General features: G+C 38.8%; 4 protein-coding genes and 2 long non-coding RNA genes across 7 annotated transcripts in view; 3 read left to right on the forward strand and 3 right to left on the reverse strand.

Annotated features, from left to right (window-relative positions):
* Nucleotides 1-4,149: 4,149 nt before the first annotated feature.
* Nucleotides 4,150-62,289, forward strand: LOC145111547 (non-specific lipid-transfer protein 1-like). Of its 2 annotated transcripts, none has more exons than XM_079047809.1 (2): nt 4,150-4,579; nt 62,258-62,289. In XM_079047809.1, the coding sequence occupies exons 1-2, from the start codon at nt 4,242-4,244 to the stop codon at nt 62,265-62,267; spliced, it is 348 nt and encodes a 115-aa protein (XP_078903935.1). In that variant the 5' UTR covers nt 4,150-4,241; the 3' UTR covers nt 62,268-62,289. The 2 variants fall into 2 exon arrangements, with proteins under 2 accessions (XP_078903935.1, XP_078903936.1); XM_079047810.1 differs by lacking the exon at nt 62,258-62,289 and adding an exon at nt 4,754-4,962.
* LOC145116724 (uncharacterized) lies at nt 36,769-38,460 on the reverse strand. Its single transcript, XR_013712279.1, has 6 exons — nt 37,956-38,460; nt 37,595-37,874; nt 37,414-37,522; nt 37,238-37,280; nt 37,078-37,142; nt 36,769-36,994 (listed from the first exon to the last, which is right to left on the reverse strand). It is a non-coding gene; the product is annotated as an uncharacterized LOC145116724 (long non-coding RNA).
* Nucleotides 37,463-45,741, reverse strand: LOC145115345 (chaperonin CPN60, mitochondrial-like). Its single transcript, XM_079051619.1, has 9 exons — nt 45,726-45,741; nt 45,582-45,610; nt 45,315-45,491; nt 45,060-45,137; nt 44,651-44,947; nt 39,045-39,144; nt 38,880-38,964; nt 37,595-37,874; nt 37,463-37,522 (listed from the first exon to the last, which is right to left on the reverse strand). The coding sequence occupies exons 1-9, from the start codon at nt 45,739-45,741 to the stop codon at nt 37,463-37,465; spliced, it is 1,122 nt and encodes a 373-aa protein (XP_078907745.1).
* Nucleotides 62,290-115,149: 52,860 nt separating the features above from the next.
* LOC145110962 (uncharacterized) lies at nt 115,150-116,755 on the reverse strand. The gene is made up of 2 exons (XR_013710130.1): nt 116,190-116,755; nt 115,150-116,085 (listed from the first exon to the last, which is right to left on the reverse strand). It is a non-coding gene; the product is annotated as an uncharacterized LOC145110962 (long non-coding RNA).
* Nucleotides 116,756-119,629: 2,874 nt separating this feature from the next.
* Nucleotides 119,630-120,418, forward strand: LOC145116659 (RING-H2 finger protein ATL78-like). The gene has a single exon (XM_079052987.1). It carries the CDS (start codon nt 119,691-119,693, stop codon nt 120,198-120,200), a length of 510 nt encoding a protein of 169 aa, XP_078909113.1. The 5' UTR covers nt 119,630-119,690; the 3' UTR covers nt 120,201-120,418.
* A 22,810-nt stretch (nt 120,419-143,228) lies between these two features.
* Nucleotides 143,229-144,179, forward strand: part of LOC145112201 (elongation factor P (EF-P) family protein) — a 1,936-nt gene continuing 985 nt past the window's right edge. The window contains exons 1-3 of the mRNA XM_079048398.1: nt 143,229-143,567; nt 143,809-143,886; nt 143,995-144,101. Coding sequence (XP_078904524.1) covers nt 143,429-143,567; nt 143,809-143,886; nt 143,995-144,101 — 324 coding nt within the window. The 5' untranslated portion in view covers nt 143,229-143,428. The remainder of the gene's footprint in view (nt 143,568-143,808; nt 143,887-143,994; nt 144,102-144,179) is intronic.

A 144,179-nucleotide genomic window follows, 5' to 3' on the forward strand; every position in this document is an offset into this window, starting at 1 on the left:
GGATAAAGTTTCCAACTTTATCCATTAGAATGGTCCAAACAACCAAGGTCTAAACTTTAAGTCTCAAAGAGTCCAGGAATGCACCTTTCTCGACTTATACATTGAGTCTAAGCCTGCAACTTTCATATCTAAACCAACATGATGTTTAGACGGATAACGTTTCCAACTTTATCCATAATAATCCCACAAACTTCCAATATCCAAAACCTTAAGTTAAGAAATGTCCAAAAATCCACTTTCTTCATTCATAGAGTAAAGAGAGTTCTTGCATACACTCTTTACTTTACCAAATCACTAGATTTGAACTTTAAACATTTCATGGAGTTCTTCAAACTCCATGGAACAAGTCACAAAGGGACCAAAACTCATTAAAATGGACCAAACACCAAATACTCATAGAACTAATGATGAAACACAATAAAGTAAGGATCTTTGCAACTCACTAGGGTCTAGAAGGTAGATGAAGGCTGATGATCTCTTCAGTTAAAAAGCTTCAAACCTAATTCTTTGAAGAATTACACACTCTAAAGCTACAATAACATCATGAAAATGGATGAGAGGTGAAAGGAGGAGCTTAATTTATGAAAGGGAGGCTAGGGTTTGCTCCCAAGGAACTCTTGATGTAATAGAGGCTGGAAAATGACCTAAAAAATGCAGAGTAAAGCCTTTAAATATGAAACAAAACCTAAATGTATGGACTTAGGCTGTACACCTTACCATGTTGTGGTGAACTTCTCACCACGACTTGGTAATGGGTTTTCGCAGCTTCCATTTCAACTTCAAACCGCCATAACTTCTTCGTTCCAAGTACGATTTCAGTAATCTTTATATGCACATGAACGTATAACAAGCCCCACAATTATATCCAATTACTTTTGACTTAATGAATTCCAAACTCAATTCATTAATACATGCAAAATAGTCCAAAATATCACTTTTTCCCATTATACCCTTTTTGGCTCAAATACACAATTAATGGGCTTAAATTACTTAACCAACATTATAAACATCTAATAAGGTCTAAACGTTATTCCCTTGAAGTTCGATACCTTTACTTGATCAAATTACGGTCCTCTACCCTAAAATAAGAAACATCCCTAAACTGGATGTTACAAAGATGCATGAAACAGATTAGGGTTCTATCTTGTGAAATGCGGAAGTGTGAGGGTAACACAGGAAAACAAACACATGTAAATGTGAATATGATGGTTTTTTATTGAACAGTTTGTAAAAGGGTGTGTCATTTTAAGCGTATATGAAGGATGAGCATTCAATACATGAACCACCATATGAAGCGCTTCCACCCAAAAGGTCGGTGGGAGATAAGAATGAAATAGTAAAGTGTGAATCAAATAGTTTATGGTTCTTAATATGCGTTCGGATTTGCCATTTTTTTTAGAAATGTAAGGACACGAAAAACATATATGAATGTCATTATCATTGAAAAGTTTATGAAAACTGTTATTATTGTATCCCCCATTATCACACTGAAAAGATTGGATTTCTGTATGAAACTGGGTGTTGACATATTGACGAAAATAGACAATTTTAGAGAACACATTAGATTTATATCGCAACAGGTATACCCAGACAAAATGTGAGAAATTATCAAGAAAGATAACATAATATTTAATGCCTCTTGGACTAGCAATAGGAGAAGTTCAAATATTAGAATGTACCAACTTAAAAGCATTATATGAAATAATATCAAATAAACAAAAAGGAAACCGAGTATGCTTTCCAAGTTGACAAGCATGACACATACTAGAAAGTTTCATGTTTTTACATGGAAGCAAATTATTGGAAACAAGATGATAAAAAATTAGACGACATGGATGGCTGAGGCGTTAATGCTTAATATTTGGACTAATAGAGAGCAAATCTTGAGGAGTTGATGTTGTAAGAGGGTACAAATCGTCAGTGCTGTCACATCGAAAGAGGGTTTGTTTGGTATGAAGATCCTTCATAGAAAAACCATAAGGATCAAATTCAGTGCTACAAGATATGTTATTAGTAAACCGACGCACAAAAATAATATTTTTAATTATATTGGGTAAATGAGTATGTTTTTCAAGGAAAGAGGGCGATAAGGGTTGGAAGAAGAAATGTCATTGTCACCCATATTACTTACAGAAATTTTATATCTACCGCCAACAACTACAAAATAGCAAGCCAGGTGCTTGCTAAAAGTTTTAAGAATACCTGATTCTGCATGAAGATGAGTAGTGGCCCCGATATCCATATACCAACCATGACTATTAGGATCATTCAAAGACATCGTGTTAAACAATTCCGGAAGCATAGTAGGATGGGATTGTAGATGAGATGAACCCGGTGGACCAAACCAAGCCTAAGGGTGAGTGGGTTTATGGGTCGATGTCACTAAGGCCTGATGCCGAAATTGGGCCTTTCTAAGTTGGCGAGAATGCTACGGGATATTGGGCCAAGAGGTTAGTGGGGCAAAAGATCGTTATGGGGGAAGGCAACAGAAGCATGCCAGCCTGCTGTGACATTGTCGACGAGCCCAAAGACTCAGCAAGATGGTACCATCTTAAGCCCCATCCCGCTGGAAGCTACTATTGATGACAAGAGTGATTGAAACCGGAATTATCCCTATTACGTCCGCCTCTGCTGCCGTGTCGACAACCATGTCCGTCTTGTCTTCATTAATTTCTATCACGAGAGAACGATGGTTGAGAAACAGGTCCCGTGATGAGAGCGGATGGCGAGGTAGGATGACCAGAATAAGTGTGACCTTGATTTCGTTGTTCATTCAACTGAAATCTTTGTTCTTCGAAGAACAAGGGCAACAGTTTTTATGACGAATTAAACTACCAACATGGTGAAATTTAGGAGAGAGTCCATTAATTGTATATATCACAATGTTTTTCTCTAGAACTTTGGCTTTCAATTTTTTAAGGAGGTTAACAAGAGTTTGGATCTTGGTGCAGTGTTCGGTGATAGTGGATGTCCCCATTGAGATATTACGAAGCGCTGAATCATATTACATCGCCATGGAGTCTTTGTTTGCACAAAAAAGAGTCTCAAGATACAACGATAATGCAAAAAAAGTTTTTGTTTTCGTTTGGATGACATTTGAAGAAGAGAAGGGGAGAGAGTACCATATATCCACATCTTGACAATGTTGTCAATTCGTTTCCATTCCTCGATCTCAGACGATGTGGGATCAGCTTGTTCTTTGAGGTGATGAGCCACACCTAATCCATAACAGTGGATTTCGAAAAGCTCTCTCCAGGAGTCATAATTAATGCGATCGAGATCAAGGATGACGGGATGGAAGCAAGGATATTAGCGATCCCGTAAGGTTTTTCAGTGATAGGTGTGACTTTAGGGGCATCACCTCCCGTCATTGTGAAAGCATGAAACAGAGAAGAATTAAGATGAGATGAGATATGAAAAGATCGGCCAACAAATGATGAAGGAGGCCGACGACTTAGAGATGGATAAAAGAGATTAGGGTTTGCTCGGTACCATATACATAAAGTATTTTTCCATACATATCTCATCTCATTAATTGAATACATAAATATGTACGAATAGGCTTTAAAAGACATAGTACAATATGGGCTTTACATAAAATACACACTAATAAATAATATACTAACAGTAAAGAATAAAATATAATAATAAGATATCAATGCATAATGAATGATTTCTAAATCCAGATGATTAAATTAAGTGAAAATGCATAATTATCACAGCAAAATTAGATTGAGTTAATTGCTAAAATGACAAGTATATTCTACAAATGGAAAAAGAAGTAAGTATGACAGAATCCTTAGTATTTCTACCGATATAAGAAACAAATGAAACATAAGCAAATACAAAATAAGTATAATATCTACATTTTTCAAAACATTTCAAAACATTGGAACGTTTGGTAACTATTTAATGATAATTTAAAAAAAAAAAAAAAATTAACTCATAGTTCAAAATACGCCATGCGAACAAATTTATAAAATTTATAATTGTGGAAAAAAAAAAGAAAACAAAATTCATTACAATCAGACAAAAGTCAAAGTAAAATGATCGAAACTTGAAACACTTAAAACTTCTGATAAGAAAATTAAATTAATTAGGTTTAAAAAAAGAGTGCTCTACTTTTCATACTCTATAAATATACACCAACCCAATGATAGTCCACATCCCACACCAGTGACAACTCCCTTCCTAAAAATCAAGAACTTAACTCACACTCTCCAAAACGCACTCTAGAAGTAATGGCAGTTGGTGGAAAGGCGGCGTTGGCGCTACTCCTCTGCGTCATGGTGGCAAACACGGTGGAGGCTGCCGTGACCTGCCAGATGGTGGTCAGTAGCCTCACACCGTGTGCCTCCTACCTCACTGCACGAGGCCCTGTAACAGCCTCATGCTGCAATGGTATAACCTCACTCTACAAGGCTGCATCAACCACTGTCGACCGTCAGACCGCCTGCAAGTGCATGGAACAAGCCGCCGGCATGGTTCCCGGAATCAACCTTAACGCCGCTAGTAGCCTCCCTGGGAAATGCGGTGTCAACATCCCCTACAAGATCAGCCCTACTACTGACTGCTCAAAGTAATGTTTCAACATAAAATTTTGAATATTGGTATACTTTAACACATACCTATAAATCCTTACATATGCATAGTTAGATGATTTACTGAAACTTTTGTTAGTTATCTTAATACAAATGTTGTCTTATTTCGTCGTTGAAGAAAATTTCGAGATCTAATTTTAAATTGTTTACAGGGTGCAATGAAGAGGTGACCCAAGGAGCACGTATAAGCACTAGTGGCGATGATCCAGTACTTGTGTTCGTTCCAGATGGCTATCATGTACTCTCTGGATATTTATCCACTAGTAGTGTGTGTCTTGTATGTTTGTTTCCGTTGGTTTTAGTTGGTGTTTGCTCTTGTTAATCACGTTCAATGAATCTGGTTTTTTTTTTTTGGTCGTAATTTATCACTTGCAAAATTTTGTTTTGTTTGTGACAGTTCTAATCGTAGGTACAAAATCAAGCATCTTATCCAAGAAAATACCCGATCAATCGATCATACATGGTATAATTTGCTAAGAGTAAATTAAAGAGTGAATCTAAGTTTAGGCGAAAGAGTTTATAAATTATAATAACTCATGGAACATGGACAAGGAATAAGAAATTCAACCTTTTTTAAGTATTAATTAGAGTAAATTACACCCTGTGGTTAATGGTTACTTGCACGTCTGGTCCCTAAAAAGTTTTTTTTAACTCGGATCATCCTTAAAACCTAAATTTGTTACCCACCCAGTTCCTAAATTAACTTTGTCATCTATTTTGCTGTTAGTAACCCCAACGTGAGTAGCATGTTGGGGGCATTTTTGTCATTTCATATTTACAGCCACTTTTTAAGGCCCACCCAACCTTCTTTTTATCAATTTCTTCTTTCTCTTTCTTCTCTGTGCACTAGGATAACTTCATAAGTAAGCTCCAAATAATAACGCCCCTAAATCTTGAGTTTTGATATAAGTAACACTTGAAAATCTTTTAATAATATTCTTCATAATATCATGACATGTATTCGAGTTGTGAAGGAGGAAAAGAAGAATAAAATGAAAAATGAACCTTGTTTTTTGGTGTACAACAATAATGGGTCTGAAGGGTAAATCTGTCTTAGTAGCATCCCTCTCCTTTGATTCTAATGTAGGTTCAAATCGGGCACCTACACTGAGAAATCCTTCTTCACTATTATCAATCCAAGTTGGAACTTTCACCTGTTATGAAAAAAATCAACAAAGAACAACAGATTAGTTAAAAATCATAAAGTCATATTCACCTATTATACAGAGTTAACAAGAGATAAGATATAAAATCAAGTTTCTAACATGTCTTAAAATTAGCTCCAGAGACTAAAACTAAGCAATCCATATAAGTTTTACATCATATAATCAAGTTCGCATATTGTAAGCTTCTAAAAGATGTACAATACACGGAAAATTCCATATAAAGAAGTCCTAAATTATACTTCGCCAAATGATAGAATCCAAACTGACAACACCTCATCTCTTTCTTTACTTCTTTCTCTCCCTCTCTCTAGCCAAGAATGAGCTCTAAAAGAACTTGTCTTCGAATTCCTTATGTCTGCCTCTGTATCCAGACAACAAAATCCTTGTTGTGTTCCTCTTCTTAAGTTGATCCCCAGGTGCATGGCTGCCTTTATATGGACGAATCCTCCCTAAATCTTAAGACACGATGTCATTGTGAATCGTTTCCAAATCCCAGAAATCGATGACAATGTTCATTGTTTCCACAACCTAGAGAATCGATGACGTTTATTGTTTTTGCACCTTAGAAATCATCGTTGTTGTTTATCGTTGCCGTAGACCCCTCCATCATCAGCTTTCTTCATCATCTCCACACCACAAAAATCACACCCATCATCAACGTTTCCGTAGATTCCTAAATCGATCTATGCGTTTCATTTTTCTTGTGACAGACATGTTGTTCGATTTCAATGAGAAGAAGGGAGTTGCGATGCGGCAGACGATTTGGGAGAAGTGAAGAAGAAGAAGAAGAAGAAGAAGGGTGAGGACGTGAGGGGGTGGGTGGCTGTAACACTCCAAAACTCATAAAAATTTAAAACTTTCAAAAACAACCATTAACCATCATTGCTTACAAAAAAAGCCATTGTTTCAAAAGTAAAGTCATATCATAATGTCCCAAAAATCCATATCATGAAAATAGGAAGATGTGCACGATCATGCATTCGCTTTCCCACGATCCTCAGAAGTACCTGAAACAATAAACTAAAACTGTAAGCCAAAGATAGTGAGTTCCCCCAAAGTAAAGTAGATGTTCAGTGTACATCGACGAGAATTAAGATAGGGAAAGCTTTATTTACGATAGGCGTATAAATCTCCTTATCACTCCGAAAAGTTACATGTCAGTTCTAATACTGTAAGTAAACGTTTAGAAATTTGAACACATAAAGTTTCTAGATCCGGTCGGCAATAGACCATAGATCCGATCAAATAATAGCATCATAAGGTATATAAGGTATCTTATAGTTATAACATAAATCATCTAGCACATAAAAGCAATTTAGGTATCTTTCCTAAAATAAGCTACTGTTCATGTCTATTCAGGTATATTTTCTAAATATAACAGACACTTATCTCACAATCATCGCTTAGCATTCTAAGTTTAAGTCTAAAACTCATACAAATTCGTAGTTCGCTTAAACTAATGCTTTGATGCCAACTGTGACATCCCCAATTTCACGGCCAGAAAAGATCGATTTGTTTATGCTTATTTAAAAACCAGAGTATCCTTTTCGAAGAATAATATTGCGGAATTTGTTCCAAAAAGTATGATAAAGATATTATCAAACCATTTCCTAAGAAATGTATTTTATTTATATTAAAACAATGGGATGTCATCGTCAATAGAAACATAAGCATAATGAAATATTACAAGCCTTACAGTAATTAAACTAGTGACCTAATACTCTTTGAATCTCTCAACAGAATGTATCTTTAATATCGCTACATGTGATACAATAAACTGAGTGGGTCAGGTTAGGAAACCTGATGAGTACATAGGGTTTTCAATCGCACAATAATGTAATTAATATGTTTAATCATCAAACAATTAATCCAATTTCCCATCCCCATTATCTTCTTTATTCTTAAGGATCAACCCTACGAATCATCTATGCTGACAAACTGGTTCAGTGATTCCTCCATGACACTTGTCAGTAGGTATTCTTTTATATTTACTCCTAAGGATTTGTCATAAGGAATAGGCACAAAGTCCATCACTTCCACGATTTATCTAATAGACACTAAGTCCATAGCTGTCAGTGTTATCTATTAGGCACTAAGTCCATAGCTGCCAGTGTTTATCTAATAGGAACTAAGTCCATAGCTGCCAAGGTTTATCTTCTTTATTGACAGTTCTAATTTAGGGGTTCCACCCACAATACATGACAATGGGTTTTTAGAGTACATCTGATGATCACTGGTTCACAAACACCTACAGGTTGTGAGCCTGCTAGCGTTCCATTAGACTGTCTAGAATAGTCTGTGGTTGTTATCTATACTCTGCTAGATGACATCATCTTTAAAGTCAAGGCCTCTCATCATCTATTTCATCATTCATCTCTCATCCTCTATATCGTCTTTCATCTCTCATCATCTACATCATCTTTCATCTACCCATCTTTACCTAATATATTTATAGGTATAAAAATACATATACAGTTTAAATCAAGTAAAACATGTATAAATCGTTCATCTTGCATAGATATCACGAACACAAATAATAAGCACATATAGTATGTATTCATATTAAATACTTCATATCTATGTGTAAGATGAAAGTAACTATGCACTCACTTGTTAAAGTGATAACTCGAAACTCGGACAGCGCTTCGCTCCTAGCAACTGTCTTTTCCTTCGACGTAACCTAGTATTATTATCAATTAATCTTAATCTAATATTTCTTGTTACTAATTATTGGTCTTGATTCATCATTAATTCAATGTCTACTTCAAGATCTATCAAGTAAGGATCCACCAGGCATGACAGTTGGGAGGCATGATCATTTCGGCGTATAGCTTTTCTGAAATCCAACAACCAAGCCAACATGACCATTCTAGACACCTCTCCCGTAAGTAGATCAATCGGTATAACGACTTGGAATCAATGAAAAATATTTTTTATAGGTTCATAATAACGATAATGAACTTAAACATAAGTTATAGTTAAAGTACGGTAAGTATAACTCAACTTACAGGTGGTTTAGCGAGAAACCGGACTCGGCGCGGGCAAAACATCTAAACGGAAAGCTCTATTTCTCGGGGCTTTTTGGCGCTCCGGAGCTTCGCTACTAGCACTTAGGAAATGCTAGAGAAAGTTCTTGGGACCTTGGGAGGGCTTTGGAAAATATTGGATGGAAAGGTGTGAAGAAAAGAGTAAAAATCGAGCTCTATTTATTGTCACACCCCCGAACCAAACGGCGAAAACGTCCGAGGGCTCGCATGACTTAAATTGAAATATCATCACAATGAATATATATGAAACATAACACATGCATCACCAACCATTACATAGTACAACTGGCATTGTTTACATCAAGTACAAGGTTTACATTACATGATTTCAAAATATAAAGAGTTTGGTGATTAGCAACTACAAAAGAAACTTTCAACACACTGGATGCCTCCTTGTCTAACGATTACATGAGAATACAAGTTATTTTGAAAACAGTCAACATATATAATGTTGGTGAGTTCATAAAGGTGTTTGATGTAAAGTAGTTTATGTCATTGGTAAAACCCTGAAAATCCGATATTTTCAGTATTAAAACTTTTCTTGAAAATGTTGTGATGATCCTGTAAGTATATGCGTGAATGATTTCAAAATGTGAATAAGTGAGAAGTTTTGCATTATAGTTTTTGAAAGTACAAGTGAGTACGATTGGTTTCCCCGGAAAACCCGATGTCTTCCGATAAAAAGTTATGATTGTTTTTGCTTTATTAAATCGTTACCTCGAATGAATATGATTTCCCTTGATTAATGATGTCGGATTTTCTACGTGAGTCGTTATAACCATGCATGATAATGACTAGTTCGTCTGTCTTGGTATTCTAATGAACACCGAAATTTGATCTTAAGACTTTGTCACCCTAGACTGGCTGAGTCTAACTGTAGCGAACAGCTTAGGTGTGGGGGAGTCACCCCCGTATAGATCTATATACAAACTCTCGTTCTCCCTCCAGGAGACTTTGATTACAACTACAGACTACGACCGACACTTATTGGTGTCACCCGTTATTACTCACTCAATCCACATGAATTTGATTAACCTTGATTAATGATTTAATTTTATTTTTCTTGAAGAGAAGGTAAGCCTAGCAGACGAGGAGAAGAGGACTACTAGGTCCTACTAATTTCGTATGTTATTTAAGGCTGTCGAGTATACGAAAAGTGCGTTGACCCATTTCGCATATGATTTATTTGTACCTTACTAGTAATGCTAATGGGCCACTGAGGCCCAATAGCATATAAAAACCATTAAGGGTCCATTAAGCATGTAATTGGGTCACAGGAGGTGAAAGGACCCACACTTTCATATATATATATATATATATATATATATATATATATATATATATATATATATATATATATATATATATATATATATATATATATATATATATATATATAACAATTGTTACTCCGAAACATGCTACATGCATATTCATGAAACAATATTTTATATTGATAAAGTGGTTACAAACTATTGGATACAAACCCACTATTTCATAGTGTTTTATATTACATAACTTCCCAGGATTCTATAGATTTATACATATGGGAGTGCAAAATACAATAGTCTCAAACTATTCGAAAATATTCTATCAAAACAATAGTTTCAAACTATTCAAAAATCTTCCATCAGTATATATAACTATACTGGAAGCTTATCTCCTGCAATTTAGTTAAACATTGAGAGGGGTAAGCGGTGACGCTTAGTGAGTTCAATAATAGATACAATATAACGTTATGCCATATATATACTTCACTATGGCAGAGGCAAGGAGGATCAAGGAACAACAAAGGCATATGAGAATCATGTGACAAACTTTTCATATCAATCATTGATTTGATTCAAAAATATACAATCAATGAGACGTAACAATTACCATACTTGATATACATCAATAAAGCTTTGGCCCAATTGGCACAGAAGACATACAACTTTGGTTTAACCTTTTTGGTAGATTTCAGGTTTTCACGCCCTGTCTAACCATCTGCCAATACCATAGAATAGAAATCATTCTCTTACGGAGACATGTTCTACATGGCCAGAGGCTACGTACCAGTACCAATATGAATCTAAGTCCTTTCACTGATCACATGGTCAAAGGTATTACTTTGCTATTAAACATAGCGAATAAAATTAACACGGGAAAATAAACCAGAATAATAACACTGAAAAGCACATAGCACATATAACACATAACATACAATTGTTCCTATACATTAAACTCACCGAGAAATAACCGGGGGTCAAAATAGTAATTCGGGCAGCACTTCGGCTCTAAATATGACTTTCTTCGTTGAAAACCGGGAGTTTTCTTGAAAACCGGGCTCTACGAAGGTAGAGCTTCGAAACCGAAAAGATAAATTTTTCGGGCTTCTCGGAAATCTCGGGGCGCGTTTCGGGCTTTGGAATAAGTACCGGGGCTTCGGGGGATTTCAAAATAATAAAAATATTGATTTTGGGGTCAAAAATGGCAAAAGTCTAAAATTCCTCGGCAAGGCTCACAGGCCTTATATTTATAGGGAGGAGATCCGGAGTCGGCCGATCAGGAGGGCGAGTCAGCAGGCAGGTGGCATCAGCAGCGAAGGCCAGGTGGAGACCGCAGAGCGAAGCAGCTGGCTCGGACACGCGGCGGCTTCTGCGAGGGACACGTGTGAGGCATCAGATGGCTGGGGTCTTCTAAGTGGACCGGACTTCGGTCGAATCAGGAGGCACCTATGACGACTTCGGTCCAATCAGCAGCGAGCACCTGTCCGACACGTGGAAGCCTCGCATGCGAGGGTGACGTGTCCAAAGGTGACTCTTCCGAAATTTCTCGAAAATTGTGTCCAATCTTGTAAAATCCATAACTTTCTCATACGGGCTCCGTTTTTTACGTTATTTATATGCACGCGTAGAGAAAATTATGCTCTACAACTTTCGTTTAGACTTCGTCGGAAAATTTTGAATTTATTTTTATATTATTATTTTTAACAGACCGGGACTGGTAAATCCGTTAAAAATTCATAACTTCTTCATCCGACGTCCGTTTTCGTCAGACTTTTTACCGTTGTACTGCTAATGACGAGACCTTCGATTCTCGTTTAGGTTGTGTCGGCTAAAAATCACTCGATCTAAAATTCGAGTTTTTAGCTGTCTACTGCTAAGCTGAAACTTGTAAAAATCATAACTTCCTCATACGAAGTCAGATTTTGGCGTTCTTTTTATCAAAATTCTCGGTTTAACGAATACTACAACTTTCATTTAGATCACTAAGGCTAAAAAGTAGTTTATCAAAAACTCACTTTTTACGTCATTCAGCAATGTGCCGGTTTTATCGCGGATCTTCGATTGGTCATAACTTCTTCGTTATAACTCGGATTTCGACGAGGTTTTCGCCTACGTGTTTCTAACGAGATTATCTACAACTTTCAATAATAAAATTTTACTTATTTCAAATTTTATATTTTCGCTAAATTTCACTATTTGGCTTTTAATTGGAATCTCATAAGACTTCCAATAATTTATGAGTGATTCTAAACATAGTTTTACTTTATTTCTAGTAAAAACTATCTGTTAGAACTCAACACTCAATTTCACATAATATTTCATAACATTATTAACTTTTCAAATTACATAACACAATTTTAAAACGTGTATGTTACAGGAGGCCCAATAACATGTATTATTTATGTTGGGCCCAAAAGCCATGTTAATGAGTCACGAAGGCCCATTAAGCATGATTAGAATCTCTCAAGCCCAACCACTTGAACGTTTACTTGTTTTATATAGAATTAATGTTGCGAGTTGTTTAATCGATGTGTCGTATAAATCACGAATTTGTTTTATAACGATTTATAGATTTATAAAAATAGTTATTTTTCTATTTGCAACCCATAAGTTATAAAGTTTTGTATATTTTGACCCAATTATTATTATTATCAACATAATTGACCAAAAACAATTTTTTGACCTATTCAGCCCCTTATTTTGTAAAGTTGGCAATTTTTGCCCTTTTTAAAAAAAAAGACATTTTAGGTCCTTGAACCATTTTTCTTGACATCTTTGACCCAAACACTTATTTAAATAATGTTTTAAGCCCAAAAGTAAATTTTTGAAAGTTTCAACCCTTTAGTTAAAAGATTTGCATTTTAGTCCACCTTTTTCGCAATTTTTACACTTTTTACCGAAATTCCAAAATCTTTGCATTTTCAATCCTTTTTAACAAATATGATCATTTTAAACCCCAGAAATAGATTTATTTACCTTTCTACCAACTGTTTTGAGAAATTTACCATTTCAGCCCCTTGAATCCATATTTTTCGCAACTTTGGGCCTATGGGCCGAAAAGCCCAAAATTTAGCCCAATAAGCCACAAATTTCATTTTTAGTCCTTTGACAACCATAATGTTCATAAGAATTTCCATTTTAACTGTTTTGACATTTTGAACCTTGTAAAAACCGTAAATGACAACTTTTTCCCAAACTTTTGTTTGTTTGACATAAATAGTCCAATAATGAGTTTTATGGTGTAGTGTGTTATTTTAAAGCTTGTATATTAGTTTATCTTGACATGTTATGTGAAATATGACCTAGATCACATATTTTTCCTTCTTGAACTATAGATCTCGAAATATCTTTCATTTTTAGCACATATATACCACAAAAACACAAGAAATCACACATAACATACAAATACACATAGATCTTCACATTTTACTTGCATTCTCCCCCATAATGTTGGATTAATGTCTAAGTCCATAACTATATTTGGTATGTACTTGACCCGACCCGGCATGGTCCATTTGGGTTGCACTTCACCGACACAATTTATATGGATAGTCTTTTGAGAATAGTATATTTATGATTTATATTAATATATTATAAGTTCTAATATATTAATATGGAATCATATTATTTAATTAGTATTGATCAAGAATTAATTTAGAATTAATTAAGTGATCAAAAGAACTAATTAAATATGGACTCTTATATATATGGAATGGGCCAAGTTCATTTAGGTTGGGCTAAGCTTTAATGGATGGTGCATGGAGCTTTTAACCCATGGATCCTATGTAAATGAAAGGTCATGGGTATTAGGGTTTACATGGATGTAACCCTAATCCTCCATAATATATAAAGGGGTCCTTGGCTCACAAAATTGGCACAAGTGTGTGAAAATAAGAGTGGACCGATTTTAGTGTGCATACATATTCTCTCAAGTTCTTCCAAGGTGTTTTGGTGATTTGTGATTCCATTTGAGGCTTCCACACTATTAGGGCTAAGCTCTTAAAGCTTGAAGAAATCAAGCACCAACAAAGAGGTATGTAATTCTACTAGATTTTATATTACATGCACTTTATATTATGCTAGTTAGAACAATACCTTGGAAAATTGATATTTGCATGTATAATAGAGAAAACATAGATCCAAGGTATTTAGGGTTGCATGTACACCATAGGTGTGTTAGTATGCTCAAAACCCAACAGTGGTATCAGAGCCTGGTTGTTTTCTGTTATATTGATGCAAATGTTTTATTTTCAAAGTTGGAAAAAAAAGGAAAAAAACATGACGTTTTGTCAAATTTTAAGATAATTACTTGTTTTGTGAAAAACTAATTATTTGTAAAATTTGAATCATTTGGTATATGAGTTGAATTAGGTCAAATTTAGTAAAAGATAAAATGACATGATTAATTTATTAGTTTTAAAAGTTTGATCTAAAGAGTTTTTTGAAACCTCCATAAGTTATGGATATGAAAAGGTTTTTTAAAAAAATTGATTCAAAGTTTTTTATGGAGTTACAAAACTTGGTCTTAATGTTTTAAAGAATTCCATAACTTGTTCTTAAGTTATGGAACATGAAAAGTTTCATCATAAAACAAGTATTTAACTCCATAAGTTATGGAATCCAAAAGTTTTCAAGAGTTACAAAACTTGCCCTCAAGTTTTGGAATTTGGAAAAAGTTTTTTTATGATAAAAAAAAAGAATTGAATTCTAAAACTCTTGGGTTCATAACTTAAACAATTAATTAAATGGTTTTAATTTTGAATTTAATAATTGGAATTATGATGTTTTTATTGAATAATTCAATTAACTCTTATGGACTTTATTAATAGATAATTAAAGTGTTTAATTAAAAGAGAATTAATAATTCCATAATGACATGGTTTAAATTTAATTAAATTAAGAGTATAGTTTAATTAATAGATTAAACCACCAAGTATTTTAAATGTCTAAAATACACTCTTATACTATTATAATATTAAAAGTTTAATATATTATATGTATAAGAGCAAGTCGTCTTACCATTTGTAGGCCTCATTCACGAAGCCGGTCTCTAAGGGGGGTATAAGGTTACTGCCTATAAAATGGCAGTTTAATGGGTGTCCACTCTCACCCACCGCTTCCTTGACTAGTGGAGGGTCGTTAGCCGAACAGGTAGGACAAGGACTATAATTCTCCTTTCATTAAAAGTATTAATGATAAATACTAAGTAACTAAACTTTTTATAAATTCCCAATCTTAGTTACTTAGGAAAATATGAATAAGGTGCTAATCCATGAAATTACACTTTCCACTTTGTTTAAGCTGTTAGTGGAGCGTGTGTGGTTAACCAGCACACTAACCTAGACTTAACAAGGTAGGCAAAGGGTAACTTAATGTTTATCATAGTATCGTTGGAGCGTGTGTGGTTAACCGGCACATCGATTGAGGGGTAAATATTAAGGGTACCAAGTATATTTGCATGGTTACTTCACACCTTGTTTTGTGATCCTCGGCATCCCACTCACAAAACCTGAAGGGCACACTCGAGATTGAAACATGCCATTGAAAAGTTCAATGAATCTCAACAGAATCTAGGAGTTTCAAAACCAATTAAAACCTAATAATACATTTCGCTTATCTTGGTGGAAATTGGTGAATCGTCATTCACCTACCTTCAAATATTTTATAGCTTGGATTACGGCATCCCTCTTCCAAGTTATAAAATAGTTTGTTGGGTCCTAGCGTTAATATATCATATTGGGTGTTATATTAAGGACTTAAATCAACTTTACGTGAATTTCTCCCATTGTTGATGTCTGGTTTAGACAACAATGATCTTCCCAAACCAAGCTTTCCTAATGAATATGACTTCCCGAGTTTGGCTCATGGAAGTCATACTTCTCTTCCTCCACCTCCTCCAATTATTCTCCCTAACCCACAAGTTCAAGGTCACTCAAGCCCTAATGGTAAGCAAGGTCTATGTGTGATCACATCTTAGAGATGAAGTCACATATTGACAAGCCGGGAGAGTTGGGTGTCAAGTCTTGAGAAAGTTGGATGTTCAATCACTTTCTAAGTCACATAGTGAGTTCCTTTGGGACTACTATGAAACAAACTATGACATGAACCTTAATGATCATATCTATTTGCTTGGTGCTGCTGAATCAGCAATGATTTGGAACGATAGTAAAGCAAACTTGATTAGAAGATCAACTTCCCAAGAACTTTATGGACAGTGACAATGGTGACACTGGAAATCCAAAAAAAGCATTCTCTTCCCAATGGAAAGGGATTGGCCATAGTCAACCCGGTTGACCAAATGGTAAAGAGAAAGGCTAAGTCTGAGATAGTCCCATTACCAAAGGGTCCATATGTTTATTTTGCCAAAGGAAGGGGCGTTGATTGCAAAGCTGCCAAATTTACCTAAGGATGTTAAAGTCAATAAGTTTGACTCTCCATCGGGTAGAGCCCATTATCTAACTCTGTTAAGTTCTATTCTGAGATCCTCATTACATGATGTGACTGGGTCACATGTTGATGTTTTAAGAATCAAAGAATAGAGATAAATCTTAAAGGAAGTATATGCTGATTCTGATCGCGAAGGTGGATTTCAATCGCATCAAAATTTTGAGCAGTTGCTTAAGAAGTTATGATATATTGCTAAGGAATAGATAACAACAATTTTCCATGTGGATTGTAAGGATAAGTTTTTCCGCAAAGTTTTAAAATAAAAGAAAATTGTTTAATTTTATTTATTTGAAGTATCCTTACAATGGCATTTGTGGAAAATTGCTGCTTATATGATTCCACTGACGGCAATATTGGAAAATAGATTTGATTCTTTCATTTGTGGTAGTGTCTAAATTTACCAAATCAGGAAAGTTCCTCATCGCCCAAGTTTCAATTGGACCGAAACTTGGAATCATGCAAGTTGAATAGTATGATGAATGAGAACTTTCAAGCATTGGAAAATCAAGACTAATTACTTGTTCACATGGATGTGTGAGTCAAGTGAAGGACTAAAGGGATCGAGTACACATTCTTGTGCACTGGTCATGTCCACCACAAAGCTCGTTAAGACTATTCGATTTACTAAAGTTTACTAAATATGGTTATACTTACAAGTTTAAGTATAATTCTGAAACATTGGAAAAGTCTCAATGTATGGCAGAACGAATGGGAAGAATCAAATTAGGCAGAAAGATAAAAGTTTCTCAAATCTGAAAAGATGGGAGAGTACTTTAGTATCATGTTTGTGATCATCTTAATGATTTAGAAATCATATCACAATTAGTCCTCTAAAGGTCATCTTAGTGCATTCTTATGACTAAGAAGAGGAGTCATGAATTGTTGAAATGGTTAGATCAGGAAGATGAGTCATACTTCGTTCCAAAACAATTCTTAAAGTCATACTCCAAGATTGTAACTTGAGTGACATATCTTAAAGAAAGGTTTAAAACACTTGTCAAATGTAAGAGTAAAAGTGTCCTACTCTTGTACATTTGAAATTGGTAAGTTGTGATGTTTTGGATAAAACAAAGACCAACTTAGGCCAATTGTGTGAAGTGTTTGTCTTGATAAAGAATCCGCACTATCTCTTGAATATTTGGCAAGATAGTCTTATATGTCAAGAGGACAGTGGGAGTCTTAAAGATCCTAAAAAGAATTTCAAGAACTAATCAAGAATAAAACCTGAGGTTCTTCACTAGCACACGACTTGAGGTTTATAACCTATCGTGTTGACATATTCTGTGCCCATTCCAGTTAAAGTTGGCTTTGCATAGGAGTTCTGAAAGTTCTCAATTGGTTGCATAACAACTTGGAAGCAATGGCAGTCCCTGTACTGCCAGGTGGCAAGAAGTTATGATTGCATAAGTCCAGTCCATATGAGTTTGGATTTGTCATTATCCTTGTCTTGTGACTATGGTTTTGACGATTCACATGGATAAGAACACATACACCATAAAATCTAAGGGTCATAAGGTTTCTCTCCGATCCATGAAAATGATGGTGAGGAAACACTTCCACCAAGTAGATTTGAAGCAGGTGGCAAAAGGTCTAAACAATTGACACTATGATTACGGCATCCCTTTTCATAGTTCTGAAATTGTTTAGACACACATGCATGCTATCTAAGGAAAGGTGTATGATTTTGATAAAGTTTTATAAAAGCATCTCGTATCAGAAATCTGAACTTTGGTAAGAAAGTCAATAAAGTATTGATTTCTAGAAGTCCAGCTGATTTCTGAGTACATGTCAAAGCTAGTGGGAGCATAAGTGTTATGCTAATAATCATCATGTTAGTGGGAGCATGATAATTATTGTTAGTGTTGCAAGTTAGCAATGTTAATTATAGAAAACAAAAGTTTCAATTCGTGAGGCTGCAGGGATTGAAAAAGTTGTTTTGCTATAATTAAGGGAGAGGATATACTTCATTTCAGTTCTAAAGGCTTAGATTGAGACCTTAATCATCTTTCGTCAAGAATATATATATGAATTTCATGTTGGATTGGTTCAACTTAAGGAAATTCTATATATTGCGTTCTCAAAATTCGATTATGATTACAGCATCCCTCTTCATAGTCAAATTTTGAAAACATGGCAAATAAAAATATTGTAGCAAAAGACTGGTCTAGAATCATGTCTTTATGTGAGACATCATGAATCGTGTACCATTTGCTTTGGGTACAGGATCGATTGCATGTGCTATAATATTTGTCATTTCTAAATTTTTCCAAATGCCCAGAGGCATTAAGAAGGGAAAAGGTCTAGAATTGGATATGACTAAAATGATTAAGCAATTGTCGAGGACAATCTGAGGTTTACCAAAGATTGGTTGCTCAGGGACAGTTGGAAGTATAGTGCTAATTTTGGAAGGACCATATTGACATATTCTGAAAAGAGGCATCTCTTATTTAGAAGTGATAGTCAAAATGAGAATATGGAGTTGTCTCCATAAGTGGAAGTTATCTGTGTAAGATTAGAAAACTTAATGCAAGAAGAATGTCCAAAGCAATGTACTTTGAATATGAGACTTAGTTTCCATGGAGTTGATCTCCATTGGAATACCTTATAATGACTGTTGACAAGTCTTTGTGACTTTGTACATATTCATTACAGGAGGGTCAGTGCATATAAGTTTAAAATCTAAACAAATTTCGATAAATGATAGGAATTTGAAATTTTCACATTTTTCGATAAGGATTTGGGAGTGTGAAATTAGAATCATTGAAATTATGTTCAATTGGTTTATTTCACAAAGTAAGGATCATAGACAAACATAGAGTGCATACTTGGTGTATGGCAAAGCTATTGTTTAAGAAAAACATAGTGTACATGCTTGGAGCATGGGACAACTAGTGTTTTTAATTCAAGTATAAAGTTGATAAAACTGAAACAATGAATAATGAGTAATCAGTATGGTGATAAATAAAAGTGTTTATTTATATTCATAGGGTTTGATACCATATTTGATTCATTTATTCTTGTGTTTCACTTTGCATGTTTTGACTTCCAGAATAACTAAGTCGCTCTTCCTGAATGATTAAGTTATTCAAACCATCCACAGTCGGTCATATGTTGGAAGTAGATATGAATCAAGACTGTCATGGGTTGGTTTGTAGAGGTCCAAGTTGGTGGACAAAGTGGTGCTACAACACTCATGAGTGCTCATAAGTTCTGAGTATTGGATTCAACCCGCGCTCATTTGAATCACTTCATGGATTTTATCACGAGTGATCATGAGACGATAATATCTTATATTCTTCAAACCTAGAGATATGATTTGTTACTATGAGTTGGTTATACATTGATTGCACGAAAACGCATTTGGTAACTCGATGTTATAAAACGGGCCCCTCGATGACTTAGCGATGACACATGTGAGTGCTTGGCCAAGCCAGGATTGATTTGATTTGTTCAATCAGTCAGTCATCATAAATCGAAAATCGGGAAACAACAAATGGACAGAGAGAATGATTGTAATCCATGTCTCAGTCCATATGATATCTAGAATGGAGGAATATATGTTCCCTTATCTAATGGACAAGTCATTGACAAGGTCAGAGTTCGACAACGGCTTTAAGAGCTACGATTGCCAGTTAGGTTTTGAAGTCATACTCAATAATAGTTTTAGACTTATCCAAGTGGGAGACTGTTGGATTAATGTCTAAGTCCATAACTATATTTGGTATGTACTTGACCCGACCCGGCATGGTCCATTTGGGTTGCACTTCACCGACACAATTTATATGGATAGTCTTTTGAGAATAGTATATTTATGATTTATATTAATATATTATAAGTTCTAATATATTAATATGGAATCATATTATTTAATTAGTATTGATCAAGAATTAATTTAGAATTAATTAAGTGATCAAAAAGAACTAATTAAATATGGACTCTTATATATATGGAATGGGCCAAGTTCATTTAGGTTGGGCTAAGCTTTCATGGATGGTCCATGGAGCTTTTAACCCATGGATCCTATGTAAATGAAAGGTCATGGGTATTAGGGTTTACATGGATGTAACCCTAATCCTCCATAATATATAAAGGGGTCCTTGACTCACAAAATTGGCACAAATGTTTGAAAATAAGAATGGGCCGATTTTAGTGTGCATACATATTCTCTCAAGTTCTTCCAAGGTGTTTTGGTGATTTGTGATTCCATTTGAGGCTTCCACACTATTGGGGCTAAGCTCTTAAAGCTTGAAGAAATCAAGCACCAGCAAAGAGGTATGTAATTCTACTAGATTTTATATTACATGTACTTTATATTATGCTAGTTAGAACAGTACCTTGGAAAATTGATATTTGCATGTATAATAGAGAAAACATAGATCCAAGGTATTTAGGGTTGCATGTACACCATAGGTGTGTTAGAATGCTCAAAACCCAACACATAAAACATATGAAAACCGAAAATAGAGGGGTATGAACTCACCTTAGGTTTGTTGCTTCGGTTTTGAAGAAAGAAAATGGAAGAGTTTGATCCTAGGAAGCCTTCTTGGGTGGATCTCGAACTTAGAGTTTTCTAGGATGATGATCATGAGTTTATGTGAGTTTAGAAGAGATTCTTGATGAAATAAAGAGACTAGATTATGGATCCAAGCATCAACTTACCTAGGATGATGATTCTTGTAGAAGAACCTCCTTGAAATGTTCCAAAATCTCAAAAATTTGAATGGAGAAGAGGATGTGCTTGAGAGTGTTTGGGGTGAGAGTTTGAAGATGTGTGTGTGTGCTTGGTGATCCTCGGCCGAGAGTAGAAGAAGAGAGGGGAGAGAGAAGTGATGAAGTGATGGATGCATGGGGAGGAGGGAAATCTAGCATGGATATCCAAGATGTAAAAATGATGTGTCTTCCTCCCATAATTCCCCATTTTTCCTTTTATTCATCTTTCTTTTCTCATTGGGCCGAGTTGGGCTAAAAGAGAGGGAAGGAGTCATTTTTGGGCCCATGCTCGAATTTAGGAGGCTAAAATAAAAAATTTCGGCCCATTGGGCCTCTAAGGCGTCTCACGGCCCATATGACTTAAAAGGTTAGGTTTTATGGCCCATAATAATCAAATTAGGTTAGTTATGGCCCAATAAGGAATTTAAATTACTTAAGGCCCAATAAGGCCCATTAAAGGTAAACCAATCCATTTTAGGCCCATTATGGCCCAAAAGTTAAGTTTCATGAAAGTGGGTTGAATTTCAAGCACAACATGAATTAGGGTTTACTAGTTTATAGTAGATAATGTTTACAAGAGTACAGAATTTCCTAGCTAGAATGCTAGTTGTGACATCATCCCCCGTTAGAGGGAATTTCGTCCCGAAATTTTTTTTGAAGCTAGATTTAAGAATGCGAGAATAAGTGAGGGTACTTTTGCTTCATCTGGTCTTCGCGTTCCCAAGTGAATTCCGGTCCACGCTTTGCGTTCCACCGAACCTTCACTATTGGAATGCGACTTTGCTTAGTACGCTTCACCTCCCTGTCCATGATCTCGACGGGTTCCTCGATGAACAGGAGATTCTCGTTGATTTCGATTTCTTCTAACAGAATGACGAGAGTTTCGTCGGATAAGCACTTCTTCAAATTGGAAACATGAAACACGGGGTGTACACTGCTGAGTTCGGCAGGTAGTTGCAGTCTATAAGCCATCGGACCGATTCGGGCAAGAATCTCGAAGGGTCCAATGTACCGTGGGTTTAGTTTTCCCCGTTTCCCAAAACGGATCACCCCTTTCCAGGGGGAGACCTTTAACAACACTCGATCCCCGACTTGAAATTCCAAGGGCTTTCGCCGCTTATCGGCGTAGCTCTTCTGTCGGTCGCGTGATGCTTGAAGTCGAGCTTTGATTTGAACTATTTTCTCTGTCGTTTCGTGTATGATTTCTGGTCCTGTTAATGCATTTCTCGGTGTCTGCCCTCTTGCCAGCTGAGTGTCGCCTACCTCTATGCAACACAACGGTGATCTACCTTTACAACCATATAATGCTTCGAAAGGAGCAACTTTGATGCTTGTGTGATAACTATTGTTGTATGAAAACTCAATTAAAGGTAAGTGGGTATCCCACGACCTTCCAAAGTCTATCACACATGCTCGAAGCATATCCTTAATCGTTTGAATGGTTCGCTCACTTTGACCATCCGTCTGTGGGTGGTAAGCAGTGCTCATGTCGAGTTGTGTCCCCATAGCCTTCTGTAGCGATTGCCAAAAGCGTGAAGTGAACCTACTATCTCGATCTGAGATGATAGATGTTGGTACTCCATGGAGTCTCACAATTTCCTTGATGTAGATTCTTGTTAGTCACTCCATCTTGTATGTCTTCTTTATTGGCAGTAATTGAGCGGATTTTGTCAACCTGTCGACTATCACCCATATGGTATCCAATCCATCTGTTGTCTTGGGTAATTTGGTCACAAAGTCCATAGTAATCCTTTCCCATTTCCACTCGGGTATTACCGGCTGTTGTAATAGTCCCGAGGGCTTTTGATACTCTACCTTCACTTTAGCACAAGTGAGGCATTTACTAACGTAAGTGGCAATCTCTGCCTTCATGTTAGGCCACCAATAACATTGCTTGACATCTAGGTACATTTTATCTGACCCTGGATGGATGGAGTATCGTGTCTTATGAGCTTCATTCATGACTACTTCTCTGAATCCTCCAAGTTTAGGGACCCAAATTTGGTTCATGAAATAATATGTTCCATCCTCCTTGACTTCGAAGTTCTTTTCCATTCCACGTAACGCTTCGCTCGTTCTGTTTTCTGTCCTCATGGCCTCGAACTGGGCTGCTTTGATTTGTGAGGACAGATGGGATTGGATGGTTATTGAAAGAGTCTTCACACGACGATTGGAGTATTCTTTCCGACTCAAGGCATCAGCTACCACATTAGCCTTGCCTGGGTGGTACTTGATTTCGCACTCATAATCGTTTAACAGCTCAACCCATCTTCGCTGCCTCATGTTTAACTCCTTTTGATTTAAAATGTGCTGGAGACTTTTGTGGTCGGTGAAAATGGTGCACTTGGTACCATAAAGGTAGTGCCTCCAAATTTTCAAGGCGAAGACCACAGCTCCCAATTCGAGATCATGGGTGGTATAATTCACCTCATGTGTTTTTAGTTGTCGGGATGCATAAACTATCACCTTACCACGCTGCATGAGTACACAGCCTAAACCCTGATTCGAAGCATCGTAGTAAACTACGAAGTCCTCTGTTCCCTCTGGTAGTGATAATACCGGTGCACTACAGAGAGCTCGCTTCAGAGTTCGGAAGGATACCTCCTGATTTTTTGTCCATTCAAATGGTACACCCTTCTGTGTAAGCATGGTAAGTGGCTTGGCTGTTTTGGAGAAGTTCTGAATGAATCTCCTGTAATAGCCTGCGAGACCTAAAAATTGACGAATTTCTGTGGGTGTCGCTGGGACTGCCCATCCTTCAATGGCTTTGATCTTAGAAGGGTCCACATGTATCCCTTCTTGGCTGACAACATGACCTAAAAAGTTTACGCTTCGGAGCCAGAACTCGCATTTAGAGAGTTTTTTGTATAACTTTTCAGTTCGTAGGGTTTCCAAGATTTGCCGAAGATGTCGGCCATGCTCCTCTTCACTTCGAGAATAGACTAGAATATCGTCGATGAAAACGATGACAAAGTTGTCGAGGAATGGTCGGCAGACTCGATTCATCAGGTCCATGAATGCGGCAGGGCATTCGTTAGATCGAAGGGCATTACAACGAATTCATAATGTCCATAACAGGTTCGGAAAGCGATTTTGGGAATATCCTCTTCCCGGACCTTGAGCTGGTGCTAGCCGGACCGTAGATCTATCTTAGAGAAGTAATTTGCTCCCTGGAGCTGGTCGAACAGGTCGTCGATTCGTGGAAGTGGGTAGCGATTCTTGATAGTGAGCTTATTCAGCTCTCTATAATCGATACACATCCTAAAGGATCCGTCCTTCTTCTTAACAAAAAGGACCGGAGCTTCCCAGGGTGAGAAGCTAGGTCGGATGAATCCTTTACTCAAGAACTCGCTGAGTTGGCTTGACAGTTCTTGCATCTCCGCAGGAGCCAACCTATAGGGTGATTTAGCCATTGGCGTAGCTCCCGGTACCAGGTCAATTCGGAACTCGACTTGTCTTTCTGGGGGTATCCCCGGAAGATCTTCGGGAAAGACGTCCGGGAAGTCGCAAGCCACTGGGATGTCTCGAATATTGACCTCTTCCTTGGATTTATCCACTATGTGTGCCAAAAACGCCAAGTCCTTCTTTTGTAGACACTTTTGTGCCTTAATGCATGAGATAAGACGAAGATTCGTACTGGGTTTGTCTCCGTATATAATTAGGGTTTCGTGATTAGGGAGATGAAGGCGAACGACCTTCTCGCGACACAAAATTTCGGCATGATGGGGGCTCAACCAGTCCATGCCGATAATCACATCAAAATTCCTAATAGTTACAAGCATCAACTTTATTTGATAGGTATGCTGATTTAAAGTTAGGGTACATCCGACATAGATTTCCCCGGCTGATTCTGTTTTCCTATTAGCCATTTCCACCGTAAAGGTTTCATTAAGCTTTTGGGGTTGTTGTTTTAGCAAGTGTTTGAATTTGTTACTCACAAAGCTTCGCTTTGCTCCGGTATCAAACATGATGCATGCATATGAGTGGTTAAGGAGAAACATACCGGTGACAACAGCGGGATCCTGAACCGCTTCTCCTTGCCCCATAGTCAGCACTCTTCGTGCTGCTCCTGTCGCCTGGGTGTTCGCATTGGGACAATTTCGTCTGAAATGTCCAGTTTTCCCGCACCCATAACAGGTATAACTGGCTCCATCCTTGGTGTTGTTGTTGTGCATATGGTTTTGTGGAAACTGGGTCCTACAGTATTTTGCTGTATGGCCCTTCCGATTGCATCTTGTGCACATCATCTCTCTGCATTCCCCGAGGTGATGGTAGTTACATTTGTTACACTTGGGAAGATTCCCTATGTACTGCTTCGGAGTATTCGGCGTGGATGAGGCTGGAGCATGTGGTGCTGGGGTAGCTTGGGTTGCTGCGTGGACAGTCACTGTCTGTTGCTTTTTGGATGATTCTGAGTTCTGTTTACCTCTTCTCTTGTTACTCTTTCCTTTCTTATTCTCTTCTTCCTTCTTAACATCCACTTCCACGATCTTAACACTCTTCTTGCTGCCATGATCATACAGTTTCTTGGCCAATCTTTTGGCGCTATCAAACGTCTCAGGGTTTGCCGCAGTGACATTCCCTTGGATAGGTGCAGTCAATCCCCAGATGAACCTCTCAATCTTTTTCCCTTCTAAGGTGATCATACCCGGACACAGAAGGGATAGCTCGCTAAACCTGGATATGTATGCTTCAATGTTGGAGTTCTGAACTGTCAAGTTCCACAATTCTTGTTCCATCTTTTGTATCTCGCCTCTAGGGCAGTACTCTGCCAACATCATTTCCTTCAGTTCTTCCCAGGGCATCGCGTTTGCCACTGGAAGGGTCATGGCTTCAATGTGACCATTCCACCATGAAAGAGCTTGATCGACAAAGGTACATGCTGCGAACTTGACCTTGCACCCATCTGGACACCCGCAAATTTCAAAGACGGATTCGATTTTCTCAATCCACCTCTTTAGGGCTATGACGCCTCCCGTTCCATTAAAGGTTCGTGGTTTGGCGTTGGTGAAGTCTTTGTAAGAGCATGTTTTGGTAGGTCCTTGATTTATTCCGTTGTTTGAACATCCAGCTCCCTGCCCGTTTCCTCCGCCATTGTTCCCCTGGTGGATTTGCGCCATGGCTGCTGTGACCGCAGCAGATACAGCGGCTTAAAACGCGACTGAGTTGACTTCCGGTGGTGTCGGTGGTTGGTTATTTCCGCAGTTTGGTCTCTGAGGCATCTTGCTGTTACGGAACAGAAAGATGTTGAGTATGTAGTGTTTTTAAGTTGAGAATTTCGTGAATCGATTTTTGTATCTAATTGTTCCCATAAATTCACACCAAACAATAATAGTATAAAACACATAGTAGGTCACAACATCACCATAAAACACATAATATTTTTCACTAATAATATCCGTACTTTGGTACATGAAAATTTGCTCGAAAGAGCATACATAGAGGTACAAAGTTCGACAGCATAACGACTCTATGAGTAGTGTAATCACTTAAACATGGAGTCGGTAGTACATAATATAGCGATCATAGAGAACATAGCACTAGTAGGGTAAAGCTGGTCCTAACACACTAGGAAGCGCCTAAGGGTGGTAGTGAGATCATATGCCGAAGTGCTGTGCCAACAACTGGGCCATCTCAGTCATTTCTCCAATGACTTCATCTCTTTCCTGTTCCGCCTGCACTGCTCGTGCTTCCATGGCGAATAGCTGTTGTCGTAGTGTGGCAGCCTCAGCCTCCGGAGAACAATTCTCTCTTACGGGATTTCCTGGTGGGGCGGGGTGGTTCTGTGGTGTCTCGCCAGGAGGTGGTGTGACGCGGGCTTCGTCTGTGCCTCCTTCTTCCTCCATATCGTCATCGGTCCCATCAAACTCGTAGTCTGTGTCTGTGTACTCGTCGGGTCCAACGCCGTGTGCTCTCCCTTGCTCTTCCCCCAGGTCGTCCTCAATCATCCCATGGGCCACCAAGACTTGATGAAACCGGATGCCCTGATGCTCCTCTTCCATGGTGACTGTGAGGGGGAACATGTAATGAGGTATATGAATAAGCTATTATCAATCCTAAAGTATTCTTAGTTGTTAATAAATTGGGTTAATGCATTCTTCTTGATTAACTAGGGTATGCCTTGGGTTTACTGACCATCACGATCGTTCCAGGACATGTGATAGTTGTATTACGAAGAAATGTAGTTGATCAGGCTACATTCATCCCTAATACAATTGTGAACAGTCCTGGCTTAACCGGGATGTCAGGTTCTCCCAATTGTTTTATTCGAGTTGTTACTGTGTTCATTTTTCTAAGTCGCACAAATAAGAGTGTTTATTGGTATATTTTATTTGTTTTGTTCAGAGTTATTTAGTTCCTCTATGGTTTTATAGTTGCATATCAATGTTTGGTTAGATATGATAGTTCACTATAAACAGAGCTCTGATACCAACCTGTCACACCCCCGAACCAGACGGCGGAAACGTCCGAGGGCTCGCGTGACTTAAATTGAAATATCATCACAATGAATATATATGAAACATAACACATTCATCACCAACCATTACATAGTACAACTGGCATTGTTTATATCAAGTACAAGGTTTACATTACATGATTTCAAAATATAAAGAGTTTGGTGATTAGCAACTACAAAAGAAACTTTCAACACACTGGATGCCTCCTTGTCTAACGATTACCTGAGAATACAAGTTATTTTGAAAACGGTCAACATATATAATGTTGGTGAGTTCATAAAGGTGTTTGATGTAAAGTAGTTTATGTCATTGGTAAAACCCTGAAAATCCGATATTTTCTGTATTAAAACTTTTCTTGAAAATATTGTGATGATCCTGTAAGTATATGCGTGAATGATTTCAAAACGTGAATAAATGAGAAGTTTTGCATTTTAGTTTTTCAAAATACAAGTGAGTACGATTGGTTTCCCCGGAAAACCCGATGTCTTCCGATAAAAAGTTATGATTGTTTTTGCTTTATTAAATCGTTACCTCGAATGAATATGATTTCCCTTGATTAATGATGTCGAATTTTCTACGTGAGTCGTTATAACCATGCACGATAATGACTAGTTCGTCTGTCTTGGTATTCTAATGAACACCGAAAATTTGATCTTAAGACTTAGTCACCCTAGACTGGCCGAGACTAACTGTAGCGAACAGCTTAGGTGTAGTGGCGTCACCCCTGTAAAGATCTATACACAAACTCTCGCTCTCCCTCCAGGAGACTTTGATTACAACTACAGACTATGACCGAAACTTATTGGTGTCACCCGTTATTACTCACTCAATCCACATGATTTGATTAACCTTGATTAATGATCTAATTTTTTTTTCTTGAAGAGAAGGTAAGCCTAACAGACGAGGAGAAGAGGACTACTAGGTCCTACTAATTTCGTATGTTATTTAAGGCTGTCGAGTATACGAAAAGCGCGTTAGCCCATTTCGCATATTATTTATTTGGACCTTACTAGTAATGCTAATGCGCCACTGAGGCCCAATAGCATATAAAAACCATTGATGGTCCATTAAGCATGTAATTGGGTCACAGGAGGCCCAATAACATGTATTATTTATGTTGGGCCCAAAAGCCATGTTAATGAGTCACGAAGGCCCATTAAGCATGATTAGAATCTCTCAAGCCCAACCACTTGAACGTTTACTTGTTTTATATAGAATTAATGTTGCGAGTTGTTTAATCGATGTGTCGTATAAATCATGAATTTGTTTTATAACGATTTATAGATTTATAAAAATAGTTATTTTTCTATTTGCAACCCATAAGTTATAAAGTTTTGTATATTTTGAACCAATTATTATTATTATCAACACAATTGACCAAAAACATTTGTTTGACCTATTCAGCCCCTTATTTTGTAAAGTTGGCAATTTTTGCCCTTTTTAAAAAAAGACATTTTAGGTCCTTGAACCATTTTTCTTGACATCTTTGACCCAAACACTTATTTAAATAATGTTTTAAGCCCAAAAGTAAATTTTTGAAAGTTTCAACCCTTTAGTTAAAAGATTTGCATTTTAGTCCACCTTTTTCGCAATTTTTACACTTTTTACCCAAATTCCAAAATCTTTGTATTTTCAATCCTTTTTAACAAATATGATCATTTTAAACCGCAGAAATAGATTTATTTACCTTTCTACCCACTGTTTTGAGAAATTTACCATTTCAGCCCCTTGAATCCATATTTTTCGCAACTTTGGGCCTATGGGCCGAAAAGCCCAAAATTTAGCCCAATAAGCCACAAATTTCATTTTTAGTCCTTTGACAACCATAATGTTCATAAGAATTTCCATTTTAACTGTTTTGACATTTTGAACCTTGTAAAAACCGTAAATGACAACTTTTTCCCAAACTTTTGTTTGTTTGACATAAATAGTCCAATAATGAGTTTTATGGTGTAGTGTGTTATTTTAAAGCTTGTATATTAGTTTATCTTGACATGTTAAGTGAAATATGACCTAGATCACATATTTTTCCTTCTTGAACTATAGATCTCGAAATATCTTTCATTTTTAGCACATATATACCACAAAAACACAAGAAATCACACATAACATACAAATACACATAGATCTTCACATTTTACTTGCATTCTCCCCCATAAAACATATGAAAACCGAAAATAGAGGGGTATGAAATCACCTTAGGTTTGTTGCTTCGGTTTTGAAGAAATAAAATGGAAGAGTTTGATCCTAGGAAGCCTTCTTGGGTGGATCTCGAACTTAGAGTTTTTCTAGGATGATGATCAAGAGTTTGTGTGAGTTTAGAATAGATTCTTGATGAAATAAAGAGACTAGATTATGGATCCAAGCATCAACTTACCTAGGATGATGATTCTTGTAGAAGAACCTCCTTGAAATGTTCCAAAATCTCGAAAATTTGAATGGAGAAAAGGATGTGCTTGAGAGTGTTTGGGATGAGAGTTTGAAGATGTGTGTGTGTGCTTGGTGATCCTCGGCCGAGAGTAGAAGAAGAGAGGGGAGAGAGAAGTGATGAAGTGATGGATGCATGGGGAGGAGGGAAATCTAGCATGGATATCCAAGATGTAAAAATGATGTTGGGCTAAAAGAGAGGGAAGGAGTCATTTTTGGGCCCATGCTCGAATTTAGGAGGCTCAACAAATTTTCGGCCCATTGGGCCTCTAAGGCGTCTCACGACCCATATGACTTAAAAGGTTAGGTTTTATGGCCCATAATAATCAAATTAGGTTAGTTATGGCCCAATAAGAAATTTAAATTACTTATGGCCCAATAAGGCCCATTAAAGGTAAACCAATCCATTTTAGGCCCATTATGGCCCAAAAGTTAAGTTTCATGAAAGTGGGTTGAATTTCAAGCACAACATGAATTAGGGTTTACTAGTTTACAATAGATAATGTTTACAAGAGTACAGAATTTCCTAGCTAGAATGCTAGTTGTGACATTTATAGGCTGCAAGTGGTCCAGTACCCCAGGCGTACTCAACTTACGCACGACGTACTGGAGGCCACGTGTCAACATCATATCGCAAGCCTTGGGGAGGAAGGTGTGTGCCAGATCGCGACACGTGTCACCCTCTTATTAATCCAAAAATTAATTATCTTGTAAAATCCATAACTTTCGTACACAAGTTCTGTTTTTGATGTTCTTTATATCCACACGTAGCTATCGACGAGATCTACAACTTTCGTTTACACTCCGTCAGCTAATTTTGACTTTATTTTTAAAGTTATATTTTAACAGTCTTAGATAGTTAAAGTCCGTTAAAAATTCATAATTTTGTCATCCGACGTCCGTTTTCAACTGTCCTTATATTGTTGAACTCCTATTAACGAGATCTTCAATTCTCGTTTAGATTGTGTCGGCTAATAATCGATCGATCTAAAATTCGATTTCTGAGTTGTACACTACTACGCTGAATCTTAGAAAAATCATAACTTCCTCAAATGAAGTCAGATTTGGACGTTCTCTATATGCATGCTATCGGTTTAACAAGTACTATGACTTTCATTTAGATCACTAAGGCTAAAAAGTAATTTATCAAAAATTTACTTTTTACAATACGCAGAGTCGTGTCGGTTTAATCGCGAAACTTCTACGGGTCATAATTTCTCCGTTATAAGTCGGAGTTCAGCGTTCTTTATATGTACAGAATCCTTGTGACATATATTATAATTTTGGTTAAGATTATTTATTCTAAATAATATTCTATCAAAAGGTCATTTTTAACGCTTATTATTTCTAAATTGACTAGCCCGAATCTGCGGGCGTTACAGTGTACACTTCTTTATTTTGCCACGCTATCACATAGGCGACACATCACCAAACGACCAAAGTATGGTTCATTGCCACACCGAAGGAGTGGTGCCACACTTTTTTTTAACAATTTAATTTAAATAAAAACATTAAATTTCATAAAAAACATAACATTTCATTAATTAAAAATTAAAATCCATACATTCCATTACTTAAGAAAAAAACATGACATTTAAAAAAAACTTAAAAACTTAGAAAAAAAAACTTAAAAACTAAGAAAAAAAAACCTAAACATGAAACGATTAAAAACGTTAAAAAAAACTAGAAAATTTAAACTTATTTATTACCATAACGTTTTTTGAGATCGGCTTTCATTGCCAAAACAATTTCAAGCTCCTCCCCGGTCATATTCGATGCGTTCATCGTAGTATTTTGTAGTCGCTTTCCCTTTGTTTCCGAAGCTCTCTTTCGGAAGAAAGTTGCAAAATCTTGTCCATTCTATCTTTTATACATTTCATATCGGCCCCCATTTCTTTCATCTCATCTGAATCTGACGTTTTGCCTTTGCCTTTGCTTTTTTTTGCTTTGTCCTTCCCATTGGTCTGGAAGGTGATGAAACTGGAATGGGTTCATCTTCGTTCAGGTCGAATTGAACACGAGCATCTGATGTGGTGTGGTCGGATTCGGATGTTCTGTTGCGTTTTGAACCACTTTCGATATGCTCGTCTGATGTTTTGTTGTTTTGCCATTTCTTGTTATCTTTCACAAGATTCCAAACTTCAAGAAACTTGAAAGCCTTCACGTCTTCTTTTTTATACACTTTCAGTGCTTTCTACAAAATCACATCATCGCTTTCTCCACTTTTTCATTGACGTTTCATGTTGGTATAAAAATCATTAAACAACATGACTTCCTTATTCATATTCACCCATTTTGAGTACAATTGATGTTTTGAACGATAGATTCCACGGTTCATTCCTTTATGGAACCTATGTAAAACCCGAAACAAAAAACAATCATGTTTTTGGTCTTTTCCAATCGTCGCATCTTCTGAAATATTGATTCATGATTGTGCCAACACTAACACTTCTAGGGGTTCCCATCCTTTAGCCGTCACCTTCTTTTTTCTTTTACTTGCTGGTCGAGTGGGTTGAGTTTCTTGAACGAATTCTGATTGGGAATCAGAAATTACCGTTCGTGGTTGTGATTGTGTTTGTTGAACAAACTCAGGTTGAGACAAAAAATCAAATGGATTAAAATTTGGTTAGGGTTGTGGTTGTGTTTGTGGTAGTGGTTGTGTTGGTCGTTGTGGTTGTGGGATTTGTTGTGGAAAATACGGAAGCATACCGCTATAGTGATAATACGGAGGCGAATAAATCGGTTGATCATATAAAGGTCTTGCGGTTGTACTGTTTCCAGTGAGTGTTTTTTCGTTGGTAGGCCTTTTGGGAGAAGAAATTTTGAATGGATTTGAGAAAAAGATGGTAGAAAGTTAAGAAATTTGAATGAGGTATTTATAAAAAAATGATATGTATACATAGAATTAGTTTAAAAAAAATTAAATTCTAAAAAGGACCGTTGAAACGGTCAAAAGAGCATGGACCAATCAAATTGTATGGCCAAAAGGTGTCACACTGCGGCCTAAACCACACCCTGACCGCACCACCCAGGAGGAGGTGTTCATGTCCCACGGTGACAAAACCGCGGTTCTGAACCGCACCACTCCTCCAAACCTAAGGAATTATCCACGTTGTTCCCATAGTGCCGATGTACTTATGGTGGTTTCATGTGCGAATGGTTATGTACTTATGTATGAAATCCTCATGATATAGTCAGGGCCGGTCCATTAGTTTTTCATACCCGGGGCGAGACAATAAATAAATGCCCCAACAGAACAAAGCCAACGCCAGTCCATTTTCATTAACTGAGTTTGGAGTGTTTAATGTGAAGTTTATATAGAAAAAGAGTTCATGTAGTATTAAATTTGTCAAATCTATACAAATGCTACTAATTAAAGAGTTGTAGTTGCTTTCATGTCTTATTAAATTTATACAAATTTTACTAATTAACTTTTGCTGTAATTGCTTTCATTTTGACAGTAATATCAAACACCCATAGACAAATATATTTAAATGCTCTTAAGTAAAGTGTCAGCAAAGCTATAAAGACAAATATATACCAAACAATAAAAGATCTTAAGAGGGCTAATTAAACTCCCCACAGTCAGTATGTAAAAAGTAAAAACACGTTTCTACAATTGTAGCGAATCTCCAGCTGAAGTAAACAACAATCAAGCAAATCAGATTAAGACATACTCAAAATAGCAATGAGCTTTCCAAATCTCTAACCACATACTTCAGTAAAAACAGATCACCCCAGCCATCCAAAGCTCTTAAAATATAGCCAAAAACAAAGACCACCTAGTAAAAGAAGAGCTCCAAACATGGCCGAAATAGCATTGAAATTCTGAGTTTACACTAGATTATAAACAAAGTATAAGAAAAAGCTACAAAACATTAAATAAACTATTAAAAATAATTTGTGACCACCAAATTTCAACTTTCTGGTTTAAGGACTACTTTGGATGAAATGAAAACCATCGGTACAAAAGAAATTACACAAAAATTGAAATTACACAAACAGTAAGAATCACAACAGCAAATCGATTTCAGAAATTTTTCCAAATGCTCGACTCAGGTATAAATCAAACTCCTGACAAAAGACACAAAAATTAAATTAAGAGATGATTGATGGCAGCAGGTTTATAAAGAAATTAGTATTAGATTAAGAAAAACAAAACTTACCCAAATCAATTGAAGAGAAATCAGAAATCGAAAAATCCAACAAGTCCTTCCTACTTTCGTTGCCCTCGCAGTTTGCTTCAGGTTATAACATAAATCGAACTCCAAGTCTCCAACTTGCACACAAATCTGAAATTTGAAATCGCAATACTATCAAAAATCTGAAATCGCAATACTATGATATTATTGAGATGATCGATTAAGTGCAGCAGTAGGTTTATTTGACGAAAATTAATGACATTGAAGAATAGAAATCTGATGTAGATGGATGGTAAACGGGATCAATGAATCAGTTAAGTCGATCTAGACTTTAGATCCGGCTCCTCGGTCTCTACGAACTCGTACGTTTTTTTAGGGGCCGATTGAATTTACCGATATGGCTATTGCAATTCTCAAAGTGATTCAATTATTTGGCGCTCACTAACACGCCTTCGCTCTTGCCTCGCTCCCACACGATCGACTGAACTTCTGCTCTTGGACTAAACTTTTGGGCTAACATAATATACATATTACTTAGTGGACTAAATTTATGCCCCTCCTTTTATGTTGCCCTGGGCCTTGGCCCAACTCGCCCATGTATTGGGCCGGCCCTAGATATAGTTATGAAGTAAATTAATTATTTTTGCTGACTATCTCTTCTTAACATAAAACGAAAAGCTTATAAAATCTTTGAAAAACTACATACTTTTTGGAATTTAAGGTTTTTTTTAGATAAGAATTTTTAGCTTGTACTCGTGAACAAACTTTTTTTAGTTCCAGATTTTTCTTGACAAGTAGAAGCCGAAAATTACTAAAAACTCTCAAAACCTTGATGCCGAATTTATTCTTAGTAAAATTATTTAAAACAAAAACATATCATTTCATATGTGGATAAGCACTTCCTATAAATTGTTTACAGCTTAATAACGGGGAAGAATCACATACACGTGATTTTGGACTCACAATTTCTTTATTTGTTTTCTTGTAAATTACAGAAATAGCCCTTACATGTTCTATTCATAATAACTTACAATCCTTTTTCTTTCTTTTCTTTTACTTTTTACCCTTGCAATCTAATTAACCTGCCATTTGCAACCTATTTCCTTTTTCTTTTTGCTTTTCACCCTTATAATCAACGTCTTCTTACACCTTCTTCACAATAGATACATTTTTTATTTTTACTTGCCATTTGCGGCCCTTTAACCTTTTTTTTATCCTAGAGAACTAGGTTTTTGTAAATACACGTGCAAGATCGGTATATACAATACTAGCGACCTTATATATTTTTCTACCAACAACTACAATGTTACCATTTGCACCCTTTTTCCTTTTTCTTTTTTCTCTTTATGCGTATAATCCACATGTTCTTACACCTTCTTTACAATAGATATCTTTTTTTTAATTGCCATTTGCCGCCCTTTAACCTTTTTTTTTTCATTTTTTATGCTAAAAAACTACGTTTTGTAAATACACGTTGCAAGATCGGTATATACAATGTCACCGACCTTATATATTTTTCTACCAACAACTCAACGGTACCTGCCTTTTATCAATATAATTTTTAAATTCAATTAAAAAACAAATTGGACCATAGCAACTTGGGGTTGACAAAAAACTACTCACAAAATCATTGTAGCTACTACTACTTAAAATGCACAATGTACTACTTCTTTCTATAGTTATGGCCCTTGTATTCTTATGAATTATTCAAAAACATCCAACTTACAAAAATAATCTTAAAACTCTTCTGAATTTTTGATAAATCACCAAATGTTCATTTCTTTTAAATTTTTATTGTTTTTTGGAAACAGTGATATACACAGGAAAAACACACGTAAGAACCCGTGGCAAAGCACAGGCTTAAATACTAGTGTGAATAAAAGTATGAAATCCATAAATTTAGTGAAAAAACAAAATTTTGTACGATAAAACAAAATTCAATGTTGAATGGTTGAAACTTAGAAACTTATGACAATAAAGCTATAGAATCTTTTAGGAAAATCTTCGCAAAATTTCAAAATTTCAAAATAATAATAATAAGCAAAATTTTCAAAATAATAATAATAATAATAATAATAATAATAATAACTAGTGAGGAATCCTGCGTTGCCGGAGTTGGAGTTGCAGGGGTTAGAGGGTATTTCATAGCCTTTTGTTACTGTTACTAAATATTTATTTATGCATGGATGAGGAATCATTTACAAATCTGACCATATATAGATTTGGAAACAATCTATTCTAATCACAACTTCTCCCCAATGGTTGTTTTATGCAACCCAATTCCTTCCTTGTCTTCTTTTCCTGCATAGGAAGCTTGTTTCCAACATGTGATCCTTGGTGATGACATTGAATACATGCACTGGTCACATGATCGTGTTGAATGAAAATTATACAATAAAATCATTAGACTGCCAAATAACCTTTTCTTCCCTTACCCATCTTGTGATCATTGATTCCTAAACGCATCTTATTAATTAATATGTTCTTAGGGTCAAGCTCAAATTAACAAAACATAATACTCTAAATTATATTCTTCTCTAAATTCTAATCACATTAACCCATTCCGAATCATGAGTATGGATAACATCAGTTTCTCTATGACCACCAAGATCCAGGTTGTCCACCTTTCACAAAAAAAACTCACAACTCTGACATGGGACAATTTGTCTTGATCATATTATTTGATCGTATTATTGGAGATGCGCAATCTACTAACACCATATCCCTCCTATAATAATAAAAGTATAATTAAAGTATAAAGTACATGAATTCAGCACAAGGAAGGACGAAAAACAAACAGCATGAACCTACCTCATCAAATTTGATGTAACCGAATGATAAACAGGGATTATTTCATCAATCATCCGATTCAACAACTTCCAGATAAGTAAGTGTCTTATGAATCACACAGCCAAACTGACCAAAAAAAAAAAAAACCAAAAAAAATATCCAAAAAGAAAAATTAGCTTACCTTCTGATGTAGGTTCAGGTTTGTATCTAATTGTCCGATATTTCTACACACAAAACCAAACGTATTGTAAATTAAGTGAACCACATTCCCTTGAAGTATGTAAATAAGTTAATTATAATAACAGTTTGCACCAAAAAATAAAGCAATGGAGAAAAAAAAAAAAAAAAAAAACGTACTTCACTTCTACCCAGCTTGTTAACTGTATCCACGAATGCTTCATGAAGTTCAGCTGTCCAATGCATTCTTGGCTTGTTTTGATTGTCCATCCAAAAACACATTCGTAATCTGCAAAAAGAACCTCACGTTAGCTTTATGTCATGTATTTACACAATAAAAATTAAAAAAAAATATACATACCTGAGTGCACCCAAATAATTTGAGTGTTTTTAATGATAAACAACTATCTACAATCAATCCAACAGCTTCATTTGTCATGTTCACAACCAATTTTGCTTTTCTGTTTTTCGGGTACCGCGAATCGCCATCTAGAACAAACACAACCCGTGTTTGCCACCTCATCACAGGCCCTTCACCCGGAGTTTCATCTTCATCCTTCTTCTTTACCTGATACATCTCATAACCTTTCTGAAACTTCTTTTTGAAGCATAACGATACATTACAATGAAGGATTTTAATCCTACAATAATAAAAAAAGTATTAGCAAATTGATTTTTTTTATTAAAATCAATTATAAATAATGTTAAACCACCTTTAATACCTGAAGCGCCACGAATCATATCACCTCAAGCCAAAACAATCAAGGTTGGTTTCCATTTTGAAGTTGAACTCAGATCTCTACTAAATATCTTAACAGAACTTGCTGATAAAATATTTCCCTTTGTTGTTCTTCTAATCTAAATTGTTCCTGTTGAGCAAGATTTGTCGAATAGCACAACTAAAACTAAAAAATTAAATATTTCATACATAAAGATTAAAAATGTCATGTTAAGAAGATATCAGTTTCACAATTAACAAAGGGGAAGGAAAGGAATATAAAGGAACTTACTTGAATGCAGAATAAAACTAAGTAAAGGGAAAAGGAAGAAAGGGAACCTGATAAGCTTCATGATTTGATACGATCCTCTTAATGATTGTGCTAGTTGTGATGTCCAACATCATACGGATTGCGATTATCCTGTTATATGATATGTCAGACCATGAAAACATTTTGAAACTAAACTTTCTTATTGGATAAAAGTAATTAAAAAAAAAAAAAAGCAATAATTTTTTAAGGATACGTTTTCAAGATCATCATTTTCTGCCACTGTCCCATGGACAACTAATGAGATATTAAAGGTTGTAATATGCATAAAAAAAAAGAGAAAAAGAAAAGTGCACAAACAATGAGTATATTATATATAGAAGAAAAAACCCTTGGACTTTATGAAGAAATGTATATATTGAAGATACCGGATTCTGCTTTCAAAGGGTAACAACAAATCAAAAAAAAGGAAGTATCAATACATCTCTTCTTTAACAGAACTTTCTCAACCCAACTTTTAAATTAAGGCTTAAGCAATTAGAATCATTATCAAATAGATATAAAGTGGTTACACATTTGTTCTCATCAGCTTCAGGAAATCGATACGAAAATACCACGAAGTCTTAATATATAAGCCTATTTTTATGACTTACAACTAACCTTGATGCATCAACCAAGGCTGTTTTTATGACTTTCAACGTGTCAATGATTCCATTCTTCACCATATTCACATATTCACCTGCAAATCAACAAATTTTACAAAAAAAAAAGTCTCAATAAAAATATATTCTCAATCCCCATTTACACATACCTTTGGCTGCATGACTGCATCATACCCAAGATTCGGATTGTCCAACTCTAGAAGCTTCCCAACAACAGCAGAACCCTCAACCCCAGCAATAGATGCAATCGTATGAACTGACATCTGTGATTTAACAAATTAATTAAAAAATGTTAATTTCTTCATATTGTATACGAAGTGAAATGTTCAAATCTGCAATTAAACTTGTGACCTTTTGTTGTAAAATATGACGGATCCAAATTGACTTAAATAATATTAGCTCAATGCGGAATGGGATCAAAAATTATCAAAGCGTAATAATCACAACGTAATACGAATAAAATAAATAGAATAGAGACACAGGAATTTACGTGGAAACCCAAATCGGGAAAAAACCACGGGCGGAGAAAGCCGAGAAACAATTCACTATAATTTGCAGTGTTTACAGGGATTATGAAAGAGATTACAAAATAGAGTGGGAGAGCTAAAATACACGGTGGTGTATCAGTATATATATGTAATACTTTTCTATATATACTTGGATAATTTTTGGTTGTGTTCTTTTTTCTGGTTCATGGCTTAGGCTATTTATAGCCAAAAGCAATATAATATGAAAGGAAAGAAGAAAAGCCGTCCAAATTGTAGGCGGACAATTGTTTTTAGGCGCCTTACTTTGACCACATATATACACCGTCCAATTCTTCATTCAATTCACATATATATTACTATTCATAGTCAAACTATGAATAGTAAATGATAAGTTACTGAAATAACCCCTGAACTATTTGCCACTTGCTAATTTTGGAGGCAACTTTTCCACAATCTCCACCTTGACATCAAAATTAAGCAAGTCATGCTTTACGATTAGTCAAAACCTATAGCTCACCAAACTCTAAAACTTCCATAAGAACCTGCAAATTTTATATAGAGAAAAAAATTGTTTCCGAAAAATAAATAATACTTCCTCCACCTACGAGCCTTCAGGCTCAACTGCGATCAGAAACACCCACCATGTCCAAACATAATTTGAACTTGGCTATAGGAAGACTTTTAGTGAACATATCAGCGGGATTATAATCTGTATGAATCTTGTCCACAACACAATCACCTTTTTCAATGATATCCCGCACAAAATGATAACGAATATCAATATGCTTTGTTCGGTCATGAAACATTTGATCTTTACTCAAGAAGATAGCACTCTGGTTGTCACAGAAAACTGTGGTCACCTTTATTCTATCATCGAGTTCTCCAAATAACCCCTTCAACCAGATATCTTCCTTAACTGCTTCTGTAATCGCCATGTACTCTGCCTCGGTAGAAGACAGGGCAACTGTAGACTGTAACTGGGCTTTCCAACTAACAGCACAACCATTTAGAGTAAACACATACCCTGTAATTGATCTTCGTTTATCCAAATCTTTGCCATAATCTGAATCAACATATCCGAACACCCCAATGTTAGATTTACCAAAATTTAAACACATAGAAGACGTACCGCGTAAATAATGAAAAATCCACTGTACTGCTTTCCAGTGTTCTTTCCCCGGGTTCGCCATGTATCTACTAACCATGCTAACAGCATAAGCCAAATCAGGGCGCGTGCAGATCATAGCATACATCAAAGATCCAACAGCGCTAGAGTATGGAACACGTGCCATGTAAGCCATATCAGTCTCATTAGTAGGACTCAAAGCGGATGATAGCTTGAAATGAGCTGCAAAAGGTGTGTTGACAGACTTTGCTTCGTGCATACTGAAGCGTCTTAGGACTTTCTCAATATAACTTTTCTGAGAAAGATGCAAGATCCTAGACTTCCTGTCACGAATAATTTCCATACCTAAAATCTTTTTGGCAGCTCCTAAGTCCTTCATTTCAAATTCAGCTTTCAACTGGTCTTTTAACTTCTGAATCTCCTTCATATCTTTTGCTGCAATCAACATGTCATCCACGTACAAGAGTAAGTAGATCTTTGAACCATTGTCACCTTTCTTGAAATAAACGCAGCTATCATAGGTGCACCTGCTGAATTTGTGACTGGTCATGAAAGAATCGAACCTCTTGTACCATTGTCTAGGAGACTGCTTGAGGCCATAAAGAGATTTGTTCAACTTGCATACGTAGTTCTCCTTTCCAGGAACTACAAAACCTTCAGGTTGTTGCATAAAAATCTCTTCCTCAAGCTCACCATTTAGGAAAGCTGTAGTGACATCAAGTTGTTCTAACTCAAAATCGTTAGAAGCAACCAACCCCAACAATACACGAATGGAAGTATGTTTGACAATTGGGGAATAAATGTCAGTGTAATCAATACCAGGAATCTGACTGTAGCCTTTAGCTACTAACCGAGCTTTGTATCTTGGTTTATCATTTGGGTTGACAGGTTCCTTGAGCTTGTAGACCCACTTGCATTTAACTGGTCTCTTCCCTTTCGGAATAGGAACTAAATTCCAAGTATTGTTTCACTGCAAGGATTCCATCTCATTTTGCATAGCGAGCATCCAATCATTTGAGTCTTCAGATTTGATAGCCTCGTCATAATTTGCAGGCTCCGTTGCAGACTCAATATTATCAGCAACAATAAAAGCATAGGCAACCAAATCAGATTCAGCATACCTCTTCGGAGGAATAATCTGTCTTCTCGGTCTATCTCTTGCAATGCTTGGAGTAGTAGCTTGTGGTTGTGAAGGTGTTGAATCTTCACCAACAACATGCTCATCCGACGAAGAAGAATCTTGATGCTGATTTGTACTCTGATTAGTGGTAGGTGAAGTAGGAAGCTCCACCTCCATTTGAGCATTCTCTTTATTTGCTTCGGATGATACATCTGATGCATCTGTTCTTTTAGAAGAGTCAGCAACTGGTTGAAATATAGCAGACTCATCAAAAGTAACATCTCTTGAGATGATAATTTTCTTCAAATCAAAGCTCCATAACTTGTAACCCTTTACACCTTGATTGTACCCAAGAAAAACGCATTTGATTGCTCTTGGTTCTAGCTTCCCATTGTCAACTCGTGCATACGCTGGACATCCGAATGGTTTTAAATCTGAATAATTTGCAGGTTTACCGGACCATAACTCAAACGGAGTTTTCTTCTCGATTGCTCGTGACGGTGATCGGTTGATAACATAGCAAGCAGTCGAAGCAGCCTCCGCCCAAAAAGACTTTGGCAATTTGGAATTAGAAAGCATACACCGGACCTTCTCCATAATGGTGCGATTCATCCTTTCAGCTACACCATTTTGTTGAGGTGAATGGACTACTGTGCGATGTCGAGTAATGTCTTCCTTTTGACAATAGACATTAAACTCTTCTGAGCAAAACTCAAGTCCATTATCCGTACGAAGATACTTTACCACTAGACCTGATTGCTTTTCAACCTGAACTTTCCAATTTCTGAAGGTAGAGAAAACGTCTCCTTTATGTTTTAAGAAGAAAGACCACACCTTCCTGGAGAAATCATCAATAATAGTGAGCATATAATAGCTCCACCTTTTGAAGCAACTCGAGCCGGTCCCCACAAATCCGAGTAAACATAATCAAGTGGTCCTTTCGGTGTATGGATACCACTTGCAAACCTTACTCGTTTTGCCTTGCCATATACACAGTCTTCACAGAAATCCAAATCAACAATCTTTTGTTGACCAAGTAAACCTCTTCGACTCAATTCTGACATGCCTTGAAAACTCATATGGCCGAGTCGAAGGTGCCAAAGACGGGACTGATCTGGATCAGAAAAAGACTTTGATACAACATCAGCATCACTCGAAATTGTTTGCCCGTCAAGAAAGTAAAGATCTGAGGTTTTTCGTTCGACTCTCAGTTTGTCGGAACCGTCTTTGAATACCCTGAGAACTCCACCTTTACCAGCAAACTCGTATCCCTTTTTGTCAAAGGAACTGAGAGATAACAAGTTTCTTCTGAGGTCAGGAACATATCTAACATCCCCTATGGTTCGAATAACTCCGTCAAACATACGGATCCTGACTGAACCATGTCCAAGAACTGGACATGTAGTATTGTTACCCATCAACACATAGCCCTGGTTAACCTTTTCAAATGTGTAAAACCAACTTTTGTTGTGACACATATGAAAAGTACAACCAGAGTCGAGTATCCAATCACCAGTGGAATCCAGTTTATCTGAATAAACTGTCAAAAGTTCTCCAATACCTTCGACCTCAGCTAGATCGGCTTCACCCGAAGTGCTAGCTTGTTTACCATTTGCTGCCGTCTTCTCTTTTTCTTTGTTCTTCAACTTGAAGCATTCTTCAAGCACATGTCCCTTCTTGTGACAATAGTTGCAAAACTTTCGTTTGCCTTTTGACTTGGATCTGGTTCTGTTGGAAGATTGAGAAGTTCTACTTCTCTCTGTTGTTCTTCCTCTGGCATTCAAACCTTCGGCTTTAGCATCACTTGAACCACCACCAGTAATATGCTTCATCTTCTCTTTGGAATCCAAAGCTGTATAGACTTCATCTAAAACTAGAGTGTCACGGCTATAGATAATAGTATCACGAAAATGGCTATAGGATTCTGGCAACGACGATAGTAAGAATAGAGCCAAGTCTTCATCTTCATATTGAACATCCATATTCTCTAAGTTATTTACTAACTCTTTAAATGTGGATATATGTTCAGCTAAAGAGCCTCCTTCAATCATCTTGAGATTGAACAACCGTTGCTTCAAATGCAACTTGTTTGGTAAGCTCTTGGTCATCAACAGTTGCTCCAACTTTAGCCATAAAGAAGCCGCTGACGTTTCTTTTAGAACATCTTGCAAAACATCGTTTGACAAGTGCATACGAATTTGGGATAAAGCCTTCAGATCTTTCATCCCCTTTTCTTCTTCGATCCATGTATCGGGCATCTTATTGAAACCCAAGAGCGCCTTGTGTAAATCCATCTGAATGAGAATGTCTCTCATCTTTACTTGCCACAACGGAAATCGGGTGTTACGATCCAGTAGTGGAATATCGTATTTTACCGAAGACATGATTAATTACTTGATAAAATGATCCCAACGAGCTAATATCACAACCTGGATGCTCTGATACCAATTGTTGTAAAATATGACGGATCCAAATTGACTTAAATAATATTAGCTCAATGCGGAATGGGATCAAAAATTATCAAAGCGTAATAATCACAACGTAATACGAATAAAATAAATAGAATAGAGACACAGGAATTTACGTGGAAACCCAAATCGGGAAAAAACCACGGGCGGAGGAAGCCGAGAAACAATTCACTATAATTTGCAGTGTTTACAGGGATTATGAAAGAGATTACAAAATAGAGTGGGAGAGCTAAAATACATGGTGGTGTATCAGTATATATATGTAATACTTTTCTATATATACTTGGATAATTTTTGGTTGTGTTCTTTTTTCTGGTTCATGGCTTAGGCTATTTATAGCCAAAAGCAATATAATATGAAAGGAAAGAAGAAAAGCCGTCCAAATTGTAGGCGGACAATTATTTTTAGGCGCCTTACTTTGACCACATATATACACCGTCCAATTCTTCATTCAATTCACATATATATTACTATTCATAGTTAAACTATGAATAGTAAATGATAAGTTACTGAAATAACCCCTGAACTATTTGCCACTTGCTAATTTTGGAGGCAACTTTTCCACACCTTTAGTGCATTTTTAATTATCTCAACGCTTATTTTCTGATCAAAGTTGGTTGTTGGTAGTTTTTCCAACTCTTTAGATGTATAATTCACTGTCGCTAGCTCCTCCGGTCTTGAAGATGATAACAAATTTTTCATTATTTTAAACATGAAAAAAGATAAAAATAAATTTTTTTTTGGATGAAAGATGTAAAACTGACAAACCTTTAGAGCAACAATACCACCAGAAAGCTTGGGTAGCCTTTCTTGAAACTTTTCATTATCATAATCAGATGTGGTAGACGTGATTGATGACCTTCTCTGTACAACAAAAAGAATCATGTTATAAAATTGGGATTTGATCCATTTGAAAATATTATTTTGCAAAGATATGAACATGAACAGTTTGAAGGAAAACGTTAATGAAGGGCACCTGTTCACATCTCTCTTGTATAGATTTCTTATCATCAGCACCATCAAGAACAACTGTGTCATCTTTGGACACAGTGACCTGAATCAAGAATCATCATTTATTTAGTTATAAACAAAACCCAGAAATTAAAATTTAGTCATCGATTCTTAAGTTTTTGATTTCTTACTAAGAACCATCCTTTTAATAATATTCCAAAACTAAATAGAGATTATAGAGGGAAGTAGGATCTGTATTTTTAGAGATTAGAGACCTTACCTGTACATGAGCATGTATTCCAGGTTGACCGATTATCAGTTTCAACAGAGGAAATAGCATAATCGACTCCATATCCACCTGAAAGTTGAAATTCATCCTATGATGCAAGTAAATAGCTAATGAAAGAAAAATATATCCAATTTTGAGGATAATGATATGAATTAGAACACATGTAGGCTGAAACAATTACATAAATATACAAAAATAGGTCGAAATACAACTAACAGAATATTGTATCGATGACAAATGAACAAAAATTGAACTTACGGTTGTGCTTCTCCCATGTGACACAGCGTCTAAATTTTTTGTTTATTCAGTGTGAAACAAATTTATGTTATCCGATTGTTTTAATGTAAAATTAAAGATCCAAAAAAACATAATTAAGACTCCTGAGAGAAACAGCAAGAGTACCTTCAAGCATCTCCATTGATTCCTTTACAGTTGAATATTGGCATAAGTTCACCAGAACATGACCCCATTTTCATTTTGTTAAACTCTGTAATAACATAACAGTGTCATTTCTCATCTCTTGGTCCTAATTTTTGACTTATTTTGACAAAGACAAATTTCTCTCAAGAAGAACAAAGTATTGTTGCATATTATTATATAGGAAGTTCATTTTTTAGCTTTTATAAACTTTTCAATGAATAATGATTCTCAAATAAACACTTGACAGTTATTCAGCATCAGCTCTACACAGAAGGATAAACGGTCATCTTTCATATTCGGTTTGTTCATTCAGACCATAAAAGAAACATTCTTTGTTTATAGTTTATACAGCACACTTAAATGACAAAAACAAAATAAAAACCCAATGTGAATTGCTTTAGAAACTCATATGGTTCATTGATTCAATGTAGTTGTAAGGTACAAACATGGATTTTTTTTAAGTGTACAGCACAAATGAGGAATTGTTAAGTCTTTTTGTCCCGGTAAATCCAATCAGTTTCCCCAAGTTCCTATATCATCGATTCATAAAACAGCTGAGAGAGGGAGAGAGAATCGTACATATGTGTCGCGGGGGTCCTTGGAGAAATTTTCTTTGGCGCCCATACAAACATTCTATAACATCCCAAAAATCATGACCAAAAATTTCATTTTTATTTATTAAATAAACCATAGTTATCAAAATCATTCCATCTCAAAAACATAAGTCGTAGTATCAAATCAGAGTATCATATCAAAACATCAAAGTAAACATCCCAGGCTAAACATCATGGTGTGTGCAATGCAGTCATCTCGAGCTCTTCCCTTTGCTACCGGAAGTACCTGAAACCAAAACTGAAACTGTAAGCACGAAGCTTATTGAATGTCCCCCAAACTACCACATACCATACACATAATCATACTACTAGGAGATATGGGCCCCGCCCACACTCAAGGAGATACGGGCCTCGCCCACACTCAGCTATCTTTGAGATATGGGCCTCGCGCACACTCGGCTACTAAGCACACATACAAGTATCACACAGACAACAAGTATAACCACATCTATCAATCAGTTCTATATCTATACTCAAATAATGCTATGAGATACGGGCCTCGCCCACACTCCGCTATCTATGAGATACGGGCCTCGCCCACACTCAGCTACAAATCAATACACATAACATATACGGGCTGACCTTGGTGCCTTTGACCCGTTCAAACAGGGAGGAAACTCACCTAACTGTCGGATGATAGCTGAAACGTCTTTGCCCGGAATCAGCTCCACTCACTCCCTGAACCAAAACAACCCCTTAGATACCATTCCACACTCATAACCCTTAAAGGTCAACTCTGGTCAAGTCAAAGTCAAATCAAATTCAAAGTCAATGCTCCGAGTTGACTCAACTCGTCGAGTTCTCATGAATCACAAAATCGTGAAATCGCGATCTAACTCGTCGAGTTTTCCTCCAACTCGCCGAGTTTCTCATTCTCAACAGAAACAAGACTTTCCCAGTACAAATCGTCGAGTTCCCTTGTGGACTCGCCGAGTTCCTTCAACAGAATCGGGAATGTTCGACCCAACTCGTCGAGTTCCTCGCATTTCTAGTCTATTCAGCCCTTTCCTCAGATCTAAGGTTCCAGAATATAAATCTACAGTATTCCCATGGTATATTTTTGTAAAGTCGACAACTTGATGGCTTTACATGCCTCAAATGGACCCAATCTCGAGATATAACAACCTACTTCTATGGACATGGTCTTTTCTTGGACAAGGACGGGTTTAGGACCTTTTTTATGAATTTAAGGACCAAATAACACTAAGAATGGGAGTTCTTAGCATCAGGACTATGAAGATTATCATGCTCCAACAATGGGTCCAAAAAGATCCATAAAACAACACTAATATAGATCTAAGCTATTAATCATCAAGTTTGAGACTTTTTACCTCATAAAGTTGCCAAAGATGAATGAGATCCCAGATCTAGTGCTTCTCCTCAAGCTCAATGACCTTCTAGTTCTTCCAAGTCCTTCACCAAGCACAAGAACACACAAAAATCCACTCAAAACCTCTAGTTTCTCAACAAGGATCTCACGATACGATTTAGGGTTTTAGGGAGGCTGACGAGGGCTGGTAAGGAAAGATTAATTCCTCTAAATAGGGTGCAAAACCCTGGAAATTAGGGTTTCATCCCAGCCGGTCTACTCGTCTAGTTGAGGCCTCTCAACTCATCGAGTAGGTTACTTAAATCACGCGGTCCTGATAATCTCTACTCGACGAGTTTGGGGCTTCCAACTCGTCGAGTTGCTCTGTAAACATGAATAAATTTATAAATTAAATGCATACCAGGAACCAGGCGTTACAATTCTCCCCTACTTGTCTCAGACTTTGTCCTCGAAGTATGTTGTCTCGAATAACTCTAGATAATGCTCTCTCATCTCCTCATCGGGCTCCGAAGTCCACACTGACCCCTTGCGGTGCATCCACTGCACCTTCACTAACTGTACAACCTTGTTCCTCAAGGTTTCCGTCTTGCGATCCGGAATCGCCACTGGCCTCTCAATGTAGTTAAGGCTGTCATCCACCTGGATATCCTCTAAAGGCACAACTGCGGAGTCATCCACCAAGCACTTCCGCAGCTGGGAGACATGAAAAGTGTTGTGGATCTGGATGAGTTCTGCTGGAAGATCCAAACGATAGGCCACACAGACCACCCGATCTGAAACTCTAAAAGGACCGATATACCTGGGGTCCAACTTGCCCTGCTTCCTGAACCGGATGACACCTTTCTAAGGTGACACCTTCAAGAGGACCATATCCCCTACCTGAATCTCTAGGTCTGAACGGCGCTTGTCGGTATAGCTTTTCTGTCGACTCTGAGCAGTCTGGAGCCTGCTCCTGACCTGCTGGATCTTCTCTGTGGTCTTTAGTACCACCTCAGTACTCCCCATAACTCTCTGACCGACCTCGCCCCAACAGATTGGGGTCCTACACTTCCTCCCGTAGAGCATCTGATGCGGGCCCTAGTGTGGAGGATCGGGCCCTTGCGTTCCTAGAGGCCCACGATCGTGTGACTAAAGGGGCTTCACGGAAATGGCCATAACTTTGGCTACGAATCTCCGTTTCGGGCCTACGACCAGTCAAATCGAAGCTTGGAGCAAGGAGCACGTCTAGATAAGTACCCGAAGGGGACTTACCCATTTTTGAGTCCAGAAATCGCTTTCTAAATGGAGTTATGAACAATTTTGTTATTTTTCCTTAATTTTTGGGTTTTGTTTTTGGGTTTGTATTTGGCCCATGGACTTTTAGGGTTTCATTTTAATTTCTGCTTCTTATTTAACTGTTTTTGATGTAATTTGGATGGTCGGTCATCAATTTTATGAACTTTCGATTTTCTCCCAAATTATGTGTGTTAACCCAGATTTTGAAGCCAATCCCACGGTATTCGTAGAATCAACGTGGTTTTGAAGAGATTGTCTTGGATATTCTTTTAGAATCAACAGGTTCATTCTTGGTTATCTTTGTGTTGTTTTTTTGCGCTGCATCAGCATCTCAAATGGAGGTCGGTCTATGTTGGCGTGATAATTATTGTTATACGAAAATTCCGCTAACGGAAGATACGTATCCCAACTACTGCCGAAATCCAATACACATGCGTGCAGCATATCCTCGAGAGTCTGGATCGTCCTCTCACTCTGCCCATCAGTCTGTGGGTGAAAAGTTGTGCTGAAGTGAAGACGAGTACCCATCTCGTCGTGAAACCGCTTCCAAAACCTGGAAGTGAAGCGAATATCTCGGTCAGACACCACCGACACCGGCACACCGTGACATGCCACTACCTCGCGAACGTAGATCTCGGCTTGTAAAACCCGATCAGAATGTATCAATAGAAATCACTATAATTGGTGCGGAATCCCAATCAAGTGAATGACACAAATCATAGATATGAAATAAGAACACAGTGATGAATCTTCAATGCACACTATATTGATAATAGTCTAGTACATAAGATCCACAATTAATCTCTGAGTTCTCTCTTTGTCTCACAATTCTCGAAAAACAACCACCACCTAGAATAGGCTGATAACAAACATTTTATACCTAATACCTAGTTACAAAGGCCCAGCCTAATAACGCAACCGAAATCACATGGTGATTTCGGTCCAAAGACCACCGATATCATAGAGATTTCGGTCCAAAACCGAGAACTATAAAAGCCTTGAAAAGCAAAGTATAAACCACAAATTTATTTCATAACAATCTCCCCCTTGGTTTATAGCTTTCTTTTCTTTTCTGTCTTCCTTGATCTTGACTTTCAACTCTTTCCTCGATCTCTTCACGACTTGACTTTGAACGCACATTGGGTATAAAGGCTTCTTGTAAATCAGCACTTTCAGCTTTGAGAAACTTCAGAGATAATAACAGAGAGACCGGTTCTTCTGGATCACTTAAGCAAGTTCATAGATAGCATCAAATTGATTGAGGAGGCTTCAATGCAATTCGTCACATAACTTCAAAAACAGCTTCACCTTGCTTCTGGGGTTGACAGATTGTGTGTTGAAAGGTAATCTTCACTTCTTGTTCCTTCGAATGAATATTCTTTGTCGATCATAGTTGCGGCTTAAAAGTAACCATGACTAAAAAAGTCCATGTGGATCACAGAGTCATAAAGACCCTTCTCACCACAATTGTTCAAGGACCCAGCCTTGGCTCAGATGGAGACTACTCGCAGTATCTGTGTGAACACGGAGGAACGCACTGCGATTTGTTGAGTATCGGAGAACTACTCGTGGCTATTTTTGATGTTAGCCCCTGCATATCCTTGATCAAAGATCTCAATACAGTTTTTCAAGTTAACAAGTTAACTTGGCCCTTGGCGAGACGTTTAATGGTTTCTGAATCTCAGTTGAGTGTACCATTCTAGTGCCAGTGAGAGTTAATTAGGAATAACTCACAAAACCATCCTGTGACAAATTATCTGAAGACATATTTCCACAGTTTAGCATGACACGAGTTCAAGGCCCTTTGACAAGACATTCAGCGATAATTGTGCCTTGCGAGGTGCATCGCCCTAGTGTCAATAATCGTTAATTCCTTACCTGCGAAGAGTGTATCCGAAAATACATTTGAGTCTGTGAAGTTTTGCATGACAAAGAGAATTTCAAGACCCTGGGCGGGATGTTCGGCGATATCTATTTCCCGTTTGGGTGAATCACCCTGGTGCCATGACAGTTCTTAGGTAAAGATAACTGACAAGACCAATTTGACAATCTGTACAGTTTTAGGCTTCCAATTCCTTAAATACGACGATTCTTAGAAAGATACTGCCTAACTGACAGTTTGTACAGTTCCATGCCTTTAATTTCGTGAATACGATAGTTCTTTAGAGAGAAACTGTCTGACTGACACATTGTACGGTTTAATGCCTTCAATTCCTTGTGAAAGTAGTGTAAAGTGTAATTCCGTCAATTCCTTACAAGATTTCTTCTTGTACAGAAAAGTCCGACACAGTCTCCTTGAGTCTCTTCTTCTTTTGAATTCGCATTTTAAGACAAATGAAATTTTTTGAGATAAAAAATTAAAAATAAAATAAACTTAGCACACAATAAAAATAACTAAGAAATAAAATGAAATTAAAAATACGCTCAAAAGCAATAAATTTTATTTTTTTGGATTTTGGATTTTTTTTTTGTTTGGTTTTAATTCTCCCCTAAATTTGTGCATAGAGGAAAAATATGAACAAATTTAACAAAAACAAAAAATAAAATACAAAAATTTATGTCTGTCTTCAAAACGAATCATTTTATGAAAACTCAGGAGTATCGAGAAAATTCAAACTGTAATTCAGCAATTGAAGTTGCATCCAGATGACCCGAGAACAGCACGCAGACACAGCAACGTATTCAGCCTCAGCTATTTTTCAATTCCGGAACGAAGTTAACATATTCAAAACTCATCATGCCGTTAAATACGATCCCCATTTGTGATCTTTTCTTTCTTCCTTCCCGCAAAGGACACACATCCTCAATTAAAATTCTAAATGTCAAGCAGATGAGAGATGTCTCCTGTCATGTACCTGGAACAGCCATTATCAACATACCGAAGTCTGATGATATTCCTTCATAGCTGCTCCGACACATAGTGCGGGACTAGATGGTTTTTGGAACCCAGTCCATTTTGAAACTGAGTTTACCATTACTATGTACATAAGATACTCTTTCCCATGACATATCCTGTTTATCAGATAAGGAACATAAAGAAGTTACAGGACTTTTGGACGATTTTGAAATATGACCTTTGGGAACCCATTGGTAATTAGGTTTGGGTACTTTCTTGTTGGACCGAATGGGACCTTTCTCACTTGCCTTTGGGACATAACTACCTTTTGATTTAGGCTTTTATTGTGAGTGTGAGCTAGAGGACGACCCTTGAGATGAATTCGACCTCATCGATTTCGGTTTGGCTGAACCATCTCTTGAATTAGGTTTATTGTCCGACATACCCTTCTTGTCCTTGGGAATCTAATCCTTGGCTCTTTTAGCATTCCAATCACCATTGCGTGAACGTGACCTCGAAGGATTTCTTTTGGAAGATCTCTTCTTTGTCACGTTCAACCAACCTTGTTCATAGTAGGGAACAAATGAACGATGTGGGCAATTTCTAGCAATGTGACCAGGAGTCCCACAGTTAAAACAAGTCTGTCTTTTCAAATAAAGAAGATTGTGACTTGGTCCTTGTCCAAATGAAGTTTGTTTCGAGCAACTCCCACAAGCACAAGCACATGAACATTTATTAGACTGTTTAACGGATTTTTGTGGCTTGAATTTTTCAACAGTGGGAGTATCATCATCACACGTTTTTTAATCATTTGCAACAAACTAAAATTATTTTTGTTCTGCTCATTCCCATCTTGCACTGTGGCCTTATCTGCACATGAGGTAGAAACATTAGAATTGTTCACACTATCATTATTTATTGTCTCAACTACAGTAAGTTTGCCATACTGTAGGTGTGCTTCCCTTGCCTTTTCTTCCTCAGTCATAGGAGTAAAAGTGTAGTTATCATTAAATGGATGAGGAACACTATCATACCCTAGACCTACATTCTTTTTTTCTTGCCATCTAAGTTTCTTTTCAATCATTGTCTCAACTTTCTTACTCGACACATCAAATTTTTTAAAATGAAAATCTGTATTTTCAAACTTAATTTTCAATGTGTCAAGCTCGGCAGTTAGACTGGCAATCTTTTCTTTAGCATAATCATAATGTTCATATTTAGTGTTGTATTATTCCTTAATTCTTTTTAGATCTTTGGTTTGGGCTTCTAATTTTTCTTTTAAGGGTTTTTGGGCCTTTCTGAGAGTATACCCTTCATATTTAAGATCCTCAATTTCCCTAATTAATAACTCATTTTGCTCACGGTATTTATTTAATTTATCTTCACAGGACTGAGAGCATGGGGTTTCACTTACCTTCTTGTGATTGTTGTAGGAACTCATTATTTACCAACGAAAGGAGTTTGATTAAGTAAATGGATTTTGACCGAAAACCAAGGGAATAAATGCTTCTCTAACCGAAAACACCAATGGTCAACACTCTGTTGACCGAGAACCTTGAAAGTCAACCTTTTGTCTGAAATAAAACTTGACCGAGAACTTAGATTCTTGACCGAATACGAGGCTTCTAGACCGAGAACGATAGCCGAAATCTCAAAAACCGAGATGCTAACCGAGAATGTGAAGCCAAATGAGTAGACCGAAGACGTTTGACCGAAGACGTTGACCGAGAAGAGAAGTTGACCTAACCGAGAACCTTTGCTGCCGCCGAGAACTCCGAGACAGGAACCGAGAACTCCGAAGTTGACCTAACCGATAACCTTCGCTGCCGCCGAGAACTCCGAGACAGGAACCGAGAACTCCGAAGCTAACCTAACCGAGAACCTTCACTGCCGCCGAGAACTTTCAAACCCTAACCGAGGACGAGAGCCTGCCGCCGAGAACTCTTAGATTTTGACCGAAGACCTCCCAAAATATGCCAAAAACACGAAATTTGCAATCTATCACCACCAATCTTGATCAAAAACTCTAAAATAGTGACGAACACGAAGAACAATGGCAATAATTACGTCAAAAAGAACTTGAAAAACACCAAGAATACCAAGAAAAATTCCAAGAAACGGTTAAAATCTTGCCAATTCGATTGATACCAAACCTTGCTCTGATACTAGTTGTAAAACCCGATCTGAATGTATCAATCAATATCACTATAATTGGTGCGGAATCTCAATCAAGCGAATGCCACAAATTGTAAATATGAAATAAGAACACAATGATGAATCTTAAATGCACACTATATTGATAATAGTATAGTACATAAGATTCACAATTACTCTCTCGGTTCTCTCTTTTTCTCTCAGTTCTCGAAAAAACACCCTCCACCTAGAATAGGCTGATAACAAACATTTTATACCTAATACCTAGTTACAAAGGCCCAACCCAATAACCCAACGGAAATCACATGGTGATTTCGGTCCAAACACCACCGAGATCATAGAGATTTCGGTCCAAAACCGAGAACTATAAAAGCCTTGAAAAGCAAAGTATAAACCACAAATTTATGTCCTAACACGGCTAGCTTCTCAGCCGATATGCTCTCTTGGATTGGGATGAAATGAGCACTCTTGGTCAACTGATCCACGATGACCCAAATCGAATCCACTCCTTGTGCGGTCTTGGGAAGCTTCATGATGAAATCCATAGTAATATCTTCCCATTTTCCACACGGGAATATCCAACGGTTGCATCTTGTCGTGAGGTCGCTGGTGTTCAGCCTTAACTTTCCTGCAAGTCAAGCACCGCTCCACATACCATGTTATGTCCCGCTTCATGCAGGGCCACCAATAATCAGGGCAAAGATCTCTATACATCTTCTTCGCCCCGGGATGGATGGAGAATCTCGACTTGTCAGCCGCATCCATCGGAACCTGGCGTACACCGCCCCAGTAAGGAACCCAGACCCTCCGATGCAGGGTCAACAAACCGCGACTGTCGTAATCAAATGAGGCCACCTGGCCTACGATCCGTTCACACTTCCGGCTCTCTTCCTTCATACCCTTGACCTGTGCCTCCTAGATTCGCTCCAACAACGGAGTAATCATTATCATCCTCAAGCATATATCTCGTCTCGGAGCTGCAACCGCCTTACGGCTGAGCGCATCGGCCACTACATTGGCCTTCCCTGCGTGGTAGATGATCTCACAATCGTAGTCCTTCACCACATCTAACCACCGACGTTGTCTCATGTTCAGATTTGGCTGGTCCATCAGATACCTCAGGCTCTTGTGGTTCATCGTATCTTTGAGATACGAGCCACTCCCACACTTAGCTACTAAGCACACATACAAGTATCACAAAGACAACAAGTTTAACCAAATCTATCAATCAGATCTATATCCATACTCAAATAATGCTATGAGATACGGGCCTCGCCCACACTCCGCTATCTATGAGATACGAGCCTCACCCAAACTCAGCTACTAATCAATACACATAACATATATGGGCCGGCCTTGGTGCCTTCGACCCGTTCAAACCAAGAGGAAACTCACCTCATTGTCTGATGATAGCTGAAACGTCTCTGCCCGGAATCAGCTCCACTCACTCCCTGAACCAAAACAACCCCTTAGATACCATTCCACACTCAAAACCCTTAAAGGTCGACTCTGGTCAAGTCAAATTCAAATCAAAGTCAAAGTCAACGCTCCGAGTTGACTCAACTCGTCGAGTTCACCCTTCAACTCGTCGAGTTCTCATGAATCACAGAATCATGAAATCGCGATCTAACTCGTCGAGTTTTCCTCCAACTCGTCGAGTTCCCTTGTGGACTCGCCGAGTTCCTTCAACAGAATCGGGAATGTTCGACCCAACTCGTCGAGTTCCTCTGTGAACTCGTCGATTTCCTCGTATTTCTAGTCTATTCAACCCTTTCCTCAGATCTAAGGTTCCAGAATATAGATCTACATTATTCCCATGGTATATTTTTGTAAAGTCGACAACTTGATGGATTTGCATGCCTCAAATGGACCCAATCTCGAGATAAAGCAACCTATTTCTATGGACATGGTCTTTTCTTGGACAAGGACGGGTTTAGGACCCTTTTTATGAATCTATGGACCACATAACACTAAGAATGGGAGTTCTTAGCATCAGGACTATGAAGATTATCATGCTCCAACAATGGGGTCCAAAAAGATCCATAAAACAACACTAATATAGATCTAAGCTATTAATATCAAGTTTGAGACTTTTTACCTCAGAAAGTTGCCAAAGATAAAGGAGATCCCAGATCTAGTGCTTCTCCTCAAGCTCAATGACCTTCTAGTTCTTCCAAGTCCTTCACCAAGCACAAGAACACACAAAAATCCACTCAAAACCTCTAGTTTCTCAACAAGGAGCTCACAATACGATTTAGGGTTTTAGGGAGGCTGATGAGGGCTGGTGAGGAAAGATTAAGTCCTTTAAATAGGGTGCAAAACCCTGGAAATTAGGGTTTCATCCCAGCCAGTCTACTCGTCTAGTTGATGCCTCTCAACTCGTCGAGTAGGTTACTTAAATCACGCGGTCCTGATAATCTCTACTCGACGAGTTGGGGGCTTCCAACTCGTCGAGTTGCTCTGTAAACATGAATAAATTTATAAATTAAATGCATACCAAGAACCAGGCGTTACACATTCTCGAGGGTTATTTTCCTCAACAGTTCAATTTGAGTAGGGTCCATTGTTTAGGTTCATTAAGCGATTGACTGAAGAAGGCGAAAGACTTACAATTTGGTAATATGGCAAGTGGTGTTGGTCGGTACAATTGCATTCGATTGCTGCAATTCTATGCTCATTGTCGAAATGATAAACCCCTAAACCATGGGTTGCACATTTTTTTAGAGGTTGTCGAGGTAACCCTTCCATTCCTTACTCCAAATAACACCGCCGCTTGTTGATTGCTCCGGTCGCCGATCGCACCATCTCCAACAATCGATGTTGTCGGCAAGTCAACCTCGCCACACTGTCGCCATCCACAACGCTAACATTCGTTGATTCTCTTGTGCTACCCTTCACTAAAAAGCCTACAAGCGTTCAACCCATTCACGATTGGAAGAAATTGGAATCGATGGATGGAATCGGAAATCCACAACCAACAATCGAAACAATCGATTCAGAATCAAAAATCGTACCTTCAACAAAACAGAAGAACACAGTCGATACTTCAAGAGGAGTAAGCAATCGTGCCTTATTTCCAGGGACGGTGACAACAATAACCAACATCACAAACCAACACGGAAATTCACCCACCGCCACCGACAACAAACGGCGTCGCACCACCAACACCAGCAGCACCTGAATGCGTTCTTGGTTCTTATTGCTTCCCTCTCGAAGTAAAGTGGATAAATCGATTGTGGTTTGGAGTAGCATGGGTGAGACGGGGAAGATAACAAGAACAGATTTGGGAAGGAATTAGGATTTAATCAAAAGCTATAAGAGAAGCGGTGGATAGTCGGAGAGGCTTCTGGAAGAACGGTGGAAGCGGTGATCTTTGTAATCGAACCAGGTTAAGAAAAGAAACGAAAAAAATAAAATAAAATAGAAGCGGTCCAATAGGAACAGAGTACTGTTCACTAAGGTACCTCAGAAATAATTTTATAATAATAATAATAATAATAATAATAATAATAATAATAATAACTTTCAACACAATAATAATATTTGAAAATAAGTATTAAAAATGATAAATAAGAGGGTACCTGATCGTGATTTTCGAATTGTATGATATTCGTTTGCTTGTACAGACAAATTTAGTTTAATCTCAAATTAAGTTTTGTTTCCAAAAAAAAAAAAAAAAAAAAAAGAATACCGGTTAAAACTTTGGAATATTCCTTTTTTGCCGGTTTCGTAGATTTTGCCGGTATTCCGTCTTTTTTTGTTAATTCGGTCAAAATAGTAGGACTTGTCTAAATAATATGTTATTTTTTAACCAATAACCAAAATATTATGATTTTTCTGAAGATTACCTTCTTTAAACTAATATATATTCTTATTAATAAATCATTTATAAACATAATCTTGTTATTTTATCTTTTTAAAACTCAATAATTGAAATAATGTTACAAATGAGTCACAACTAACTCAAGCTCAACATGACAATTTTAGGTGATTTTTAAAGATCTATTGGATAGTTTAGAGATTCTTTAAGGGACAATTCAAAAAATATTTATCAAATTTATGTTGATGATCGTGAGCTTGATTTAAAATTTTAAAAATTCTAAAAGCATATTTATAAAAACCATTTGAAAAAAAAAGACGAGGATCGTGTAATGTAACCATCATTTGAGGAAGAATAACTACATTAACAATCACATTGACTTGGAAAATTGTTAAAAGGAATACTAGAGTTCAAATCAAATACATATTAGTGTTCGAAATACCACATAAAACTAGAATTTGAAGTTTAAACTCATCTATAGTTTTCTATCCATTTTAATTTATAAATAAAACACATTTTTTATATTATAAACAAAAAAATATACTTGTTGCAAATTTTTAGGAATGCAAAAAATAGCACAATCTTAATAAAAAAAAATCTTAATATTTGAGTTATTGGTTAAAAATAACGTAATCTTCAAAAAAAATCGTAATATTTTAACCAAATTAATGAAAAAAACAGGATAATGGCTAAATCTGTGTAACCGGCCAAAAAAATTTATTCTGGAGTTTTAGCCGATATACTGACTTTCTTGTAAACAAAATTTAATTTTGGATTAAACCATAAATTGACATAAAATATTAAAACTTTATCAAAATTTTCTATTTTTTTTATAGAACAAGGAAAATTAAAAATAATGTCAACGGATGACTAGCAATATACAAGAGTATCAATTACAACACAACCAAAAAAAACACAAAAGAACTAAAGTTAATTAGGTTAAATCATACATACTTATAAAGCTAACATTTTTCCTTGAACCCCATGCATTTGAAACCCCTATAAAAATTTGCAAACACCTCATGCATTTGAAACCTCCTATTTTAATGAATACCACTCAAAAGTCTCTTAATAATGATTAACAATTCAAAAGTTTTATAACTTATATAATATATTTAATAAACAATTAATGGATACTATACTATAAAAAGGTCAATCTTTTTTAGTAGACACACAAATACAAATCACATACAAAAGTCACAAAGAAAACAAGTTTAAATTTTTTTGTGTTGGTTTGAGGGCTTTGAACAGTTTTTCGAGCCATGTTATTATGTTGAAGTTTTTTATTTGTAAGTTTGTTATATACTAATTCTTTTTTATATTTTCTTGATTTAAGTATTCTTTTAAGAATATAATTGTATGTTGTGGTTGAAATTTTAATGTAAATTAGATTACATTCATGTTATCAATCATATGTTATGGAAGGTGATATATATAATAGTTAATTAACTATTGTATACATGTTTGTATGTTCATGTTGCTTCAAAACAATAATTAATTAAAAATCGTGGATATGTCATATTATCCATGTAAGCCTTTTTTAAAATGCAAATTGTCAATCTTATCACTTTATATTTTAGTATATGTTTAACATTTTAATTATAATAATAAGTGCTTTTTAAAAGTTTCTTTCACTTATTAAATAATAACAAGTGGTTTTAAAATCAATAAGCAATAATTATAAATAATAAAATCAAATTACATGGATATGTCATATTATCCATGCAAGTCTCTTTTGAAATGAAAATTGTCTATCTTATCACTTTATTATTTAGTGTATGTTTCACATTTTAATAATAATATTAAGTGTTTCTTAAAAGTCTTCTTTAACTTATTATTAATAATAAGTGGTTTAAAATTAATGAATAACAATTTTAAATGATAATAACATCAAATTATAAATTACATTTAGCTATAAATAAATTGTATTTTAAATGAACATCATTATTGAATTAGAAAATGATCTCATAAGTAAAAATATAATTAATCAATAATAATAATTGTTAAAAATAATACTAAATACATAATTATATTTAATTCTATTAATGAGGAATTTGGGTTGATGTCAATGAATATTATTGTTCAAAATAATTGAGATTATATATATATATATATATATATATATATATATATATATATATATATATATATATATATATAAAATTTAGGGTAAAAATATTATCTCAAAGTTAATGTCAATAACATAACCATTTTAAACATATATTTTTCAATATTTTAACAATATCTTTTAATCTTCGCCGCGCAACGCGCGGGAATTCGTCTAGTAAATTAATAAATGCTTGTGTATCTATTTATAGTTAGAGAAAATTCAAGGATTCGTCCATGGTCCAAGTGCCAAATTACGTAATTAGTCCATATTTTCAAAAATTAACTTGGATCGTCCCTTATATTGTTAAAAGTTGTACGTTTCGTCCCTAAAATCGTTTACCAGACATGAGCCCCCACCCTCATATACCTCTTCTTCATCTCTCGTCTCAAAGACTTTATTCCCCCTTGTTCATCACCAGAAACCACTGCCGGAAAAAAGATTCCCGTCAGATCAGCCACCACCATTATTCCTCTTTACAACCACCTGTCGTCTCCCATTTCTTTCTTTTCTCATCTAAAAGGAAATCAATGTAGAACAAGAGAATTAGTGAAAAATAAAACTCCACCTGAACCCATATGCTTCTTCTCATTCGTCTTCTCCAACCAATCTACCAGTTGAAGGCATGGTGGCGGTGGAGGCTCTAAGTTGAAATACGCTTCATTATCCCCTCCAGATCCAGAAATCGAGGTACATATTTGAGATAATGGTGGCGTTCAGTAGTTCTGGCGGAGACTGTGGTGATGGCGAACATCAAAACTTGTGAGATGAAGAGATTAATTTTTGGTGGTCGGTGGGTGTGATGCATTTCTCCAGCACCACTACCCAAAGGAATTAGAGAGTCGATCTCCATCATACAGATCGACAGAGTGAAGAGCAGATCCACAAAGCTACAACCCATTTAAGGTTTGGTGAGACAATCTTCGGAGTTTTCTAGATGAGTTTTCCGACTGCCCCCCATTCGAACACCACTTGTCATTGCTCCTAACCTCCTATTGGAGTTCAGATCCTAACGGTAATGTAGAAACTTGGGGAGGATTGCAGAGGCAGAGATGGTGAAGACGAATGTGGTGGCATAGGCGACGGAGCTTGTGGCGGTGTTAGTGTTGTTGCTGATGGTTACAGGTGGGTATCGTGGTATTGTTGATGCTCCATCGGTGGAGATGATGGTGTTGGTAACTTGGTTTCCAGGGAAGGTAGACGTAAAAGGGGGAAAGGGAAGGGGATGGAGGGAGGGAGAGGGAGGGGTGGGTTGGGGTGTGGTTGGTGGTGGGGTTATTTGGTTATATATTTTTATTTATTTTTTAATCCAAAAAAAGATAAATAAATAATTAAATAATTAAAAATATGTATATTAAGGGCAAAATATTCATTTTGTATATAGGTACTGTCCGAGTGAAAAAAAATTATACAACGAGCGACGGTCCGAATTAATTTTTGAAAATAAAGACTAAAAGTACAATTTAACTCTTGGACCAGATACGACTCATGTAATTTACTCTTATTATAATTACGATTCAAAATTCTAAAATTTGTTTTGAAAAGAAAGTACATATTAAGACATTATGTGATGTTTGCATCATCGAATCAGTATTAAGATACATTTATATCAAAACTTATTTGGTATTTGCCAAATTTTCATCATTCTCCATTTCTTCGTTCTTTCTTTTTTTTTAAAAAATAAATAAAACATAATTCGTTATATTTCAAAATATTTTCATTTTTATAAAAAATATTTTGTTTATTATAATCGTTCGACCTTTCGGACTCTATAAATACACCCCCAACCCAATGATATTCGACATCCCACAACACACTCATACACTCTCCAAAAACACATACTAGAAAGAATGGCAATTGGTGGAAAGGCGACGTTGGCGCTACTCCTCTGCGTCATGGTGGCAAACGTCGTGGAGGGTGAGGTGGTGACCTGCCAGATGGTGGTCAGTAGCATAACGCCGTGCGTCGGCTACCTCACCAGAGGAGGTACGGCGTCACCCTCTTGCTGCAGTGGGGTAAACTATCTTAACAAGGCTGCAGCAACAACCCCCGACCGCCAGACCGCTTGCAAGTGTCTGAAACAAGCCGCGAACATGTTGCCCGGACTCAACCTTGATGCCGCTGGTAGCCTCCCCATGAAATGCGGCGTTTACATTCCCTACGAGATCAGCCCTGATACTGACTGCGCAACGTAAATTTGAATCTTATTATAAACTTTAACACATACCTATATATAAAATCTTACATATTTCCCTAGGCACTAGAACCGTTTAATTATGCATGCATAAAAACGTTTGTTAGTTATCGTAATACAAATGTGTTGCTTTATTTCGTCGTTGAAGAAGATTTTACAAGTTCTAATTCCAAATTGGTTACAGGGTGCAATGAAGAGGTAACGAAAGGAGCATGCAAGCACCAGTAGAACATTGAATAAGGTTGGCGATGCCGCGATGATCGCGTACTCGTGTCCGTCTCCAGATAGCTAGCTATCATGTACTCGCAGGATGTTAATCCTCTGGAAGTGTGCGTCTTGTATCTTTTTTTTTTTCGTTGGTTGTATTTGGTGCTTGCTCTTGTTTGTTACGTTCAATAAATCTCGTTTTTTTCTGTCAGAATATATGACTTGCAAAGATTTGTTTTGTTGGTGACAGTTCTAACTAATTGCAGACAAAATCAACTATCTCATCTAGGAAATACCCTACTATACATGGTATATTTTGCTAAGGGCATCTATAATTAATCCACCCAACATTTTTTAAATGAATTTTTACATCTTGCTTTTAATATAATTCTATCAAAAAAAATTGATAACGCATTTAAATTTTACAAAGTTTAATGTAACATATATTTAAGAATTTAAAATGGTTTATTTTTTCAAGAGTTGCAGTGAACTCAATATCGAACAAAACATGCATCCTAAATTTGTAAATTTCAATTAATTGAATGTCAATTGATCAGTATGTCATTTTATTCGATTCTTCAATAAAACTATATGTTATTGATGGTCGAATGAAGGATAGGAAATAAGTTTGAGTGAAATAGTTTATAATTTATGTAATAACTCATGTAACATGGATAACAATAAGAAGTTCAGTTTTCTTAAGTATTAATTAATACTAATATTTAGTCCCCTCGTGCAGAGAACTTCTTTATAAGGTGGAATACAAAAATATAAAAATAAAGTTTTAATTCAAACAATTATATATCGAAGAGACGAACAAAAATAAAGTTTAAAAGTGTATATTTGTTAGTACAATACCACAAATGACAAGTAATTGAGAAATTATAAGAATAAAAAGTAATATTAATAATAATGAAAGTATACAAATAAATGGTAAATTACACCAATCGTCGCTCGTGCACATACCAGAAAACGTGTTTAGTCCCTACTTTAAAAAATTAACTCGGACCGTCCCTCATATCTTAAAAAGTTGCACGATTCGTCCCTAATGTCGTAAAAAGACTAATATACCCTAATCTATTACCTTTTTCATTTTTTATTATTATAATTAAATTACACTAGTACATAAATCATTTAATAAGGCAATGCCTTTTTATTTTTTGATGCGGTCTTATTTAAAAACCGCATTATTAAATACACATAGCATAAAATAAAATAAAATAAAATAAAAAACGAGAACCGCATCAAGTAATCGATTTGTTGGTGCGGTTTTGTGGAAACCACATTATATGTTTTTATAAAGTTATCTTTTGCTGCCATACATCTAAACCGCACCATTAAAAAGGATTTTTTTTGGTGCGACTTGTTGTAAAACGCACCATTAAACTATGATCTTTTGGTGCGATATTTTGAAAAGCGCACCATTTAATTCCTTCTAAAAAATTTGTTAAAAATTTTCATTTCACACGAGATCCCTCCAAATTTACAAATATCGAATCCCTCCAAATCTTGACTCCTCATTCTAATATAGATCTAAGAACACGCCCATCTTGATTATTGTAACTACTCACTCTCTCACTTCCCTTGCTACAGGTTTGTTGTTGCTTCTTCAAGCTTTCAAGATGAAAAAAAAGCTTCTCCATACTGAAATACATGTTCTCCTCCACCTGTACGTAAAAGCTCAGAAGTTCTTTGTGATGAATCATGTACATTTCTATATGTTTGATGGAATCTAATCTACCCTTTTGCTGATTATTGATTTTATGTGGTTTGTTTGCAGTTTCCTACCAAGATCCACCTCCTGTTCATACAAATGATCCTCCCATAGGTAAAACTTTACCACTTTTGAGCATTAGGCTTGTAGCTTTTGTGCATATTGATGGAATCTGATGTATTTATGGTGTTCTTTTTGCAGTGTTTGGCCAAAATCCATCGCGTGCTCTTGGAAGTTTTGAGCAATGTATGATCTTGTTATCTATGTATATTTGATGTACCATTGTGCTGATTGTTACTCGCTTATCATGAAGAACACATAACGAGATAAAGAATTTTTTATACACGTTTGAAAAGGAAGTTGATTCATATGGTTATTGACCCAATGATACATCGTTTTTGGTAGAGTTATTAATTGGAGCTGTTTTAATAGTTTTTTAGTGCGATTTTGGATTGTTCCCAGATTATTTGTTGGTGCGGTTTTGACTATTATTTGGTGCGGTTTTATAACCGCTCCATTAAATAAGAGTATTTTTTGAGGCGATATTTGTTGATGCGGTTCAATAACCGCACCAAATAATTATTTTAACCGCATCAACAAACGCTTTCTGTACTAGGGTTATAATGGTTCTTCCTTTCTTCCTTGTGTCTAAAAAACTGAACTCTCTCTTCTCTCTGTAGAAATTTCCGACCACCACTATTCCACATGAAATTACTAGCCACCGTCGCTCCACCTCTCCCTCTCTTGTCAAGTTCTGTCGTCGGAAGCATCTTCAAAGTCGCCGCAAACTCTTACCAATCAAAATCAACAGAAAGGACTCCTTGATGTCGAAACCTTCAACTCCAACTGTTTTCATCTCTCCTTCAAAACCTGCAACTCCGAACGGTTTCACCAAATTCATTTGCAAGAATCGTTTGCAGATCTTGACTCCAACATACACATATGCAAGAATATAGTATGCAGATCTTCTCCAGATGTTATTTTAGAAATCGTTTTATGGGTGATTTCTATTCACCGGGGTTCCATATTCGTTTTTCCGATGATAAGGATTTCACCGATCTGTTGTTCGACGACAAGGGTTTTACCAAATCTGTTCGATCGGAGGCGTTGTTGAAGAAGGAGAAGGAGCAGTTCAAGGATAGTGGTTGTGGGGAAGACATGTGCAACTTTCATTTGAGATTGCAGCAGAACTGTTGAAACCACCGCCACCGGAAATAACGGTCTCTCTCAGACGAACACCGGCTCCATCTCTGTCTCTCTTACCCTCTTTTTATATTTCTCTGCTTTGGTTGGTATTTGTACATGATGTGGTGGCCGACGGTGGTTGTCACACCCCAAAACCGGAACGGCGGAAACGTTCGGGGGTGGAGGACGTCATGTTTAGTATCACAAGATATGCATTATAGTAAGCAAGTAATGAACAACCATTTCATTTGAAAGAAAATGTTTACAATGTGTGTGTTCACAAAACATAGAATTCATAAGCAAATAACAAAACAAGACTTGAAGCTATAATGCTCCATCTTCTGAATTCCCAGCACGAGTACCTGTCTAATAGGCTCCTGAGAATACAAGTTATTTGAAAGAGTTGATCAGCAATTAAGCTAGTGAGTTCATAAGATTTTAGTGATGTAAGTAAGTTGTAGAAAGTTGTTGAAAAATGTAGTTGAAATGTAGTAAGTTATAAGTTCTGTTTTTAGAAAAGTTCGCCTGTTCCTCTAGAAAATCCTATATTTCCTACTTTGATGAAAGATACGTAAAAATGATTGTACAATCGTTTCTATGAGTACTAAATGGATACAAGTTATATAAAACTCAAAGTAAACAAACAATCGACTGTGCGCATCTTCCCTAAGCCCACAACCAAGCAAGGAACAGGAAGTAAGGCGGATAGCACAAATCCCATTGTTTGTTAGATCATTGTTGTATATAACTCTAACGTATTCACTTGTTACTCATGGAGTTAGTTGTATTAGTTCCTTTATATTTAATGAAAAGATTCTTTAAGAAAACCCTTATTTCTTATAATAAAATGGTGACCACAGTGATTACTTCTATAATCACTTAGTTTATACTGGCTATATATGATCTAATATCGAATAGATAGTTAATTGGGTGAATCTGCCCTAAGCCCACAACCAAACAAGGAACAGGAAATAAGGCGGAAAGCACACATTCAACTACCTGTTGGGTATTAATGATATATAACCATGATGTATAAACTCAGGTATCATAGAGTTAATCACCTAAGGTCCTTTAAGTTTATCCTGGTTTAATAAAATGGATTAAACCCTTAACTGGTAAGTTTCTAGTTTTGTATACCAAAAGTTCTGATTTCGAAAGTATGTTTTGTACTAGAAAACTGTGCATTGACTTTGTGTCCTATGACTTGACCCATACCTGGTACCCTTATGATGACTTAATGTATACTGAACATATATATATCTAAAATCGAATAGATAATAGACTGGGTGAATCTGTTCCAAGCCCACAACCAAACAAGGAACAGGAAGTGAAGCGGAGAGCACACATCCTATTATCTGTCGGATCCTATTATATATATATATATATATATATATATATATATATATATATATATATATATATATATATCCTTTGATGTATACATTAAGAAATCATAATTTAGCATTATGGTCCCTTTCTACTGAAACGTAGCCTTCTACCAAGGCATCTACTGTTATGTGCTAGACTCGACTGTTCTGTTTGTCGTTTGTAAAAATGTAAGTTTTCCCTAGTTTATAACTATCTTAACTCGAAAATAGTTTGCATTTGACTTTCAAGTGGTACTGTCACTTTATGAAAGTAATGGGAAATGTAAGTACATAGTTGTCGTTTATAATGACATGCGGATGTACTGATGACCTAAAACATGTTTGTTTTATTATGGTCATAATGTGAAGGCTAGTACCCCTACTGAACGCTCTCCCTGTGTAGAGATTAAAGGAACCAAACGCGACCTCTGCAAATTCTTGCAAGCCGTATAATTCACATTCAAGTTATATGATCATGTATACCCAATATAACTATCACCTTTTGTTTAAAACAATGAGTTAGTGATTCATTGGTATAATTAGATCATGTATGTTCTCATGCTATAGCAACCTAGTTTGTTTGTTCTGTATGGTATTGTTTGTTTCTCATAATAGTATCTCTCTCTGTATGTTATTGTCTCTTTGTATGCTTCATTGTACTAGAAGTAATGAATAGCATCCTCCTAAACTATACCTATTATAGTTTACTAAAGTTTTACTTGAACTGTTATTGAAAGGACTCGTTTATCTACTAAGTTATGCTTGTACTTTAAAAACGGAGTTTTGTATAACTATAAAGTAACATAACTTTAAAAGAGTTTTTGAAATGTTTTGACAACTTATAAATGACATAAGTAACATTTTAAAAGATGTTTATAACAAACAGTTACACAATTATCATTGTGTTCAACTTGTATTCCCCCCCCCCCCCCCCTTAAAACATTTAAAACAGTTAAAAGATTCATTACGGGGTATGAACTCACCTGATGTGGGTGATTCAAACGGGTATGCGTGTAAGGATGAGAAGTTCCACAAATGAAGTCCCGAGACACAATAAGTCCTAAATGACATATAATGACATATAATGACATATATTGGCATGAATATAGTGTTTATAAACAACTATATGAAAGGAAACACCTTCCGGGACTAGGAAACACTTTGACCAAGTGTTGGAATCACATGTGATTCATCAAAGGGAAGTGGAATGGCACTAACTTGAGTTTACTACCATGGTTTTACGGCCCAAGGGAGTTTACGGCCGTAAACTCATGGTCAAACATGCCTAATGTTGGTTCGAAAGCTATGGAAAATTTAGGGACTTTTGTTCTACACTTGTATGAAAAAGACCAACCCATTGAAGGCTTTTGATGAGTTTACGGCCCAAAGGAGTTTACGGCCGTAAACTCATAATCATTTATGTGTTTGAGAGAAGTTTAAGGTCCTTCAATCATCAAGGAAGGGTTCTGGGTCACTAGCTTTGCATCTTATGGGGTTTATGGTCCATACATGCTTCAACATTGAGTTTACGGCCAAGGGAGATCTTGGGCCGTAAACTCAAGATGTTCTTGGGGAATGCATGTTTCAAGTCTCTAAGCTTGAGTCCTAACTAGATATGAAGTATAGGGAAGAGTACTTACGATCTAGAAGCTTGAAATGGTCGGTTTTGGCCAAGAACACTAGTGTGTGTTCTTGGTGTTCTTGGTGAAACTTGAAGATCTAAGAAAAGAATGATTTCCATGGATGAAATCATGTAAGGATACTAGATTAAGAGATGTATCATCAAATCAAGGAAGAATACTTACCACTTATGAAGATCTAGGATGAAAATCTTGATGATACTTAAGAGGATTTGAAGGAAAATCGGCCAAGGAAGGAAGAAATGACTAGAAATGGCCAAGTATCATGTATATACTCTTGAGTTTACGGCCACATGAGTTTACGGCCGTAAACTCATTGCCTTGTGGTCGTGAACTCATTTTGATGAGGTTAAGGTTTGATTTGCTACACTATGGTTCTAGCAGGTACTTTCTAACATTTATTCCTTAAGTGTATTAGGCTTAAAACTCCTTAGAATGTCCTTTAACCGGGCTAGAACTCAATACTAATGAGTTTGACACTCAGTGGAGTTGATTGACTGGGTTTAAAAGCAAAAAAATTTCGGGTTGTCACAGTGGTGGGCGGTGGTGTGGTGGTGGTGATGATCCGACGGGGTGATGATTTTTTTTAGGTTTCTGTGTCAAATAATTTATGGGAAAAGATGGTTTAGAAAGGAAGTGGTTAGGATCAGATGAGTGGGATAGTGTTTATTTATTTGTTTTATGTATTGAAAATAATTATAAGAAAAATAAAATAAATCAAAAATAGAATAAAAAGGGCAAAAGAGTCATTTCATGTTTCATAAGGGATGAAACGTGAAAATTGAAACTAACAAGGGATGACATGTGCAATTTATAACCAAACGAGGGACGGTTCGAGTTAATTTTTGAAAATAAAAAGTAAATACGCTTTCTGGCATGTGCACGAGGGACTATCGGTGTAATTTACCCAAAAAGAAATTATATAAAGGACAAAAAACGTAACTTTAAAATATAGTAAGAGACCAAAATCGCAACTTATAAAATACTAATAATTGAACTTTAAAATTATGAGTGATAAAAATATTAGATCAAAATTTATTAAGGGGAAAAAATATAAATATAAAAATCTGCTTTCAACAGAGGCAAAATCGTTATTTAAGAGATATTTTTATTTTGCATATTGTGTAATATGTTTTAAAACTTGTATTGTTACATGGATAAAATCAGTTTTGGTTTGGAAGTGGTCAAACCAAATGTACAATATTTAACATTGACAACGACATTGCAATTTAATGTTTATATGATATTAGTTATCAATAACATTTATTAAAAATTTAATTTGATAACAAAATTACGTGGCTAGTTAGCAATTTTGATGTGGAATCATGAATGTTGCAATATAGTATGAGTATTAGTCCCTTAAGGTTGGGTATGCACATGATAACAATAACAAATCCATGTTTCATGCACAAGTACTGTATGAATGCCTGTGAACATGCATTTCTAATTCTTGGTAAAAACTCATATATAAAAGATCTATAAACACACAGTGTAAACATTGCATTTATGCGTAAATAATAAACAAAGAACATACATTTTTTTATCACAAATTCACCTAATCTGTATTGAAAGATTACATCAAGACGTGTATATGTGTGAAATTTTATCTCTAAGAGATGAGCGGCGTTAGGTACTTCTTATAACATGAGCACTAAAATTGACAAGAGAGAAGGCATCTACAAAATACATTGTAAATAATTGTAAATGTACTATAAAAGTTTCTGCATTTACATATTAGGCATGGTCTTTTTAGCTTCATACACAATTGACGGATTAAGATACTCGCATATGCAATATCAACCATTTCAATTCATTACAAACAAAAGATTAAAACTCCTAAAAACTTAAACAGCCAACTAAAATCAATAGAAAAATGAAACTTACAGAGTCGTAGGCATTAGATGAAACGAGCAACAAAGTTTTATTTGAGTCTTTTGGAATCAAAAGTTTTATTTGAGTCTTTTGGAATCAATCTTCATTCTCATCTGATTAACCAGATAAATCAAGGACAATGGACTTTGATTCCAAATCTATGGTGCTGGCTTTAGCTAATTAACTGTCAATCGATTCAGACAATCAATTCCAAAATTTGATCGATGAAAAACTCTTATTTTGATCGATCGATTAAGATCGATGAATGAGTCAATGAGTGCATTGTCGGCAGAGCAGGTTGGAAGAAATCTTCCATAAAAAACAAAATCGATTGCTGAAAACAATCTTATATTTGGATTGGTGATTAATTTCAGATCTGGACACAATGATGTTGACTTTGGGGAAATCGAAACACTCGGTAAGAGAATCATCGGAGGAGGAGGTGGAGAGGAAGAAATAGCGTAGATCATCCGACGTCGGCGAAGAAGATTGTTGAAGGAATCACCGGAAAAGAAGGTCGTTGAGAGGAGGACAACAAATTATGGGTTTGTGAGAGATAGATGTGTTGCAAATTTACTTTATCAGATGATTAATTAAGATAAAATTTACTTATATTCTTTTTCCTATAATACCCATTTCTCATTTGATGTAGCATCCGAATCCTTGAGGTACTTAAATTATTGAATTCTTGCATTTTTGGGAGGAGGTCTTACGATGTGAGCCATAGTGGTCACGACGGGAGTGACCATTGACAATTTGACCAGCCTTCTTGAACCTCACGACGTGAGCATGAGGCCTCACGATGTGAGCAAGGCCTGAAGACCCAAAACCCTTATTTTCGAGTATTTAATGGAATGAGAGAGCTAGGGTCGCCCATCCTCAGCCTCTCTCACTCTCTAGCCTCCTAAAAACCCTAGATTCGACCTCCTTGGGACCTTTGGCCATTGTTGGTGAGCTTGAATAGCTTATTTGGTGGTTTTTGGTCCATTGAAGTGGAAGAGGACTCTTGTGATGCTTCGTTTTGGCAATCTAGCTTCTACCTCTTGGTCTTGTTGAGCTTTTGCACCTCTGTAAGTCATAAAGCTCTTACCTTTTTGCCTCTTGCATGCTAGATCTTGATTTTGGGAGCTTTCCTTACATGGTTAGGTGGTGTAGCATGCATGGGATCCATAAAGTTGGCAACTTTATGGATCATTGAGACATCTTCTGTATATGAGGCTTTGGATCTGAGTTATGGTGTTGGTTTTAGACTCCAAGCATGATTCATGATCTTATTACCTTTCTTTTGACCTAGTTAGTATCTAATTCATGAATTGGACATGCATGACTGAAATGCTATGATTTTTATAATCCTTAGGGTCGAGGAAGGTCCCAATGAATGTCTTAAAGGATTAAGAGCTTAATGCTCAAAGTTGTTCAGAACGGATCTCACGATGTGAGAAATGGGAATCTCACGACCTGAGAAATGAGGTTGTCCCGATCTGAGGAATCTGGTTGGATAAGTTGTGACTGATTCGACTCGCTAAGTGGGGCTGGGTTGAGTCCATTCTTACGACGTGACTAGAGAACTGGTCACGACGTTAGGGTGAACTGATGAGAATATGGACCATTGACCTTAGGCGTTGAGTTTTGATCAGAGTTGACTTTTGGTCTACTTTTTTTTAAAGGTAAACTAAAGGTTTGCCTTGTATGATTATCTAGGTGTGGTGTAGCACCGGTGTAGCTGATCGTGAGAGCAGCAGTAGTTGATTATCGATCGAGAGGTGAGTTTCATTCACTGTACTCGTGGGTCGAAGGCACCAATGACGACCCACTAGATTATGTTTGTATGATGATGATTGTCTTCGTAACAATTACAAGTTCTGCTTGTATATGCTTGATGTCTCTATGACTCTTACTGTTATGATTATATGCTAGTTGTAGGGGTGAAATAGACCCGATACCGGTTGAAAGAGACCGAAAGGGTTGAAATATACCCATATCGGTTGAAAGAGACCGAAGGGGTTGAAATAGACACAGTACTGGTTGAAAGAGACCGAAGGGGTTGAAGTAGACCCAATTATGCTTGACTGTTATATATATGTATGGTATGGGGTATTTTGGGGGAGCTCACTAAGCTTTGTGCTGACAGTTTTCACTTTATGTTTCACGTACTTCCAGCTCGAAAGGGAAGGGCTCGGCTTGATCGTACTGCATCTGCCCATGTTTTCTGCATTATGTGATTTTGGGATTTGTACTCTGATATTATTTCACTATGATACATTTTTGGTTGTTTTGACATGATTACTAAATGTTCTGAAATAAATTAAAAATGAAACTTTTGTCTGGAATTTTTGGGATGTTACAAGTCGGTATCAGAGCCTTGGTTTGAGGGATTCGGGCATACTCTCAGGTGTGCCTGGACTCAAATCGAGGATTTGGTAGATTTTTCCGTAAAAAGAAATATTTTAATTAAGGGATTTTAATAAAAGAAAAGGGTGTGTTGCGTGCAATCAGCCGAGCTCAAGTAAGTCTTCCCAAAATACCCATACATGTTATATGTTTTACGCTATGATATGAGAATTGCATTCTAGATTAGGGCTAAGGATCTACTCAAGATTGCATGATAGAATGCTAGGAAAGATGCCTTTATGTGCCTATTGTATGAACTTATAGATTTGCATGCTAGTATGAGACCAATTATCTGATAGGATGGTCTATTTAGGTTGTGTTCTGATTTGAATTGCTTAATGCTCGAATGTTGCATGCGTTGTGCTTTTAGGAATTTTATTAGTACCAGCTGACTAGTGGATGAATGCGTTTGGTTACATATTATTGAGATTAGATAATTTTAGAAGGATAGGTTTAACTCTATTGTGCAGCTCTTATGAGAGTCCAACCGTTGTAGTGTGGGACCCTTCATTCAAAGAATTATCTAGTACCGATAATATGTAATTGTATTCATGTGGTAGTTAGATAGTATTAGTGAGAGTTCCTTCTGTAGCTGATAGCAGAATGTGGTGAGGAAAGGAACCCTAGGAAGTTCATGGAATGTGTATTGTCACGTAGGACGCCTTTTAGTATGAGGAGAGTATTAGATAGTAAGGAGAGGCTTGGAGGAATCGGGGTAGTCCTTGAGGAGGGTATTGATAGGTGTGGAAGGTAGTATTAGGCCCGTACTACTGGAAACATATGATTTATACCCGAGACCAGGAAGACCAAGATGAATCTAGGAAGCTCAAGAGTGTGAACGTCTTCATGTGTTTGTTGATTGTTTATCTTGTTATGTTTCAGCATGGTGGTGACACGCAATGGTGCAGGGGGTTCAGGATCTGGATTTGGTTCAGGCACGGACACGAAACCAAATGATGAGGGATTGCGCAAGTTCATTGCGTTATAGGTTACTAGAGGCATCCTTGATGCGGCCCCGGTGATGTTTGGGTCGATCAAGGAGGGTATCATGGAGCTGATGGAGGATCGCCTTCGGATCTTCAAGGACGATCTGGCCGCTAGCCAGTCTGGGGGCCGCACTCGCTCCTTCAAGGATTTCAGGGGATGTGGGGCACCAGAATTCCTTGGGGTGAAGGACCCTATTGCCGTCAGCCGTTGGCTAGCGGATATTGAGTGTGCCAAGATAACGAGCTTCTTCTCCGAGGGGTCGAAGGTGAGGTTCGCTGTATGATGTATGAGGGAGCGAGCTCGGGATTGGTAGGAGGAGGTTGGCTATACTTTGGGAGCCCCAGCCATTCAGGCCATGACCTCGTCAGATTTTGTGACCCGATTCCGAGCGGAGTTTGCACCAGCTGTTGAGGTGCAACAGCTAGCGAGGGAGTTTCTGGATATGCGACAGACGACTGAGGCCGTGGTGGAGATCACCTTCAAGTTCGGAGAGAGAGCCCTAGTGGTACCTCAGTATGTCGCAGACGAGGATATGCGGAAGAATCGGTACCATGACATCTTGATATCATATATTCAGGAGTTTGTCAGTTTTTCCGCCTGCCCGACACTGGACGACATGATATCCAGGGCTCGGGAATGGGAGATTGATTTGGACCATATAGGGAAGAGGAAGGCAGAGCATGGGCACACGACCAGGGTTTTGCCGAAGAAACCCAAGGGTTTCGATTCTAGATCGAAGGGCCAGCAGGGTTGGGGCCGTTATGGAAAGTGCGGCAAGTCACATGATGGGGTTTGTAGGGCGAGTGGTTCGGGTTGCTATAAGTGCGGCAAGACAGTGCATTTTGGCAGGGATTGTGCTGCTACCACCACCACCACCCAGATACCAGATCTAATTTGCTTGCATTGCAATCAGAGGGGACATAAAAAGGCCAATTGTCCGATTTTAGCATTAAGAGGACCAGTTGTAGCACCTTCTCTAACGACTCTGAGGATCGCTGATGGCCGCCAGGGTAAGGCGGAGGCGCCATTTGTTCGGAGCAGGGTATTTCAGCTGACATTCGAGGAGGCTCCTGCAGCACCCGATGTGGTCACTAGTATGTATTTTCTCCTTATCTTCTTATTTATGTTATTTGTCCTGCTTATATGTTTGTATTGTTGATTAGGGTCGTTCCTTGTGAACAGTGTTCCTGCGTTGGTCTTGTTCGATTTGGGGGGTACCCGACCTTTTGTATCCATTGCGCTTAGCAGGAGGTTCGACAATGTCCCTGGAGAGTTGGATTATCCTCTAGAGGTTGAGATTGCGGATGACCGTCCGGTGCAAGTGTCGAGGGTTCACCGGGGATGCACTTTGGAGTTATTCAGTGAGCAGTATCCGATTGATTTGGTTTCGATTCCCCTACGCGAGAGCAAGGTCATTGTGGGGATGGATTCATTGAGCCCCAATGGGGCGACGATTGATTGTAGGCTTTAGTTGGTACGTGTTTGGACCCCAAGTAAGGGGGAGTTGGTGATCCACGGTAAGGGTGCTTAGCGTGGGCCGTCTCTATGTTCGGCAGCTAGAGTCAGACGTTATCTTCAGTAGGGATGTTTCGGGTTTGTGGCCTATGTGACGGATACCTGGGAGAAGGGTGAGATAACCATAGATGATGTACCGATTATTTGGGAGTACCTGAATGTGTTCCCAGAGGACTTGCCAGGAGTTCCTCCGGAGAGGCATGTGAAGTTTAGGATTGACTTGGTTCCAGGTGCGACTCCGATAGCCAAAGCACATTATTGGTTAGCACCTCCAGAGATGCAGGAGTTGTCTACGCAGCTGCAAGAGCTGCCAGATAAGGGATTTATCCAGCTGAGTAGTTCACCATGGGGAGCGTCGATCTTATTTTTGAAGAAATAGGATGGGATGCATCGTATGTGTATTGACTACTGGGAGATGAATAAGCTAATGGTGAAGAGTCGTTACCTGCTCCCAATGATTGACGATTTATTTGATCAGTGTTGGAACCTGAAAGTGAACCTCTAGAAATCACTATCCTTGTATATTCCGAAGTCAGCCTATTCCGGAGTCAGATGGAGTTTCCGAAGTCAGAACCCTTCCGTAGTCATTTATGTTCAAGAGTGAAGATGGTGTCCGGAACCACGTCTATGTTTCGAAGTTGATGTTGTCAAAATTTACTCTGTCAGTTTGTATTAATTGTATTTTTCATTTAGCTTGATGTTACATTTCATAGGACTAAATCTCTTTTGTCAGATTTGGATAATCATAGTATCAGAAGTAACTCTATTATCCAGTCTTATGTATGTAAGACAGTTTGTATGATGTTTCATGTTCTCCTATTTATGGGAATTTTCAATAACAAATCAAACGACGGATCATTCACTCAAATATAGCAATATTCTAGTTACTTCACCTTTCAAGTTATTCTCTCAAACATTCTTCTTGTTCTTCATTTATTATCTTTACCTTGATCATTATCTTCTCTCTTCATTTATGTCTTGAACACTTTGTTGAATGCATTAACTCAGACTTGACTGGTCCAACCAGACTTGACTAGAATATCTCTTAGAAAGCAGACATTGATCTTAAGCATTCATTCAAGGTTTGAGTTTTCAAACCTTGTCCCTGCGCATCAGATCATCCTTGTTCTCACATTTGGTATCAGAGCTTGAGTGGTTGTCCTTTGAATCCATAAGATCATATTATAGTTGATTTGAAATTACCTTGGTATTTTGATCATTTCTGTGTTAAGGATAAAAGTTCTTTTATATACCACTTTTGCTCAAAGATATATTAACTTCAATGGCTGCTTCTAATACTCAACAAATGTATTCAATGCAAATAGAAAATAGTGTGGGTTGCCCTACTCGTGCCCCACTGCTAGTTGTTGAAGAATATGATCATTGGAAAGTTAGAATGGAAAGATTTTTACTTGGAAAAGAGAAAGGTGAATCTATCTGGAGATCCGTTAAAAAAGGTCCTTATGTTCCAGTTCGAACCGTGGTTAGAGATGCTGCTGCAACCCTCTTGGGACAGGATCAACAACGACAAGCACCTCTCACTGCTGATGATCTCGAAAAGATGCATGATGATAAAGTTGCCTTTTCGGAAATGGTGTTTGGTGTTCCACCATCTCTCTTTGAGCACATCAAATTGTGCAAGTCCGCAAAAGAGATTTGGGACACACTTCAAGACTTATTTGAAGGGTCAGGGAACATGAAGGATAAGCGTTTGACTTCGGTTGTCAATGAGTTCGACACTTTCACTACAACACATGGTGAATCTGTTGCCTTAGCCTCAAACAGATACTGAATCGTTGTCAACAACATGACAGCTCATAGGATAGTCCGAACTCCACTTGAGTACAATCTCAAGTTCATTAACAGTCTAGGAAAGGGATGGGGAAACGTGAGATCATGTCTTCAGAGCAACGGATCTCTAAAAAAGCTCAAGCTCTATCAACTTTTTGATGAGCTTTAAGGTCATGAGTCAAATGTTGCTCAAACTCTACGAGAACTCACTGGAGGTCCTCTTGCCTTAGTCAGTTCCTTTGATCCACACACCTCAAACCAAAATGTTTCGGACCCTCCTACTGTTGTTGTTCCATATATCCCTTTTGTTCAACCCTCACCTCCTAAGGTTCCTGCTCTCACAAATTCAAACTTTCAATCTATGAGTGACCCTAACCCTGATGAAATGGATTCTGAACTACGCTTTCAACAAGAGTTTGTCCTACTCTCCATGAAGTACAATCGTCCTTTCAACAAGCCTCACAACAATCGATTCCAAACCTCTTACCAAAATAATCACTTTCAAGCTCCTCACCAAAACAGTCATCAACCTTTCAACAAACCTTCCGAAAACCCTCCAGCCTACAAGCCAAATCTTCCTACTCAGAATAATCCCTCGGAACCTCCACAGCTTCCGAAATCTGAGAAACCCAAGATTGTGTGTCCCAAGTGTGGACATGCAAACGACTTTACCAATGATTAACTGACCAAAGTTCCTCAAAAACCAAAGATCAAGGACTTTGCTTACTATGCATGCCGAGCTCAAGAATTGGCTGAATGTGAAAAGGCTTTTCTCACGACTGTGTCAAGGGATGTGGAAGGATATTGGTTATCTGGAGATGATGATGACGTAACCACTGGCAGAAACATGTGTCTCATGGCTCGACAAGAAATTGAATGTGATGAAGGCTATTGGTCTTCTGGGTCCGAAAGGAGATGATGAAGGTGTTGAACCACACTACTGCTTCATGGCTACTAACGATCCACCCGGCCGAAGCATTGTTCAGCAGGTAAAATCTATGATTACTGATAATAATTTTGATTTGTCTCTTTGTGAACCATATCTAACCCAGATCCAATTAGATATGATCATCATTTACAAAGCCTATGAGTCAGTCATAGAAGCCAGTGAGAAGAAGGACAGTGAATTGAGTCGTCTTAGGTTATGTTTCGAGGATAAGAAGTTAAAAATTGAGTCTTTAGAACATGAGCTTGTAATGTCAAAAGATGAATGTATCATTCTTAAAGACAAATGTGAAATCACTTATTCTAAAAGAAATATTTTAATTTCGGATAACAAACATATTAATGCTAAGATTGATGCCACGCACCATGCCATAGACATTCTTGAAGAAAATGAACGGATGACTCACAATTTTCGTCATCCTTGGTCAAAAGCTCTTGTTCTCGGAAGCGAGTTTTCGAAACCAGTTCTTCGTCCCTTAAAGGAGTTGCAAAATCTGACTTTTATGGGAGATGTTCCAAACCTAAAAAATTCGGATACTCCTGTTTCTCCCTTGTCACCCCTTAATGAGACTTCTGATCATTTTGCATCTTTGATTCCTGAGTTTAAGCCCATAGTTGTCAAGAGTCTCGATTCCACGCAATTTCCGGCTCTGATAAACCTGGACCTGAATCGGACCTCTGAACTTAACTCTAGCACTCAAAGATCTGTTGTTCAAAATCCGAACCTCAGCCCTCCTAACAATTGTTTTCTTGAGGAAATTTTTCCCGAATCAACTTTTTCTGAACCTTCAGAGTGTGTTTGGGCATCTTTAGATAGTGAAGTCGAGGAGACAATCTCATGTGATTCTGAACCTCAAGTGATTTCAAAAACAAATCTAGTTCCCATTAAGCCTATGTTCAACAATCCCTCAGTAGGACAGACTTCCAAATCTTCGTCTCATTCCAAAAGAAAGCCAATGTTAAATAGGAAGGATATTGTAGATCCTAAAGTGGAAGCTCGGAATACACAAAAAAAGGAAGTTAAGACTAGACAATATTCAAGATTCCTTGAGAACTCCAAAAAGAGTGTATCACGGAATTCTCGTTCATCAACCCATAGTTAAAACTCCTTCACACCCACTAAGATCCTCAAGAGACCCTCAAATCCTCCAAGTCCTGTAGAACAAAAGAAAGTGGTTAGTCCCACTCAGGAAAAGTCAAGTGTTAACACCACATCTGTCCGAAACACCTCTCCTCGGACTGTTTCATTTGTTTTCATTGCAAAATCCGATGGCACAATTTCTAGACCTCGACTTTAAAATCAAATGTGTCATCAAGCAAACTGAAAAGTGTTGAGAAAACAAATTTTTCAAAATCTTCAAAACAAAACTGTGTGGAAATTCAAAACTCACATTGATAAAACAATCACTCCGGAAGACAAAGTAGTAACCACTACTCCGAAAGTTCAAAGTCCGAAGAAAGCTGTTCTGAACTCTCCTGTCATTGAATATGACTATTGGATAGATGAAAGAACCATGTCATTCTGTTTGTTTCCTAAGGAATCTCGGAACAAACTTTCTAAACCAACTGTTGCTTAAAAGTCACTACCGAAGCCTAAGACTCGGACCTTTGTCCCAAAACCTAACATGGAGCCTAAAAACTCCACCACTCACTAATTTTGCAGGCACTCTGTGCTTCGGAGAAAGAGACAATATGGTATATTGATAGTGCTTGCTCCATGCACATGACGGGGCAGAAGGACTTTCTGCGAGATCTCAAACTTGCACCAAATGTTGGCTATGTGACGTATGGCAACAACTCCAATTCTCAGATCCGAGGTTATGGCATCCTTACCAATGGCAACTTCTCCATTTCAAACGTGGCATATGTAGCCGACTTGAAGCACAATTTGATAAGTGTGGCTCAACTTACTGATGCAAATCGTCGAATTGAATTCTATAAGAAACATAGCTACGTCATGTCCGAAGATCGAAAGGAATGCTTGATCAAGTCCAATCGCAAAAAGAACATGTATCCTATTGACATCAACATGATCATTGGCAAGCCCCAACTCTGCTTACTCTCAAAAGTTGTTCCTGACGTCAGTTCGTTATGGCATAGGAGGCTTGCTCACTTGAACTTCAGATATATGAATGATCTTGTTTCGAGTGAAATGGTTAGAGGTTTGCCACTCCTCAAATTTGAAAACGACCATCTATGTGATGCATGTGAGTGTGGAAAGAAGTCAAAGAAGGGTCATCCCATCATCATTTAAAAATCAATCTCGGAACCATTAGAGCTTCTACACATTGATCTGTGTGGACCATCAACAGTAGAGAGTCTGCATCACAAAAAGTACATTGTTGTGATTGTGGATGACTTTACAAGGTTCACTTGGGTCTTCTTCCTAAGGCTGAAATCAGAAACAGCCTCTGAGCTCATCAATTTTATCAAAGGAATAGAAGTTCTCATCAAACTCCCAGTAAGGAGAATCCGAAGCGACAATGGTTCTGAATTCACTAACTCCACCATTGAAAGCTTCCTTACCGAGAAGGGCATCGATCACAATTTTTTTTTCTCCATACACTTCTCAACAAAACAGTGTAGTCGAACGATGAAACAGAACACTTGTTGAAGCTGCACGATCCATGCTTAATTTTGCAAATCTGCCACTCTATCTTTGGGTTGAAGCTGTCTCTACTGCATGCTTTACCCAGAATACAAGCATCATTAATCGACGCCTCAACAAAACACCGTATGAAGCCATGAACGGTCGGAAGCCAACTATCTCGTTTCTTCATGTTTTCGGATGCAGATACTTCATCAAGAACAACCGTCATCAGCTTACCAAATTCCAACCTAAAGCTAATGAAGCCATCTTCCTTGGATACTCTTCCAAATAAAAGGCTTACAAAGTTCTTATTCTTAATCGGAGAACTCGTGTTCTAGAAGAAAGCTTTGATGTTACCTTTGATGACAATTTTGTTCGGAATTCTGGCTCAACCCATGTTACAACTCATATTATGGAGCCCGATGCTCCCGTGCCAGGATGTCCGAACCAACAAACAATTCTTGAAGTTGACTTTGAGACCTTGTTCGGACCCTCAGAAATGGCTCTTGATTTGGAATCTCGAAGAAGATCAACCATGTCCGAAGCTCCGGTTTCTCAAACAATGTCTGGTCCGATCCCAAGTCTTCCTCCATTTGATTCCGAACCGTTTCAACCTTATCAGGTTGAGGGGGAGAATGGTCACTCTTCCCTTGAATCAAATGTGGATGGATTTGAAGATGCAGCTGCTGATTTTGATGATTCTAATCCTATCAACATTGATGATGATGCAAACTTCTTTGAATTCCCACCTAAAGATGATGTCAACTTATCCGGTTCAAAAGTTCAGGGGGAGCATCATCCACATGTTCAAACTATTCAGGGGGAGCAACACAACCCCATTGTTGATATTGGATCATCTGTTGCACAAGAACTCCCAAGGTTACATGTCTGGACCAAGGATCATCCTCCGAACCAAGTGATAGGAAATCCAAACGCTGGCATACAAACTCGATCTGCTACAAGTCTTCAACATGAATGTCATTTTTCAGCATTTATCTTTATGGTTGAACCTAAATCCATCAAAGAAGCACTTGAACATGCTGATTGGATCACAGCCATGCAAGAAGAATTAGCAGAATTTGATAGAAATGAAGTTTGGTCTCTCATCCCTCCCCCTCAGAACCATCCCATTGTCGGTACTAGATGGGTGTTTCGCAACAAGTTAGATGATGCAGGAGTTATCATTCGAAACAAAGCAAGATTGGTGGCTAAAGGATTTACACAGATTGAAGGCCTTGATTATGATGAGACCTTTGCTCCTGTTGCACGTCTTGAAGCTATCAGAATCTTCCTTGCTTATGCTGCTCACAAAGGCTTCAAGGTTTACCAGATGGATGTCAAAAGTGCTTTTCTAAATGGTGAACTTGATACTGAAGTATATCTTCAACAACCTCCCGGTTTTGTTAATCTTTCATATCTGATCTACTGCTACAAACTCTGGAAAGCTGTCTATGGCCTTAAGCAAGCTCCTCGCGCATGGTACGAGACCCTCACCGATTTTCTCAAGCGTTCAGGTTTTCAAAGAGGAATTTTAGATCCCACTCTCTTCCGAAGGTCAAATGGAAAGAATCTCATGTTGGTCCAAATTTATGTTGATGACATCATTTTCGGATCGACCGATTCTTCAATGTTTGCTGACTTTGCTAAGTTAATGGTCAGTAGATTTCAAATGAGTATGAATCGTGAATTAAGCTTCTTTCTTGGCCTCCAAGTCAAACAGACTAACAGAGGAATTTTCATTCACCAAGAGAAGTACATTTTGGAACTCCTCAAAAAGTACTCAATGGACACTTGTGCCTCAGCCAAGGTACCAATGGGTTTCGGACACAAGATCTTTACCGATCCCTCAGGTGTAGCAGTTGATGAAAAGAAGTACAGAGGAATGATTGGATCCCTGCTCTATCTCACAACAAGTCGTCCAGACATCATGTTTTCTACATGTTTGTGTGCCAGATTTCAAGTCAACCCAAAGATGTCTCATCTTTTGGCTGTGAAGCAAATTTTCCGATACCTTAAAGGTACAAAGAGTCTCGGAATCTGGTACCCAGCAAATGAGAGCTTCCTACTTCAAGCATATTCAGATTCAAACTATGGTGGTCTTCAATTGGATAGGAAAAGCACATCAGGTGGTTGTCAATTTTTAGGTGGACGATTGGTTAGTTGGTCATCCAAGAAGCAGAACTACATTGCACTCTCTACAGCCGAAGCAGAATACATTGCTGCTGCCAGCTGTACCTCTCAAGTTCTATGGATGAAATCTCAACTCTTGGATTATGGTTACCGCTTTCAACGCATTCCTATCTATTGTGATTCTCAAAGTGCCATTGCGATCTCGCACAATCCAATTCAACACTCCATGATGAAGCACATTGACATACGGTACCATTTCATTAAAGGTTATGTCTTAAATGGCAACATTGAACTCATTTTTGTTCCATCCGACGATGAAATTGCTGATGTCTTTACTAAGGCATTAGACGAAACCAAATTCAATGGTTTTCTGAACAAGATGGGTATGATGATGCCTGATCCTCAGTTCTTTCAAGAGACGTGCTCTCTCTGATGGTAACATCAGTTAGAAAATTGGTTCTGAACTCAAAATCCTTTTCATCTCGGAACTATTGTCTCTCGGAATACATAAGATCATTTTACTTGTCTTTATCTCTAAACACCACTTGAGTTCTAAGTTGTACAGTTCATCTTATCATTTGATATTCATTAACCACATAGTCACATTGATCAAATTTTCACCTCGGAATTTACATCATAAGGTCATCCCGAAATTCAAATCCGGAAAGGTATTGTATTCCATACTTCTGAATTTGCTTAAATCTCACTCCGGAAGTTTTTCAAATCTTGTTCCGGAAAATCTTTCAAATCTTGCTCCGGAAATTCCTTCAAATGTACTCCGGAACATCAAAATAACCATTTCAAAATTTCAAAATTTTGGACTCCGGAACTTCTCAGAATAAACTTTTCCTTTTGTTCCGGAACTTACTTCTTAAAAAAAATTTTGATTCCGGAATTTTGTCACAAAATCTTACTCCGGAATATCATTGAAAATTGCTTTCTACAGAATTGTTTTAAAATATTCTTCTCCGGAAATCAAATGTTTTTTTTGGCTCCGGAACCTCAAAAGTTTCACTCCGGTTTATTCAAATTCCGGACACTTTCTTCAAATCACCATGATCCGGAATACACCTTATTACCCTCCGGTTCTCACACTGTCCGGAATCAATTTATCATTCGGAAGTCCAAAGGTTTTTAAGGTGATACTCCTTCAAACGGTTACTTTTAAAAGATGCTTATCGTGTTCCTTGAAATCTGTGCCACGTTTGCACATCCTTTAAAGCAAACATCCCATCGTCGTTTGACGGTTTCTATTCCTTACCTCATTCCATAGAAACCTTTCATCATCATTAGTCAACTCACCCCAAAACGGCAACATATTAAAAGGGACCCATTTCCATTTCGGATCCTCGTCATTACCCTTTCTGACCCGACCCGTTTCCATTACCTATAAATACTCTTTTAAACCCTCAGTTGTCTCTTTACGCTCACAAATCCTTCTAAACCCTCTCATCCCCTTCAAGTATTCTTGTGTTCTTCAAGCTCTCAACCTCTGCAACAATGGCGTCTTCTTCTTCTCCCACAAAAATCGATCAAGCTGCTCCTAAAAGTACGAAAGTTGTCTCAAAGAAGAAGTCATCCAAAGGACCATCATCAACAATGTCCACTGAACCTTTTCTCAGGGAAACCACTCAACTGTTCTCCCTTGATCCTAATGATTACGATAAATCGATTCAAGTGATGATCGAGTTCATCGCTCATCATCCGATTACAGTTCCTCTCTCAAAGGTTCCAGATCCTCTTATCCCTCTTTCTCTACTGCATTTGGCTTTCGATCGTATCAAGATTGAAAATGGAGTTCTGGAAACACGCATTACTGGTGACAGAATTTTTCCCATTCACAAATCGACTTTCTTGAAGGCTATTGGGGTTGCAGAAAACCCTCCAAATTTCAAAGTTCAAGAACCCACGGCTGAAGAGTTTCAGTCGTTTCGGAATCACATAGGGTACAATGAAGAGTATAAAGCAAAAAACTTCAAGAAATCAGCGGTGTCCGGATTGTGGACTGTCTTAATGCACTTCATCGTTCGAGGTCTATCGGGCAAACATGGCGGTACATACTCATTGAGCAAAGATTGGTTGTATGTTGTCTACAACATCTACTCCGGAAAAACCAACGTTGTTGATCTTTCTGAAGTGTTATGGCAAGACTTTCGGAAGTTTTCCATCAACCGTAAGCCACACGAGATCTCCAGTCCTCGGTTTTGGGCTCTCACTATTCAACAGCTCTACAAGGAACGCTAAGAATCCATTCATGTCAGTGTCATCCCGGAAGAGGTATTTCTCTCTTTTAAAACTATCAAGACCTATCGCTTCCAAACCAAAGGTCTTTCGGACCTATTAGATGTCTACCAGAACATATGCTGGCCCTTATTCCGTCCGATTCTCCTTATCTGAAACAACATCTAGAGACTTTGGTTGTGTACAACCCTACACAATCTACCCATGTCTCTATTGAGCCCACTTCGGACACGGGCAAAGCAGTGGCTTCCGCAGGCAAGAAAAAGAAGTTTGCTAAAAGAAAGACTTCACCCTCAAAGCCTAAGGCTAAAAAGAGATCCAAAGTCGACACATCCTCTCAACAGGAAGGTATCAAGGACATTCAGGCTGACTCTGGCCATCCGAACACCCCTCTAACCGACTCATCCGAGGTACCCCTCGATGTTTCAAAAGCACAAGCACACACTCACAGGGAGTCTGCTCATAATCCACCCTCACCTTCTCAAAAAGGTGATGCCGGTGTTGAATAAAGTTCCTTGCCCCCCCCCCCCTTGGAACAAACCCACGTGTCACTTTTGATTTCCCAATCTCTTCTACACAAGCACGGTCTGGAACCCTTGTTCCGGACCCCAAGCATTCCGAAGTGGGAGTTGTCCCTCCTACTTCTGATGCCTTAACTGGTCTGATACCCGGAAGGAGTACAGGACGACCAGGTGTTAACGACCCACTTTGGGAAGATTTTGTTGACAGGGCCCAATCAAGACATCCAGAACTTACGAGATCTCAGGTGGAAGCAAGACTCGTCTCTATGAGGAACAGGGCAATTCAAAGCAACATGCCCTTTATTGTCCCTGCTGATGATGTAACTGATATGGAGTTTGCTTCCGGGGAAACTCCCTCAAATCCACTTCATGATGGAATGCATTCTGAGCCTAATGAAGAGTTGTATGATGAAGTACTATTTGCTGATGATCAAACCTCCATTCCTGCTCCCAAAATGTTTTCCTCCTCACGATTTCCTTCAAAGCCTTCCTCATCCAGGCCAGATATGGACTTCGGACTCTCCTCCTCCTCTTCGGAACCTGCTGATGAACAACAAAACAAGGAGGATCATGTCCAAGACACTCCTGAAAATGAAACTGAGTCCATTCCCAAGAACATCAGCACTGTTCCTACTCCTCCTGACTCTCCTCAACAGCCACCTAATCCGAAGGCTGACAAAAAGAAGTCCCGGACTTCCACTCCGGACACCGGATCTTTCGCAGGTGACCACGTTGATCCATTTGCTCTCCATGAAATTTGTGACTCTGTTTCGGATACTATGAAAAAGGTGAACGCTATAGAAGCTTCAGTGGCCGGACTCAACACAAGACTTGACGTCAAGGTTTCCGGATTGGATTCCAATCTGGATACAATCCTGAAATCCTTGTCCGCAATCAACACCTCCCGACCAACCATTGCTGAACGTGAAGCCCAGCTGGATCAACTCATCTCCTTACGCCTCAAGCACACCGTTGAGGAAGTTGAAAAGAAATATGATGAAAGTGTCGATCACTACCTTGACACCATCACCAAGATGTTGAAGGTCCATGATAATATGTTGAATGCTTCCAACGAACTTATAAAGCAAACACATATTCATCATGAGAAGCAGATCCAGCGCCTGCAAAGGAGATCCGGAAGAAGGATGAGATGAACCTCATCATGCAACAGGTCCTAATCAAGCTTCTTCGAGCCTTCTGGAACATTGTGGATGATGGGTTTTGCGCATTCTAACACTCCTAAGTGTACATGCAACCCTAAATACCTTGGATCTATGTTTTCTCTACTATACATGCAATTATGAACTTTCCAAGGTATTACCCTATCTAGCATACAATACTTGATACTTGGGTAATCAAATGGATAGAATACATACCTTTGTTTGATGTAGCTTGTCTCCATGAAGCTTGAGTGCCTAGTGCCCCAAGTGTGACACCTCAAATGGTTCACACAACACCAAATGCACATGGAATGACTTGAGAGAAATGGAACACTCCTTGAAATCATCTAGCCCTCATATTCACACATTAGTGTACGATTTCTTGAGCCATGGGATTCTTTTATATGGTGGCTATTAGGGTTACACCATGTAACTCATAACTTTACCCATTCCTTATGCTCCATGGATTTTAACCTCCATGGAGTATCCATGGGTCACCCCATGGACTTAGTCCAACATAAGGAATCTTGGATCACAAGCCCACATATATAAGAATGAATGATTTACACAATCAACCCATATATTTAATTAGTCTCCTTTTGATCACTTAATTAATTCCAAATTAATTCTTGATCAATACTAATTAAATAACCTTATTAATATATTAGAACTTATAATATATTAACCAACCTTAAGTGTTATTTCTCTCATTATAGTCTATCCAAATGCATGATGTCATGCAACCCAAATGGACCATGCCGGGTCGGGTCAAGTCTTACCAATTATAGTTATGGACTTAGACATTAATCCAACAGTCTCCCACTTGGATAAGTCTAAAACTATTATTGCGTATGACTTCAGGAACCGATTAGCAATCGTAGCTCTCAAAAGCTTCTGTCGAACTCTGACCTTGTCGATGAACTCTGACCTTTGTCAATGACTTGTCCATTAGATAAGGGATCATATATTCCTCCATTCTAGATATCATATGGACTGAGACATGGATTATCAATCATTCTCTCTGTCCATTTGTTGTTTCCCGATTTCCGATTCATGATGACTGACTGATTGAACAAATCAAATCAGTCCTGACTTGGCCAAGCACTCACATGTATCATCTTTAAATCATCGAGGGGCCCACATATATCGCTTTTATCCCGAAGGTAAAAGGAATGGATAAACTTCGACTCATATGGCTTGTTCTACTACTTGTTGAATCATACACAAAGGCACGTTTTATAACATCGAGTTACCGAATGCGTTTTCGTGCAATCAATGTACAACCAACTCATAGTAACAACTCATATCTCTAGGTTTGAAGAATATAAGATATTATCGTCTCATGATCACTCGTGATAAAATCCATGAAGTGATTCAAATGAGCGCGGGTTGAATCCAATACTCAGAACTTATGAGCACTCATGAGTGTTGTAGCACCACTTTGTCCACCAACTTAGACCTCTACAAACCAACCCATGACAATCTTGATTCATATCTACTTCCAACATATGACCGACTGTGGATGGTTTGAATAACTTAATCATTCAGGAAGAGCGACTTAGTTATTCTGGAAGTCAAAACATGCAAAGTGAAACACAAGAATAAATGAATCAAATATGGTATCAAACCCTATGAATATAAATAAACACTTTTATTTATCACCATACCGATTACTCATTATTCATTGTTTCGGTTTTATCAACTTTATACTTGAATTAAAAACACTAGTTGTCCCATGCACCAAGCATGTACACTATGTTTTTCTCAAACAATAGCTTTGCCATACACCAAGTATGCACTCTATGTTTGTCTATGATCCTTACTTTGTGAAATAAACCAATTGAACATAATTTCAATGATTCTAATTTCACACTCCCAAATCCTTATCGAAAAATGTGAGAATTTCAAATTCCTATCATTTATCGAAATCTGTTTAGATTTTAAACTTATATGCACTGACCCTCCTGTAATGAATATGTACAAAATCACAAAGACTTGTCAACAGTCATTATAAGGTATTCCAATGGAGACCAACTCCATGGAAACTAAGTCTCATATTCAAAGTACATTGCTTTGGACATGCTTCTTACATTAAGTTTTCTAATCTTACACAGATAACTTCCACCTATGGAGACAACTCCATATTCTCATTTTGACTATCACTTCTGAATAAGAGATGCCTCTTTTCAGAATATGTCAATATGGTCCTTCCAAAATTAGCACTATACTTCCAACTGTCCCTGAGCAACCAATCTTTGGTAAACCTCAGATTGTCCTCGACAATTGCTTAATCATTTTAGTCATATCCAATTCTAGACCTTTTCCCTTCTTAATGCCTCTGGGCATTTGGAAAAATTTAGAAATGACAAATATTATAGCACATGCAATCGATCCTGTACCCAAAGCAAATGGTACACGATTCATGATGTCTCACATAAAGACATGATTCTAGACCAGTCTTTTGCTACAATATTTTTATTTGCCATGTTTTCAAAATTTGACTATGAAGAGGGATGTCGTAATCATAATCGAATTTTGAGAACGCAATATATAGAATTTCCTTAAGTTGAACCAATCCAACATGAAATTCATATATATATTCTTGACTAAAGATGATTAAGGTCTCAATCTAAGCCTTTAGAACTGAAATGAAGTATATGCTCTCCCTTAATTATAGCAAAACAACTTTTTCAATCCCTGCAGCCTCACGAATTGAAACTTTTGTTTTCTATAATTAACATTGCTAACTTGCAACACTAACAATAATTATCATGCTCCCACTAACATGATGATTATTAGCATAACACTTATGCTCCCACTAGCTTTGACATGTACTCAGAAATCAGCTGGACTTCTAGAAATCAATACTTTATTGACTTCCTTACCAAAGTTCAGATTTCTGATACGAGATGCTTTGATAAAACTTTATCAAAATCATACACCTTTCCTTAGATAGAATGCATGTGTGTCTAAACAATTTCAGAACTATGAAAAGGGATGCCGTAATCATAGTCTCAATTGTTTAGACCTTTTGCTATCTGCTTCAAATCTACTTGGTGGAAATGTTTCCTCACCATCATTTTCATGAATCGGAGAGAAACCTTATGACCCTTAGATTTTATGGTGTATGTGTTCTTATCCATGTGAATCGTCAAAACCATAGTCACAAGACAAGGATAATGACAAATCCAAACTCATATGGACTGAACTTATGCAATCTTAACTTCTTGCCACCTGGCAGTACAGGGCCTGCCATTGCTTCCAAGTTGTTATGCAACCAATTGAGAACTTTCAGAACTCCTATGCAAAGCCAACTTTAACTGGGATGGGCACAGAATATGTCAACATGATAGGTTATAAACCTCAAGTCGTGTGCTAGTGAAGAACCTCAGGTTTTATTCTTGATTAGTTCTTGAAATTCTTTTTAGGATCTTTAAGACTCTCACTGTCCTCTTGACATATAAGACTATCTTGCCAAATATTCAAGAGATAGTGCGGATTCTTTATCAAGACAAACACTTCACACTATTGGCCTTAGTTGGTCTTTGTTTAATCCAAAACATCACAACTTACCAACTTCAAATGTACAAGAGTAGGACACTTTTACTCTTACATTTGACAAGTGTTACAAACCTTTCTTTAAGATATGTCACTCAACTTATAGTCTTGGAGTATGACTCTAAGACTTGTTTTGAAACGAAGTATGACTCATCTTCTTGATTTAACCATTTCAACAATTCATGACTCCTCTTCTTAGTCATAAGAATGCACTAAGATGTCCTTAGAAGACCAATTGTGATGTGGTTCTTTAATCATTAAGATGATCACAAAACATGATACTAAAGTACTCTCCCATCTTTTCAGAGTTGAGAAACTTTTATCTGTCTGCCTAATTTGATTCTTCCCATTCGTTTTGCCATACATTGAGACTTTTCCAATGTTTCAGAATTATACTTAAACTTGTAAGTATAACCATATTTACTAAAATTTAGTAAATCATGACGAATAGTCTTAACGAGCTTTGTGGTGGACTTGAACAGTGCACAAGAATGTGTACTCGATCCCTTTAGTCCTTAACTTGACTCACACATCCATGTGAACAAGTCTTAATTTTCCAATGCTTGAAAGTTCTCATTCATCATACTATTCAACTTGCATGATTCCAAGTTTCTATCCAACTGAAGCCTTGGGAATGAGAATCTTTCCTTATTTGGTAAATTATGACACTACCACAAACGAAAGAATCAAGTCCATTTTTTTTTCAAATATTACTATCAATGGAATCATATAAACAATCATTTTTCACAAATGCCACTTGTAAGGATATTTAAAATAAATATAAAATTAAAAACTTTTATTTTATTTCAAAACTTTGCGGAAAAAACTTATCCTTATAGTGCAAATGCATACGGAAAAACTTGTTGTTATCTATTCCTAAGCAATATATCATAACTCCTAAGTAACAGCTTCAAAATTCTGATGCGATCGAAATCCACCTACGCGATCAGAATCAGCATATACTTCCTTTAAGCTTTCTCTCTATTCTTTGATTCTTAAAACATCAACATGTGACCCAGTCACATCATGTAATGAGGATCTTAGAATAGAAACTTAACAGAGTTAGATAATGGGCTGTACCTGAAGTAGAGTCAGACTTATTGACTTTAACATCCTTAGGTAAACTTGGCAGCTTTGCAATCAACGCCCCTTCCTTTGGTAAAATAAACATATGGACCCTTTGGTAATGGGACTATCTCAGACTTAGCCTTTCTCATTACCATTTGGTCAACCGGGTTGACTATGGCCAATCCCTTTCCATTGGGAAGAGAATGCTTTTTCTGGATTTCCAGTGTCACCATTGTCACTGTCCATAAAGTTTTTGGGAAGTTGATCTTCTAATTAAATTTGCTTTACTATCGTTCCAAATCATTGCTGATTCAGCAGCACCAAGCAAATAGATATGATCATTAAGGTTCATGTCATAGTCTGTTTCATAGTAGTCCCAAAGGAACTCACTATGTGACTTAGAAAGTGATTGAACATCCAACTTTCTCGGGACTTTGACACCCAACTCTCCCAGCTTGTCAATATGTGACTTCATCTCTAAGATGTGATCACACATAGACCTTGCTTGCCATTAGGGCTTGAGTGACCTTGAACTTGTGGGTTAGGGAGAATAATTGGAGGAGGTGGAGGAAGTAAAGTTCCAAGAGATTTGGGAAGATCATAGATGTCTGAACTCGACATCTTTTGGGAGATATTCAAGATAGTTGATTTAAAGTCCTTAATATAACACCCAATATGAAATATTAAGGCTAGGATCCAACAACCTATTTATAACTGGAAGAGGGATGCCGTAATCCGAGTTATAAAATAGTTGAAGGTAGGTAAATGACGATTTACCAATTTCCACCATGAAAAACGAAATAATTTAATTAGGTTTTTTACTTGGATTTGAAACTCCTAGATCTTTTGAGATTCATTGAACTTTTCAATGACATGTTTCAATCTCGAGTGTGCCCTTCAGTTTTTGTGACTGGGATGTCGAGGATCACAAAACAAGGTGTGAAGTAACCATGCAAATATACTTGGTACCCTTAATATTTACCCCTCAATCGATGTGCCGGTTAACCACACGAGCTCCAACGATACTATGATAAATATTAAGTTACCCTTTGCCTACTTTGTTAAATCTAGGTTAGTGTGTCGGTTAACCACACACGCTCCACTAACGGTTTAAACAAAGTGCAAAGTGTAATTTCATGGATTAGCACCTTATTCATATTTTCCTAAGTAACTAAGATTGGGAATTAATAAAAGGTTTAGTTACTTAGTATTTATCATTAATACTTTTAATGAAGGGAGAATTATAGTCCTTGTCCTACCTATTCGGCTAACGACCCTCCACCGGTCAAGGAAGCGGTGAGTGAGAGTGGACACCCATTAAACTGCCATTTTATAGGCAGTAACCTTATACCCCCCTTATAGACCGGCTTCGTGAATGAGGCCTACTAACGGTAAGACTGACTTGCTCTTATACATATATTTATTATTAACTTATAATACTATAAAGTATAAGGGTTGAATTTTAACTTTTAAAATTCTAAGGGCTAACTTGGAATTAAAGTATTCATGGGGAAAACTTTACAAATTCCAAAACTTGAGGGCAAGTTTTGAAAATATTCAAAACTAATTAATTTCATAACTTATGTGTTTAAAGTAGTTTTAATTAAAAAAAACTCTTCAAGTTCCATAACTTGAGGACAAGTTATGGAAGACTTTAAACTAATAAAAGAATGTAACTTTTCTTTATTTTTGTAACTTATGGAACTAATTAAGGTTACACATTTTATCATTTAATGAAGTGACTCTTGAACCTCCATAACTTGAGGACAAGTTATGGAGTCATAAAACCATTTAATGAGGACAAGACTCTTCATTTTTGTAACCATTGCCAACTTTTTATGAGTTTTATGAAACTTAAATGTGACTTTTCATATAACTTGAGGAAAAGTTACAAAAACACATTTTAGAATCAACTCTTAGATTAAAATGGATTGAAAACACATAATCAATTAACTTTTCTATTAATCTAATAAACTCATATGAACAAAGATAATTCACATCAAATTTTTTTCCAAGTAATTAGCATAACTTTTAAACTAATACAATTCGATTTTTCAGCTAATTTTGCAAGTATAACAAGAAAACAAGCCTTGGCTCTGATACCACTGATGGGTTTTGCGCATTCTAACACTCCTAAGTGTACATGCAACCCTAAATACCTTGGATCTATGTTTTCTCTATTATACATGCAATTATGAACTTTCCAAGGTATTACCCTATCTAGCATACAATACTTGATACTTGGGTAATCAAATGGATAGAATACATACCTTTGTTTGATGTAGCTTGTCTCCATGAAGCTTGAGTGCCTAGTGCCCCAAGTGTGACACCTCAAATGGTTCACACAACACCAAATGCACATGGAATGACTTGAGAGAAATGGAACACTCCTTGAAATCGTCTAGCCCTCATATTCACACATTAGTGTACGATTTCTTGAGCCATGGGATTCTTTTATATGGTGGCTATTAGGGTTACACCATGTAACTCATAACTTTACCCATTCCTTATGCTCCATGGATTTTAACCTCCATGGAGTAGCCATGGGTCACCCCATGGACTTAGTCCAACATAAGGAATCTTGGATCACAAGCCCACATATATAAGAATGAATGATTTACACAATCAACCCATATATTTAATTAGTCTCCTTTTGATCACTTAATTAATTCTTGATCAATACTAATTAAATAACCTTATTAATATATTAGAACTTATAATATATTAACCAACCTTAAGTGTTATTTCTCTCATTATAGTCTATCCAAATGCATGATGTCATGCAACCCAAATGGACCATGCCGGGTCGGGTCAAGTCTTACCAATTATAGTTATGGACTTAGACATTAATCCAACAGTGGATGTCCCAAACAACAAATTCGATGAGATGATCGCCATTCTCTCCAACTTGTTCAACCATCTCAAAGCTCAGGCCCCCACTGCTGAAGCATATGACTCTCTCACCCTTCAACTCAACACCAGATTTCAGAAGGTGTTTGAGAAATTTTCCGAGATAAAGGAATCACGTGTCCTTGCACCGGTTGTCAGGCCTACCGTTTCCATGCCTACCGTTGCAGTCTCGTGGCCATCCACTCTACCGGATGTGTTTCAAAGAAGTGTTGAAATGGCTAAGGCTAAAAGCCAATTGACTGTTGTTGCTTTCCGAGCTACCCCCTCGATGCTGCCCTCCATTCCGGCTCCAAATATAGCTCCAATCGATAAAGGCTCTCCACTCCGGAAGCCAGATGACATTCCGGAAGACCCCTGCCCTCCTCTTCTCAACAGTTCGTTATTGATGAAAATATGCAGCATATCATCTCCACTCTTCAGAAGCAACAAAAGGACAAAGGAAAGAAGCCCATTTCAGACCATCCCTTCAATACTCCTCACATGACAGAACGGAATGGTTGGTGTCAAGAAGAGATCCTTCAAGCTCTTGAAGATAGCATCCGGATTCAATCCTTTAAGGATGATAATCCGCATCCAATGCTAGGGATCTCTCCACTTTGCAGAGATGGAATTCTAAAGGATGTCGATATACTACCCTTCATGTACTATGACATTCCCAACAATGATTCGGAGCAACTCGATCTTCCTCTCTCTCCATTCAGCAAGTTCTACACCAAATTCGCACCTCTCCATCCGGAGGATGATCCTCAAATGATCATCTGAACTGAGCGAGAAAGATTGAAGACCTTTTATGACAAGAACGCACTTCCCCTCAAAGAAGTGTGGTCTCGGAAAAGGATCACTAAGATCTCCGAATTCGGTAGAAAGGTTCTGAAAAAATTTAAGCTCAACTGCATTCTATTCCAGTATCACATCTTCTGGAACAAACCAAACTACAAGACCATTACGGATGCTAATTTTCCTGCTCTTAATCCAAACGATATTCTGACCATTGTTGCTCACTTCCGAAGCATCTAGTCAGATGATCTCAACATGGGTGCTTACCATTCTACCTTAAGCTTTCTTAACGACTATGTTGCTGAGTTTTGAAGATGCGATTACGAATTGGCCCACCTGTTCGGAAGAGATAAATTTTTGGCCAAAATCGACTTTAAACTTCCTGAAGTTGAAATCCTCGCAGAAGGACCAATTGATGAACCAGTGTTAGGATTTGTCTACCATCAAAGAAAAACAAATCAGAAGGACTTCTTCCGAGTCCAAGACAAGCACCTGGTTCCTACTAAGGCTCTCCAAAAGTTCATCCCTCGAGCATCCAAGTCAGAAGCCCCAGAGCATGTGAAGGCAAAGTTCGTAAGCCAGATTCAATGGTATATTGCGGTTAGAGAATGGTTGTATACGGCATATGTTTTCATCAACGAAGATTCAAGCTAAACTCACCAGATTGCTAAGTTCACTTAGGGGGAGATTGTTAGAACCTGAAATTGAACCTCTAGCAATCACTATCCTTGTATATTCCGAAGTCATCTTATTCCGGAGTCAGATGGAGTTTCCGAAGTCAGAAGCCTTCCGTAGTCATTTATGTTCAGGAGTGAAGATGGTGTCCGGAACCACGTCTATGTTCCGGAGTTGATGTTGTCTAAATTTACTCTGTCAGTTTGTATTAATTGTATTTTTCATTTAGCTTGATGTTACATTTCATAGGACTAAATCTCTTTTGTCAAACTTGGATAATCAGAGTATCAGAAGTAACTCTATTATCCAATATTATGTATGTAAGTCAGTTTGTACGATGTTTCATGTTCTCCTATTTATATGAATTTTCAATGACAAATCAAACGACGGATCATTCACTAAAATATAGCAATATTCTAGTTACTTCACCTTTCAAGTTATTCTCTTAAACATTCTTCTTGTTCTTCATTTATTATCTTTACCTTGATCATTATCTTCTCTCTTCATTTATGTCTTGAACACTTTGTTGAATGCATTAACTCAGACTTGACTGGTCCAACCAGACTTGACTAGAATATGTCTTAGTAAGTAGACATTGATCTTAAGCATTCATTCAAGGTTTGAGTTTTCAAACCTTCTCCCTGCGTATCAGATCGTCCTTGTTCTCACAATCAGCTTCAGGGCGCATCTTGGTTATCCAAGATTGATTTGCATTCAGGTTATCATCAGATGAGGATCAGAGAGGAGGATATGCAGAAGACGGCCTTCCGGACTCGTTATGGTCATTACGAGTTCCTGGTGATGCCTTTCGGGCTCACCAATGCTCCAGCCGCATTCATGGATCTCATGAATCGCGTATGCAGGCCCATGTTGAATCGGTTTGTGATTGTATTTATTGATGACATCCTAGTTTATTCCAAGACCCAGGAGCAGCATGAAGAGCATAGGAGGGAGGTATTGGAGACTCTGAGGAGGGAGAGACTGTATGCGAAGTTCTCCAAGTATGAGTTCTAGTTGTGTGAGGTGTAGTTTCTTGGGCAGCTTGTCAATCAGGGCGGCATTCGGGTCAATCCGGCTAAGGTCGGGGCGGTGATGAGGTGGGAGGTTTTGAGGTCTCCATCCGAGATTTGGAGTTTCCTTGGATTGGCAGGTTACTAACAGAGATTCATCCAGGATTTCTCCAAGATAGAGGTTCCTTTGACTCGGTTGACGAAGAAGACTGTCACGTTTCGTTGGGGGCCTGAGCAGCAGACAACCTTTAAGACCCTGAGACAGGGATTATGTGAGGCGCTGATTCTGACCCTGCCAGAGGATGTTAAGGACTTTGTGCTATATTGGGTGCAGTTTTGATGCAGCGGGGTCATGTGATCGCTTACGCCTCGAGGCAGTTGAAGCCTCATGAGGCAAACTATCCTACGCACGATTTGGAGTTGGGGTCCGTGGTGTTTGCCCTCAAGATTTGGTGACATTACCTTTATGGGGTCTGGTGTACTATCTACATGGATCACAAGAGCCTGAGGTATTTAATGGATCAACCAAATATGAGCATGAGATAGCATATATGGTTGGATGTGGTGAAGCATTATTATTGTGAGATTCTTTATCACTCGAGGAAGGCCAACGTGGTGGCCGATGCTCTCAGCTGCAAGGTGGTCGCGTCTCCGATCAGGGATTTATGTTTGAGGATGATAGTGATTACCCCACTATTAGAGCAGATTCGAGAGGCTCAGATTGAGGCTATGAAGGAATAGCATCGGAAGAGTGAGCATATTATGGGTCGGGTGGCTTCCTTCGATTATGATAGTCGGGGTTATTGACCCTTCACCGGAGGGTATGGGTTCCATAATGGGGTGGTGCGCGGCAGGTTTTAATGGAAGAGGCACACAAGTCGAGATTCTCTATTCATCCTGGAGCGACAAAAATGTATAGAGACCTCCGGCCTGATTATTGGTGGCCATGTATGAAACGCGATGTGGCATGGTATGTGGAGAGGTGCTTGACTTGCAAGAAAGTCAAGATCGAGCATCAGCGACCCCATGGAAAAATGGAGTCGCTGGATATTCCCATTTGGAAATGGGAAGAGATTATGATGGATTTTATCACCAAATTTCCTCGGACGGCGCACGAGACAGAATCGATATGGGTCATCGTGGATCGACTGACCAAGAGCGTGCATTTTATCCTGAATCAGGAGAGTATCTCTACGGAGAAGTTGGAAAACATCTACATTCGGGAGGTTATGGCACGTCATGGGGTGTCGGTTTCTGTGGTCTATGATAGGGATGTTCGGTTCACTTCCAGGTTCTGCAAGAGGTTCCACGAGGAGTTGGGTACTCATCTGCACTTCAGCACAACTTTTCACCCGCAGACTGATGGTCAGAGTGAGCGGACTATCCAGACATTGGAGGATATGATGTGGGCGTGCGTTCTGGATTTTGGCGGTATTTGGGATACGTACCTTCCGTTAGCAGAGTTTTCGTATAACAAAAATTATCACGCCAACATCGATCGACCTCCTTTTGAGATGCTCTACGGGAGGAAGTGTAAGACCCCGATATGTTGGGGTGAGGTCGGTCAACGGGTTATGGGGAGTACCAAATTGGTACTCAAGACGACCGAGATGATTCATCAGGTACGTGGTAGGCTTCAGACAACACAGAGTCGGCAGAAAATCTATGCCGACAAGCGTCGATCAGATCTAGAGTTTCAGCTTAGGGACATGGTTCTCCTGAAGGTGTCACCTTGGAAAGGTGTCATCCAATTCAGCAAGAGGGGCAAGTTGGGCCCCAGTTATATCGATCCTTGCAGGTTTTGGCCCGGGTGGGCAGGGTTGCTTATTGCTTGGATCTACCCGAAGAGCTTAGTCAGATCCATATCCCGTTTCACGTCTCTCAGCTGCGGAAATGTTTGGTTGATGATTCCACAGTGGTTCCATTAGAGGATATCCAGGTGGATGATTGCTTGAATTATATTGAGAGACCAGTGGTGATCCTTGATCAGAAGATGAAGGCCTTGAGGAACAAGGTCGTGTGTTTGGTGAAGGTGCAGTAGCAATACCAAAATGGTTCAATATGGACATGGGAGTCTGAGGATGAGATGAGGGAACATTATCTATAGTTATTTGCAGCGGCAGACTTTGAGGATGAAGTCTGATTCAAGTGGGGGCGAATTGTAGCATCTGAATAGTTGAGGTACTTAAATTATTGAATTATTGCATTTTGGGAGGAGGTCTCGCGATGTGAGCCATAGTGGTCATGACTCGAGTGACCATTAACCATTTGACCCGCCTTCTTGAACCTCACGAGGTGAGCATGAGGCCTCACGACGTGAGCAAGGCTTGATGACCCAAAACCCTAGTTTCGAGTATTTAATGGAATGAGAGAGCTAGGGTTGCCCATACTCATCCTCTTTCACTCTCTAGCCTCCTGAAAACCCTAAATTCGATCTCCTTGGGACCTTTGGCCATTGTTGGTGACCTTGAAGAGCTTATTTGGTGGTTTTTGGTCCATTGAAGTGGAAGAGGGCTCTTGTGGTGTTTCATTTTGGCAATCTAGCTTCTACCTCTTGGTCTTGTTGAGCTTTTGGAACTCTGTAAGTCATAAAGCTCTTACATTTTTGCCTTTTGCATGCTATATCTTGATTTTGGGAGCTTTCCTTGCATGGTTAGGTGGTGTAGCATGCATGGGATCCATAAAGTTGGCAACTTTATGGATCATTGAGACATCTTCCGCATATGAGACTTTGGTGTTGGTTTTAGACTCCAAGCATGAGTCTTGATCTTATTACCTTTCTTTTGACCTAGTTAGTTGGTGGGTTTTCTAGGTTATAAACAAAAATTACATGTGGCGGAAAAACACTTAAACCCTTAAGTTCACATGCAACCTAGAAAGGATCTATGTTTTCTCTGTTGATAGCAACTAACTATGAATATCATGAAAACCCTAGGAGAGAGGCTATGAAATCGAAATTCATACAAAATTAGGGTTACATACCTTTTGATTATTATTTTAAATAATCAAAGTGGAATCCTTCTTCTAGATCTTGTAAAGCTAGCACCAAAGGAATGGATGCCTCTAATGGCTTGTACCCAAAACTCTAGTAGCAAGAATACTTGAGGAGAGAGGAGTGAATCTTCGATATTACAGAATATTCCACTAGAACTTTGTTACTAGAAACAATTCCATGGTAATGAATGTTCTAACTCAAGGTACATTCCTTGAATACTTCTCTTGCATTAAAGTTTCCAACTCACGTGTAGATTTTATAGCCGACTTTTATTATGGAAACATTTTTGTATACCCATCTCCCATTATGGAAACATTTCCATGTTCCCATATGACCATTAATTCAGACCAAGAATCATCTTAATCCAAAACATGTCACTATGGTCCTTCCAAAACAATACTATACTTCTAATTGTCCACAAGCAACCCATCTTTGGTAAACCTCAGAACGTTCTTGACAGTTTGTTTAATAACTCTAATCACTTGAAATTCTAGTCCTTTTTCTCACAATGCTCAGAGCATTTGAAAAATTAGAATAAGCAAATATTATATCACATGTAATCGATCCTATATCCGAAGCATATGAGACTCAATTCATTATATCCTACATAAAGACTTGATATATGTTCAATCTCTTGCTATAATGTTTCCATATATTGAATCTACTATGTTGAAAATTTCAACATGATATTCATAAATGTCTATGACTAAATTCATATATGTCTATGACTAAGTTCTATTAAACTATATGATCTAAACCTTTAGATTCGAAACGAAGTATGAGTGCCCTCTCCCATGTCTCCACTATAGTGAAACAATTCCTAACCTTGAAATTTTCAAATTGGAGACATTTTTCCCTATGAACAGTATTGTCAACATGCAATACTATCATAACAATTATACTCCCACTAGCTTTGACATGTACACATAAATCAACTAGATTTCTAGAAATCAATACCTTTTGACTTTCTCATGGAAGTACAGATTCCTATTTTTTGATGCTTCGTCAAGCCTCTAATTAGGCTTCTTAAGCTTATGCACTTTATCTGGATAATGTATGTGTTCAACCTCTTTCAAGACGTGATAAACATATCTCCTGAAAGTATAAACAATTCCTTGTCATTCCTCACAATTCAAAATATGAAGAGGGATGATGTAATCATATTGTGAATTTGAGAATGCAATTTATACAACCAATATCCATAACACATGTATGGGTATTTTGGGAAATACTTACTTGAGCTCGACCGATTGCACGCATCACACTCCTTTTCTTTTCAAAATTATTTTTAGAAAAGTTGTTTTCTTTCAAAAAATTTACCAATTCCTCAGTTTGAGTTTAGACACACTCGAGAGTGTATCCGAATCCATCAAACCAAGGCTCTGCTACCAACTTGTAACGTCCTAAAAATTATAAGTGAAAATTTTTCTTTCAATTAGTCAAACAACCATTCATTCATTAAGAAAATCTCATCAGAGTATAAAACATGCCATATAATCATCAGAGTACATCACAAAATCATAGAATACGGATCACTCGTGGATGCGGTGTGATCATGTCAGACCCTTCCCTTTTGAACCAGAAGTACCTGAAACCATAAGCATAAAACTGTAAACACGAAGCTTAGTGAGTTTCCCCAAAATACACCATACTAAACATACATAACACCTCTAAGCTAAACTGGGTCTATTTCACCCCGAGTCTTTTTCAACTCCTTCGGTATCTTTCAACCGATATGTGTCTATTTCACCCCCCCAGAGTCTATTTCAACTCCTTCGGTATCTTTCAACTAGTACGGGTCTATTTCACCCCCGAGTCTATTTCAACTTCTTTGATATCTTTCAACTAGTACGAGTCTATTTCACCCCTACATCTAAGCATATAGTCATATCAACAAGAGTCACAAAGACAACAAGCACATACAGTGTAACATCCCAAGTTCGGAAGAAAGAAGTTGGAGGGTGCTAAGCGTAAATTAAGGAAGCTACTCGACGAGTAGGTATGCTACTCGTCGAGTCGGAGCGGGATTGATCGCGGGTTAAGTGGCCAACTCGCCGAGTCGGAAGACGTACTCTACGAGTTGGTGCTGGAATGAGGAAACCCTAATCCCGAGGGTTGCACCCTATTTAAAGGACTTTATGTCCTTCTACCAGCCTCCTATTCCCCCAGAGAGTTCCAGAAAACCCTAGATTCGAGTGAGTCTCCATTAATAGAGAGAATAGAGCCTTGGAGGAGAAAATCTTGGAAAGGGGCTTAAAGATCAAGAGACTTGCTGCAAAGGAGTGGTGTAGATCCGGGATCTACTTCAGTTGGAGCATATATTGGAGGTATTAATCTGTTGCTTGGGCTCTTTTGTATCTAGATCTATTATCATTTGAGATTTGGGGCATTTTTGGTATGATTGGGAGCTATTTCGAGTTAGAGGCTTAGATCTGAGGTTGCTACTTCAGATCTAGGCTTGTGATGGTCCATAATGTCATAAAGCTCCTGTCTAACAGTTATTGGTGAAGCCCCTTTGTCATAAACCCTAACCCTAGAGTGTTTTGGGCTTATATCTCCTTGGTTTCACGTAAAGTTTGCAACTTTATGTGAGGGTTAGGCTGTAGAAGAGTGGATCTATGGATTGGAGCCCCTGCATGGCTCGAAAAGCCTCTGTATGGATTGAGAACTGAAGAGACTCGGTGAGTCACATGGGTGTACTCGACGAGTTGTATGAAGATGTGCATGGACTCGGCGAGTTGGAAGAACAACTCGGCGAGTCTGTTGAAGATTGCCTTGGACTCGGCGAGTCTGTTCTTGGACTCGGCGAGTCTGGTCGCAGAACCCAACCTCTTTTGGTTAAAGCTTTGGATTAGTGAGTCGGTTGGCGACTCAGTGAGTTGGACAGGATGGGATTCCGAGATCGTTGAACTCGACGAGTCTTGGGGCGACTCGGCGAGTTGAGTCGTGTTATGGGAGTTTTCTGAGTATAAGAACTCGACGAGTCGACGGGTTGACTCGGCGAGTAGAGTCAACCAGGAAGGTTGACTTTGACTGAGGACTTTGACTTTGACCAAGAGTTGACCAGTTTGACTTCCAAGGGTATTTTGGTAATTTTGGTATTGGTTCTTTGGTAGTGTGCTGTGGTGAAGTTCGTGTCGGTGGTCGGAGCAGCTTGGTCGTATCTCTTCAGTCGGCAATTGCAGGTGAGTTATCCTCATTATATCGACAGGGTCTACGGCACCAAGGCCGGCCCTTTATCGGATGGAAATCCGGGTATTGTTTGTTGTGTTATTGCTTTGCTAGATCTGCATCCTGGTATTTAGGATGGTGTTATGTTAGTGACCTGGTTAAGGTCGGTACCCGGTATATAGGGTAATGTTATGCTAGTGACCGGTTAGGTCAGAATCCTGGTTAGGATGTTGATATGCTATGTGATCTGTTAGACTATTTGTCTGGTTAAGGATTTGTTATGCGATTAATTGTTTATGTACACATGGTTGTTTGACGGGGTTGGGTTGAGGCGGGTCCTGCTTTGTGCTGTAGGCCAACATACCCAGGGCGGACCGGATATTCCGAAGGCCCAGCGAGTGGTCCGAATAGGCTGAAGGCCCCAAGAGGGCGGACCAGACGTGCCGAGGCTCGGAGAGTGGACCAGGCCGACTGAAGGCCCGGTGTGGGCGGACCAGTCATACTGTAGACTCAATGTACATGGCTGGACTCGGAGGGTGGACCAGGTGGACTGAAGGCCCGGTGCGGGCGGACCAGTCACACAGTAGGCCCGATGTGCATGGTTGTTTCTATTTGTGATATGTTATGAGTATGTTTATGTGTGGTTGGTATTTTGGGGGTAACTCACTAAGCTTTCGGGCTTACAGTTTAGTGTATTGTTTCAGGTACTTCAGGAGATCGTGGCAAGGCGAAGGCGTGATCGTACCGCTCCTCATGTTTTATGATTTATGTGATATGGTCCTGGGGGATACTCTGATGTTTAAACTATTTTGAAAACGAGATGTATGAACTTAATGGTTTTTGAATGAATTAAAATGTTTTAATTTGGCTCAATTTTTATGGGTGTTACAAGTTGGTATCAGAGCCTTGGTTTGAGTGAATTGGAGGAACATTCGTGTGAATCCAGTCTCAAATCAAGGAGGGATTTTCAAAATGGTTTTCAAAATAAGTAAAGGAGGATGCAGAGGGTACGATTAGCCAGAGCCAGTAAGTAGACCCCAAAATACCATACAAGTTATTTGATTATGTGATATGTTAGAACAGCATGCTAGTACTAGGCTAGGGAATTTCATGAATTGCATGATAGAATTGCATGATTATGTGATGCCTACTAGCCTAGGGTTTTCCTTATATGAGATATTCAGCTTTCCTCTAGGAGTGAGGATTGAGCGCTCGCCGTGTGTGTGTATATGGTTAGAGTGTTGTGGTGATACTTGAGACAAATATGGGTAGGTGTGAAAGGTAGTATGGGCCCGTACTACTGAAAGCACAGGACCCATACGCGTATCAAGGAAGTCACAACTCTCTAGGGTATCAGTTATGAGTTAGTTCCCCGGGCGGGTATGTGATGTGTCTAAGGGTCTTGTTGGTGTATTGCAGTATGGCGATTACAAGACGTTTCGGGGCAGGATCCGGTTCGGGATCGGGATCAGGAGAGGGTGGTCAGGATGGACCAGTACCACCCGAGGTCATTGGTCAGATGAGTGCGGATGAGTTGGATGCCAGGATTCGTGAGATCCTGCATGATGAGGTTGTTGCCATGTTCAGGGCTGAGTTGCCAGAGATGTTTGGGTCGATCAAGACCGTCATGGTTGAGTACTTTGATGAGCGCTATGCAGCTCTTGCGGAGACGGCTGCCGCAGCAGCTACATCGGCTGTAGCAGCGGCAGGGGGAGGAACCGGTCGAGGTTTTCAGTATCGGGACTTCGATAATACGAAGCCCCCTACTTTTGATGGAGTTCAGGATCCGATCGTTGCTATGAGATGGTTTCCAGACATGGAAGGATGTTTCTTCACGTGTTCATGCCCTGCTGATCAGAGGGTGAGGTGTGCTCTGAACCTTTTGAGGCTCGGGGCGAAGGATTGGTGGAGGTTGACTACGGGATCTTATTCGGATGCGCAGCGGGCTGCGGTTACTTGGGATCAGTTCCGGGAGATGTTTAGCACTCGTTATGTTCCATGGGTTGAGAGAGAGAGGTTGGCTCAGGAGTTCTTGGAGCTGAAGCAGGATTCGGAGTCGGTGACGGAGATCACCAAGATGTTCACTGAGAGGGCGATGTTTTGCCCGGAGTTCGCGTCGGAGCAGGCTCAGATGTCCCGGTATCTGAGTATGCTCAAGAGAGATATTAGACAGTTTGTGTCCACGCAGAGATGTGATACCTTGTTAGAGTTGCAGGAGGCCGCCAGGCGGCATGAGTTGGAGATTGAGTTGCGGTTGCGAGAGCAGAGGCAGGCCCCGGTGCAGTCGCAGCCGGCGCCGAAACGGTTCAAAACCGTTGACTCCAGGATTGGGGGTCAGAGCAGCCACACTTGTGAGAAGTGTGGGAAAGGTCATACCCAGGTTTGTAGGTCCGGTGGTTCGTGCCGCAAGTGCGGGAGAGAGGGGCATTATGCGATGGATTGCCGTTAGTCAGCCCCGGTACAGGATATGAGGATTTGTTATCACTGCCATCAGGTTGGACACTTTGAGGGCCAACTGCCCACAGTTTGCTGCTGGATCGGTGCAGGCTCCAGCATCGGCCACTTTGAGGATTACTGGCGGGGGTCAGGGTGGAGCGGAGCCTCCGAGGGCTCAGGGACGCACATTCCAGCTTACAGCAGAGGAGGTCAGGGCAGAGCCAGATGCAGCTGCGGGTATGTTTCCATCTTGTTATCTTGTTATTTGTGTGGTATTGTAAATCTGTCTGCATTGTTCCGCATGTTTCATAGTATGATTGAGGATTTTAGTAGTTAGGAGTTGTAGTTAGCATTCAGAAGGACTCTTGGTCGAAAGATAAGGTATATGATCTCGTTGCTAGGAATAGCAACTGCGATGCGAGAAGTGTTCAGTTGAGATTCGAACTTCCTTGGAGTTCGGGATGTACGATGACGGGAGAGTGTTCTGTGGAGGTTGCTCACCCCGGAGGGATTTAGTTCCGAGAGAAGAGGGGGAAACTTTATCAAGTAAGGTCGATCGAGTTATGCCGGTTTGTCAACAAAAGTTAGGAGAATTGGAAAATTCTCCGGTAAAACAGCAAGTATTCAAGGTTGGTTAGTTGTTTGGATTTATCAGTGTTGTTAGCCGAGAGTGTGGCATGATTGGAGCAAGTGATAGACAAGTGGGGCGGAACACAGACCATGGTTTTCGGAAAAGGTGACTGATTGTTGTAAGGCCTAGGGTTAGGCTGGGAATTGAGTATATGGAATGGAGCTGGAGTTCGGAACCCCAAGAGGGCTAGAACAGTATGCATGGGAGAGATTCCCAGGAAGAATGGTTCAGGATGGTGTACAACAGTTTTGAGCGGTCCGGATAGACTGAAGGCCAGAAGGCGTACCATTCAAACCGAAGGCTCGGGGAACGGTCCAGACAGGCTGAAGGTCCAGGAGGGCGGTCCAGACATGCTGAAGGTTCTGAGAGTGGTCCAGATAGGCTGAAGGCCTGGAAAGGCGGTCCAGTCATGCTGAAGACTCTTTATGTGTTAGTGGATCGGTAGGAGGAGAATGAGTGAATATGTCGCCATGCAATAGTAATCGATATGGTCTGGCCCCAAGTATTGAACATGATGATGGAGTCGGACGGAGGCCGTGCGTGGGCCTAGTTAATTATGTGATCGGATTCGGGGTATATGGGAGTTCGAGAATAGCAGTTGCTCTACATGGATAGTGTAGAGTGGAGTTAGCTCAGTGGCACTTATAGGTGCGGTAAGGGTTGTTGAGTAGACTTCCTGGAAAGGAAAGGTATGTAGCTCCGGAGGAGTGTGGGTCCTCTGAGAGGAAGGCAGTAGAGTATAAGGATGATCGAAGGTGCTTCGGTTATTGGTAGTAAGCACTGGGATTGTACCAAATATATGGAAGCACATACGGTTTAGATGCCCGTTGAGGTTGTGGAACGGTTAACACTGACGCGGAGTCAGGGGAGCTCGGAAGTAATGCAAGGGTAGATCCTTGGATTCCGAATTATGGTTATGGTCATGAGCTATGGATGTAGTGGTGTTCCATCCTAGGGATGGCTGGACCATCATAGGCATGTCTGGTCTTCCAGCCCGAGGCTGATTGGTCCAGGTACGATGTGTATGAACGTTATAGTTGGGTGTTCAGGAGGGTTGCTCGGAAGCTGTGAAATGTTCCATTATGTCAACGCGATAAGGGATTTGATCCAGGGAGGAAACGGGATGAGTTTCCATCGGTGCATGTTAATAGAGGTAGCGTCAGTTGGGCGAAAGACAGCGAGTTAATACTGGGTCAAGACCTGGTGGTTTAGAATGGTATCCAGTTTTTGCAGGTGGTGTTAGTCCCTAATCTGCTTGTGTATCAATCAGATCCGTTTGATGGTGCGGAATCCCAATCAAACGGATGATGTCAGATCAAATAGAAGAGAAGGAGAAGAAGAAGATGATGAATCTTGTATGTATTGATATGAATGAAGATCCGGATACAAGATTCACACACACTAACACACACTCTCTTTTCTCTCTCTCTAGAACACCTTCAAATGCACACACTTAAGCTCCTCTATTCTGTTCATCAATCTATTCCTCACACCCCTCACCCCTATATATATACATGAGAAACATGGGCCGTAAATGGGTTTACGGTCGTAAACCTGTTTACGGCCGTAAACACTAAGCTGTTTACGGTCCTATACATAAAAATAAAATTTCCTAGAAAAGCAAAGTATAAACCATAATATTGACCCAACAATCTCCCCCTTGGTTTATATCTTTCTTTTCTTAATTGACCCAACAAGCTCCCCCTAAAAAGTAGCTGGCTTTTCTTGTTAATCTTCAGTGGGAGCTTGGCTTCAGCATTAATCTTCAAATTCTTCATAGCTTCAAGATGAACTAGATGAATCTTCAATGAATGACTTCATCATGAGCAGTTGGGCTTTTCTTCAGAATTTGACATTGAACGCACATTGGGTGAGGAGGCTTGACGTACTGATTCTTGAAAGATAGCGCTTTCAGCTTGAGAATCTTCAGAAAGAACATCAGAGAGAACTAATCTTGAGGATCACTTCAGCAGGTACAAGATAGCAGCAGACTGATTGAGAAGGCTTCAATGCAATCCGTCACCTAATCTTCAAGTGCAGCTTCACCTTGCTTCTGGGGTTGAAAAATTGAATGTTGAAAGAATAATCTTCATTTCTTCCTCCTTCGAATGAGAATTCTTCGATGATCACGAATGAAGCCTTGGCTCAGAAATCTTGATACAGTCTCCATGAGTCTCATCTACACCTGAATTCACTTTTCAAGACAAAACAAAACTAAAAGAAAACTTAACACAAAATATTTTTGGGTTTTTCATATTTTCTGAAAAAGAAATAAAATAGAAATATTTTTTTAATTTTTTTTATTTTTGTTTGGTTTTCAAAATTTTTAATTCTCCCCTAATATTTAAATTAGAAGAAAACTATGAACAAATTTAACAAAAATAAAAATGATATCTAACTTTAAGAGTAATTTGGGATCAAAGTTTTTAGACAGCCTTTATCCATTTATCAGTACCTCTCCCTTCATGAATAGATCTGGTCAATCGCCGGTATTGTGGTCCACTTAAACACGAGAGATTGTGACAAAATTAGGACATACTATAAGTGACAAGACAATGTGATCCTAAGTTCCTAGATAATATTCCTTAAGGACCATTCAGCTGACGACGACCAAAGATATTGTTGTCCACCTAAATTGAGCAGCGAGATCTACAGACAACCTAGTGATTGTTCAATTTTAAATGTACTAGAACATGTTTCCCGCTTCCTGACATACCCCAATAATCAGGAACTTCCAAAGTACTCCTTACTTTAGGTGAGCAGACAATTATTATGAGAGAAGTCAGATTTAGAATGCATATGCTATACACCCAGGTCGGATCTCTTCCAATCTCGCAGAGGGTGAAACATATGACTAACCAGATTTAGAGGGATTGAGAAGTAGAATGATGCATATGTTGTGTACCAGGTTGGATGTATTTCAATCACGCAAAGGAGACAACATATGACTAACAGACAGGAAGAATTGCATAGATAGAAGATGCAGAGAAATAGAATTGCATATGTTGCAGTCCAGGTCGGATGTATTTCAATCACGCAGAGGAGGCAACATATGACTAACAGAAAGAAAGCAAGAAAATAATTTCCTACAGACCTACTTTATCGGAATTCCCCAGTCGCCCCATCAATACCGGAATTAAGGACAGAGTCCGTACATCGAGGAAGAGTTAAACCACTGTTCTAGATACAGATTATTTTACTGTGACCGGTGGATTATCATGTATATCTCCATGCTCAACCTATCTGAGCGTCGTATTGTCAGGCTAAATGGATCTATCTAGGTCAAGATTTCTCAAGTCTCTAGATTCCTTAAGTTCATTAATGTCTAGTCAAGTCCATTTTAATCTCTCGTGCCTACCAGCGCATCGAACACAGAGCCTAGACAATTCAGATTCAGTCCCTTACACAGATTCAGATTGCCTATTATCACATGACTATATCACTTCCCAAAACATCATCTACAAACAAAAACTATCAGCAACATATTTTTGATTTTCTGATTTTCTAATGTTTTTTGGATTTTTTAAACTTTTCTAATTTTTGTTTTGTTTTTATTTCTCCCCCTAAATTTGTGCATAGGAGAGAAACGAAAGTAAATGCGCAAATTTAAACTATCCTAAAACAAAAATTAGTCTTTAAAGCGAATCAGCTTAAGAAAAACTCAGGAGTATAGAGAAGAAAACTCAAACCGTAAGTCACCGATTGAATTTGCATCCAGAATGTCTGAGAACAGCACGCATAATCTCATAACAGATCCGAAAATTCTTCATGTCATTAAGCACTAACCCCGTGTGTGATCCCTTCTTTTCTTCCTTTCCCGCAAAGGACACATACTCCCAAACAAGGTTATGAATGTTGTACAGTTGAGAGATGTCCCCTATCATGTGCCTGGAACAGCCACTACCAACAAACCGAAGTATGAGGATATGCCTCCATAGCTGCTCCGACACAGAGCGGGATTAGTTGGTCTTTGGAACCCAGTCCATTTTGAAATTGGGTCGACCTTTGTCATCTACGCAAGATACATTCTCCCACGACATGTCCTGTTTATCACAAACATAAGATGAAGAAATATTAGAGTCATTAGAAGATTTGGGAGAGTGAGCCTTTGGAACCCATTTGTAGTTGGGTTTAACCCATTTCTTTTTCGATCTGATGGGTGGCTCAGTACTTGCTTTTGATCTTGATGTAGGCCGTTGAGATGACTTTGACCTAACCGGTCTTTGTTTCACTAGAGCATTTCTTGGATTGGGCTTCTTGGCCGACATTCCCTTCTTGCCCTTGGGATTCAGATTCTTGGCCTTGTGGGTTTGATTCTTGGCCTTCTGCGCGTTCCAGTCACCATGGTCTGAACGTGACCTTGAGGGGTTTCTTTTGAAGTATCTCCCTCTTGGCGCGTTCTGCCAGCCTTGTGCATAGTAGGGAACCTATGCGCAATTAGGACAATTTCTGGCAATGTGTCCAGGTGTTCCACAGTGAAAACATGTCTTTTTCTTCACTGTGAAGTTGTTTCTTCCTGGCCCTGGTGGCGTATCTTTTCCTTGTCTCTTGCTTTTCCCACACGCACAGTTGCAGCATGCATTCTGTTTAACTTGATTTGGTGGCCTGTACTTCTCAACAACAGGTTGATCAGAAGCAACTGAGTTCGAAGCAACAGATTCAGAGCTCAAGGAGATGTTGGTTTGTTCAATGGTTTTCTCCTTGTTCTCATCCTCTGCTACTTTACTATCAGACACACTCTCTTCAGCTGCTTGCTTGGATTGATTTAAGGATTGATCTGTAGGGGAAGTAGAAACGTTAGTATTTTCAACATTAATAAATCCTCCTTAAACAAAACCAGATGGCTTGCCATAAACCATGAATGGTTCGTTGGCAATCTCCTCTTTAGACAAAGGTTGATACTGATATGTATGATTAAAAGGAGGAGGTACATTATCGTATCCTAAACCCTTTGACTGATTATGTTTAAATTGCATGCAATGGTCTATCATGTTGGCAACTACTTCGCTTGATACATCAAACTTTTTAAAATCAAAATTTGCAGTTTCAAATTGTCTCTTTAATGTATCAAGCTCAGTAATTAACTCATCATTTTGTCTCTTAACATAATCATAAAGTTCACATTTTTCATTGTATTCTGTCTGAATTCTCTTAAAGTCCTTTATTTTTGTTTCTAATTCAGCCTTCAGGGGTTTCTGTCCTTTCCTGAGTTGATATCCTTCATATCTCAGGTCCTCAACTTCTCTTTTTAATAAATCAATTTGTTCCCGAAGAAATTTAATCGTATCTTCACTAGATAGTGTACATGAAACTTCACATGATTGAGAACATGAAACTTCATTGACCGGAAGGTTTGCGGAACTCATTGTTTTTCCACACTTCAAAGCGTCAAGTTCTTCAATTATATCAGCAAGACTAAGACGATTGAGATCTTTTGTCTTCTTGATGACAGCCACGTTCATATCCCACGATTTCGGAAGTGCATTCAACAGCTTTTTATTTATCTCAGATTTAGTCAAGAAAATCTCAGCTATACTCATCTCTGTAGTAAGTGTAGTAAATCGCTGCAACTGAGCTTCCAGGGATTCTCCAGGGATATAGTTGAACATGTTGAATTTTTGTCTTAACATATCCTGACTCTCTTTCATGTCTTCATTTCCCTTGTTGACCTCAAAAGTCATTAAAAACACAACTAGAAGTCAAACTTAAATTTAAAAATGCCCTTTGACTTTAAACCTCAAAAGTCAACCTTAAAAGTCAAATTTAAAAAGTCAAACTCAAAAGTCAAACTTAAAAGTCAAACCGAAAAGCTAAATTTGAAAATTTAAAAGTTAAACGAGAAAGTCAAAGTTTAAATTCAAAGGTCAAACTTTAAAAGTCAAAGTCAAAATTTTAAGTAAAAAGTCAAAAATAAAAGTTAAAAATTAAAAACTAAAATTTTTGGTTGAAAATAGAGCTTAAAAATAAAAGAAATTGAATTTTTGGGCTAAAAGTGTCAATTTGCGAAATTAGGAACCGAAGGGGAGTCTTTTTGAATTAAAAACGGAAGGGAAGTATCAACAGGTAGCCTAGCTGAGTTGGTTAAGGCGTGAGGCTGATGAATCAAAGGTCGCGGGTTCGATCCTCGGCACTCCCCAAAATCCTTTCCTTATTTTTAATGTGAAGCTAAGATGCGAGGACGAGGTCCAAACTTCGGACCCTATGCGAGGACGAGGCGCGATGCGATGCGAGGTGCAAGGCGAAGATGCGATGCGAGGTCAAGGTGCGAGGATGCTGCTGACCGTAAACGAGACCGAACACGTGCGAGCCGTAAACTCCGAGGGCCGTAATCTCGGACCGCAAACTCCGGCGACCGTAAACTGTTTCCGGCCGTAAACTTCGGGAAACCCTAGTCGTAAACGCCGCTGCCGCCGCCGACCGTAAACCCTTCAAAGACCGTAAACTCTTCGCAGATTACGTGAAAAACAGCGTTTTTCACCTCTTTTTGCTCCAAAACTCAATCAAAAACTCGTTTTTATGAAAAACACGAAGAACAAACCCCCCCCCCCCCTAATTTTCAGAGATCTATCCAAAAACGCAAGAATCTTTTCAAAATAAGATCAAATAAGCTCCAGATCTGACAAAAATGACTGATACAACCAGCTCTGATACCAATTGTTAGTCCCTCATCTGCTTGTGTATCAATCAGATCCGTTTGATGGTGCGGAATCCCAATCAAGATGATGTCAGATCAAATAGAAGAGAAGGAGAAGAAGAAGATGATGAATCTTGTATGTATTGATATGAATGAAAATCCGGATACAAGATTCACACACACTAACACACACTCTCTTTTCTCTCTCTCTAGAACACCTTCAAATGCACACACTTAAGCTCCTATATTTTGTTCATCAATCTATTCCTCACACCCCTCACCCCTATATATATACATGAGAAACATGGGTCGTAAATGGGTTTACGGCCGTAAACACTGAGCTGTTTACGGTCCTATACATAAAAATACATTTTCCTAGAAAAGCAAAGTATAAACCATAATATTGACCCAACAGGTGGCGAATGAATGCGTAAGACGGAAGTAAGGTAGTGTCTTCAGGTGGCACTTAGTTGATGAGTGTTGTCATCAGAGAAAAGAAGCCAGTGGCCGGCTTGAAGCAGTTGATCAGGACCCTGCAAGGGAAGAGGTGGATTTTAGGGATTCGATAACTGTGTTTGAAGGAATCTGGGTCGGTTTGAGATCAGTGGATGTATTGTGGGAGTATCATTCGGAAGTTTGTGTTGCCGCAGGCTTCGAGGATGAAGCCTAATTTAAGTGGGGGAGAATTGTAACATCCCAAGTTCGGAAGCAAGAAGTTGGAGGGTGCTAAGTGTAAATTAAGGAAGCTACTCGACGAGTAGGTATGCTACTCGTCGAGTCGGAGCGGGATTGATCGCGGGTTAAGTGGCCAACTCGTCGAGTCGGAAGACGTACTCGACGAGTTGGTGCTGGAATGAGGAAACCCTAATCCCGAGGGTTGCACCCTATTTAAAGGACTTTATGTCCTTCTACCAGCCTCCTATTCCCCCAGAGAGTTCCAGAAAACCCTAGATTCGAGTGAGTCTCCATTAATAGAGATAATAGAGCCTTGGAGGAGAAAATCTTGGAAAGGGGCTTGAAGTTCAAGAGACTTGCTGCAAAGGAGTGGTGTAGATCCGGGATCTACTTCAGTTGGAGCATATATTGGAGGTATTAATCTATTGCTTGGGCTCTTTTGTATCTAGATCTATTATCATTTGAGATTTGGGGCATTTTTGGTATGATTGGGAGCTATTTCGAGTTAGAGGCTTAGATCTGAGGTTGCTACTTCAGATCTAGGCTTGTGATGTCCATAATGTCATAAAGCTTCTGTCTAAGAGTTATTGGTGAAGCCCCTTTGTCATAAACCCTAGCCCTAGAGTGTTTTGGGCTTATATCTCCTTGGTTTCACGTAAAGTTTGCAACTTTATGTGAGGGTTAGGCTGTAAAAGAGTGGATCTATGGATTGGAGTCCCTGCATGGCTCGAAAAGCCTTTGTATGGATTGAGAACTGAAGAGACTCGGCGAGTCACATGGGTGTACTCGACGAGTTGTATGAACATGTGCATGGACTCGGCGAGTTGGAAGAACAACTCGGCGAGTCTGTTGAAGATTGCCTTGGACTCGGCGAGTCTGGTCGCAGAACCCAACCTCTTTTGGTTAAAGCTTTGGATTAGTGAGTCGGTTGGCGACTCAGTGAGTTGGACAGGATGGGATTCCGAGATCGTTGAACTCGACGAGTCTTGGGGCGACTCGGCGAGTTGAGTCGTGTTATGGGAGTTTTATGAGTATAAGAACTCGACGAGTCGACGGGTTGACTCGGCAAGTAGAGTCAACCAGGAAGGTTGACTTTGACTGAGGACTTTGACTGAGGACTTTGACTTTGACCAAGAGTTGACCAGTTTGACTTCCAAGGGTATTTTGGTAATTTTGCTATTGGTTCTTTGGTAGTGTGATGTGGTGAAGTTCGTGTCGGTGGTCGGAGCAGCTTGGTCGTATCTCTTCAGTCTAGCAATTTCAAATTTAGTGATCTTGTAATTTTATATTTACTTGATTTTGTAATTTAATGTTGAATTGGTCTTGTGATTTCTTAATGTTATAAAAATGATGTGAAATATGTATTTTATTTATTATATATAGTTTTAGTAATATTTAAAATTGGAATTGGTTTGAAGGTGTTAATGATATATTTTTAATTGTATAAACTAGTAGGAAAAAGCATGGGGCAGAGGCGTCGTTATTATATTTATTCGGTTAGAAAGGTGATGCGTAAAATGGCAATGAACTTTTATTTTTTGTCTAATTAAGCAATGTAGTTTATATGCACAACTACATTATCATATACGAAAACAAAATCAATAGTGAGTGTTGTTTACACATTTTGATCGTATAGTGTAATTAGACCGTTGTATCTTCCGTGTCTAGGTCCATAGATAGCAGCCGGACGGATTGCCTCTTTCTGTATAACAATACCCAACAAAGAACTTGGTAAAGAAATGTCGACTGTTACTTGTATCTGAAGAGGGGAATTAATGGAGATAACACCTCCAAGTAGATAGTCTCTCTCCTTCAATCATCCGTTGAATGCGCATGTGTAAAATATCCATATTTTGTTCAAGGGTAAAATCCTATATATTTTATATAGGGGTAAAATCGTCTAATTTGTTGCTTCTAGCACCACCAGAATGAAGTTGTCCTTCAATATCATCAAGTTGCTAGTCATATTGTAGCATGAAAGACTCGATTCAAACCATTTTGATATAGGGGTAATATCAACCATATTTGCAATGTTGCCAATATGGTGCTTCCAACTATACCCCAAAGAACACATAAAATCCAGCACCAACGTGAATCATTCCTTGTCTTATCAATAATGTCAACCATTTAGATGTTTGACAGTGAGAATAATGACAAGTCTATCACCTTTGACTAACATGGATTCACATGTACAAATTCAAATATTATTGTGTTATTTATCTGTTGAAATGCACTTGTTAGGCTCAAAAAACAAAGAAATGGAAATAGCAAAACCGGAAATTCAATAATCAAAAATATATTTCAATCTTTAATAAAAAAAAAATCATCGGCTCAATATAAACTAACCTTTATAGAATTTACAGTTCTGAAACTGGTGAGAGCTGGTGCCTTATCAGAGATTTTTTAAGCAAATGAACCCAAGTTTTGGGCAAAAGCATTTTAAGAGTGATCGGTTTTTTCGATTTGAAAACAGAAATCAGAGATGAAGAGAGAGAAATATGTAGCCAGGAGAAAAGAGTTTTCTGGCGAGCCTTCCATAGGTCTATGTTAAGAAGTGAGATTTAACGGGATCAGGTAGGTTTAACGTTCACAGGTGGGATACATATTTCCCTGTTTGGTACACATAGCTTTTCCTATCTCTCTTTTTAGTATTCTTCCTCTATAGCATGTGTCTATCTTCTGTCAATTCCTGAAAGCATTGAGATAGAAAGCGATGTTAAAGTGGCGTGGTCAACGAATCTGTGTACTGGTTGTCACCTCCGGTTAAATGAATAGAAAGGAAAAAAACATTCACAAACATGACTGAAGCTTTTTATCGAGCAGATGGTCTGCATAATGGATGTTCCTTTCAAATCTTCCAAATATTGCAGACAAGAACACCAAATCAGTTGCTTGTCAGTGGGAATGCTATAGACATAATGTTTAAAAAATACAACAAATCGAGGAAAAGACATTAATAAGCTAATCGTCTGACGTGAATGAACTAATTTTAATCACCTATAGTCAAATTCCATCTTTCTCTTCGTCTATATATCCCTCATATCTCTGTGTTTCCGTTGCATAGAAAACCGACGACCGGAGTATCCCAGCCAAGAAGATGCGATGATCCGATTTGCTGAGAGAGGTGGCGGGAGAAAGTCAATGGGCCGAGAGTGGGTTACTGGTGGCGGTATAGGCTGAAGACGATGAAAACAAATCGAAAGTCATCTTCATCCCCTGTTCTCGTGTAATACACCAGCAAAAAAATAAAAAGAAGAAGAAGATAAAAGAAGACGACTATCGATTAAAAAAATTGGAGGGTCTTGTTTTAAGTCTGGTACCTGCGATTCTTGGTGGTGTCGATCGGAACTGAGAACTTACGATCAGAAATATGGCCGGTGACAAACCCTCGTCGGACGGTGGTGAGAACGAAAAGAATGGTGGACTTCTGCTGTGACGGATAATGAATCGATACATCTTCTTTTATAGCGGAGTCACACTCACCGATGGACGTTTCATAGTGGCGTCCACTTAATCGAAGGCGATGAACAGGCATTCGACGTTTCGGAGGGGTTCAAACCTAGTGAGGAAGCAGTGGTGGAAGGATCGAGAATGACTTTCTGAGAGAAAGACGGGGAGGTAGCTATCGATGTTTGTACCCTCGAGGAGGGCACTGGAGATGTACATGTAGATGAATGGAAATTGAGGCGGTGGTAGGTGGCGATGCATATGAGAGAAGACGAAGAGTGTAGGTGGGGAGTGGAGTCGGAAACGGAAGATATCTGATAAGAGAGGCAGTGGGATTGAATCGGTACCTTCGTTTACACAAATCGGAATCCGATTGGGTGAAATAGCGGTGAGGCAACATAGAAACAACACGTGCCCACAACAATGTAAATAATGCCACAAAAAGACACCGACCAGAAATGAGACACAATTAAACATGTATATATAAAGGAATGACCATTTTTGTCAAATCCTTAGCAAATTTATATATATATATATATATATATATATATAAAAGAAATGAGACACAATTAAACATGTATATATAAAGGAATGACCATTTTTGTCAAATCCTTAGCAAATTTACATATATATATATATATATATAATTAGTAAGGGCTATATATAAAATTTAATAATATATTTATAATTAAAAAATATTACATTAATAATATATTTATAATAAAAAACTATTATGCATAAAGTTGGTAAAGATTGAAAAAAAAATGTAAAAGGTAAATGTGTAATTGAAAAGTTTTATAATATAAAATTGAAAATTCTAATAATATATTAGTGTCATTTATGTAATTAAAAAATCCATACCCCTGGTTGAAGTGGGGGCCATAACCGCATTTTTTCATTTGACAAAATTGCAAAAATAGTCTCTGTATTTGTTAAAATTATGTGGTTTTGGTCCAAAACCATTTGTTGGTGCATGAGTGGTCCAATCTTGAATCTTTTTAGTGATTTTAGTCCCTATACACCTGAAGTTACTTTTATGCCCTTATAATTTATATTTTCCATTTTCTTTAATTGTTGAAATGCTTGAATTAAATTAATTTTACTTATATCTAACTAAAACAAAAAAAATAAAAATAAAAACCCAATTCACCCTCTCATCTTTGCCACAGTACTGTGGATGAGAGAATCCCAATCATCACTACCTCCCTCCATCATCAATGTCTATAACCACCGCCGCCGGCTTCGATTCTCTCCGGAGTTACCCGATTCACGACCACCACCTTCTCATCTCTCTCCACCTGACGCCACTCAGCTTCACTTTTTTCTATCTTTTTCAAAACACACACTAACATACAATCTCAAGAACACATGCTCACCCTCTCAAGAACACCCATACCGGAAACCACCGACAACAAGCCGGAAACCAACTCCACCAGCTCCCCTCCCATATCTAAACCCAGTGATGCAAGGGGTGCTAAACCCACAAATTAAAACCAAACATTATGCTTAGAACCCATAAATTAACCTAAGAAATCATTGATGAAATCAAATCAAACCCCCAACTCCATCTCCAGCGATAAGCAACTGATTCGAGACTTAATCTTCAATGTTTTCTTCCTTAATTTATGTAACAGACAAGCCACAAGAACATTATCCATTTCCCTTCCTACAGCTCCAATGATTTCAGTAAAGCCATTTGTCACCATCGCATCCTCCGCCACTACAAGCTACTTCCTGTTAAAATCTATGAACCCCCTCGCCCTATTTCCTCTCATTCTCTACTCCACTACCCACTTTTGATTTTGGCTCCAGATGCCAAATCGAAAATGATTTTCAGATTCGATTTTAGTGGAAATTTCGATGTGGACTTCGATTTTCAGATTTAAGTTCACCAGGAAGCACCGTTGTGGTGAATCGACTCAACCATCAACAACTCCATCGATCTGGGTGGAGGTCGATGTAGGTGGAGAAGGAAATGGGTGAAGATGGAGGTTTGGGATGACAACCGTCTTGAAGGCATAGGAGATGAAGATGCAGACACTGGAAAAATCTCCATCGGAAAAGCTTGCTCCGACAAAGTCGACGTCGGTGAAGCCAAGGTTCAAGCAGAAGATTAATTTGGTGGTGGCGATGTGGGTTTGACTTTGTTTTTGGTGCTGATGGTTCCAATTGTGATGATAACATCCAAGAGAGAGAGAGAGAGAGAGAGGGAGAGGTGGGTTTATTTTGCTTTTGTTTTTCAGTTTATTATAAGAAAAAGAAAATAAATAAAAGAAATTGAAAAACAATTATTTAAGGAGCATATTAGTCATTTTAGGTTGGGTGTAGACCAAAAACATAAAAAATACAACTTATAGGGACCAAAACCACATAAGGTATCCAAAATTGGACCACTGATGCACCACCAAACTTTTCTGGATCAAAACCATATAATTTTGACAAAACTTTTGTGGATCAAAACCATATAATTTTGACAAACACACTGACCAATTTTGCAATTTTATCTTTACATTTGAAACAACCTCTTTCTACAAACAGTTTTGAAAACAACCCTTTTATTACAGAAAAAAAAATGAGTTGGCTACTATTCCCAATGATTTTCCTTTTTGGTTCTAGATATAACTTTTTGTATTTCAAAATATCTAAAACACAGTCTATGATGTACATATATCTACAATTTTTCTTCAAAATTTTTGGTAATTATCACATACATCAATATAAATTTTTATGTATTTCCATTTCAAATATTAAGCTTATCTTATACTATTAATTAAATTTTGAAAGTCAACAAAATATATGCATGTAAACCAAAACCACTTGGTGTGTGCTTAACCACTCCTAACGACATCAATCATAAGAAACCCAAACCTACCCTTCCAATTTTTCACCAATGGTTGTTGAACTACACCCCCCACAAGCCCTAACCGATTCACTTACTTGCAGGAAATCTTAGATAGTATATTTGAATTTAGTTAAATATTATTATTTTTATATTTTACATGAAAGATTTAGTATTTGTTTAGACCATGTGGATGAACAATATTGCATTGGAAGAATTAACGGATACTAATTAAAATCTAAATAGACAACGATCCAAAAGTGGACTTAGGAAGTTTCACGAGCCTTATTAATATTTTGACTTTAGAGGTCACTTGATACTCTTATATCATATAGATAAAACATTAAATAAATATGAAATGGAAATATTAAACAAATTCATAAAGGATTACATGAATTAGTTATTATTAGGTAACCAAAACCTTTATCATCATCCGCTTATATACATACATACATACAGAAACCATCTTCAAGCTTATAAACCCATTTCTCTCCTTCTCTAACTAGATTTTTAAAAACTGATAATAATAATAACCATGGTTTGGTCAAATCGCCGCCTTCTTTTGACAGAGACCCCCCTGATCAGTGGAGATGATACAGATGATTCTTCCCACTCAGAGGAAACAAATTTCGATTCAGACATGGTGGTAATGCTGGTCGCCTTGTTATGTGCACTAGTAGCTGCACTCCTATTAAATTCAGTAGTACATCTATATTTACGACGTAGACGTGAGTCCATAGAGGCGGCAACAAGTTTACAAGCTTCTGGGCTCGCAAAACGAGCAATAAAGAAAATTCCGGTGGCAAGGTTCAGTATGCGAAGAGGTGGTTCAGCCACTGAATGCTCAATTTGTCTTGGAGATTTTGTAAATGGAGAGAAGGTGAGAGTGTTGCCGGAATGTAACCATGAGTTTCATGTCAAGTGTGTAGATAAGTGGCTAAACGAACATGCATCATGCCCAAACTGTAGACGGTCTCTGGTTCCACCTAAGGTTGTTGATGGCGGAGACCAGGCATCTGTTAGGGCTGAGCAAGGGGGCATGTAGGCATGGTTTAGTATTTTGAAGCAAACTCCGAGTCCGAGATGTTTGGTTAGGTGTATTTCAAGTCGAACCATTTGTAAATATACTATAGTTTGGAGAGATAGACCAACCAATTCAACTTACAAGTCAAACTTAATTAAATATGGATTTGATCTCTACTTTTATGGAAGAGTTTCTCCAAGATAAAAAAAAATGGAAAGCCATATAAAAGAACATTATAAATGTAGCATTTTGAAATGTTTAATGTCATATATAGTTTACATTACGATATTTGTTTAACTTTTTTTTTTCTCGAAATTTCAGAAATGTTCTTTCGATTTCGAACTTGTTCTTGAAATTCCAATGTTTTTTTTCCCAAAATCCGATATTTTTGTCAGGAATGTGGATAGTAGTCCGGAATGCAGTTCCAGAATCAATCAAAAAAAATGTTTTTTCTTGGTCCGGAATACTCATTCCGGACAAAGTGGTTATTTTTGCTAAAAAAATTTGTTATTTTTTTCAAATACTCATTAAAAAGCGGTTAGATTATTTAAGAGTAAATTACAGAAATGGTCCGTATGCTTTGCTCAAATTCGCGATTTTGGTCCAACCTTTGAATAGTTGATAAGTGGCATCCCTGTGGTTTTCAATTATTTCAGTTTTGGTCCTTTTATCTAACTCTGTTAGAAAAAGTTTGTGAAAAGCATGTAAAATGACGAACATACCCCTCATTTATTTTTTTATTCTTTTTCTTTATAATTTTATCATTATTTATCTTTAAGGCCATATCCCTATCCCTCATATTTTGCCTTCCGATTAGCCCTCCACTGTCACTCTTCCGATCAACCCTCCGGTCATATTTTTCGAAAACTTCCTCCGACCATCTTCTCCGAAAACTTCCTCCTGTAATCTTTAACCTCCAACATGTTTCTTTAAGCAACCTGATCGAATCAACACACAACATTTTGGAATTGGATGTTATGGACTTCACTGAATTTATGAATCTAGCTAGAAACCAAAAACCTGGATTCTTAAAGAATTTGATGCACAAAAACGAGCCAAAACTAGATACCAAATATCTTATGCGATTTCATGTACAAAAAGAGGACAAAATTAGATCGGGAGGAAAGAGAAAGTGGAAAAGTGGATACCAGAAACCCGATTCTTATGTGATTTGTTACACAACCATCTCCATTGCTTCCTATTACTTGTATCAGATTCAAGAAAAATAGACAATTTCCAATTGATTCAACTTGTATTGTCTCAAAACATCAACATACAAAAGAAAAATAGACAATTCCCAATTGATTCAACTTGGATGTTTTAACCTTTTTAGAACCAAAAAGAAACTTAATCAATTGCAATCTTCATTAATGGTGGAAACACTTGCAATATATGTTTGACATGTATTTCTCAACGAGGCATTAATCTAGATAATATAACTTTCACACAGTTTCAATCAAATTATATCCAACGAGACTTGAGAATAGAGAGACAACATAAGTAGAGACGTTGAGGGAGAATTGTCTATGACAACAAAAGGAAGTAGTGAAGAGATATGGAAGACTGTATGAGAGAACCACCATCATCGGAAAGGACAACAACCATCAGACGAGGGAGGTGGTGGGACGAGTGAGGCAGAAAGTTCTGTCATCAACATGGATTTCATCGAACCCTTTTTTGTCTCTCTCACTAATTTGCATCTAGGATTCAACTCTGGTAAAAAGCAGTGAAGGGTGATGTAACGCCCGCAGATTCGAGCTAGTCAATTTAGAGACAATAAGCATCAAAAATGATTTTTTGATAGAAGATTATTTAGAATAAATAATCTTAACTAAGTTATAGTATATGTCACAAGGGTTCCGTACATATAAAGAAAACGCTGAAATCCGAGTTATAACGAAGAAGTTATGACATGTCGAAGTTTTACGGCTAAACCGGCACGGCACCGTGTAACATAAAAAGTGAATTTTTGATAAATTACTTTTTAGCCTTAGGAATCTAAACGAAAGACATAGTATATGTTAAACCGAGAACGTACATAAAAAGAACGTCCAAATCTGACTTCGTATAAAGAAGTTATGAATTTTCTTAAATTTAGCATAACAGTGCACAACCCGGAATTCGAATTTTAGATCGATCGATTTTTAGCCGACACAACCTAAATGAGAATTGAAAATCTCTATAATAGGAGTTTAACGATAAAAAGACAGTCGAAAACGGAGGCTGTATGTAGAAGTTATGAATTTTACACGGTCGTTAAACAGTGTAATCTTCTCATACTATTAAATTTAAAATCGGTCGAGAATTAGCCAATGGAGTCAAAAGGAGACCTGTAGATCTTTTCAATACCTACGTGTGGATATAAAGAACGTCGAAAACAAAGCTCGTATGAGAAAGTTACTAAATTTAGAAGTCGGAAGGGTGCTGCTGCGAAGGGGGTGACGTGGCACAATCCTGACCATTGCTTCCTCCCCACGCCTTGCCACCAGATGGTGACACTTGGCACTCAACTCGACGAGTTGGAGGCTCCAACTCGGCGAGTTGGGCCATATTTGTAACACCCATAATCAGAAAGACCAAGAAAAGAGAGGAAAGGCTCTAAGTCAAGAGTCAACTCGTCGAGTCCAGGGAGGAACTCGACGAGTCGGAGCGGGATCCGGGGCATAGAGTAAGTGACCGACTCGGCGAGTCGGCTAGTGGACTCGGCGAGTCTGTTCTGGGCGAGAAAAACCCTGATCCCGGGGGTTATGCCCTATTTAAAGAACATTACATCCCTTCCTCAGCCTCTTTACTCCCCTTTTGAGATCCAGAAACCCTAAATCGTGAGTGAGAGCCCTTGGCAGCAATTTAGAGCCTAGATAAGTGATTTTGGTGGAAAGGGGCTTGAAGATCAAGAGGCTTGCTGCAAAGGAGTGGTGTAGATCCAGGATCTACTTCAGTTGGAGCATATATTGGAGGTAATAAGCTGTTGCTTTGGCTTTATTGCAAATAGATCTATCTTATGTTTGAGATTTGGGGCATTTGGGCATGATTGAGATCTATGTCGAGTTAGAGGCCTATATCTGAGGTTGCTACCTCAGATCTAGACTTGTGATGGTCAAGAAGGTCATAAAGTTCATGTTAATAAGTTGTTGGTGAAGCCCCTTTGTCTTAAACCCTAGCCCTTGAGTGTTTTGGGCCTTTAGCTCCTTGGTTTCACGTAAAGTTTGCAACTTTACATGGGGGATAGACTGTAGAAGAGTGGACCTATGGATTGGAGCCCCTGCATGGCTCGAAAAGCCACTGTATGGATTGGGAACTGGAGAAACTCGACGAGTCACATGGGTGTACTCGACGAGTTGTATGAATATGTGCATGGGCTCGGCGAGTTGGAAGAACAACTCAGCGAGTCTGTTGAAGATTGCCTAGGACTCGGCGAGTCTGTTCTTGGACTCGACGAGTCAGGTCGCAGAACCCCCAACCTCTTCTGGTTAAGACGCGGATCAGTGAGTTGAGTGGTGACTCAGTGAGTTGGACAGGATGAGACTCAGAGATCGTTGAACTCGACGAGTCCTGGGGTGACTCGGCGAGTTGGGTAGTATTTTGAGAGCTTCTGAGTTTAAGGACTCGATGAGTCTACGGGTTGACTCGGCGAGTCAAGTCAACTGGAAGGTTGACTTTGACAAGGACTTTGACTTTATCCATAGTTGACTTAGTTTGACTTCTAGAGTTCAGTTTAGAACTAAGTGTTTTATTGATATTAGTAGCTCGGGGAGCTAGTGGAGCAGCGCTTCAGGGAGTGGTCGGACAGCAGCCAGAGGGTTATCAGTAAAGTTCAGCAGTGCGAGGTGAGTCTCATCACTGTTTGTATGGGTCTACTGCCACAATGCCGACCCATTTAGTTTATGTATGGTAGGAAGACCCGGGGGTTAGCCCTAGGCATTATGCATGAAAGACCAGGAGGAAGCTCCTGGCACACAGTATGTTATTATGTATGGTAGGAAGACCCGGGGGTTAGCCCTAGGCATTATGCATGAAAGACCAGGAGGAGGCTCCTGGCACACAGTATGTTATTATGTATGGTAGGAAGACTCGGGGGTTAGCCCTAGGCAACATGTATGAAAGACCAGGAGGTGGCTCCTGGCACACTGTATACTATTATGAATGAAAGACCAGGAGGTGGCTCCTGGCACACTGTATGCTGAGTAGCCTAGTAGAGTAGTATGTATAGTTGTCTTTGTGATGATTGCATGGAAGACCAGGGGGTGGCCCTTGGCACTTATCTGTAAGACCCAGGGAGTGGCCCCCAGGCTTTACAAGAAAGACCACGTGCGGCCCGTGGTAATACAGCAAGACTATGTTTGGCACATAGCACTTTACTTGATTATGGATATGTTTTTTATGTATGGCTCATGGTTACGTATGGCATGTATGGATCAGTTGGGTTGTATGGTATGTGGTATCTGGGGAACTCACTAAGCTTCGTGCTTACGGTTTTCAGTTTTGGTTTCAGGTACTTTGTTTTCAAGGAAAGGAGCCGGCTCGATCGCAGCGCATCACACTATGTTTTCCGCACATGAGATCTTTGGGATCACACTCTGATATGGTTTTATGATAATATGTTTTGATTACTGACACTTTGGCTTGACACGAGATATTATTATGAATGTTTTTATACTGATGGTCTATGTAATAACTTATTTAAAAATAAAATTTTTGGCCTTGAATTTTGGGATGTTACAAGTTGGTATCAGAGCCTTGGTTTGAGGGATTCGGACATACTCTTAGGTGTGTCTGAACTCAAACTAAGGGCTTGGTATGAAAATTTTCAAAAGGAAAACCATTTTTATAAAAAAATGAGTTTGAAAAGAATTTGAAAGGAGAAAAGAACTTTGAGAAGAACAAAGTGTGTGATTCGTGCAATCAGCCGAGCTCAAGTAAGTTTACCCCAAGATACCCATACAAGTTTATATTATGTTTATCAGTTTCGGTAGAATAGCATGCTAGAATAGGACTAAGGATCTAGGAATGACGCCTTATGTGCCTGCTTTATGTGCTTCAGCTTATGAGGATTGCATGCTAGTATTGAGTAGACAGTAATAGGATAGCCTGTTTAGGTTATGCCTGATTATATGAGCTTAACATCGCATGCTAGTACAGTTTCTCGTTATGAGGATAGATATTCTTGAGTAGTTTCCTGTGTCTGAATGCTGCTTGCTTTGTGCTTTGTGGGACTCTGAGTGATGGGAGTTAGCCATTAGGTGAATACGTCACATGTGATGGTATTCAGGTGGTGGCTAATTGGCATTACAAGGACGCATTCAGCAGCTGAGGACTGGTTTGGGTGGAGTCAGAGATTTCCCTAAGGTAAGCCTAGGATAAGAGTAGTGTTGGGAGCAGTGTTAGTATGTGACATCCCCTAATTTCTCGGCCAGAAAAGACCGGTTTAATTTATGCTTTTGAAATAATTTCAGAGTAATCATTTGATTAAAAGTGTTGCGGAATTTGTTCCCAGAAAAACATAATAAATATGTTATCAAATCATTTCCGAAGAAATGTATTTTATTCACTTAAACCATTGGGATGTCATTGTCAATACAAAAACATAAGCATAAACAAAACTTACATTCATTTACACTAGTGATCTACTTCTCTTTAAATCTCTCAGTGTAAAGCAACTTCGTATCGATACCTGTGATACAAATAAACTGAGTGGGTCAGGCTTGGGAGCCTGGTGAGCATATAGGGTTTTCAACCCACAATAAATAATAAACTTATTAAGTTCTCAATCAACAATAAATTTATTAATTCCATCAACCAAAATAACCCTAATTACCCATTCCCATTATCCTCACTTTACGTCCCTAAAACAACTATCATAAGGGACCTAGCCTAAGGATTATCACTAGGGTGACAACATTGCTTTGGGGGTTCCTCAGCAAGTTATGTCAAATAAAACAAACATCGGGGTGACAACATTGCTTTCCCTCAGCAAGTTATGTCAAACAAGACATTCTAACATAAAACAACCAATAAGGTGACAACATTGCTTTCCTTCAACAATTTATGTCAAATAGGCACGAAGTCACATCGTCGCCATGTGCTAGTCCATAGCTCTTATTCATCGACGGTATTTCCCACGGGAGTTCCCCCCCGCAATACATGTCAATGGGTTTTCCATACAGCTGATGAACATACTAAGGGGTTTTCCCCCGCCTTACTTGCCCTAAAGGCACTCATGAGGGGAATAGAGTACATCGAATGAACACTTAAGTCCATTAACACCTACAGGTTACGAGCCTGCTAGTGTTCCACAAACCATCAAAACAGTCCATGGTTGTCATCCATACTCTGCTGAATGACGGGGGTTTTAGAGTACAGCGAATGAACACTTAAGTCCATTAACACCTACAAGTTACGAGCCTGCTAGTGTTCCACAGACCATCAAAACAGTCCATGGTTGTCATCCATACTCTGCTGAATGACGGGGGTCAACGTTGGGTAAGGGCTTTTCTCATATTGCACCACTCACACCAACATCTGGGTAAAAGCTTTTCCCATATTTCACCACTCACTCTCAACTCATGATCTATATCACTGATCATCTCATCTATCCAACTCACCTTTCATCACACACCCACTATTTAACTCATGATCTATATCACTAACTCATGAAGCTAGTCCGATCACTTCATAAAAGAACAAAGACTCCAAAGCTCTTCCAAATAAAAGTATAGGGAAAATACTGATAAAGTACTCCCGTACGCTCCCGTACCCCGACACGTAATAGTGTCAAAAGGAAGAACTAATGGATGAACACATAGTTCAAAAATACCTAATGAACATATAGTTCAAACATACGTACCGATTACAAGTCTACTAACGTTCCACTGGGCTATCTAAAATAGTCTGTGGCCGTTGTCTATACTCTGCTAGATGACTAGATCATCTTAAACATCGATACCTCTCATCACTTTTATTTCATCACACATCATCTAATTAATCTACCCATGTTTTACCCAACATATTTGTAGATAAAAATATATATACAGTTTAAAACTTGTATAAAACATCAATTCAACAGTCACCTCAAAATAACCAATTAATATATTTACACATAGCACGTATTTTAAGGTAAATACTTCATATATATGTGTAAGGTGAAAGTGACTATACACTCACCTGATTTAATGAACATCGGGTAGCAATTCGTTTCCTAAAACGATCGTTTCTAATAAAACCGAGAGTTTTATTGAGAAACCGGGCTCTTCGAAAGGTCGGGCTTCAAAACCGAAAAGATAAAATTTCCGGGCCTTCGGGCACTCCGTGGCGTATTCCGGGGCTTATAATTGATACCGGGGCTTCGGGGGATGATAATATGAAAGAAATATGGAGAAAGGGGCTAAAAATGACAAGTTTTCAAAATACCCCCGGGAGGTCTCGCACCCCCCTATTTATAGGGGCCGAAGCTCCTGATCCAACCGCTGAGAAGAGGCCACGCGTCGTTGATCCGGAGCTCGCAGGGGATGGCTCGCACGAGGCTCGCACCTGCGAGGGCTTGCTGGCTTCTTGTGATTGGTCCGAAGCTTAGGTCCGAAGTCGGTTCCGGTGGTGGGGTCCGCAGGCGAGGGTGCGCAGGTGGCAGCACGTGCGAGGGCCTCGGTGGCGGTTGCTGATTGGACCGCGGACTCGCAGTCCATGTGCGAGGCTCGGAGTCGTGGCGTGGGAGGTTCAGATTGGGCCTCCCTTCGGTCAAATCAGAATCCGACACGTGGCTTCGCATGACTCACCATTTCGGACACGTGGCACATGCGAGGCGAGGGTGACGTGGCAACTCGTGACTATGCGAATTTTCTCGGTTTTTGTGCAAAAACTTCTAAAATCCATAACTTTCGCATACGAGCTCCGTTTTTGACGTTCTTTATATGCACGCGTAGGTAAAATTACGCTCTACAACTTCCGTTTAGACGTTGTCGGCTAATTTTGACTTTAATTTTTATATTATTATTTTTAACAGACCGGGACAGGAAATCCGTTAAAAATTCATAACTTCTTCATCCGACGTCCGTTTTCGTCAGACTTTTTACCGTTGTGCTACTATTTACGAGACCTTCGATTCTCATTTAGGTCGTGTCGGCTAAAAATCACTCGATCTAAAATTCGAATTTTTAGCTGTCTAGTGTTAAGCTGAAACTTCGAAAAATCATAACTTCGCCATACGAAGTTAGATTTGGGTGTTCTTTTTATACCTACTCTCGGTTTAACGAACACTACGAGTTTCGTTTAGATCACTGAGGCTAAAAAGTAGTTTATCAAAAACTCACTTTTTACGACATTCGGCAACGTGCCGGTTTATCATGAAACTTCGACAGGTCATAACTTCTTCGTTATAACTCGGATTTCGGCATTCTTTATATATCCGTAATCTTTGTCACGCCCACTACAAGTTTCTTAATAGATATCGGATTTATCTAAAATTTAATTTTTGACGCTCATTTTTATTCTTAATTAATTAAACCCTAATAATTAAGCATAAAACACATAATTCACATAATATTCACATAATTCCTTTTCATTTCTTCTAAATGAGTTACAAAGGTTAACCTAGACCATTATGTCAATATTAATGCCTATCCTAGAAACACGGGCGTTACAACTCTCTCCCCCTTAGAATGATTCCGTCCCCAGAATCACACATCAGCAAACAAATACGGGTAGCGACTCCTCATGTCACTCTCCGTTTCCCAGGTGAGATTTGGCCCATTCGTATGTTTCTAACACATAAGCACTAATTCGACAATTTTACGTCACAACTTCCTAGTCTTACGGTCAACGATTGCCTCAGGTTCTTTAATCAACCTCTTGTTTTCATCCAACCTTAATTTAGAAATGGGAATTATGTCGGGCACATCTCCCGTAAATTTTCTCAAATAACACACATAAAAGGTGTTATGAATACCCTCCAGTTCTTCCGGTAATTCTAGCTTGTAAGCTTGATTCCCGATCCTCTGAAGAACTTTAAATGGTCCAATATACCTTGGACTCAACTTTCCCTTCTTACCAAATCTTATAAGTCCCTTCCACGGTGAGACTTTAAGTAAAACCGAATCTCCAACTTCGAATGATATCGGTTGTCTTTTCTTGTCAGCATAGCTCTTTTGAGCAGCTAACCTCCTTTCCCTAATCACTTTCAACTTTTCAGCAGTCTGATGGACTATTTCAAGTCCCATAAACTGCTTTTCCTCAGCTTCCAGCCAACATGACGGCATTCGACACTTTTCCCCATACAAAGTGTGATAAGGTGCCATCTAGATGTTCGAGTGGAAACTATCATTATAGGAAAATTCTACTAGAGGTAAGTGTTTACCCCAGTTACCTTGGAATTCCAGGGTACATGCTCTCAGCATATCCTCCAATGTTTGAATCGTTCGTTCGCTCTGACCATCGGTTTGTGGATGGTAAGCTGTACTCAAACACAACTTGGTACCCAATTCCTCTTGTAGACTCCTCCAAAACCTTGAGGTAAAACGGCTGTCACGATCGGATACAATCGTTAACGGAACACCGTGTAGCCTCACAATTTCCTTCACATAAGAATTCGCAGGTTTATCCATAGACCATTTCTCGTTAGCGGCTATGAAATGCGCACTCTTAGTGAAGCGATCAACGACCACCCAAATCATGTCGTGACCGTTCCTTGTTCTGGGCAGTTTAGTCACAAAATCCATGGTAATGTCCTCCCATTTACCCATGGGTACTGGTAAAGGTTCTAAACTCCCATACGGTTTCTGATGTTGTGCCTTAACCCTAGCACAAGTTACACACTCAGCCACATACTTAGCAACATCGAGCTTCATCGTCGGCCACCAGTAATAAGGTTTTAGGTCCCTATACATTTTCGTACTGCCGAGATGAATCTAGTACATGGTTTTGTGAGCTTCTTCCATCAGAAGACCTCTTACTCCTGCCGTCTTAGGTACCCAAATCCTATCTTTGAATACCTTCAATCTTTGACCGTTTGTATCAAACACCAACGTTTTATCCCAAACGTTCTTCCTTTCGGTCATTTTTCTCTAAAGCTTCCTCTTGAGCTTTCTTTATACTTTCCACAATTGTCAAGTCAACTTCAATTCTCAACGCTCTTGGCCTTTTCTTTTCAAGATTTATCTTCCGACTGAGAGCATCAGCAACAACATTTGCTTTACCAGGGTGGTAAAGTATCTCACAGTCGTAGTCCTTGAGTAACTCTAGCCAGCGCCGTTGCCTCATGTTCAATTCCTTCTGATTAAAGAGATATCGAAGACTCTTATAATCAGTGAAAAGTTTGCATTTAGTACCATAAAGATAGTGCCTCCCTATCTTTAAGGCGAATACTACCACTGCCAACTCCAGATCATGAGTGGGGTAGTTCTTTTCATGCTCCTTCAATTGCCTCAATGCATACGCTATCACTTTATCCCTTTGGGTCAGAACAAAAACTAACCCAACTTCTTTAACAACGAACGCGATACTTCTATTGATCGCTTTGATCAGCCTTTACTTCAATTCGGCTTAAGTCAACTGCTACATCGAACTTGGTTCTCTGAACCACATAACAAACTCATCGTAGTCGGACTCAATTCGATATGACCACTAGGGTCGGAATAACAATCATCTTCTTAGTCATTACCGAAACGATGGTAACGACATACTAGAATAAGACGGAATCAATTACGAGTTCCTTGGTAACCTTGTGACTTTCCCTGATCCAAGTGTGAGTCCTGTGCTTCCAGTAGTATAGATCTCTACTACTATTCACACCTACTCATACTCGTCCCAAGTACTGTCTCGCCGTCCCCAAATCCTAAAATCACAAAACAATTTAACACATACGGATGTGTCCAATTAATTATAGAATTTTCCTAGACTCTACTAGGACTTCTTCCATGCGTATCTTCAGTCATCAATTCTACTTCAACTTGGTTGGTGATGGAAATTCCAAATGATGGGACAACTTCAGGAATTACACCAATCGTTCCATCATCCTGCCAATCGAAGGTGTACTTCAGACGTACCATACTCCTCTAAACGTTTCATTATTTTATCAAACATATTCTAAGACAAGATACCACTCTTACGATATCTTCTGATAGGTATCATTCACTATCATAAGCTTTTCATTTCCTCCATCTACTCAATTCTCTACGAGTCTTCACCATAACGTTTTGTACACCCAAGCAGACGTTCGGTGTACCAGGCGAGAATTTAAGATAGGAAAGCTTTATTTACGATAAACGTATAAATCTCCTTATCACTTTGAAACGTTTACATGTTAGTTCTAATCTCGTAATCATACGCTTAGAATCCTACACACATAAGGTTTCCAGATCCGGTCGGCAACAGACCATAGATCTGAACAAATAATAGCATATAAGGCATCCTTATAGCTATAACATAAAATATTTAACACATAAAACATTTTAGGCATCTTTCCTAAAATAAACTTGTGCTCGTGTCTAAAATATAGCAGACACTCATCTCACAATCATCACTTAGCATTCTAAGTTTAAGTCTAGAAATCCTACAATTTCTTAGTTCGCTTAAACTAATGCTCTGATACCAACTGTGACATCCCCTAATTTCTCGGCCAGAAAAGACCGGTTTAATTTATGCTTTTGAAATAATTTCAGAGTAATCATTTGATTAAAAGTGTTGCGGAATTTGTTCCCAGAAAAACATAATAAATATGTTATCAAATCATTTCCGAAGAAATGTATTTTATTCACTTAAACCATTGGGATGTCATTGTCAATACAAAAACATAAGCATAAACAAAACTTACATTCATTTACACTAGTGATCTACTTCTCTTTAAATCTCTCAGTGTAAAGCAACTTCGTATCGATACCTGTGATACAAATAAACTGAGTGGGTCAGGCTTGGGAGCCTGGTGAGCATATAGGGTTTTCAACCCACAATAAATAATAAACTTATTAAGTTCTCAATCAACAATAAATTTATTAATTCCATCAACCAAAATAACCCTAATTACCCATTCCCATTATCCTCACTTTACGTCCCTAAAACAACTATCATAAGGGACCTAGCCTAAGGATTATCACTAGGGTGACAACATTGCTTTGGGGGTTCCTCAGCAAGTTATGTCAAATAAAACAAACATCGGGGTGACAACATTGCTTTCCCTCAGCAAGTTATGTCAAACAAGACATTCTAACATAAAACAACCAATAAGGTGACAACATTGCTTTCCTTCAACAATTTATGTCAAATAGGCACGAAGTCACATCGTCGCCATGTGCTAGTCCATAGCTCTTATTCATCGACGGTATTTCCCACGGGAGTTCCCCCCCGCAATACATGTCAATGGGTTTTCCATACAGCTGATGAACATACTAAGGGGTTTTCCCCCGCCTTACTTGCCCTAAAGGCACTCATGAGGGGAATAGAGTACATCGAATGAACACTTAAGTCCATTAACACCTACAGGTTACGAGCCTGCTAGTGTTCCACAAACCATCAAAACAGTCCATGGTTGTCATCCATACTCTGCTGAATGACGGGGGTTTTAGAGTACAGCGAATGAACACTTAAGTCCATTAACACCTACAAGTTACGAGCCTGCTAGTGTTCCACAGACCATCAAAACAGTCCATGGTTGTCATCCATACTCTGCTGAATGACGGGGGTCAACGTTGGGTAAGGGCTTTTCTCATATTGCACCACTCACACCAACATCTGGGTAAAAGCTTTTCCCATATTTCACCACTCACTCTCAACTCATGATCTATATCACTGATCATCTCATCTATCCAACTCACCTTTCATCACACACCCACTATTTAACTCATGATCTATATCACTAACTCATGAAGCTAGTCCGATCACTTCATAAAAGAACAAAGACTCCAAAGCTCTTCCAAATAAAAGTATAGGGAAAATACTGATAAAGTACTCCCGTACGCTCCCGTACCCCGACACGTAATAGTGTCAAAAGGAAGAACTAATGGATGAACACATAGTTCAAAAATACCTAATGAACATATAGTTCAAACATACGTACCGATTACAAGTCTACTAACGTTCCACTGGGCTATCTAAAATAGTCTGTGGCCGTTGTCTATACTCTGCTAGATGACTAGATCATCTTAAACATCGATACCTCTCATCACTTTTATTTCATCACACATCATCTAATTAATCTACCCATGTTTTACCCAACATATTTGTAGATAAAAATATATATACAGTTTAAAACTTGTATAAAACATCAATTCAACAGTCACCTCAAAATAACCAATTAATATATTTACACATAGCACGTATTTTAAGGTAAATACTTCATATATATGTGTAAGGTGAAAGTGACTATACACTCACCTGATTTAATGAACATCGGGCAGCAATTCGTTTCCTAAAACGATCGTTTCTAATAAAACCGGGAGTTTTATTGAGAAACCGGGCTCTTCGAAAGGTCGGGCTTCAAAACCGAAAAGATAAAATTTACGGGCCTTCGGGCACTCCGTGGCGTATTCCGGGGCTTATAATTGATACCGGGGCTTCGGGGGATGATAATATGAAAGAAATATGGAGAAAGGGGCTAAAAATGACAAGTTTTCAAAATACCCCCGGGAGGTCTCGCACCCCCCTATTTATAGGGGCCGAAGCTCCTGATCCAACCGCTGAGAAGAGGCCACGCGTCGCTGATCCGGAGCTCGCAGGGGATGGCTCGCACGAGGCTCGCACCTGCGAGGGCTTGCTGGCTTCTTGTGATTGGTCCGAAGCTTAGGTCCGAAGTCGGTTCCGGTGGTGGGGTCCGCAGGCGAGGGTGCGCAGGTGGCAGCACGTGCGAGGGCCTCGATTGCGGTTGCTGATTGGACCGCGGACTCGCAGTCCATGTGCGAGGCTCGGAGTCGTGGCGTGCGAGGTTCGGATTGGGCCTCCCTTCGGTCAAATCAGAATCCGACACGTGGCTTCGCATAACTCACCATTTCGGACACGTGGCACATGCGAGGCGAGGGTGACGTGGCAACTCGTGACTATGCGAATTTTCTCGGTTTTTGTGCAAAAATTTCTAAAATCCATAACTTTCGCATACGAGCTCCGTTTTTGACGTTCTTTATATGCACGCGTAGGTAAAGTTACGCTCTACAACTTCCGTTTAGACGTTGTTGGCTAATTTTGACTTTAATTTTTATATTATTATTTTTAACAGACCGGGACAGGAAATCCGTTAAAAATTCATAACTTCTTCATCCGACGTCCGTTTTCGTCAGACTTTTTACCGTTGTGCTACTATTTACGAGACCTTCGATTCTCATTTAGGTCGTGTCGGCTAAAAATCACTCGATCTAAAATTCGAATTTTTAGCTGTCTAGTGTTAAGCTGAAACTTCGAAAAATCATAACTTCGCCATACGAAGTTAGATTTGGGTGTTCTTTTTATACCTACTCTCGGTTTAACGAACACTACGAGTTTCGTTTAGATCACTGAGGCTAAAAAGTAGTTTATCAAAAACTCACTTTTTACGACATTCGGCAACGTGCCGGTTTATCGTGAAACTTCGACAGGTCATAACTTCTTCGTTATAGCTCGGATTTCGGCATTCTTTATATATCCGTAATCCTTGTCACGCCCACTACAAGTTTCTTAATAGATATCGGCTTTATCTAAAATTTAATTTTTGACGCTCATTTTTATTCTTAATTAATTAAACCCTAATAATTAAGCATAAAACACATAATTCACATAATATTCACATAATTCCTTTTCATTTCTTCTAAATGAGTTACAAAGGTTAACCTAGACCATTATGTCAATATTAATGCCTATCCTAGAAACACGGGCGTTACATAGTAGTAGTGAAAGGGACTTGGTGAAGTTGAAGCAACCCTTGAGGAAAGTACGGATAGATGTGGAAGGTAGTATGGGCCCGTATTACTGGAAGCGGAGGATCCGTACTCGAGTCAAGGAGGGCCGAGATGGAACCAGGAATCTTGGATAATGTGTGAGACCTCTCGGGTTATGTTTTGATCCGGACATTTATGTGTTTATGTCCAGTATGGTGACCACGCGACATGGAGCAGGAGGCTCAGGATTTAGACCAGGATCGGGCTCGGGCGCAGGATCCGAGCAAGTTGATGATGGATTACGTGAGTTCATCGCGTCTGAGATTACGAGAGGCATCCTTGAGGTGACCCCGGTCATTTTCGGGTCGATCAAGGAGGGGATCATCGAGCTGATGGAGGATCGCCTCCGAGCTTTCAGGAGTGATTTGGCGTCTGGCCAGGCGAGTACGCGCACACTGTCCTTCAAGGACTTCAAACGGAGTGGTGCGCCGGATTTTCACGGGGTGAAGGACCCCATTGCTGCCAGGAGATGGATCGCAGACATTGAGTCTGCGCAGTTGACGAGCTTCTGCCCGGAGGGGTCGAAGGTCTGCTTTGCGGCGGGATGTTTGAGAGACAGAGCTAGAGATCGGTGGGAGTCGGTTGGTGACTCATTGGGACCCTCGGTCATCGAGGCTATGACCTGATCAGACTTTGTGACCAGGTTTAGGGCGGAGTTTGCGCCGGCGGTGGAGCTTCAGCAGCTGGCCAGAGAGTTCCTAGACATGAGACAAACGACAGAGTCGGTGGCGGAGATTACCGCCAAGTTTCGGGAGAGGGCCTTATTGGTGCCTCAGTATGCAGGGGATGATGAGATGCAGAGGACCCGCTATCATGACATGTTGAGGGCTGATATTCGGGAGCATTTCAGCTTCTCGGCATGCCCGACCCTGGACTCTATGATTGCCAGGGCGCGGGAAAGGAAGATTGATTTGGAGCACATTGCGAAGAGGAGGTCGGATCAGACGTATACTTTGGAGGGTCCCGGGAAGAGACCCAAGACTTCAGATCAGCGATTAGTAGGTCGGCAGGTCCGAAGTCAATGCAGCACGTGTGGGAAACCACACGAGGGAGTTTGTCGTTCCAGGGGTTCAGGCTGCTATAAGTGTGGCAGTGATGGTCACGTCAGCAGGGACTGCCCACAGGGGGCAAGCCCATTATGTTTTCACTGCAATCAGGTGGGACACAAGAAGGCCGACTGCCCGACGGTGAGGGAAGGAGCAGGGAGTGCATCTGCCCCGACAACTTCGAGGATTACGGATGGGTGAGAGGGTAGGGTCTTGCAGTGACAGATGAGGGAGATATGGATTACAGCAGGGAATGTTGCAGGTACGTATCTATGGCTATTTTCGATTCTATGTGTATTAGGGTTGTTCTTACCCCGGACTCAGGTAATAGTATGTATGAGTTGTCTCTCTTCTTATATTCGGATTGAACTTTCAGAATTGTCATATGCCAATTGCATACCGGGAACTATTAGTAGCTAGTGTAGGGTCATCCCTCACTTCGGGTTCGAAGTGTCCAGTATTATCTCGATTATGACCAAGGCGGTTCAGGAGCGTTGCGTGGAGGTTGGTGGACAGAGTCCATGGAGTAGCCCTCCACCATCATTAGGGTTTGGTGGTTCTAGTCTTGGTACTTGGGATAGCTTTTGGAGGCATCAAGGGAAGTGGTCTATCACTGCTGGGGTTGCTCTGAGCATTAGTCATTCGGACCTTAAGGGCATTAGTTGGAGCTCAGGAGATTATCAGTATTGGGGATGTAGGAGGTGTTCATCTAGTATTCGGTAATCGTACGGTATTTGGAGCGGACTAGTGATGGATCGCTAGCGGCACAAGGAGATGGTAGTTATCATGCCTTTCATGCAAGGGAGGAAGGAATGGAAATCCTCGGGTTTTCGCAGGCAGGAAAAGACTTAGCTGAAGCTAAGTGGGGGAGAAACAATCATGTTATGGGATCAGAAGCGGTTTTGAAACTAGGATAAGTTTCGCTCTCCTGTCAGAAAGGAAGACGGCCCAGGTGGCTGTATGAATTGAGGACAGTGTGAATTGGAAGTTTGGAAAAACTTACCAATTGTGAGACCTCATTCTCGAGATGTCTGGTAGCAAATTGCAGAGGAATCGGTTGGGAGTTCCAGTTGGGACATGAGTACCACTTGGGGGTACTAGATTGTGCTTGTATGCTCAACTATGGGTTAGTCGTAGCATCCACTAGAAGCCAGTCGGTGTGGAAAGGTGTTGTCAGACTACCGGATGGCCGTAGCATTCACCAGTGGTCAGATAGTAAGAAGAGTGTGGTAAGACTGCGGGGCGGTCCGTAGCAATGGTTAGCAGATAGCGTCGAAGTGTGGTGCGACTGCGGTGTGGCCCGTAGCAATCGTATGTGAGAATAGTTAGACTGCGGTGTGGCCCGTAGCATTAGTTTAGTAAGACTGCGGTGTGACCCGTAGCATTAGTTTAGTAAGACTGCGGTGTGGCCCGTAGCAATCATATGTGAGGATAGTTAGACTGCGGTGTGGACCGTAGCATTAGTTTAGTAAGACTACGGTGTGGCCCGTAGCATTAGTTTAGTAAGACTACGGTGTGGCCCGTAGCAATCGTATGTGAGGATAGTTAGACTGCGGTGTGGCCCGTAGCATTAGTTTAGTAAGACTGCGGTGTGGCCCGTAGCATTAGTTTAGTAAGACTGCGGTGTGGCCCGTAGCAATCGTATGTGAGGATAGCAAGACTGTGGGGTGGCCCGTAGCCTTAGTTGGCTGACAGCGCAGAAGTGTTGTAAGACTATGTGGGTGGCCCGTAGCATTCGTCGGTCCCTATTCGCTAGTGCGAATGTATCAGGTGTGTGATTCAGTGGCAGGGTTTTTCAGATAGTTAAGTTCAGGTCGGGGCAGCCGCCTGGATGTGAGTGGGCCACATTATGGTTGGGTCCGGAAGACGGTAGGTTATTGGAGACCAAGAGTGGCGTAAGACTGCGGGTAAGCCGTGGCCTTCATTAGTAGTTTGTTCGCAGAGTGTGGGCGGGGGCCCGTATCTCCGAGGTAGCATGGGGGAAACCGGTATTCCGGGTAATGGTAGATCAGTTGGGACCAGGGCGGTCTCGGTTCATCCGGTAGGCGGATGGGAGTCAACAGGACTACAGGCAGGAATGATGGTAAGGGTTTCGGTGTGAAAAGTCGTGAGCTGATCGGATGATGCTAAGCTGCTCAACGCGGGATCGAGTGATCTTAGAGTAAAGGATTTGGCTCGGTGACGCCGTTCTCATCTGAGCCTTAAACGTAGCAGAGAGGGATCTGCTACCCGAAGGATTGTCTGAATTCACACGATTAGGTGGAGCTTTCAGTATTGAAGCATTGTATGGGGGTTATTCCATGAAGTATTGGTATAATGGCCGGCACTGGGAGTGGCCGGGATTGCGGTTCAAGCAGAGGATCGGTCCTCGAAGGAAATTGGGAAGGTTGTTTCTTGCGGAAAATGCCTTAGAAAGGCCAGTGACAGTGTAGGGTAAAAGGGTAAACCCCTTGCGAATCAAGGGTAAGTGTATCAGGAGTATCGGTATGATTACCGGTTGGATAAAAGTGTTGTACTCGAAGGTAGTAAGTAACGGGTTATTCTGAAGATGACATCTTCAAGGTTTGGATCGGATGGGCGGAGTGTGTACCTAGTGGTAAAGTGGCGACCAGATGATAAGGCAGTTGGTCGTGGCAGACTTCGAGGACGAAGTCTGGTTTAAGTGGGGGAGTGTTGTAACACCCAGAATCAGAAAGACCAAGAAAAGAAAGGAAAGGCTCTAAGTCAAGAGTCAACTCGTCGAGTCCAGGGAGGAACTCGACGAGTCGGAGCGGGATCCGGGGCATAGAGTAAGTGACCGACTCGGCGAGTCGGCTAGTGGACTCGGCGAGTCTGGTCTGGGCGAGAAAACCCCTAATCCCGGGGGTTGTGCCCTATTTAAAGAACATTACATCCCTTCCCCATCCTCTTTACTCCCCTTTTGAGATCCAGAAACCCTAAATTGTGAGTGAGAGCCCTTGGAAGCAATTTAGAGCCTACATAAGTGATTTTGGTGGAAAGGGGCTTGAAGATCAAGAGGCTTGCTGCAAAGGAGTGGTGTAGATCCGGGATCTACTTCAGTTGGAGCATATATTGGAGGTAATAAGCTGTTGCTTTGGCTTTATTGCAAATAGATCTATCTTATGTTTGAGATTTGGGGCATTTGGGCATGATTGAGATCTATGTCGAGTTAGAGGCCTAGATCTGAGGTTGCTACCTCAGATCTAGACTTGTGATGGTCCAGAAGGTCATAAAGTTCATGTTAATAAGTTGTTGGTGAAGCCCCTTTGTCTTAAACCCTAGCCCTTGAGTGTTTTGGGCCTTTAGCTCCTTGGTTTCACGTAAAGTTTGCAACTTTACGTGGGGATAGACTGTAGAAGAGTGGACCTATGGATTGGAGCCCTTGCATGGCTCGAAAATCCACTGTATGGATTGAGAACTGGAGAAACTCAGCGAGTCACATGGGTGTACTCGACGAGTTGTATGAATATGTGCATGGGCTCGGCGAGTTGGAAGAACAACTCGGCGAGTCTGTTGAAGATTGCCTAGGACTCGGCGAGTCTGTTCTTGGACTCGACGAGTCAGGTCGCAGAACCCCCAACCTCTTCTGGTTAAGACGCAAATCAGTGAGTTGAGTGGTGACTCAGTGAGTTGGACAGGATGAGACTCAGAGATCGTTGAACTTAACGAGTCCTGGGGTGACTCGGCGAGTTGGGTCGTATTTTGAGAGCGTCTGAGTTTAAGGACTCGGCGAGTCTACGGGTTGACTCGGCGAGTCGAGTCAACTGGAAGGTTGACTTTGACCAGGACTTTGACTTTATCCAGAGTTGACTTAGTTTGACTTCTAGAGTTCAGTTTGGAACTAAGTGTTTTATTGATATTAGTAGCTCGGGGAGCTAGTGGAGCAGCGCTTCAGGGAGTGGTCGGACAGCAGCCAGAGGGTTATCAGCAAAGTTCAACAGTGCGAGGTGAGTCTCCTCACTGTTTGTATGGGTCTACGGCCACAATGCCGACCCATTTAGTTTATGTATGGTAGGAAGACCCGGGGGTTAGCCCTAGGCATTATGCATGAAAGACCAGGAGGAGGCTCCTGGCACACAATATGTTATTATGTATGGTAGGAAGACCCGGGGGTTAGCCCTAGGCATTATGCATGAAAGACCAGGAGGAGGCTCCTGGCACACAGTATGTTATTATGTATGGTAGGAAGACCCGGGGGTTAGCCCTAGGCAACATGTATGAAAGACCAGGAGGTGGCTCCTGGCACACTGTATACTATTATGAATGAAAGACCAGGAGGTGGCTCCTGGCACACTGTATACTGAGTAGCCTAGTAGAGTAGTATGTATAGTTGTCTTTGTGATGATTGCATGGAAGACCAGGGGTGGCCCTTGGCACTTGTCTGTAAGACCCAGGGAGTGGCCCCCAGGCTTGACAAGAAAGACCACGTGCGGCCCGTGGCAATATAGCAAGGCTATGTTTGGCACATAACACTTTACTTGATTATGGATATGTTTGTTATGTATGGCTCATGGTTACGTATGGCATGTATGGATCAGTTGGGTTGTATGGTATGTGGTATCTGGGGAACTCACTAAGCTTCGTGCTTACGGTTTTCAGTTTTGGTTTCAGGTACTTTGTTTTCAAGGAAAGGAGCCGGCTCGATCGCAGCGCATCACACTATGTTTTCCGCACATGACATCTTTGGGATCACACTCTGATATGGTTTTATGATAATATGTTTTGATTACTGACACTTTGGCTTGACACGAGATATTATTATGAATGTTTTTATACTGATGGTCTATGTAATAACTTATTTAAAAATGAAATTTTTGGCCTTGAATTTTGGGATGTTACAATATTTCAGCCTATAAATATCATGCGAAGCTCACCCTTTTTCCTCACACCATAACCATTCTCTCTCTCTCTAACTTCTCTCTAAACCTCTCCTAAATCCCTAGTAACTCCTAATTGCTAGAGGAAAGCCCCGAAGTGCCAGAAGGCTCCGAGAAGAGGAGCTTTCGGATCAGAAGTTTTACCCCCGCAGAGCCCGGTTCTTAGCCAAACCTCTCGGTAAGTGAGTTATGTTTACCCTACTTCAAGTATAGCTTATGTTTAAGTTCAATATCGTTATTATGAACTTATAAACAATAAATATACTATAAAATATAATATACAAAGTGTTATTATAATATCTTTTAACTACTCGCGGTACGGGGAATCTGGTTTGAAGGGCCGTATAGGGTTGTTGGATTTCAAAAATGCTATAATGCCAAAATGGTCCTGCCCTATGGTGTTTCATGTCTGGCCCCTATCTGTACATAGTGGTTGAAAAGTATTGTTTAACACTCATAAAATAATAACGCTCATAAACAGTCGCTATAAATATTATACTAAAATCTAGCAGTAATGAGACTAGGTTTCGTCGAAGGAAAATATAATTGTTAGAAGTGAAGCGCTGCCCGAGTTCAGAATCACCACTTTAACAAGTGAGTGTAACATAGTTACTTTCATATTACTCATAGATCTGAAATATTTAATATAAATTACGTGCTATGTGTGCATATTATATGTGTTCTTGATATCTATGCTGGATGAACAAAATATACATGTTTTATTCGATTTAAATTTTATACGTATTTTATACCTATAATTATGATGGATAAAGATTGGTAGATTAAAGATAAGATGAGATGAGAGATGAAAGATGAGATGAATGATGAGAGATGAAAGATGATATAGATGATGAGATGTGAAAGATGATGAGAAGCCTTGACCCAAGCGATGGCCCAATCATCTAGCAGAGTATAGATGACAACCACAGACTATTCTAGACAGTCCAGTGGAACACTAGCAGACTCGCAACCTGTAGGTGTTGTGAACAATGTGTTCACCAGATGTACTCTAAAAACCCTGGCAGCTATGGACTTAGTGCCCCATAAACGAACATTGGCAGCTATGGACTTAGTGCCCTACAAATGAACGTTGGTAGCTATGGATTTAGTACCCTATAAATGAACATTGGCAGCTATAGACTTAGTGCCTAACAGATAACATCGGCAACTATGGACTTAGTGCATGTTTGATGAACCCTGGCAGCGATGGACTTCGTGCCTATTCCTTAGGACAATCCTTAGGATTGAATGAATGAAAGAATAGATGATTCTTAGGGTAGATCCTTAAGAATAAAGAAGATAATGAGGATGAGTAATTGAGTTAACTGTTTGATGGTAAAACATAATAAATTTATTATTGTGGGTTGAAAACCCTATGTACTCACCAGATTTCCCAACCTGACCCATTCAGTTTATTTGTATCACAGGTGTCGATATGAAGCTATATTACATTGAGAGATTAAAGGAGATGTAAATCACTAGTTTAAATGAATATAAGGTCTGTTTATGCTTATGTTTCTGTATTGACAATGACATCCCAAAATTTTAATATAAACAAAATACATTTCTTCGGAAATGCTTTGATAATATATTTATCATGTTTTCTGGAAACAAATTCCTCAATATTATTCTTTAAAATGAATACTCTGATTTTCAAAAAAGCATAAATAAAATTTTTAAAATGACTATGAATTTGGGGATGTCACAGGTAAGAAGTAGTTGCAAGTGAAGGTGCGACGAATATGGATGGAGGAGGAGGCGATAATGATGGTGGGGTAGGGGAATTCGACGATGATGGAGGATGAGAGAGGGAAGACAAGGATGGAGGCGGGGTTGTCGATTTGTCGTGGGTAACTGGTAGTAGGGAAGAACTTAGGTTAGAGCTTTTATTAATTTGGTCCCTATAGTTAGTGTTTTTATTGTTTTGGTCGCTATAGTTGGAGTGTAAATTGATTTATATCGAGGGTTAAAATGCTCAATACATTCAAATATAACAACTCCAGTGTTAGATTTAACAGCGGAGGGATCAACAGTGTAATTTTTAGAAACCACAAGGATGTAGCCTGTCTATTTTTCAAAGGTTGGACCAAAGCTGCGAATTTAAACAAACCACAACGGCCATTTCTGTAATTTACTCATTATTTAATTTCCCTAAAGAAAAACAATCGATAACTTGAAATGAAAGGTTTGTAAATTCGAGGCTTTGAATTGAAAATATATAATATTACAGGGTGCTTTCTACCATTTACCAAAAACAAAATCAAGAAACCAAACGCAAACACCAGTATCCAAAAACCCCCCTTATCCAAGCATCGAGTCCTCGAGTTCAAGTGGGTTTTGGACCTCGCAGATGATGGTTTCCGGGTGAAAAACAACAGGAAATTCGACTATAATTCCACACACTCACTCACAAATAATCGCTCTAGCAAAATCCCAAAGTTATGGCGAGTATGATGGCATTCAAGTTTTCGCCTTTCTCATCCAGTGTTCCACCAACGCCTGCACATTCTTCAATTTCATTTTCGTCAAAAAAGTTCTTTCTTCCGATGAAGCTTTCTTCACGGCTTCCTACATTCCCAAGTGCAAATTCTATCTTTCTATCAATGTGTGTATAGGGTTTCAGTTCATGCGTTTCAATTACGAAAACCTGTCTTTTCAAAATGCTAACAAGGGTTTTGCAGAACTTCTATTCAAATACTTGTTTCACCGAAGCACAGTCGAATTGTTGCACAATCCCTTTCCAAATATGAATATAAATGTAGATTAGGGGTTGTCACTGTGATAATATGTATAGATTGAAGTTAATTTATGAATATTGCAGGAATTTATGCGTTTTCTAGCAATGATATTAAGGTGGGTTCAAACATTGAGGTAGATGGTACTCCATGGAAAGTTATAGGTACCCTCAAACACTCTAAATTCATTATTCCAACATCTAGTCGCTATAATTAGTATAATCACATTCAATTTCGTTTTCTTTTTTTTCTTTCTTTGATTAAATTTTCAGAGTTTCTTCATGTGAAGCCTGGAAAAGGGGCTGCTTATGTGAGGACTACACTTCGGAATCATCTCACAGGAAATTCTGTTGAGAAAACTTTCAGAGCTGGAAGCAAGGTAAATCTCAAAGACTCTTGACAAAATATGATAAAGTTTGTTCTAAATAAGATCAAAGTGATAGATGAATGATGTTTA

The sequence above is a fragment of the Lactuca virosa genome, chromosome 5 (assembly GCF_052849685.1).
Source record: "Lactuca virosa cultivar CGN04683 chromosome 5, Lactuca_virosa_CGN04683_v6, whole genome shotgun sequence".
Taxonomy (NCBI): domain Eukaryota; kingdom Viridiplantae; phylum Streptophyta; class Magnoliopsida; order Asterales; family Asteraceae; genus Lactuca; species Lactuca virosa.

Bases quoted from the DNA above. Each gene is read 5' to 3' on its own strand.
- LOC145111547 (XM_079047809.1), top strand. From the start codon at position 4,242: ATGGCAGTTGGTGGAAAGGCGGCGTTGGCGCTACTCCTCTGCGTCATG.
- LOC145115345 (XM_079051619.1), bottom strand. The intron at 45,138-45,314 runs GTAAGGTCTCTA...TTCTTGATTCAG, and splicing joins GAATACATGCTCATGTACAG to GTCACTGTGTCCAAAGATGA. The intron at 37,875-38,879 runs GTTAGTTGTAAG...TTATTATTGTAG, and splicing joins GCCTTGGTTGATGCATCAAG to GATTAAAATCCTTCATTGTA.
- LOC145116659 (XM_079052987.1), top strand. From the start codon at position 119,691: ATGGTTTGGTCAAATCGCCGCCTTCTTTTGACAGAGACCCCCCTGATC.